The 137,818-nt window shown below is 41.2% G+C and overlaps 5 protein-coding genes and 1 long non-coding RNA gene across 18 annotated transcripts; 4 read left to right on the forward strand and 2 right to left on the reverse strand.

Moving 5' to 3' along the window:
- Nucleotides 1-2,922: 2,922 nt before the first annotated feature.
- On the forward strand, nucleotides 2,923-10,855 carry LOC133498385 (gastrula zinc finger protein XlCGF8.2DB-like). Of its 7 annotated transcripts, none has more exons than XM_061815125.1 (4): nucleotides 2,923-3,026; nucleotides 3,141-3,325; nucleotides 5,518-5,640; nucleotides 9,163-10,855. In XM_061815125.1, the coding sequence occupies exons 3-4, from the start codon at nucleotides 5,543-5,545 to the stop codon at nucleotides 10,217-10,219; spliced, it is 1,155 nt and encodes a 384-aa protein (XP_061671109.1). In that variant the 5' UTR covers nucleotides 2,923-3,026; nucleotides 3,141-3,325; nucleotides 5,518-5,542; the 3' UTR covers nucleotides 10,220-10,855. The 7 variants fall into 7 exon arrangements, 6 of the variants coding, with proteins under 6 accessions (XP_061671109.1, XP_061671111.1, XP_061671113.1 ...); XR_009794296.1 differs by lacking the exon at nucleotides 9,163-10,855 and adding exons at nucleotides 6,788-6,868; nucleotides 6,994-9,141 and having other exon boundaries at nucleotides 2,944-3,325; XM_061815127.1 differs by adding an exon at nucleotides 6,788-6,868 and having other exon boundaries at nucleotides 2,951-3,325.
- A 1,397-nt stretch (nucleotides 10,856-12,252) lies between these two features.
- On the forward strand, nucleotides 12,253-14,995 carry LOC133498389 (oocyte zinc finger protein XlCOF6.1-like). Its single transcript, XM_061815132.1, has 2 exons — nucleotides 12,253-12,334; nucleotides 13,268-14,995. Exon 2 carries the CDS (start codon nucleotides 13,279-13,281, stop codon nucleotides 14,221-14,223), a length of 945 nt encoding a protein of 314 aa, XP_061671116.1. The 5' UTR covers nucleotides 12,253-12,334; nucleotides 13,268-13,278; the 3' UTR covers nucleotides 14,224-14,995.
- Nucleotides 14,996-15,798: 803 nt separating this feature from the next.
- Nucleotides 15,799-18,735, forward strand: LOC133498386 (zinc finger protein 2-like). Its single transcript, XM_061815130.1, has 2 exons — nucleotides 15,799-16,259; nucleotides 17,450-18,735. Exons 1-2 carry the CDS (start codon nucleotides 16,067-16,069, stop codon nucleotides 18,355-18,357), a joined length of 1,101 nt encoding a protein of 366 aa, XP_061671114.1. The 5' UTR covers nucleotides 15,799-16,066; the 3' UTR covers nucleotides 18,358-18,735.
- Nucleotides 18,736-23,828: 5,093 nt separating this feature from the next.
- LOC133498462 (uncharacterized) lies at nucleotides 23,829-26,400 on the forward strand. Its single transcript, XR_009794320.1, has 3 exons — nucleotides 23,829-23,963; nucleotides 24,194-24,267; nucleotides 25,970-26,400. It is a non-coding gene; the product is annotated as an uncharacterized LOC133498462 (long non-coding RNA).
- Nucleotides 26,401-36,936: 10,536 nt separating this feature from the next.
- On the reverse strand, nucleotides 36,937-94,406 carry LOC133498390 (C-Jun-amino-terminal kinase-interacting protein 1-like). 7 transcript variants are annotated; one of them, XM_061815133.1, is made up of 12 exons: nucleotides 94,267-94,406; nucleotides 72,650-72,761; nucleotides 58,895-59,149; nucleotides 51,944-52,025; nucleotides 49,428-50,561; nucleotides 43,953-44,028; nucleotides 42,465-42,637; nucleotides 41,848-41,951; nucleotides 41,629-41,745; nucleotides 40,499-40,569; nucleotides 39,550-39,648; nucleotides 36,937-38,586 (listed from the first exon to the last, which is right to left on the reverse strand). In XM_061815133.1, the coding sequence occupies exons 1-12, from the start codon at nucleotides 94,344-94,346 to the stop codon at nucleotides 38,514-38,516; spliced, it is 2,376 nt and encodes a 791-aa protein (XP_061671117.1). In that variant the 5' UTR covers nucleotides 94,347-94,406; the 3' UTR covers nucleotides 36,937-38,513. The 7 variants fall into 7 exon arrangements, with proteins under 7 accessions (XP_061671117.1, XP_061671119.1, XP_061671122.1 ...); XM_061815135.1 differs by lacking the exons at nucleotides 72,650-72,761; nucleotides 94,267-94,406 and adding exons at nucleotides 60,121-60,190; nucleotides 60,276-61,362; XM_061815138.1 differs by lacking the exons at nucleotides 72,650-72,761; nucleotides 94,267-94,406 and adding an exon at nucleotides 67,035-67,196.
- A 7,021-nt stretch (nucleotides 94,407-101,427) lies between these two features.
- Nucleotides 101,428-103,475, reverse strand: LOC133497957 (guanylyl cyclase-activating protein 2-like). The gene is made up of 4 exons (XM_061814255.1): nucleotides 103,278-103,475; nucleotides 103,031-103,180; nucleotides 101,645-101,753; nucleotides 101,428-101,555 (listed from the first exon to the last, which is right to left on the reverse strand). Exons 1-4 carry the CDS (start codon nucleotides 103,473-103,475, stop codon nucleotides 101,428-101,430), a joined length of 585 nt encoding a protein of 194 aa, XP_061670239.1.
- Between the last annotated feature and the right edge of the window lie 34,343 nt (nucleotides 103,476-137,818).

The following is a 137,818-nucleotide window of genomic DNA, read 5'->3' on the forward strand; positions in this document are numbered from 1 at the left end:
AAGCCACAGCTGCCCCAATCAATGGAAACAAAGCATTATGAACATTTGTATGATAGCTCCCATTTGAATTGGGCTGTTGATATGATTTACTTACTGCATTTCTTTTCAGTGACCATTTTGTTCACTCTTAAAGATACATTGTGTGATGAATGAGGGCACAAAATAGAGGATAAATCCTCCATTTTCTGAGTCACTTATCCTCAGAAGGGTCAAGGAAGAGCTGGAGCCTATCCCAACTGGCTTCGGGCAAAAGGCGGACGACACCCTGAACTGGTCACCAGTCAGTCACGGTCACCATGGTTATGGTCGTGTTGGAAGGTAAATCAATGCCCTTGTCTGAGTTCTACAGCACTCTGGAGCAAGTTCTCTTGAATAATTTCTTTGTATTTAGCAGCTGTCATTTTACCCTCTGTGGACTAGTGGTCTAGTTTCTGCAGGGAAAAACAGCCCCACAGACTGATGCTACCGCCATCAGCACTCTACCATAAAGGAATGATTGGTGGAGTGAATTTGTGATGGTTGACATTCAGGATAGTTCTATCCCCGCAAGGGAACCCTGGAGTCCTGCCTTAGCCATCATCGGGTTCTTGTTCACCTCTCTGACCAAAGCCCTTCTTCTTCAACATGGTCAGATGATGGCCAGATCTAGGAAGAACCCTGGTGGTTCCAAACTTCTTCCATTTCCGAGTCATCAAAATGTTCTTCGGTACATTTGATGCTGCTGAAATTTTTTCCTCCTGTCCCATATTTGTACTTTGTCTACAAACATTTTCTCAGCCTTCATTACTTGGTTTCTGCTCAGCTATGCACTGCCAAGTCTAAGACCTTTTATAGACAGATACAGATGATGTACAATAAACTCATTTTACAACAGATGGACTGACTCCATTCAAGTTGTAGAAGCATCTCAGGGATGGTGAGTGGAAATCGGATGCAACTGAGCTTCACTTTGAGTATCATAGCAAAGGGTGTGGACACTTATCTACAGTACCTATTATGTTTGAACGCTTGTATTATAAAATATTTGATTACTTTGTTTAATCTATTTCTTATTCATTTGAATGCCCGGTATCATTCAAGGTATTATACCTAAGGAATACAATTAACACAAAAAATGAAGCTGATTCCACAATACTTGTCTTATTTGACATGTTTAATTGCTCATTTACCATAATGAAAACATGGACCAGCCTTTATGTTCTCCCTGTGCCTGTGTGAGTTTTCTCTGGGTATTGCTCGCACATCCCAAAAACACGAGAGCTCGGTTGACTGAAGACTCTAGATTGCCCATGGGTGTGAATGTTTTTTTGTTTATTTATATTTGTCTTGTGATTACAGAGTACAGAGAAGGTCAGAAGGAGCTACATTGTGTCTTTGTGGATCTAGAGAAGGCCTATGACAGAGTACCAAGAGAGGAACTGTGGTACTGCATGCGTAAGTCTGGTGTGGCAGAGAAGTATGTTAAAATAGTACAGGACATGTATGATGGCAGCAGAACAATGGTGAGGTGTGCCTTAGGTGTGACAGAGGAATTTAAGGTGGAGGTGGGACTGCATCAGGGATCGGCTCTGAGCCCCTTCCTGTTTGCAGTGGTAATGGATAGGCTGACAGATGAGGTTAGACTGGAATCCCCTTGGACCATGATGTTCGCAGATGATATTGTGATATGCAGTGAAAGCAGGGAGCATGCAGAGGAACAATTAGAAAGATGGAGACATGCACTGGAAAGGAGAGGAATGAAGATTAGCCAAAGTAAAACAAAATATATGTGCGTGAATGAGAAAAGTGGAGGGGGAAGAGTGAGGCTACAGGGAGAAGAGATAGCGAGGGTGGACGACTTCAAATACTTGGGGTCAACAATACAGAGCAATGGAGAGTGTGGTCAGGAAGTGAAGAAACGGGTCCAAGCAGGTTGGAACAGCTGGCGAAAGGTGTCTGGTGTGTTATGTGACAGAAGAGTGTCTGCTAGGATGAAGGGCAAAGTTTACAAAACAGTGGTGAGGCCGGCCATGGTGTACGGATTAGAGACGGTGGCACTGAAGAAACAACAGGAAGCAGAACTGGAGGTGGCAGAAATGAAGATGTTGAGGTTCTCGCTCGGAGTGACCAGGTTGGATAGGATTAGAAATGAGCTCATTAGAGGGACAGCCAAAGCTGGATGTTTTGGAGACAAGATTTGAGAGAGCAGACTTCGATGGTTTGGACATGTTCAGAGGCGAGAGAGTGAGTATATTGGTGGAAGGGTGCTGAGGATGGAGCTGCCAGGCAAAAGAGCGAGAGGAAGACCAAATAGAAGGTTGATGGATGTGGTGAGGAAAGACATGAGGGCAGTTGGGGTTAGAGAGGAAGATGCAGGAGATAGGCTAAGATGGCAAAAGATGACACGCTGTGGCAACCCCTAACGGGACAAGCCGAAGGAAAAGAAGAATATTTGTCTTGTGATAGGCTAGAGACCTAGAGATTCGCCTGAAAATAGCCGGGGTAAGGTCTGGAATTCCCGCAACCCTTGTAAGGAAAAACACTACAGAAAATGATGGAACAATCCTTTCAATACCACATGCACACATATTTTAATGCACTGGGACAAGCGTCATCTTTAATCAGCTTTTATCACTCACTTTTCCTGTTTGTGGGGGGAAAAGAAGCATTGTCACTTAGAGCCCAGAACCCAATACAGATTCACCTTCGGTATGCTCGCTGTCTCGAAACAAAGCCAATCCTCTGCTTCTGCTTGTAATTTGTGCTGACTTCTTTACTCGTCTTTTTCACACTTCATTCTGTGGAGATTTCTGCTTTGCACCTAATTTCAATGTAATAAAAAAAATAGCAATATATTACTTATGTTCTGAATTGTGTACGTCATTGGAATATTTTTAATCACATTTGTTACTGGTTTCTGTCGTTTTCAGTACTGTATCATTTCAAGTTCTCTTTGGTGGAAGTACAACGTATTATGTCCAAGTGGACTAACCGTAGGTGGTCATCTTAACTACACATCCGGTTGCAACAAGAAAGACGATTTAATGGTATCAAGACGCTTTATAGTGCACATTACGGCGCTATTCTAAAATCTGAACATTGTATATCATGTAGCTGATTGAACATCGCTACTTTTTATTGTTTCGGATTAACTTCCCTAGGTGCAATTCAGAAGAGTTTCAAGCTAGTTTAGCTTGCTAGCTGTTTGGGAACAAAGAGACGCAGAAGAAAGCCAGAAAAATATCGAGATTCCGGAGAGTAACTTTCTCGAACAAAAACAACGTGCGAAATTGTCAACCACTGGAAGCTAGTTTTCTGAAGACTCGAGTAATATTACGGAGAGCAGGTTTGTCCACGTTTTAATTTACATGTTGCTATATCAATACTTTGTCATTTTTAAAACGTGAGATCGCTATAAGAATGTTGCAAATCAGATGATGGATTCCAGCGAAATGTAATTATTTTTGTTTGTGTCGGAAATAAATTGGCTTTTTGGGGCTCGTTTTTGTGTGACAGAACTTGGAGAAAATGAGGTCAAAAACACCTTAATATTTAAATAAAGCGATATACAGTTGAAGACAGAACTTTACGTACACTATGCAAAAACTTCTTTTTTTTTTTGTCTCACTGAAGTAAAATCAGACTAAACCTCCTGTTTCAGGTCAGTCAGGATAACCAAAATGTTTTCATTTTCTTAAATGCCACAACAATGAGAGAGAATTTCATTGCGAGTTTTTATCATTTTTTACTAGGTCCAAATTTATATAAATTTCCTTTGTATCGAGTAGCATTTTCTTTGAACTGGATGAGTTGGGTCAAACGTTTTGGGTAACCTTCCACAAGCTTCTGACAATACTCTGCTGGCCCATTCCTCCTGATGGAAGATTTTTTGATGGGATTCATTCACATCAGGCCTTTGTGATGGCCACTCAAAGACATTTATTTTGTTATCCTCAAGCTATTTTTTAACCACTTTGGCAGTATGCTTAGAGTAATTGTCTATTTAGAAGACCCATTAATGCCCCATTTTTAACTTCGTGGCTGATGTTTTGACATGTTGCCCTAATATCTCCATGTAATGTTCTTTCTTCATGATGCCAGCTATTTTATGAAGGCTTAGAGTTCCTGCTGCAGCAAAACGGCCCCACAACATGATCCTGCCACCTTAATGCTTCACACTTGGTATGGTTTTCTCAGGTCTATCTATAAGCTTCCCCATTTTCGCTCCAGATGTAATGTTGGTCATTATAGCCAAACGGGTCCGCATTCGCTTCATCAGACCACAGGATATGTGTCAAGCAATTAAGATCTTTGTCTTTTGTCACATAAACTTTGTAATCTGGCTATTTATGTTGCTTTAAGAATAATGGCTTCATTCTCGGTGAGTGGCCTTTCAGCCAATGTTGGTGCAGGACTCGTTTCACTGTAGATAATGGCACTTTCTCATCAGTTTCATCCAGCGTCTTCACAAGATCTTTAGCCTTTCTTTTGGGGTCAAGTCACACATTTTGGCCCAAAACATGTTCATCTTATGGACACAGACCGTCTCTCTTCTGAGCGGTGTGATGGCTGGACATTCCCATGATGTTTACACTTGCGTATAATTGTTGGATGAACAGATGAACATGGCACCTTCAAGCATCTGGAAATTGCACCCAAGGATGAGCCAGTCTCATAGAGCTCCATGATACGTTCTTTGATTTCCTGACCGATTTCTTTTGATTTTCCCATGATTTCAAACTAGGAAGCAGAGTGTTTGACATGTGCCGTCAGTTAACTTTCATGTTGTCAGTTAACCTATCAGGAGGAGAAGCCATGACCTCATCATTTGGGCTTCCCCATGTTCATTGAAGACATTGTAACTTTTGTGTATATAAACCTTTGGCCTTGAAGAAAATATAAAATTCTCTTAAGAAATTCTCTCATTATTGAGGCACTTGAGAAAATTAAATCGTTTTAGTGATCCTGCCTGTTTAGTCTGTTTTGACTTCAGTGAGATAAAAAAAGGAAATGTTTTTGCACAGTGCATGTAAATGTCTGGCTTCCACTGTAAGGTAATTATTTCTCATATTTCTGAGACTCTTTCATCTTCACGCTTCTCTGATTCCCTGACAAGGTTCAGTTAAAACTATCCACCAAGATGGTCGAGGCTGAAAGTCCGAGGAGGCACCAAGTCAAATTTTCCAGGACTTTACAAACACCGTCAGTTGCCCTCAAAACTTCACTCAAATAACACAAATGAAATGGAATTTGTGAGAAGAGTAGTATGGGTAGTCAAATTTTTTTCCCAGTCATATCCATAAATATTGGGACATTAACACAATTGATTTGTGTGTAAAAAGCCTCAAATTCAGAAAAAAAGTCTGTAGGTAAAGCACATCTCGCACGTTTGAATCCGTTGTGGTGGTGTTTACAGCCAAAAACTGAAAACTTTCGACATCCCAATTTTCAATGGACATGACCGTATTAATTATTATGGAGGACTTTGGAGAAGTTTGAAGTGCTCATTCCATGTTTTTTTTTTTTTTTTTTTTTTAGAACATTCCACCAAGATGACGACCAAATGTCATGTTGCTACTCTCTCTGTTGTAGTATCAAGACTGAACTGTCAGCAGCGCCATACGAGAGAGCATGTATAATGATGGATTACAAAGTCCAAAGGTGAATAGGACAGTGTTTACAGTATACATATTTTTATAATTTGGCACAGTGAGGATAAAATCTTCTCTCCACTCATTAGTTTCCCTCTTTTAACAGCATGTATCATGCTCATACTAACAACTAAAAATAATCATCCATCCACACATTTTTTTTGAGCCATTTATCTTCACAAGTGTCCTGGGAGTGCTGGAGCTTATCCTCATGATAAAAATTACTGCACACAGCTTTGCTTCGAGATAGTCTGATAATATTACAAACAATGAAATACTGTTCACAATATTACTGATGATATTGTACACACTCACGGTGTCACATCCAACCTAAAATTATCACACCACAGCAAACAGAATAGCATAACTAGCAAATAATCAAACAAACAAATAACTCAAGAAATAGACATAAAACATGCACTTTAAATGCTATTTACATCTTTACAGCATGCTTTGCAGCACTAAGGAGGTCCTTAGTCCCACATAGCATGCTGGGAGAAAATGGATGCATGGCTGAAATTTAAAATGCATTTCCAAATTATTATGGACAAGAATATCTCTATGTGTCAGGTGTAAAGAACTAAAATCTGTTATTTATTGAAGATGCAATATTAGGAGATAAGTGAACTTAAGTCAAAAGCTATTTCACTCAAAAAGGTCATGATACGTCGAGTTACATTTCAGCGCAGGGCTGCTTATTTTATAGCAGCGTCATAATTCTTACATCATTCAACTCGTGTTTCTTCTTGACTTTCTTGAAGGTGATTTTAGTAATCTTTTTGTTTTGGTAGCATGAAAAATGTGGTCAGAAATTACACATACAGTGAAAGCATTCGGCCCCCTTGAACTTTTCAACCGTTCGCCACATTTCAGGCTTCAAACATAAAGATATAAAAGTAAAATTCTTTGTCTAGAATCAAAAACAAGTGGGACACAATCTTGACGTGAAATGAAATTTATTGTATATTTTAAAGTTTTTTAACAAATAAAAAGCTGAAAAGGGGGGGGGGCGTGCAACATTATTTGGCTCCCTTGTATTAATACTTGGTAGCGCCACCTTTTGCTGCAATTACAGCTGCAATTCGCTTGGGGTTTGTCTCTATGAGTTTTGCACATTGGGAGACTGAAATTCTTGCCCATTCTGCCTTGCAAAACAGCTCGAGCTCAGTGAGGTTGGATGGAGAGTGTTTGTGAACAGCAGTCTTCAGTTCTGCCCACAGATTCTCAATTGGATTCAGGTCTGGACTTTCTTTGGCCATTCTAACACCTGGATACGTTTGTTTGTGAACCATTCCCTTGTAGATTTGGCTTTATGTTTCAGATCATTGTCCTGTTGGAAGATAAATCTCCGTCTCTGTCTCAGGTCTTTTGCGGACTCCAACAGGTTTTCTTCCAGAATGGTCCTGTATTTTGCCCCATTCATCTTCCCATCAATTTGAACAATCTTCCCTGTCCCTGCTGAAGAAAAGGAAGCCCAAAACATGAGGCTGCCACCACCATGTTTGACAGTGGGGATGATGTGTTCAGGGTGATGAGCTCTGTTGCTTTTACGCCAAACATATCGTTCTGCATTGTGGGCAATGAGTTTGATTTTGCTTTCATGCGACCAGAGCACCTTCTTCCACACGTTTGGTGTGTCTCCCAGGTGGCTTGTGGCAATCTTTAAATGATACTTTTTATGGATATCTTTGAGAAATGGCTTTCTTCTTGCCACTCTTCCATAAAGGCCAGGTTTGTCCAGTATACATCTGATTGTTGTCTTATGGAAAGACTCTCCAACCTCACCTGTAGATCTCTGCAGTTCACCCAGAGTGATCATGGGTCTCTTGGCTGCATCTCTGATCAGTCTTCTCCTTGTTCAAGGTGACAATTTAGAGGGATGCCTGGGTCTTGCTAGTTTTGCAGTGGTCTGATACTCATTCAGTTTCAAGATGATTGCTTGCACAGTGCTCCTTGAGATGCTTAAAGCTTGGGAAATCTTTTTGTATCCAAATCCGGCTTGAAACTTCTCTACAACAGTATCTCGGACCTGCCTGGTGTGTTCCTTGGTCTTCATGCTGCTCTCTGCACTTTAAACAGAACCCTGAGACAATCACAGAGCAGGTGCATTTATACGGAGTCTTGATTATACACAGGTGGGTTTTATCTATCATCATCAGTCAACATTGGATCATTCAGATATCCTCACTTATTCTGGAGTGTGTTTGCCGCACTAAAAGTAAAGGGGCCGAATAATATTGCGTGCCTTATTTTTCAGTTTTTTATTTGTTAAAATGTATAAACTATCCAATAAATTTCATTCCACTTCACAATTGTGTCCCACTTGTTGATTCTTGACAAAAAAAAAAAAGAAAATTTTACATCCTTATGTTTGAAGCCTGAAATGTGGCAAAAGGTTGAAAAGTTCAAAGGGAGCAAATACTTTCACAAGGCACTGTACTTTCCAGTATTCATTTTCACCCCTTCAGGGACCCGAAAGAGTACAAACTCCCTCCCTGGCATTTTTCCGGCCAAATACATGATGTACAACGTGGGTTTTGGGAGTGTTTGCTGAAATTTCTCAGTGGGATGTCAATCGCTCCCATTTAGTTGTCAACTGCCTCCCACCTGGAACGAGCTTTTGCTTTAAGATCCTCCAAAAGTTCTCACTAGGGTTACATTCAAAGGAGGATGGGGGCCACCAAAAGACACAAAGTTGATGGCTTGAAAATTATGCCAGTGATATGTAGCAACTAAGAAAATCACAAGTGTGTCCAACAGCACCATCTTCTGTCAGATTTTGGATGACCTCCTGTTCCAATGCACATCACGATCATTCTGAAGTCTGTGGCTTAGTACAACTTTGTGTCGCATCGACATATAATTTGTTTGGATTCCATGAAATCAATTTTAGTCATATACTAGTATCGCCAATTTACAAAAGAAGATGTCAAGGTACTTTATCTATGAAGAAAGCACAGATTTATGCTCCTCACAGATTAAGAGACCAACTGAACCTCACATGAGCAAGCACTAGAAGGCCAGGAAAAACTCCAGATCCCAGACTCTGTGTAGGCAGCCGTCCACTTTGACTGGTTGGGTTGAGATTGGGCGACAGAGGAGGGGGACATTAGGCAGAGAGACAGGATGAGGAGTACACTGTATAAATTGTACAGTACTATCGATAATAATATTATTGGAAAAATGACAAGGATTGATTAGCATATATTTTGAACAGATTCCACAGTTACGATTGTTGGCCCAACCATCTTCTGTACAAACTATGAAGGATAAATGTCTCACTATTGGGTAATCGCTCAGTGTTGTTGTTTTGACCTTTTGTAAATAACTATAATTTATAAACAAATAATTCATATCCCTCTCACCTAGTTTTTCGTTAGTGTGCATGAGTTTTAAATCTGTTGCATTGGTCTTTTGCTGCTTCAACTACTCAAATTCCCTGCTATGGGATTGGTAGTCTTCTCTTGAACTATTTTAGTTTTTAAATTTTAATCCTCTTGAAGGTGATACATTGTTTTTCTCATCATTCCAGTTTAACATCTTACCATCAAACCCCAACAATGGAGGACCTCAATGGAATCAGACCTACAGAACGTTCCAGTAAAATTAAGCTTCCCCCTGATCTCGAGGAGCCGGAACCCTACCACATTAAAGAGGAGGTTAATGAACACAGCATTTGTCAAGGAGGGGTGCACTTTCCAGGAATGGACTTCCCAGTGATTCGTGTCATTGTGAAGAGTGAAGACAATGAAGATGACCCTGACTCGTCACAGTATCCTCGCATTCAACGTGATAAAAGAAGATCCCAAGGAGACCGCTTTGTGAATCCACTCTCAGATAATGATGACATGACATCACACTCTCCTGACACTGCTGATGAACAGGTTAAAAGTGATGTGACATGCCCCACTGACAAAACACGCTTCACATGTTCTGAATGTGACAAAACATTTGTCAATAAGAGAAATCTGAAAAGGCACATTAGGATTCACACGGGAGAGAAACCGTTTGTGTGCTCATTTTGCGGTAAGGGATTATCTGAAATGACAACTTTAATCGCACACACAAGAACGCATACTGGGGAAAAACCATTTCCCTGTTCAGTTTGTCACACAGGTTTCCGAGTGCGTACACTTTTGGTTAAACACATGAGAACACACACTGGGGAGAAACCTTATTCTTGTCCAATTTGTGATAGAAAATTCTCCCGTAAGGAATCCATGATAACACACACACAAACACACACAGGTGAGAAACCTTTTGCCTGCTCAGTTTGTGGCCAAAGATTCTCACGAAAGGGAAATCTGAGAACTCACTCAAGAACACACACTGGAGAGAAGCCATTTTCCTGCACTGTCTGCAACACAAATTTCCGAGTTCAATCTGGGTTGGTTCAGCACATGAGAACACATACAGGAGAGAAACCTTTTGCCTGCTCTGAATGTGGCAAACGATTCACTCAAAGGACAAATCTGATAACACACTCAAGATCACACACAGGAGAAAAACCTTTTACCTGCTCAATCTGCCACACAAGCTTTAGCTATCATTCTTCATTGAATAATCACATGAGAACACACAGTAAATAACAATGTCTTTGTCAAATTTCTGTGATAACTACATTCATAAGTGTTTTGTAATTGTTGTGGGAGTTCTCTCTTCTATGTTACAGTAGTGACTTAAAAAAGCCAAAGTGCTTTTAGATAATTACCTAATGTAAGTTGATTATATACAGTGGACACCTTCCACCCCTTTTTGCTGAGGATAAGGACCAGGCACATTGAAAAAAAAATGGGCGAAATGACGACTATTAAAATTCCATTAAAACAATTTTTTCAAACCCTAAAATTCTTAAATAAGTAAAGACAAAGCACTAAGTGGAAATAAAATGCAAGTTACACACACACAGACACAAAATCAGTAAATAGGTGAATGCTTGGATGCTGAACAGCAAGTATGCAGAGTCCAATGAATTTTTGTATTTATACATGTAGGCTGCTAAAGTATGCTCTGACGTTGTAACCAGTGTTGCATAGTACTTCCTTTACTGTATTATATTGTCGATGGTGGAAAACAAATTTCAGTTGCCTGATTTCTCATTTCGCATCTTGTTGAAATGAAAATGTTCGTCAAGACAGTGACTGAGACTCAATATCTGACAGTATATGAAACTTGTGTAATCAGTATTCTGTTTAATAGTCACAAATAAAGTCTTCAGTATTTTATCCTATCGTAGTTAGAATGGAAAATGACTACATTGACTTATTTCTTAAACCTGTGGTGCCCCAACCTTGATTGAACAGTGGCGCAGCTGTAAAGCATTGGCCTCACAGCCATGAGGTCCCGGGTTCAATCCCGGACCCGCCTATGTGGAGTTTGCATGTTTGCCCCTGTGCTTACGCGGGGTTTCTCTGGGCACACCGGTTTCCTCCTACATCCCAAAAACATGCAACATTGATAGATTCCAAATTGCCCCAAGGTGTGATTGTGAGTGTGCCTGTTTGCCTCTGTATGCCCTGTGATTGGCTTGCAACCAGTTCATGGTGTACCCTCCCTTCTGCCTGTTGACAGTTGGGATAGGCTCCAGCACTACCATGACCCTCGTGAGGATAACCGGCTTAGAAAATGGATGGATTGATGGATGGATGAACGCCTACTCCAATAATTTTGTGGTATCTTCCTTCAATAAGATCAACAATCCTAATAAGATTCTCAACATACAGAACTACCCATGTGTGTTCATATAATAGTAGAACTACTCCCACAAAAACCATTTAAAAGTATGCCAATCTCGAATAGTAATAGAATAAAAATGATTTTACAACTCGTTGGATTTTTTTCACTGTTTTACATAATTTCCAAACTTCATTGGACTTGGGGTATATGTATGTATTTCAGTCCACTAAATTATTACATGACATTGCCATTATAAAAGGAACTTTTTGAGTTATCTTTGAGACGTTCTCCAGATCACCAGGTTAGAGACGCTTTCGGAACACTGCTAAACAAACTTCAAGTGGAAACAAAACCGCTGACCCACAAGAAAACTACGTCAAAACGCGGTTGTGCTCACACCGTTTTATCTCGCATACAATTCCGAAACGTAATTCAGTGGGTGTGGAGGATCAATCGAGTACATGTCGTACGTAGTTGCACAAGGAAGATTTCAATTTTGTTTTATCTGAATGAGTCGGCTGAATGGAACAAAAGCAGCCGTTCCAGTTTGTCCCAATGAACTTGCCGTAGCCGACGCGCTGCACGGCTAACTGCTACAAAACATGACGATGCTGTTACTAGGCTTAGCTTTACCTGTCTTTCAGGGGAGAGATTACTCTTGTTTCACTTTGTGTTTCTGTATTATAAGAGGGTAAAGATAACTTGTGAATGATTAGAGTTCGTCTAGATTGGTCGACTTTGAAGCGTATATGTCCCAGTTTCTCTTTGCTAGCCGCTAACAAAGAAAGGCGGACGTTAGCAGCACATCGCGAATAAGAGAGCAGTTGCGAGTGTGAAGGGATGTGATTGTATGATAAGACAGCAGCAGATGTTGCGAAAATGGTTGAAGGACATATTCTGAGAACCTAACTGTGGCTGTTGATGGTGCAGAATACGAGGTTGAACTTTCCCCAACAAACGAGCGGGGGGGTCAACTTCTGAACGGACGCTTTATTTCGAGAAGTCTCATTTTGTGTTACGCAGAGCAGGTTTGTTGTCTTTTTTTTTTTTTTTTTTTAACTTTCACCTGTTCTGTAGCATTCTATTCGGTAATGAACGTTTCCGTAAACGTCACTGTAGTGTAGTGGTTCAACTGGCCTACCGTCTGCAGGCAGCACGGTTTCAGTTTCCGCTGTGGAGTAATGGAAAGGTTGTGCACTGTGATCCACTGGCAACCAGTTCAAGCGCGTGGAGCCAATCTATGCATTAAAGCAAAGTATTATTGCATGTTTAGGGAATTGTACACAATTATGAGCATTTCAGAAACGCACACGCATCCGTGAACTGTGAGGACAAAGCAAATGCATTATTCCTTCCTGGGTTATAATGTCTGCTTAAAAAAATTGAAATTTCCATGAGGAACTCAACATACTACAGTCATATAACCAACTAGATCAGTAGTTCTCATCGTTTTTGCACCAAGTACAACCTCAAAAAGTACCACCATCATGACAAACATGAAAATGCAGAAGAAGTAGAAACATAAATCTTCTCAAAGGATTTGACCTTGCTGTTACAATACTTTTTGAGGGGACACAATGCGCAGGTTAAGCTTTGACACTGTGTTTTAAAATGGGAACATAAAAAAAACCCAACAGTTTAAATGATTCACTTGAAAATGTATTGCTCATTAAAGTTACATGCACGTGAAAAAAAAGTTAAACAAAGTACATATTGCTCCTAAAGTTAATGACAACTCAACTGTACTTAAAAATGACTGTACATTTAAAAAAAAAAAAGCTTGGTTTGTAAATGTGTGATTGTGTTTCATCTGTTGTCAATTGCATTAATTCACTGATTCTTCCACGAACCACTAAACAGAGCTCGCTTACCACTATCAGTACTCATAGCACACTTTGAAAATGAATGCAGTAGTAGAGAATCCTCACATTTTTAATATTGAGATTTGCCATCGTTTACAGCCCCACAAACAATGGAGGAGGTTGGCGGCATCAGGATCTGCTCCATAGAGATCCCTTGCATTAAAGAGGAAGAGGAGCAGTACTCCATCAGTCAGGAGGAGGAGCTCCTTCAAGGTTTGGACTTCCCAGTGATTCGTGTCATTGTGAAGAGTGAAGACATCGATGACAAAGGTCAGAGTGAACACAAAAGAGGGACGGAACCTCCGAGCGGCAGCTCGAGTCAACACATGACAGCAGGACGTGATGGAGACCGCTGCAGAACATCCAAAACAAATGGCCTCTCGGGTCCACTAACAGATAGTGATGACACAATGTCACATTCTCCTGACACTGATGATGAACACTTAAAAGGGGATGTGATAAACCCCCTGAAATGTTCTCAGTGTGACAAAACTTTTGGCCACAAAAAGAATCTGAAAAGACACCTGAGATATCACACGGGGGAAAAGCCCTTCGTCTGCACATTCTGTGGTCAAGCGTTCTACGAGAAAGCACATTTGACGACACACACCAGAACGCACACTGGCGAAAAGCCGTTTTCCTGCTCGATCTGTGACAAAATATTTTGTGATCGCTCAGCGTGGGTTGTTCACCAGAGAACACACACTGGCGAGAAGCCTTTTGCCTGCTCAGTTTGTGGCAAAAGTTTCCCCCGCAGGGAAAATCTAAGAACACACACGAGGACACACACTGGAGAAAAACCTTTCACATGTGTTGTGTGCAAAACCAGTTTTAGTGTTCGTTCCACGTTAGTTCAACACATGAGAACGCACACAGGTGAAAAGCCTTTTGCGTGCTCAGATTGCGGAACAAGATTCTCTCAAAAGACACACCTAAAAAATCACATGAGAACCCACACCGGGGAAAAACCGTTTACTTGTCCATTTTGTGAAAAACGTTTTTCTGTCAAGGGAAGTTTGATAACACACATAAGAACACATACTGGAGGGATGTGAATATGTTGAATCAAAACCCAATGCATGATTTTTTTTTTCAGTGAAATATATATAATCAAATAATTTCTAATTTCTAAAGTGATTCACAACAAACTCAGTAGACCAGCGGCGCCACAATACATGAAGTACAACTAACCATTATCCTTCCTTTAGAGCAAATGTACATTTGGATTGAGCTTCTTTTCCTTTCGGCTTGTCCCATTAGGGGTCGCCACAGCGTGTCATCTCAGATGAATGCACATTTGTTTTACAGTTTTACGCCGGATGCCCTTCCTGACGCAACCCCTCTGCATTTTAGCCGGGGAGAGAAGCTTACAGCACCTGGTATTCCGGGGCGGTCTCCCATCCAAGTACTAACCAGGGCCAAATGCGCTTAGCTTCCGAGATCTGACGAGATGGCCATAAGCCACATTTGGATTGTTCTATTAGTATCAAAACTCTTGAACATACTTTATAATATAAATTAATACATTACTAATAATTAATACTTACTCCATACAATGCTGACTCTTGACTAGACAACTGTGCACTCATTCTCAAATAAAGTTCACGCGCATGTACATTATGTATCATGGATGATGTCAATGATGCTATTCCATAATCCACTTTAGAAGATGATGTCCTCAATAAACATTGTAATGTATTAAAGAAGACTTGTGGATTGCAATAAAGCTAAATTGGTGACTGGGATAGACTCCTTTCATACGGTCCCCTCCAAAAGTATTGGAATGGTAAGGTTAATTCCTTTGTTTTTGTTGTATACTGAAGAGATTTTGAGGTCAAAACATGGATATGAGAAAAAGTTAAAAATTTCATCTATTATTTCATGGTATTCTAGATGTGTTAACTCAGAACAGAGGACCATAAAATAAAAGTGCCCATATTCCCCCCCCCCACACACACTATAGCACTGAGTATAATGTAATGTCAGACTCATGCACTTTATTGGGGTATAAGAGTGTGTATTGCTATTTATGTAGGTATATTTGCATTCACTTAGTGAGTCAGAGTGTATAGGTGTAAACAATGTAATTGATGTGGGTGTATGTGTGTTTACCATTTGAGTAATGCACATTGTTAAAGTGTCTAGAATGGAATTTGTGCATATGCAGCATGTGCATATACTGTAGTTTCCAGCACTATTCTACTCTTAGTATTCTGATATACGTGGCACATGTATTGCAATGAGAACATAGCGAGTTATAATCAGCATTAAGCGTCTCTACTCTTGGTTTTGTTCTCTGTACAGTCCTTAATAAGTAAACTAAATCAAACTTTTAAGTTACACGATGCAATAGAAATCCTAAAAAGCCCATTTGTTTTAGTGAGAGCTGAGGAGTTAATTTTTTGATGACAGGGTTGTGACAGGTGCCAAGAAAAAGAAACATGGTAAAATTCGAGTTTACCAAAGAAAGGAGGAAATGAGGGAAGAAATAATAAAGAAATAACAACCGTAAAAAGAACATACTAGAGTGGAATCTGATACATAAATACAGTACTGTACTTTTGAACAGAAGAATATGAAATAAAATGAAGGAAGGGCGAAACCAAAAGATGGCGGTCATGCCTTGTAACCGTTAAAAACACTCACGAAGAAGACATGCTGCACATGCGTGAACATCTTTAGCAGCCATTTCAAGCAAGCTGTAACGACGAAAAGTGGAAGGAAAAACGGCCAAGCTACTGAGTCCCTTTCGTACCCTGTACAAATTGTATCAGCGTATCTGGGTTTCCGAAGAAAATCGTCAGAGGAGCGTGACGCGGAAGCTAGTTTAGCGTGCTAGCTGCCAGCAAAGACGCCTGGATGTGATCAATACATCGCGTGTCAGGATCAGCGTGTGAAATGTGTAAGGTACGATTGCTGAGGGCGTTGGTGAACGACCGACTGACTGCTGCTGTAGAAGAAATATTGGGAGCTTTTGAAAGAACCTTAGCAGAATACGAGGAGGAACTTTGTCGGACGAAAGAGGAAAACGAGCGACAACGTCAACTAATCCAAGCTGTTTTCGCGTCTCAAGATGACTTACACGGAGAAGGTTTGTTACTTTTGAAGAGTAGCTTTGTTGTTGTTGTTGGGTGTGTGTCAAATAACACACCACATCACATGAAATCTCAGTAAGCATTCCTTGCCGAGGCCTCAAAAGCTACCACCAGTAATAACTCTCCTTTTATTTTTATTGTACAATCAAAAGCCACGTCATACATTCAACACCATTTTTACAAAACAAAACAAGTGACCGAATCAACACTTTCAACACATTAAGTGATCAAACAGGATTCAAAGCACGTAGGTATTTCCATGCATTGGGCTTTTGGTTGTCCGATATTGCTGGTTGTCTGTTACACTGAAGGACATTCTTTCTGAGGCCTAACGGACCCATATTATTGTTCCAGACAACATTGTATTTTTCCCTTGCCGATAACACCCAGTACTGTGCTAAATTATTGTTGATACATGGAAGACAAAACTTCAAAAATCTTTGAAATTTTTACATTTTATCCAAATGTACCTCACAGGTGTGCTGTATCAAGGTGGTATTGTTGAAGTACAATATTCATCTTAGATGAGTCGCTTTCATAAGCCGTGAAGGATTAGTGTGCTTCCTGGTTCCTAACTTGACTTTACACAGATCTGACAGTCTTTATTGGTATTGCATGATAATTACCATTTAATGCTGATCAGCTTCCATCCATCCATCCATCCATCCATCCATCCATCCATCCATCCATCCATCCATCCACCCATCGTGCTGGAGCCCATGTTCTTCATCCATTCCATGTAAAAAAAGACAAAAAAAGGATTTTAATTGATCAAGTTTAGGGTGAATTTATGCCTCATACATGCAAATCAGTTGCCTTTCGGTGAAATTAACTGTTCACTATATAGGATAGATTGTTCTATACTTGAATATTATAGACATCAGGGATGGACAACTTAGATGGCGAGGGCCATAATAAACGTCGCTCCAGCCCCAACCTACATAGATGTTAGTCTCAGTTGGGATTTATGCTTCATCATAATGCCTGGACTTCAGTGTTCTACTAATTCCAGGGATATGATAAATTTACAGAAAAAAATTTGACATGTTCATAGGTTATGTTTTCATCAAGTAGCTGAGGATGGGATTCACAGAAAAAAATGGAGAGGGTTACACATTAAGAACATGGTGTGGCACAGCAAAACTTGATTTTTCCAAACAATATGTATTTTTCTTGTTTCCGGCAGACGTCAGTGAAGAAGATCTTCGTCCTGAGCAGGATGAGTGGAGCCCCAGGGTCGAGCAGAAGGAGCCAGAGTTCCACCACGTTAAAGAGGAAGAGGAGGGAGCGCAATTTCAAGGACCGGAGTTGCCAGGGATTCGTGTCATTCTGAAAAGGGAAGATGCTGCAGACAACAGACAGAAGACGCAGCTTCACCACAGTCAGAGTGAGCAGAACATTGGGCCGGCCCCTCCGACCACCAGCTCAAGTCAACACATAACAACAAAAGGAGATGAAGGCCACCATGGTGGATCACAATTAGATAACCTCTTAGCACCGCTCTCAGATGGTGATGACACAGAGCCACACTCTCACGACTTTGATGATGAACACACTAAATGCGACGCGACATGTCACACAGACAACAAGCACTTGAAATGCTCAGAGTGTGGCAAAACATTTTACGACAACAGTAATCTGAAAAGACACATGAGAAGTCACACTGGAGAGAAACCGTATGTCTGCTCAGTTTGTGGTAAAACATTTGCTCACAAGGGAAATTTGACAACACACACAAGAACACACACTGGAGAGAAACCATTTTCATGCTCAGTATGTAGTACAAATTTTAGTGATCATTCTGTACTGATTAGGCACATGAGAAGACACACTGGAGAGAAACCTTTTACTTGTTCGGTGTGTGGGAAAGGATTTCTTGTGAAAGGTTCTTTAAAAGCACACACAAGAACACACACTGGGGAAAAGCCTTTCTCATGCTCAGTTTGTGGTAAAACGTTCTCTCAAAACTCGCATTTGAGAGCACACACAAGGACGCACGCTGGAGAAAAGTCTTATTCTTGCTCAGTTTGCAACACAACATTTGGAGGTCGTGCTGGTTTATTTTGGCATGTGACGACACACCATGCACATTGATCATCAATTTGTAAAAAAATGAACTTGAAAAAGACAAGAGATTTTAGATTTTTACAGCTTTTTGAGAAAATGGTGGATGAAATGTAAAGATTGTATATAAATTTAAATATGTTGGATATTTGTATATTTCTGCTGGTTGTTGTGTGCTCCTGACTGACCTCTGAAATGTCACAATCTGACAAAATGTGTTGCTTCTACAAAGAGGCATTCTTGAAGTACATAAAAAATGATGTAGAAATGAATGCATGTTTTGCAACAAAAGGAAGTTTTCATAGACTGGCCCATTTTCTTGAGTTTCAGGGGAAAAAATGCACTACACGGTTTAATCTTAAAATGTACAAATCTGTAAAAGCAAATAAAATAAATAATTGAGCATTTTGCCTTATCCAGTGTGGATCCTGTCAGAAATTACTGCACCCAGTCTGCCTCTTGTTGTGTTGCCTTATGCTTCGTTGCATGTCGCTCATTCACATTGAGGCTGGGGGTCAAGTTCATCTGCAATATCCTCCTTAAAGGTCAAGTGTTGTTAAACAGCTGATTTTTTTAAATATTATTAATGAAAAACCCACAGCCAATATGGTCCCATGTGTTTTTTCCACCACAAAACATGATTTTGACGTATACAGCTTTTTGTAACTCCCGCCATGAAATTCCTCTCAGGGATTTGTTTTCGAGAAGAATCAGGAAGTGACGTAAAGGACAGCGGCGCCCCCTCGTGGACTCGTTTGTTTCCATTATTTATACCTCCTGGAAGGTAGATCGTTGTGCCTTTGTGTTAGCCAAAATGCCGGCTCATTGCATTGCTGGACATTGCTTGAACACTCGGGAGAATGGAATTACCCTTCATAAGTTTGAAAGAGATCTGTTTGTTGTGAAAAATGGATTGCACGGGTGCAGAGGACGAGAGCTTCGTGGGTTCCAAATAACACGCAGGTGTGTATACAGCTGCTAAAAAAAAATAATAGTTTGGGGCGGACCACGTAATCGGTCTCTCATAACGTAGCAAAAGATCCGAGTATGAAATATGTTGATGTGCGCATACAGCTACTAAAAAAAATAGTTTTGGGGTGGATCACGTAATCGGTCTCTCTCATAACATAACTAAAGATCCGCGTATGAAACGTGTCGATGTGCGTATCGCCCAGCCAACAATGTCTCAGTCAGCCTCATCTCGATAGTGTTCATCGCGTACTGTGGCGACTTTGAACATACCCCTAAAAGCAGCATAGCTCAGCTCCACCTCCTCCTTATATGCCACCAGGGCACTGAAACTCAGCCACACAGGCTGAGGCGCCCGTTCGGCGGTCAGCTTCTGCGAAGGCTGCGTGATGGGCTCTGCGATGGGGGCAGCTCTGAAGAACCCAGCTGAGAATGCGCTACTCAGTCGCGTGCCTGCATAAAGTGCCCTGGCTCGACTGTGAACACCCCCCTAAAGGAGCACCGCTCGGCTCTGTCATAAGCCACACCGGCCGGCTGCGATGAGCCGCGATAGCTCATCTGCGCCGCGGAAGTGGATCGGACGGGATGCGGTTTGGCTGTGATCAGATATCATCTGAATATGGCTCGAAACAATAGTGTAATTTTGCCCTGAGGGCTCCAAACAATAGTGTAATATTGCCCCGGTAATGTCACTCGGTTGTGTGTTGTTGTCCTTTTTGAAAAGAGCTTCGGTGTCAGAAGGGGTGTCGGAAAAATCCAAATATCTCTGTTGTTCGGCTTCCATAGTAGCAGGCACTGGGTGTTTTCAACGGGTAGTGACGATGATGTCAAGGACAGAGGACGCGACTAATATGGCGACCACTTGGATGTCGAGGGACACTCAATTGCGCAAATCTGTGCATGGATGACGCATTCTCCGCTCACTTTTTTTTTTCGTATAGACATTGAAGTGAATACTGTTATATGTATTTTTGATTACAATATCTATTTTAGAATGTTTATAGGGATGACAGTCCCACTTTAAGGATCCACCACGTGCCTTATCAATTCTCAGTGTCCTGAAAGGTACAGGAGGTGATAATCTCAGGCGTAAAGGTAGGCTTCTCTTTTGACTGCTTGTAAAGTGTTGACCTCTAATTCTGTCTTTTTCATCCCAAAATATCAATTACATTGGATGCTTTGGACTGGAGGTCACTGTTGGTCTAGTGGTACACATGCCTGACTTTGGTGGAGGCAGTGTGGGATTGATTCCTGCTCAGTGATGGTGTCGATATGTGCCCTGTGATTGACTTGTGACCAGTTCAGGGTGTAGTCTGGCTTTCACTCAAAGTTAGCTGGGATAGGGGTGAACCGGCAGAAAATGGGATATAGCTGAAGATCTGTGGGATCGGTGAAGGTTTTTCTTGATATGCCAGCTGTTTTCCTTATTTCAATTGAAAAGATCAGGGCCGGTGGCACGGTGATTCAGTTATAAAGCATTGGCCTCACAGTTCTGAGGACCAGGGTTCAAATCCCGGCCCCACCTCTGTGGAGTTTGCATTGTCTCCCCATACCTGCGTGGGTTTCTTCGGGCACTCCGGTTTCCTCCCACATCCCAAAAACGTGCATTTGTTGGAGACTAACTTGCCCCTTAGGTGTGATTGTGAGTGCGACTGTTGTCTGTCTCCATGTGTTCTGTGACGGTTGGCAACCAATTCAGGGTGTACCCCACCTCCTGCCTGATGTCAGATGGAATTGGCTGCAGCATTCCCGTGACCCTCGTGAGGATATGTGGCTCAGAAAATGGATGGCTGGAAGATCAGGGGAGCACTTGGAGCAAAAATGATTTGTATGCTAGATTTTAAAGAGAAACCTGTCTGTTTCAACTGCCTTCTACAATAACTTGATAAAGGGCATCCTTCCATTTTTAAACTCAAATTATCCCGCATACATAATTAACTGTAGAAAATGTGATGGCATGGTACTTTTAAATACAACCCATATTTAAATGAAGTTGGGATGTTGTCTTAAATAAAAACAGAATACAATGATTTGCAAATCATGTTCAACCTATATTTAATTGAACACACTACAAAGATGAGAGATTTAATGTTCAAACTAATAATATATATTTAGCAAATATTAATTAGAATTTTAAGGCTACAACGCATTGAAAAAAAAAAACCCTGAGACAGGGTCACATTTACCACTGCGTTCCATCACCTTTTGTTTGACAACATTCATCTAATGTTTGGGAACTGAGGACACTAATTGTTGAAACTCCGTAGGTGGGATTCTTTCCCATTCTTGCACGATGTACAGCTTCAACTGTTCAACAGTCAAGGGTTTCCATTGTCATATTTTACGCTTCATACCAATCATATCAACAGATACATGAAGATTGTGGTTTGGCATTGTTTTGCTGAAATAAACAATCCATGAAAAAGGCTGGATGAAAGCACGTTTCTCCAAAACCTGTGTATACTCTTCAGCATCAATGGTCTCTTCACAGATGCGCAAGTACCCATGCCATTGGCACTAACATAGCCCCATACCATCACAGATGCTGACTTTTAACTTTGTGTCCATAAGAGTTCGGATGGCTCGTTTCCTCTTTGGCTCAGAGGAAACAACGTCCACAATTTTCCAAGACAATTTGAATTGTGGGCTCGTTGGACGAAAGAACATATTTCCATTTTGCATCGATCCATCTGAGATAAGCTCGATTCCAGAGAAGTTAACGGCATTCGTGGGTGTTGTTGATGAATGACTTTTGGTTTGGATTGTTGAGCTTTAAGTTGCACTTATGGACATATTGCAATTCTTAACTATATTTGCTAACATTGGTTTTCTGAAGTGTTCCTGAGCAGATGTGGTGATATCCTCTACACATTGACGTTGGTTTTTGATGCAGTGGTGCCTGAAGAATCGCAGGTCACAGGGATTCAATGTTGGTTTTAGGCCTTGCCAGTTACATGGAGTGATTTCTCCAGATTTTCTGAACCTTTTGATGCTATGAGGAACTGTAGATGATGAAATCCCTAAATTTCTTGCAGTTGATGAAAATTGTCTTTCATCTGTCTGATTATTTTCTCACATGTTCACAAAGAGATGAACCTTGCCCCATCTTTGCTTGTGAATGACAGAACAATTCAGAAAAGCTCCTTTTAAACCCAATCATGGCATCCACCTCTTCCTAATTAGCCTTTTTGCCTGTGGGAGGTTCCAAACCGTTTGTTTGATGAGCATTCCTCAACTTTCTTAGTTTTTTTTGCCACCTGTCTCAGCTTTTGGAATGTGTTGCAGCCATAAAGTTCTAAATTAAAGATTATTTGCAAAAAACAAAGTTATCGGTTTGAACATTAAATCTTATCTATTTAACATATTCAATTAAATATAGGTTGAATATGATTTGCAAATTATATTCTGTTTTAATGTTTAAGAATATCCCAACTTAATTGGAATTGGGTTTGTATGAGAAAACCATTTAAACACTGCATTTCTTCCTGTCCGGTTCATTTTAGTACAATTGCACAACAGGTACTGGACTCTACCTGACCAATTATTGGGGTGTGGTGTCCCAAATTTCAAACAAAGTTGTGCAAGATGTTGTGCAAGATGGGTACTTGCATCTAACTGGGAAATAATAAACAAAGCATTGCTTTTATGCAATTACTGCTTCACCCCAAGTTAGGTCTTTTTTTTTCTTGTAACTCATTTGTTTCCCTCTTCCACTAAAATATCCAATTGTATCACATTAGCTTCAAGTTGTCTTGCCTGTTGTTCTCCATCTAATTACCTACCTTAGGCACGAAACCATGTTTTGATGCACTTTGGGCTATTGACAACTGCTGTCCAGTATATCTGAGGGAGCTGACACGCAATATAGAACCTGCAATTTGGAATCTGAGTAAAAGATCACAATCTCAGTTGGTTACTTCCAACATGCCTAATTACTGCATCTTGTGTACAGCACTAACAAATGTACTTGGCTGCCTGTCATTAAGGCCATCAAGCACTATGAAATACTGGATATTTTTATTTCTATGTTGAGCAGGAATGAGCAACTGTAAATTTCACGTTTTCACCCACAGATGTCAAATGGCAATTGGCTTAACTGGTCAGAAATGAAACAAACATATAACCAGCACAATACTTGTTTAAATTGAGGAATGCAAGTGAATATATAATTCGACATTTTAATCAAGAAGAAAAAACGAAGAATTTAACAGATTACATATTGTTGTAAAACACGACATGAAATGTATGAATAGCAAGAAAAAGAGAATTTCAGCATTACAAATATTTTAGTTAAAGAGCTTCTACACATACTGGTGAGTTAAGCATTACAGTACCATAAAACATTTTGGTAATTACGGATGGCGTTTTCTGGCAACTTTGAAAGTTGTTTTTTACATCAGTGATAACCTGTGAAGTTGCATCATTCGACATCACCAATTTGCATCCCTGTTGAGCTGTGAAGTTTCATCATTTAGCATCATCATTATTGCTTATTCCAAAGCTCTGTGATGTGTTGATAGTCTGTGGTTGGTACTGTGGCATGAACAGATAAACGAGACAGATTTTGTGGCATCATGCTCTATTTAAGAACGCTGTACAAATATGTTACATTTCCTAATCCTCACACTTCTGCTCAGTAAAAGCATGTCAAGTCCTCTACTGAGAAGGTAATATACAATTTAACATGGTTAAAGTCCACATTTTAACCAACCACTTTATGAGAATGTTTAACGTGTGTCATCTTGCTGTGTCTGACAATGACAAATCTTATTGAATCCAAGCAGCACCTTAAAATTCACTTTGATTTCATTGGTTGGTGTAATGTGGAACCTGCAATAATATAAATAGCCCTCAATATTTATGGAACTAAGGTCATCTTTTTTTTCGTCTTCTTCAGAACCAACTACCACGAAGCAAAAATTCAGTTTCATTACTCCAGCAACCTTCAGCCGTATGTTAGACATACCGATGGTGAGGCTGTCTCTAATGCAGATAGTCTTCTCAAATGAATGAAGATGCTTAACAGTGGTTAACGGGAGTGTATCCCTTATCATTCGGTATTCAGTGGGGCAAAAAAAAAAAAAAAACCAAACATTTAGTAAGGCACCAATTGTGCACATTATAATGCTTGTAATGCTTGTAAAGATGCTGTAATTTCCATCATAGATATACCTCACCTTTGAGAGAGAAAATGGGGTGTGGGGGAATATTTTTTTGGGGGGGGGGGAAATTTGTGGCTCTCACAGACCTGTACCTCCTACATCAACAGGCTCCTCTGTCTTCTACTTGTTACCTGTCTTAATGGCACCTTATTTGAACTCATTCGGTATAAAAGACACCTGTCCAAAAACTCAGTCACCCCAATCTTCACTATGGTCAAAATCAAAGAGCTGCCAAAGAAGACCAGAAACAAAAATGTAGACCTGCACCAAGCTGAGAGAACTAAATCTGCAATAGTTAAGCAGCTTGGCGTGAAGAAATTTACTGTGGGAGCAAATATAAGACAATGGAAGACATAAGAGACAACTGATAATTTCCCTTGATCAGGGGTTACACGCAAGATAGGGCCAAAGGGATTACAAGAACAGTGAGCAAAAACCCCAGAACCACACGGAGTTACCTAGTGGATGATTTGCAGAGAGCTGGGACCAAAATAAGAATAAAAATGAAGGCTAACACGATACACCACCAGGGACTCAAATCCTGGAGTGGCTGACGTGCCCCTCTGCTTAAGCCAGTACATGACCAGGCCTGTCTTAAATTTGCTGGAGAGCTTTTAAATGATCCAGAAAAGGATTGGGAGACTGTTATTTGGTAGGATGAAATCAAACAAGAATTTTGGGCAAAACTCAACTTGTGTTTGGAAGAGAAAGAAGGCTGAGCTGGAATCAAAGAACACCATACTTACTGTGAAGCATTAGGTTAAAAACATGGTTTGAGGCCATTTTTCTGCAAAGGGATCGGGATGACTGATCCATTCTAAAGAAAGAAAGAATGAATGTAATGTGAGATTTTGAGTGAAAACATCCTTCCATCGGGAAAGGCATTAAAGATGAGCTGTCGCTGGATATTTCAAAACTGACTGATCCCAAACACAATTCCTAGGCAACAAAGGAGTGGCTTTGTAAGAAGCATTTCAAGGTCCTGGAATGGACTAGCCAGTCTCTCGATCTCAACCCCAAAGAAAATCTTTGGAGGGAGTTGAAAGTCTGTGTTGCCCAGCAATAGCCCCAATACACCACTGCTCTAGAGATCTACATAGAGGAATTGGCCAAAACACCAGCAATAGTGTGTGAAAACCTTGTGGAGGCTTAAAGAAAATATTTGACCTGTGTCTTTGCCAAGAAAGGGTATAGATGGTGCCTACCAGTGTGGCTGCTTTCGGTTTGTGCTCCCTGGTACGTGCTGATAACAAAGTACTGAGATTAAGTTTTGCATTGACCAAATACTTATTTCCCATAATTTTTTAACAAGTTCTTTAAAAAATATTTTGTGATTTATGTCTCAATTGTCGAGGTGTACCTATGATGACATTTACAGCCTTCTTTGATCTTTTTAAGTGGGTGGACTTGTATAATTGGCTGACTAAATACTACCCACAGTAGCTCTTTAAACATTTCCTTTGTATTTGGATTTTCATTGCTCAGATAAATGACCAATCTTTTTATTGCAGATTATGGCGAGAGACCGCTACCTGACCCACATGAAGAAAATCCTTACTACCCAAATTTGGAGGATGATTATTAAAGGAAACTCAATGTCAGCCTTGCAAATGCTCTTTTGATTAAATTCCCCATTTTACATGTAATGTATCTGGTCCATTATTACTTCCTGTGTTGCAAAAATAAAATCTCAGCAATTCATCTCACACATTGTAACAAGAAGGCTATAGACACATTATTGGAGACCAGGACCTTGCTCTTGAGATGCAGCTTTTAAGGGAGTTCCTCTCCCAGAATTTAATACCAAACATATTGGAGTCTTCGTTGACTAATTGCTTAGATTTACTAATACCACATCTTAAGTTGTGGCATGAAGACAGGGTATGTCCTCATATGTGAGTGGCGAATGATTCTACCCCTGGATACCCTTCCCATTATGTATGTTGGCACTCATTAAAGGATATTCTCTTATTAAAGATTGAGTGTACTTTTTGTTTTTTTACATTCAAAATGTTAGGCAGCGTCAAACCTATCCAAGGACGAGGACTTGTTCTCTGTCCCCTCTCTAATTCATCCAAAAGTGTTTTTCAGGACTGAGGTCAGGATTGTGCTTGCCAGTCAAGTTTGTCTGTCGGGGGCATGGCCAAGCCAGTGCCTCCAGCAGCAAACCCTGACCTGCTTTTGGACCTTCCCTTTCGCCACGTGTTTTCTTGTGCTTTTGTCCTCTTGGACGGCTACCCGTGTGATGACCTCAGCCTAGAATAAAACTTCACATGTCAGTGCCTCGAAATCCTACATTTGGGCCCAACCCCATGTCCCATGCTCGTGTCATGGTCCACATCAAACTCTCATTTGTGTCTTTATGAACCTTGGTTTGTACACTGATGTACAGTCCTATCGGAATAGGAAGGGGCCATCTCCAAACTGTTCCCACAAAGTTAGAAATGTCACAAATAACAGCCCCTGAGCGCCAATGAAAGGAACTCAGAATATCAAGAGACTTTGGACAAACAGTTTGGACATCATCCCTTCCTGTTCCAAAATGTCTGCACCAGTGCACAAACCAAGGTCTGGTTCAGAACGTGTTTGGAGACTGTAACTGGCCTGTCTCTCACGTCCTCCTGATCAGAAGAAAGATGACTTCTTGTCCGTTATTTGTACAACTATTCCAGCAAGTTAGGTTATAAACCTTACATTTTCTTGGTCCTTCGAGCCCGATTCCAAGATACCCGAGGATCCCAGCTTCAGAGTCGACCTCCAGGAAGACCGTGGCCACAGCAACACAGACCCGTTAAGGGACTGGTCCTCGAACTCTCTGGGATCTGAGGGTTGACGGAAATCCAACTGACAAGAAGACGTCTTGGTAAGAACAATTTTCTTACGAGGAGTGATTGTCGACAGGAAATCTGCGCGAAGGTGCGTTGCAGTCTGTAGGAAGTACAGTTAAATTCCACGTAACGAGGGCATATACGTAACAGTTAAATTCCGTGTAACGAGGGCGGACCCGTCTTATCGGTCACAGTTAAATTCCGCGTAACGAGGGCGGACTCTTCTGTACATTAAAAGGTAAACGAGGGCGGACTCGTGTGCGCTTAAATTCCGTTGACCGTAACGAGGGAAGACTCGTCTGTATAGGTTACAGTTAAATTCCGTGTAACGAGGCTGGACTCGTGTACGTACTTAAATTCTGTGGAAAATAAAATACAGTCTGTATAAAAACATCTAATAAAACTGCAGTATAAACCGTGTGTGATTGTGTAAATGAGTGTTTGAGAGAGAGGATTGGAAGTGACGACTTGTTTGGATGCAAAGGCAAGATTCCTCCGCCATTCTGGGTAGAAGCCTGAGAAATACCAAGCAAGAGTATTTAACACTCACCCTGTCTAATACAAAAACGCCAACCGAAGTACACGACAGATGTAGTGTCTTCTTCTTCTTCTTTTCCTTTCGGCTTGTCCCGTTAGGGGTCGCCACAGCGTGTCATCTTTTGCCATCTTAGCCTATCTCCTGCATCTTCCTCTCTAACCCCAACTGCCCTCATGTCTTCCCTCACCACATCCATAAACCTTCTCTTTGGTCTTCCTCTCGCTCTTTTGCCTGGGAGCGCCATCCTCAGCATCCTTCTACCAATATACTCACTCTCTCGCCTCTGAACATGTCCAAACCATCGAAGTCTGCTCTCTCGAATCTTGTCTCCAAAACATCCAGCTTTGGCCGTCCCTCGAATGAGCTCATTTCTAATCCTATCCACCTGGTCACTCCGAGCGAGAACCTCAACATCTTCATTTCTGCCACCTCCAGTTCAGCTTCCTGTTGTTTCTTCAGTGCCACCGTCTCTAATCCGTACATCATGGCCGGCCTCACCACTGTTTTGTAAACTTTGCCCTTCATCCTAGCAGACACTCTTCTGTCACATAACACACCAGACACCTTTCGCCAGCTGTTCCAACCTGCTTGGACCCGTTTCTTCACTTCCTGACCACACTCTCCATTGCTCTGTATTGTTGACCCCAAGTATTTGAAGTCGTCCACCCTCGCTATCTCTTCTCCTGTAGCCTCACTCTTCCCCCTCTACTTTTCTCATTCACGCACATATATTCTGTTTTACTTCGGCTAATCTTCATTCCTCTCCTTTCCAGTGCATGTCTCCATCTTTCCAATTGTTCCTCTGCATGCTCCCTGCTTTCACTGCATATGACAATATCATCTGCGAACATCATGGTCCAAGGGGATTCCAGTCTAACCTCATCTGTCAGCCTATCCATTACCACTGCAAATAGGAAGGGGCTCAGAGCTGATCCCTGATGCAGTCCCACCTCCACCTTAAATTCCTCTGTCACACCTAAGGCACACCTCACCATTGTTCTGCTACCATCATACATGTCCTGTACTATTTTAACATACTTCTCTGCCACACCAGACTTACGCATGCAGTACCACAGTTCCTCTCTTGGTACTCTGTCATAGGCTTTCTCTAGATCCACAAAGACACAATGTAGCTCCTTCTGACCTTCTCTGTACTTTTCCACGAGCATCCTCAAGGCAAATAATGCATCTGTGGTACTCTTTCTAGGCATGAAACCATACTGTTGCTCGCAGATACTTACTTCTGTCCTGAGTCTAGCCTCCACTACTCTTTCCCATAACTTCATTGTGTGGCTCATCAACTTTATTCCTCTATAGTTCCCACAGCTCTGAACATCCCCTTTGTTCTTAAAGATGGGAACTAGAACACTTTTCCTCCATTCTTCAGGCATCTTTTCGCCCGCTAGTATTCTGTTGAATAAGTTGGTCAAAAACTCCACAGCCATCTCTCCAAATTGCTTCCATACCTCTACCGGTATGTCATCAGGACCAACTGCCTTTCCATTTTTCATCCTTTGTAGTGCCTTTCTGACTTCCCCCTTAGTAATAATTTCCACTTCCTGGTCCTTCACTCTTGCCTCTTCAACTCTTCCTTCTCTCTCATTTTCTTCATTCATCAACTTCTCAAAGTATTCTTTCCATCTATTTAGTACACTACCGGCACCAGTCAACACATTTCCATCTCTATCCTTAATCACCCTTACCTGCTGCACATCCTTCCCATCTCTATCCCTCTGTCTGGCCAACCTGTAGAGATCCTTTTCTCCTTCTTTCGTGTCCAACCTGGTGTACATGTCTTCATATGCCTCTTGTTTAGCCTTTGCCACCTCTACCTTTGCCCTACGTCGCATCTCGATGTACTCCTTTCGCCTCTCCTCAGTCCTCTCAGTATCCCACTTCTTCTTCGCTAATCTCTTTCCTTGTATGACTCCCTGTATTTTGGGGTTCCACCACCAAGTCTCCTTCTCCCCTTTCCTACCAGATGACACACCAAGTACTCTCCTGCCTGTCTCTCTGATCACCTTGGCTGTCGTCGTCCAGTCTTCCGGGAGCTTCGGTTGTCCATCGAGAGCCTGTCTCACCTCTTTCCGGAAGGCCGCACAACATTCTTCCTTTCTCAGCTTCCACCACATGGTTCTCTGCTCTACCTTTGTCTTCTTAATCTTCCTACCCACCACCAGAATCATCCTACATACTACCATCCTATGCTGTCGAGCTACACTCTCCCCTACCACTACTTTACAGTCAGTAACCTCCTTCAGATTACATCGTCTGCACAAAATATAATCTACCTGCGTGGTTCTACCTCCGCTCTTGTAGGTCACTATATGTTCCTCCCTCTTCTGGAAATAAGTGTTCACTACAGCCATCTCCATCCTTTTTGCAAAGTCCACCACCATCTGCCCTTCAAAGTTCCTTTCATGGATGCCGTACTTACCCATCACTTCTTCATCGCCCCTGTTTCCTTTACCAATATGTCCATTACAATCTGCACCAATCACAACTCTCTCGCTGTCTGGGATGCTCAGAACTACTTCATCTAGTTCCTTCCAGAATTTCTCTTTCAACTCTAGGTCACATCCTACCTGTGGTGCATAGCCGCTAACCACATTATACATAACACCCTCAATTTCAAATTTTAGTCTCATCACTCGATCTGATACTCTTTTCACCTCCAAGACATTCTTAGCCAGCTCTTCCTTTAAAATAACCCCTACTCCATTTCTCTTCCCATCTACTCCGTGGTAGAATAATTTAAACCCTGCTCCCAAACTTCTAGCCTTACTACCTTTCCACCTGCTCTCTTGGATGCACAGAATATCAACCTTTCTCCTAATCATCATGTCAACCAACTCCTGTGCTTTTCCTGTCATAGTCCCAACATTCAAAGTCCCTACACTCAGTTGTAGGCTCTGTGCATTCCTCTTTTTCTTCTGACGCTGGATCCGGTTTCCTCCTCTTCTTTGTCTTCGACCCACAGTAGCTGAATTTCCACCGACGCCCTGCAGGTTAGCAGTGCCGGGGGCGGGCGTTGTTAACCCGGGCCACGACCGATCCGCTATGGGATTCTTTAGATGAACGCTCATATTTGTTTGGCACAGTTTTTACGCCGGATGCCCTTCCTGACGCAACCCTCTGCATTTATCCGGGCTTGGGACCGGCCTACAGATTGCACTGGTTTGTGCCCCCATAGGGCTGCATACACGACAGATGTAGTGTGTTGGCTCCAAATTCGCAAAATGGGGAAAATATTAGTAAACAAAAGGAAAGGGACAACTTAAGTTGCAAGGATTAGAAATTTGTCGAAGCACAAAGCCCAGATAAGCTAAAATATTAACATAAATACATAAAATTCCACTGGCCATCTTAATTCGCTAACAATATTTCAGTTGAAAAATGACAGATTGTAGAAATAAAGGTGACCTTACTAAAAAGACCTAAGATAGGTATGATGATACCTAATGGTGATTAGAAGAGAGGAAGGAGGCAGAAAAAGGAAAGAACAAGATAATGAATAGAGAAAACCAACCACACCCCTCTACACTGACTTACACCACCACACAGAATGACTTGATCAGACGGAACTGACTTGAAATGGTTGTAAAGACTTTGAGGACTACTATCTCCCGCGCAGACTGCTGCACGAATGACCAACTTATCACCAAGTTAGGTGACTTGTAAGCAAGGATCCAAATAATAAACCCCGACACACAAAATGGCGCCGACCTGACTATTTAGTGTTGCGGACTTTGACTATGGGTGATGTTAAAAAAGGCTGTGGAAGATAACACTTCACACAAAGCCGACATGAATCAATTTGTAGAAGATATGGAAAATGTAAACATTCAGAGAGCAACCCAACCCGTTTTAGTCACAGAGCAAATTACACTAAAATAGGAGGAGAAAAACAAGAGATGATGAGCCATTTGAGGAACACAGACTGAGAATGATAACTATTCAAGATTTACAGGAAGATGGAGAATAGGCCATTTCAACAGCAGTTTACATGCTCTCCATGTAGGTTTAAAAGACACATTACAGCTGGGTTAACAAACATTACATTGGCCTGATTACTATCACATAGGAGGAATATCTCCATGTCGAGAACATTCTGAAAGATAAAAAGAAACAGACAAGCTACAACTTTTATGGGAAAGACACTGCTACAGCAAGCGGAGCATTTCCTAACAGAACAACAGGATAAGATAAATGAAGACTTTCTTAATGTAACATGTGGTAGAAAAGAAAAAAAAACTCCAGGCCCAAATTTAATTACGAAAACAAACTCAACAAATACATTCCAGAAAAAAAGAATAAATAAATAAATAAAAGCTGATTATCTGCACACAGATAATCTGGGGACAGCAGCCACAATGTTCAGACTCCCACAGGCCTTGGAAGACAGACACTTAATTTTGCCACATGTGTCACTGTTTAAACCATATGACACACACTCAGAGTGGTTGTAAAGTTTCATCAAAAGAGACCAAACAGCAAATAATTTGTAACTAGACGAGGAAAATTTGAAAAGTACAGGTTAGTGCAGGCCGTCACCTTCATCAAAAGTGACGCGGTATCAACTCTTACCTCTTAACAGAGGAAGAGGAAAAATATTTTTAAAAAGTCTCAGAATGGATATGGTCAATAGGACTATCAGATGTGGGACTCATTAGGGGAGCGCAACCTGTACAAATTAGACCTAAAACAGAATATAGGCTATTTATGAAACAATATCCATTAAAACCAGATGCATTATACGGCATAAAGCCAGTAATTGAATCATTAGTTCGTGCAGGGGGGTAATATTTGAATGTCCAGACTCTCCCTGCAACACACATATTTTTCTAAAAAAAAAAAAAAAAAAAAAAAAACCCACCCCTCATCAGTAGGTTGGAGAACGGTTCAAAACCTCCAAGCTGTAAATGCTGCTGTTAACACAGCGAGCACCTTGTGTCCCAGACAAACAAGTGGCAATCAAATTCTACTTCATGTAGATGGTGTTTTGCTTGCATCACCCCACAAGGGAAACTTGCAAAGTGGGAGGCGTCCTGGTACAAACCGTCCTAGGAGCGTGCAACATTGATTGGACACTCTGGAGTGTCCCCAAGTGTGATTGTGAGTGCGACTGTTGTCTGTCTCCATGTGCCCTGCGATTGGCTGGCGGCCAGTTCAGGGTGTACCCTGCCTCCTGCCTGATGACAGCTGGGATTGGCTCCGGCACTCCCGCGACCCTTATGAGAGTAAGCGGCTAAGAAAATGTAATTAATGAGAGGAACGGTACCTGACAATGAAAAAAAAAAAAAAAAGGGGGGGGGGGATTTTGTGTATACACTAACTTCTTTTGAAAACCAAAAACCATTGTTTTCTAATGATGTACATTAAATTTATAGGAACCGCAAACAAATTAAGAAATTTATCAGCATTGATGTATAAAACCATTTTTGTGATTGATAATTCATTTCAGTAATTGCCACATCTGATGGTGATGCGGAGGTATAAATTGAAAAAAAATGTAACAGGTTACCATGCTCCAATAACTTGATTCTTGCCATTTGTCTGTTCATCCTATGTCTGTTTGTGAATTAATATCTACTATACATGCAGTTTTACCCTTGGTCGGAAGAGAAGCGGTATGGCAATGACGAGTGTTGTAACAGATCAACGCCACTGATGTTCCAAGTGAGTATAAATTGGCTGATCAATTTGGCAGCAGGATTTGAGTCCTCAGGTTGTTGGCATACAACCAACAAAAACGTAAACAGAATCAACTCCATTCATCACAATGTACAAGAACTGGGCAACTGGACACAGAGAGGGTTTGTAACTGTGCGTGAACAGTTATCTGTTCATTTATGGCATTCCGAAGCGGAGTCGCTGTTGACAGGTTGGCTGAGAGAGGAGAAATCTGTGCTATGTTCGGAGAACAATGTTGCGCAGTGGAGGCCAACAAACAGCTATGGAGTCATGCCACCGACGGGCTTCGAACCTTGAACGACTCGTTCTGGTGTTGACACCTCCGTGTGAGAGACCTGGATGAATGCCTTTGGAAGATGCATGGCCCTGTTGTCCTCAAGTTTGGTATCAATTGCTGTTTTTTTCCAGCAATTTTGACCTTGTGTGGATGTTGTTGGATTCCTTGTTTGCGTGCTCTCATTGTGAAACTTATTAACACTGTTATGTCACCCACGAACAAACAGGTGGTGGAGATGTATCCTTTAATGGTGAAGAATGACCGTGACAACGATGATGATGATTTTCTATTCTCCGTGTGCGTGTATTCATTTCCATAAAAATGTATTCGTTAGGAGAAGTTGCAAGATGATATAAGAATTTGTGCAATTACATAATAAACAGGGTGGAAATGTTAGTTATCGTTAATATATTTAGTATGGACTTGCAACAAAGCCAAAGTATCATCCTTGCTTCGAAGAGTCTTGTTCACAGGACGAGCTCCGACACACATATGCAACAGTATCTTCCTACAAGTGGCCAAAGACAACTCAATCAAAACCTAAGAATGTGGAAAATCATCATCGTACGATGTGCCACATCATCATCTGAGAATGCACCTTTGTTCATTTCATCTGCTCACCCCTCCTTTTCACCTTGTCTGTTTTCTAATAAAAAAAAAAAAGTACGTGAGAGGCTGGTTCAGAACGTGTTTGGAGACTGTAACTGGCCTGTTTCTCACGTCCTCCTGATCAGAAGAAAGATGACTTCTTGTCTGTTATTTGTACAACTATTCCAGCAAGTTAGGTGATAAACCTAACAATACTGATATGGATTGCTCTCTATGTATCTGTGACCCTCATTGTGCTGCACTCAAGGATTTTACGAATTTAGCGCTTTGATTGGGGATGAATTACCGTAATTTGTCAAATAATGCGCACATTTTTCCAAAAATATTATCAAAAACTCAATAGAGCGCATTATATTTAGCTATGAATGAAAAACAAAAAAATTAATCACATTGTATTGTCCTATACAGGTACATTGAGTGGTTAAAAAAAGATATATCTTTCGATATGATATTCAATGCCTTATGTTACACATTTATATATATAATGATAATGTCTGACACCATCCTGAACTCGGGAGCTTGTCACGAGGGAGGTGCGAGGGCGGACCCAAATGCACGACTCAAGAGGCAAGCAGGTAGTACAGAGGAGGTCTTTATTTGCGCTGAGGTTGGTTACCAGCAGGTAAGTCCAAGAGAGCAGAAGTACTAGTAGTGGCAGGCTTACAAGGGTGGTCGGGGGACAGGCGAGTGTTGGTACACAGGAGATTGGTCAAAGGAGGCAGAAGTGTCAAGGGAGTCAGGCTTACAGGGTCGGTCGGAGAACAGGCGGAGGTCGGTACACACGGGTTCACGATCAGAGATACGAGAGTGCTGGAACGGGGCATGAGATGCAACAATCTGGCAGAAGACCAGTCGTCCCCGGGGTCCTATATATACACTGGGGTTCATCAGATTGTATGAGGCGCAGGTGTGCGTCTCCCAATCAGCTGGCCAAGCCCAGTCAGGACTGGAAGGCAGGGACATGACAGAGCTTGCCATTTTACGATCGTTAGCTTAGCATATTTGTTCCTACTTTACCAAACATCAGAAACGGCTGTCCCAGAGTTTTTTTTTTAACTTAAACTAAGACAAAAAATGTTGACTACAATAGCTAGTTGTGCAACTGCTTTTAAAAGAAATGTGTAATCACTCCTGCCGATGACGCAACCAACCAGGAAGCAGCAGGGCACTTAAAAACAACTGCTTCCAGTCGGTATCAAAACAACGTGAGCTCAAACCACGTAGTACAAGCGTAATGGGCACATTTGAAAAAAAAAAAAAAAAAAAAAAAAAAAAAAAAACGGGAGAGAACACACAATTGAAATGCTTGCGCTTTTAAAAATATGCCCATTACGCTCTTTTCTGTGTAATTTGAGCTCATGTTTTTATAGCCACTAAACGCCATAGTGAAAGATTGGAGCCAAATGGAGGGCGAGAGGCTACGCTGCCAACCCAAACTCTTGGGATTAAAAAAAATGTTTCCTCACAAACGCCGTGGATGGCACAGAGGATGATATGCTGTGGGAGCAAAATAGGATCACTGTTCATGAGTCAATGGAGGAGGCCCCGGAACTGGACCAAGTCATCAATGATGAGTTTGACAGTGATGCACCAAAGGTAACTACAATGGATATTTTTCAGATTGGAGATGAATCAGATGGTTCTTTGGACGTCTGGATGTGTAATGTAGAGGATAAACTGCACTATGCACAAACTTTTTATGTACAAACATTTAATGCAAAAAAAAATGTTTGTTAATATTGTGTTAAATTGTTTATTTAAGACTAATATGTGTTAACAGCATTAATAAAATGTTATGACATTATGTTAAAATAATGTTAAATTGTTTATTTAAGACTAATATGTGTTAACAGTATTAATAAAATGTTATGACATTATTGAGCATTTAATTTAGTTGGTTGAGAGATTCTGTTCTGACAATTACACGGATCAGGACAAGTGTGTCTTGTGGCCTGTACTGACACATCAGCACATGTACAAATATTACTGATTGTCGTACAATTTTTTGAAAACCAATACAAGTACAAACCTAGCAAAATAGAAATACAGATAATTCCCAATATTTTGAGCATATGGGTAGCACCAAATTGGTCATGCGCATTGTACATTGGTAGAAGGGTTTTCCCAATTTTTTCTAGGTTAACTTTGCAGGTGCGCATTATACTTCAGGAAGCATTATACTTGAGAAATTATGATAAGTCCGGTGCAGACAATGTCTTTGATTAAGTATGGATTAGTCAGGAAACTGGAGCCCTCAGTCTAAAACATACACATGCACACAACGTAAAGTAAATTGTCATTTTTAATCAGGTCTGGGAGAGTTAGAAATGATTATATTTGCTATTCAGTCGCACTCAGGCACCATTTTTGCTCATCAATCTTCAGAAATATTAGTGAAATGGGCAACTGAAGGAGTGTTTTCAATTTCTCATGATGTAATAATAACAGGACACAAGGAATTGCTCTTAAATTTTTTTTAAAATAAAGAACACCTAAGAAAAAAATAAAAATAAATACATTTGATCACTACATGTTAAATTAGTACAATATTTATAATTACCTGTACAGATATTAAATTAATGACAGATCTGTACACCTTTTGTGTAGCCCTCACTGCATTGCGTGTTGTGTCTGGCTGCTCGGCTGACTGTACAAAAGTCATTACATGAATTCGCAGGAACTAAAGGGAAACTTTAAGATGGCCACATCCTCTCATGAGTATCCTGTATTTCAAAAACATTCTGTTTCATATATATATATATATATATATATATATATCCCATCAAATGATCTCTTACAAATAAATGTTAGTGATAGATGAAGAAAGCTGTTATGTATCCCCACCACAGAACAACCACCAAGCTATTCATTCTTCTATTTGGCTTCTCTTCTGATTTCCCTTCCTTCAAAAAACGTCCTCAGGATAACAAAAAAGCTGATAAACAAGGCATGCTTGGACAGTTCTGTAGAGCCAACAGAACCTGCACATGTTGCAGTACAGAACAAACTGTACCAATGCAGCATGTAAGATGCAGAGTCGGGAAATGCAACCAAAACACTACATCATCACAATCTTCATTTACTCATACACTCGGCAGCATCATTGAGCATTATTTCAAATGTTGCGGACATGATGGATGAAGGTCTCGATGAGTGATGAAAAAGAGGCACTAGTAGTGAAGTTCTCTGCTCCTGTGCACCTGCTGTATCATTCACTTAACTGAGGTTTTATTTTTGATTCGGTCAAAACGTGAAGTCCTTTTTTGACATCCTCTTACAACACGTAACTGCCCATTATATTCTTGGCATTAAAAGTATTTTGTGATGCAAAACCTTAGTTTTTGTAACACTAATGAAACACAATGTCTGGATTCAACAAAATACAGCTGCATGTTTCATCAGTTCAGTATTGGTACACTGCCATCACAGTTCTGAAATGAATCCCCAAAGTCGTCAGATTGCTAGTACATGTTCAACAGTTATTTGCACACAATGTCCAACTAATTATTTTTCCTGGCAATGTCTACTCTTATTTGGTAAATTCTTTCATTTCCCAGGGTTCTTTTCAGTTCACAGAAAGCCACCATCCATGGAAGCTACGAATTGTAGTCTACTGCCTCCCCCTTCTATTGTTGTGCCACTGGAGGCATCTTTGTATGTTCATACACACGAAATACTCAAGATCGCATGAAAAAGTCTCACCCTGTTAACTTTAACGTCTTGTATGAATACCACTGCCATTAAAAAGAAAAAAAAAATAATCTAGTGCAAGGACAAGGCAGTTTAGTCTCTTTTCTACCTTGCGAGGTGACTGCTACTTAGCTGACTGGCACCACAAAGGCTGCAATGACGTGTGCTCTTCATGGACAGCCTGTGATCACCTCATTATCACCGATGCTATTTTGCATAATATCCCTTGGCTCTTCAACACTCCTTTGGCTTCATCCCATCTCCTCCTGCTGCACAAACAACCTTTGAACACTATTACAGTTCACCCACTTTCTTGCTTCCGCCTCAGATATGTTGTTAGTTTCTTAACGTGTCCTTCATGCAACATCATGTTATGATAGAGTGTACTGTACAGGGCGGGAGTTGAAGGCAGGACTAGTCTACTCCAAGTAGATGTCTTCTGTGGGACACGAAAACTCCACAAATTCTTTGTAGTACAAATGGAAGGCTTTCCTGTAAAACAAAGACACACCAGTTAAACAAAACAAAAAAAAGTTGTGAAACGTTTTAAATTGTGAAAACTGTCCAATCTGTTTCCTACAAAGGGATTAAGGCCACATTTGCGATTAGTCTATGTGTCCCCTAACATAATCTTCCCGAACAACAGTATCTATAACTGTCCATGTAAATTAGCCATGTGTGGCTGGCTACATTCTTGAAATGGCAATATGGATTCAAATCCTGGTAGGAGGCGGTAAGTATGGATAAACTCTTCAAACATTTTCAGAGTTTTTGAAACATTTTTTATTCACAGTCATTTTGTACTGTATTGTATGCTTTGTCTGGTGTTTTTAAATCCAGGTTGAAAATGCTTCTTTTTTCTCATGCCTTTTAGAGTATATCCACTTTTTAATCATATTAGTTGCACTGTACATGATTTTAATTGTCTTTATATATATATATATATATATATATATATACACACACACACACACACACACACACACATGTATACATCAATTTTCTTCATTCCTTATCCTCACGAGGGTCGCGAGGAGTGGTGGAGCCTATCCCAGCTGTCAACGGGCAGGAGGCAGGGTACACCCTGAACTGGTTGAAAACCCATGCAGGCATGGGGAGAACATGCAAACTCAATACAGGCGGCTCCAGGATTGAACCCGGGACCTCAGAACTGTGAGGCCAACGCTTTACCAGCTGAGCCACCATATACTAATTTTTATTGTTTGTATCCCGTTTTAAATGTTTTATCTCTTTGTTTTCAAATGCTTTTAATCATGTAAAACATATTGAGTTGCCTCGTGTATGAAATGCGCTATACAAATACATTTGCTTTGCTTTGATTTAGGCCACAAAAAAGTTTTAAACAATAATTTTGTTCTGGATGCTTGTATTTAGGTCATGAAAAAACCTACTTCAATATAAGTGACATCGGCTGTTAACGGTCAATTAACTTACCCTACTGACTCTGCAACAACCTTGGTGGAGTCTTCAGACACAAAGACGTGGCAAGCAAATCTCTTGTCTGCCGGGTGCTTGGTTATGAAACCAAAATATCTGCAGAGAGGCAGTAAATGAGAACAGTCATCACTTCGAGATATTTAAACTCTGAGCCCTGTCATGGGTGTTACTACATTGGAGGGATGGGGGGGTTTGATTGTCCTCCTGGATATTTTTTCCTCCCATCAGAACACAGAGTGCACAGCACTTTGCCAGGAATGTCCACTTTTTGTATGTGTTCAGTTAGACATGTTGATACCGTTTTCGGTCCTATCTGCACGGTTACACTTTTTTCAAGCCATGCCCGTCTGAAACTGTTTTTGATTCCAGCATCCTTGTCAATTGCCATCGCTCGATCTTCATCCTTTTTTTCCAACAGTTTCTCCATCGTAAAACTTTGAACACACCGTCGCTCAGTTCGTGCTATCTCAGTCCCACGCACCATTGCTTCGCTAACTAACAAGTTACACTGCGATTTCTGAGAAGCGAGAACAAATGTACATGACAATGGTGAAACTCGATTAACCACTAACACGATTGGATCGTTGTCCTGTATAACTCTGTTGTCCAATCGAGTCGCAAACAAGTTTTAATGTTTATATCGCAAAATGCAAATATTTACACTACCGAGCAAGTTAGAACGGCATATGATAGTCGTGCTTGTGCTAGCACTAAGCTGAACTTTCAGCTCGGAGCCCACCACCGAGAGGCAGGCGCATGATACTACAACCCCCAAAGTTTTCTCAACGGATTTGCGCTTATCTCGAGAATGGTCATTTTGGTCTGGAAAAGTCAGAAATCCGCCGATCGGCGGAAAATTATCCCTGTTAGGTACACAAACAAAACAAACAGGATAGACGAGAGAAGAAACTGTGTAGAGTTTTGAATCACAGTAGAATTGACTTACTTGCAGTTTTTGGGGTGATAACCACAGAAGGAGACGTTTTTTAACTGGAAAAAGTGACTGCACTCGTTACTCTGATGGAAATATAAAAGGGAGGAGGAGTCAAGCGAAGAAAGAGGAACAAAAATATTTCTATGTACGATCAAAATCTCCACAATCAATTAAATATAACTTATGTTGCGCTTGCATGCAAAAAAATAAAATCCAACCTGACAGAATTGTAATAGCAGGAAATATGTAAAAGAAAATTAATGTGTTGAATTTTTTGTAACCATATGTGTTAACGCATGACAATTGTGACAGCCCCAATATAAATGGAAGAATAATAGGAGAACCGATAAATTAGGATTAAAAAGAAAGACATTTATTCATTCATCAGCTGTTCTGCTTATCGTCACGAGGGTCGCTTGAGTGCTAGAGCCTGTCCAGGCCGTCATCGGGCAGGAGGTGGGGTACACCCTGAATTGGTTGCTAGCCAATTGCAGGGCACATCTAAACAAACAATCATTTGCACTGCCTATCATGCCTAGGGGCAATTTAGAGTCTCCAATCAATGCATGATCTTGACCTTTGAAAAACATCGAGCGTTTCTGCATTTTTGATGCTCTCTGGCAGAGGCACAGCCCATAACGGCTGAATGCAGCCTCACCATAGACTTAAAGGTTTAATTTTGCCAAGTGCAATTAATTAATTACAGTTGATTCAGATATCAACTGTAATTAGAACTTGCTACTGCATAAATATAGGTATGGTGTGATGTTGTATGTTTTTTTTTGGAACGTGTAAATGTAAAATTAAAACAAGTGCAATTTCGACTAGTGGATTTGACTGTGATGGCTTTCTTGTCAGTGGTTTTCTCGGTGAAAGTTTGTCAGGTCAGGTATTTATTATCTAAAACTTGATTTGAAAATAAATCTTTTAAATTTTCCAATCAACAGTGCGAAAGACAATTATCTCTATTAAAGTTGCACTACTGTATTGCACACATATAAACCTGTTATATGTAGAGCCTGAAGGGGATACACATGGCCAGATGGAGACCATACGACAGTTCCAAAGAAAATGTCCATTTGAGATTGCCTGATAATGTACAGTGTAACTCTGTACATAAAACAAACACAAAGCAGCCTTACTCGGTCAGAGGCATAATAATCCTCCTGAACGGCCAATTTGATTCCCTTCACACTGATTTCCAGGATACAGGACGAAGGTGGGTTGTGCTTAACTGTCATTCTTCTATTGGTAGCAATCTGGGAAAAGCAAAAAAATTCTTCAAACTGACATGGATCAGTATTTTTTTTTGTATTAACACGCCACACTGGCGCGGCTATAGAGAGGACAAAAAAACGTACCTTTTGCATAGCTGCGCAAAGAACATCATTTCCTTTGTGGTAGGGCACTTGAACTGAGCCCAGGAACTTGAGTCGGTATCTGTCTTGCCACTCACAGCTCCTTGCTGTGAAAAGACAAAAAAAGAATTCGTTCTCACAATATCATCCGATTTTCAAAAATATTTTATTTTCTATACAGATTACTGCAGATGGGTTGCAGTAATACTAGGAAACACCAGCAAAAGGATCTTGAACTTTCGACTGCTGTGCCATTGTGAATTGGACGCAATAAACTGCAATGAACTAACACACACACACACACACACTGTGACACCTCAATATAATGGACACCGATGTAACGGACACAGGATAAAAGGGACCGTCAGGACAAAACTGACTGTATTTTACTGTGTCCAAAAATAGCTTCCATTTGTCAGTTAAATTGCTGTTGGGGAATACACTAGCGAGCCTCGCATTTGCATGGAAATTAAGATATGCACTCTGGTCGCACAGCCAACGAGTATTTACTCCGACATGTTTTGATATCCGTCCAAAATCGGGTTGTGTTTGTGTCGTAGGAACAGAACTTTGCAGGAAACTGAGGATACCTGTATTTGTGTGTTTAAGGTGCTTGTTACCTTTGAAGCTGTCAACCTCCCTGGTTACTTCGATAGCATAGTAAGCAGGGAATATCCCCCTGGCACCAGTTCTCATGTTGAAACCCTCATACCAGTAATCCTCCCCTTGGACTTCAACCAGTAATGGATCATCCACTTCTAGCTCCAACTCATCATCATGCCTAGGGACGAACCTGCAGAAAATAGGATGTAGCTGAAGATCTGTGGGATGGCTGAGGGGTTTTAGAATATGCCAGCTAGTTCGTCATGTTTTTATGGAATTTCTAAGAAAAGTGTCGACTCACACCGTCAAGGTGTAGCTTGTTTTAAAATCTCAAGACTACACGCATTATACAGCAATTTTACAGTTACAGTCCACTAATGTGTTCATGCATGGTTAGACATCATAAAGTCTGTCAATGCATCCCCAGAGGTTGCTATTCACAACCGTTTTGCTCATGTTTCTAAAATGCAGTATTAATGGACAAGGGATCAGGGGCTGCATGCAGCCAAACGTCATGTCCAGTGGGCCAGAGCAGTAAATTTGTCGCATAACTAATATCAAGAACAACAAGTCTGTTCCCCCCTCTCCCCGTTTGTTTTAAAGGGGAACTAAAGCCATGGTGTCAAAACATTGTTATACTTAAAGTAATGTGTATACTGTATCTTCTCGATTAGCTACTGTTTACTGATATGTATGAGAACTTTTTTTATACATGCCACCTTCTCATTTTGTGGGGGGTGGGGGGGGCACTACCATAGGAATCTCTTTTGTAGTGAAGCAGTTGACTATTAAGTTTTGATTGCATATTTTTTAAACACTATTCCAGCAGCAAAAATGTATGTTCACACAACTGTAAGCAGAACTGGTACTGTGGCCTCTAACACCCCACCCGCATACGCACAAACCACTATGTCTATTACGAATTGTAGCATATGAGCAGGTGTTGAAAGGATGAGAAACCCATCACTTGAATGGACATGGGATGTGTCACTGTCAGCCATAACTTCGCCAAAATAACAACGGCAAACATGGTGGTCTGCTCAACCTTTTGCTCACTTTCATATGCAGCAGGGCTTGTGGCCACTACTCTTGACAAAGATTTGAAAATGAAGCAAATGTTATGAAACCCAACTCGGAAATAATCAGACTAGTCAAACACACGTTACGTGACAAAAAAAAAAAAAAAGTCTGGGACTTGTTAGGCAATTGTTTTTGTGTCCACTCCAGACAAACTCTCAGATCAAGAAGCTGTGCTTTGTTATGTCAGCACACATTTATTGGTCATATTTTGGGTTCCTGCCAAATCAAAGGTTTTAGATAATCTGGATTATCTGTTGGTTTGCTTATCCTCACCGATCCAATGGAAAAACAAATTTCTTTCCTTGGAATAAAGGGCCCATTGTTCCTTGGTTTTCTGAATGTTCAACAATGAGAAATATGTTCTTAGAAAAATGTACAATGGATATGATTTTATTTTTCCAATATCTGTCATATTTTCTTCTCACCTGTAGACAGCTCGATGACTCTGATCCTGCTCTTCTCCATTTATGGTGCAAGAAAATAAACCAAAAGACTCTGCACCTAAGACACCACAGAAAATTTTGATAAAACCCCCCAAAAAACATCAGTTTTAAGGAAATCAACCACAACAAACATGTACATGTACATAAAGAACAGCACTGTTACTGCTTTGTGTTGTATTGTCTAATTACTTTTGACATTTGCAAAAAAACTAAGAACATTTTAATCATTCACACATTTATCTTGGTGCCAAAGTGGCCCTCACTTCTCTTCTTTGCCTTATTTATTTCCTTTCGAATCATCATTTAAAGCAAGCTACTGAATTAATCAAACTGCACAATTATTTCAGTTTTGTTGTAAGTGAAAAGGCTAACATTAAGACAAAAAAATGTTTCTGTTCATTTTCCCCACATTCTACTTTGTACTCACATTTTGCACTCAATGCTGGCATTTCACTTCATGTAGAGTAAGGTTGTAGATTGTAAACAAATCATTAATTTTCCTGGTATTGATTTGATTAAACCTCTAAATATTTGTCAGGATAGCCCAAAAGCTCTACTGAAGAAATTTCTCAAGCTAAGGAACAAAAAACAATACAAAAAACTAAAGCTGAAACACTCCATTCATGCATCAATATTTGCAACACTATAGAGAACTTGTTTTCCTTTTTGGGATTTACATGGGAACCGTTGACCAACACTGACAGATATTACATGCGATAGTTTACAGCGCTTATGTGCTTGGCAGTTTCATAGAGAATTCTATTTAAAATGTATCGAGAAACACTGTGAAATATTATTATTATCCATCCATTTTCAGAGCCTCTTATCCTCACAAGGGTCGCGGAGAGTGCTGGAGCCTATTCCAGCTGTCAACGTCCAGGAGACGGGGTACACCGTGAACTGGTTGCCAGCCAGTCGCAGGGCACATAGAGACAAACAGCCACACTCACAATCACACCTAGGGGCAATTTTAGAGTGTCCAATTTCTGTTGCATGTTTTGGGGATGTGGGGGGAAACTGGAGTGCCCGGAAAGCACCCATGCAGGCACGTGGAGAACATGCAAACTCCACACAGGGAGGGCTGGGATTGAACCTGGGCTCTCAGAACTGTGAGGCCAACACTTTCCAGCTGCGTCACTGTCCTGCCAAATATTACTGTTAAAATGTGAAATTAAGCTCAGGAGATTGTGAGATGGTAAATTGCAAAGCGTGTTCTAATGTACATCTAAAGTACATTTTGTCTTCTCCGTGCTCTTTATGAGTGTCTTCACTTTGTATCTACAGTATGTGTTTGACTCTCATGTTCAATAAGTTTTCAACTTTGTTTTAGCACTTTGCTCAAGTGGCAGTGGATCTGAAGCTTTCTCGTAAATGAGAAAAAAACAAAAAACAAACCACGCCCAACCCAAAAAAACCCACCTAAAAACCTCCCAGATACTTGTAACTCGCAAGAACATGTAAATTGGAGCACTTATAACATTGCTACGTGAGCAAAGTCGGTGTTCCAAAATACACAGTGGATTTTCATGTGCTGTTGGGCAAATTTAGCATTTGCTGCACACGAGCAGCAGCAGATCGATAGCATTGATACCATGGGACGACTTAGTGTGGGGGCGTGCCACAAGGAAGCTCAGTTTGGAATGCTCCAACCTAAAAAAAAAGGCTACAACTCATCATAGGAGACCACGATGGAAATTAGGGAGTTCAAGAAGAATGAAAATCCACCCGAATGCAAAACGAAAACCACTTACTAGCCAAGGAGAACCAAAACGTTCTCTTTTGTGGTGTTGTCGTTCCGTACAAAATTAACATTACCATTACTCAAAGTTTATACAGTATTACATATGAAGAAATAAAATTATGCATAAATATAAGTAATTAATACAGCCTTGGAAAAATGTTAGACAGATTGTTTGTTTAATTTTTAATATCTGGTGCAACTTAAAGTACATTTGTTTGGACCAACACTATATAATGAGGACAATGAAAATAGCTCATAAGAGTGGATTTTAAGAATTGCTATAGAGCTCTACATCACCCTTTGGCAATCTTGAATGGTTTTCTTATCCAAAATGATTTTTAATATAACGATGAAGCTTACGTATTCTTCAGGTAGAATGCATTTAGTGGTACCAAGCATTGAACAGGAAATTGAAAGAACAAGGGCTGTGTTTCTTTGATAACTATACACCTCTTTTCCTTTCGGCTTGTCCCGTTAGGGGTCGCCACAGCGTGTCATCTTTTGCCATCTTAGCCTATCTCCTGCATCTTCCTCTCTAACTCCAACTGCCCTCATGTCTTCCCTCACCACATCCATCAACCTTCTCTTTGGTCTCCCTCTCACTCTTTTGCCTGGCAGCTCCATCCTCAGCACCCTTCTGCCAATATACTCACCCTCTCGCCTCTGGACATGTCCAAACCATCAAAGTCTGCTCTCTCGAACCTTGTCTCCAAAACATCCAACTTTGGCTGTCCCTCTAATGAGCTCATTTCTAATCCTATCCAGCTTGCTCACTCCGAGCGACAACCTCAACATCTTCATTTCTGCCACCTCCAGTTCTGCTTCCTGTTGTTTCTTCAGTGCCACCGTCTCTAATCTGTACATCGTGGCCGGCCTCACCACTGTTTTGTAAACTTTGCCCTTCATCCTAGCAGAGACTCTTCTGTCACATAACGCACCAGACACCTTTCGCCAGCTGTTCCAACCTGCTTGGACCCATTTCTTCACTTCCTTACCACACTCACCGTTGCTCTGGATTGTTGACCCTAAATCTTTGAAGTCCTCCACCCTTGCTATCTCTTCTCCCTTTAGCCTCACTCTTCCCCCTCTGCCTTTCTCACTTCACGCACATATATTCTGTTTTACTTTGGCTAATCTTCATTCCTCTCCTTTCCAGTGCATGTCTCCATCTTTCTAATTGTTCCTCAGGCTGCTCCTTGCTTTCACTGCATATCACATCATCTGCGAACATCATGGTCCAATGGGGATTCCAGTCTAACCTCATCTGTCAGCCTATCCATTACCACTGCAAACAGGAAGGGGCTCAGAGCTGATCCCTGATGCAGTCCCACCCTCACCTTAAATTCTTCTATCACACCTAAGGCACACTTTAATAACTATATACAGTACATCATAAATATATTGTACTGTATATAGGTGGAATGGTAGACGACTGGTTAGCATGTCTGCCTCCCAGTTCTTAGGAGTTGGGTTCAAATCCTGCCTCGCCTATATGGAGTTTGGATGTTCTCCCTGAGCTTATGTGGATTTTCTCCCACATCCCCAAAAACATTAATTGCAGGTTAGCTGAAGACTCAAGATTGCCCATACAGTGGAGAAAATAAGTATTTGAACACCCTGCTATATTGCAGGTTCTCCCACTTAGAAATCATGGAGGGGTCTGAAATTTTCATCGTAGGTGCATGTCCACTGTGAGAGAGATAATCTAAAAATAAAAACAAAAAATCACAATGTATGATTTATTTGTGTGATACAGCTGCAAATAAGTATTTGAACACCTGTCAATCAGCTAGATTTCTTACCGTCAAAGACCTGTTCGTCCACCTTTAAAAGTCCACCTCCACTCCTCCATGTATTATCCTGAATCAGATGCACCTGTGTGAGGTCGTTAGCTGCATAAAGACACCTGTCCACCCCATACAATCAGTGAGACTCAAATTTGTAACATGGCCAAGACCAAAGAGCTGTCCAAAGACACCAGAGACAAAATTGTATAACTCAACACGGCTGGAAAAGGCAACAGAGAAATTCCCAAGCAGCTTGATGAAAAAAAGGTCCACTGTTGGAGCAATCATTAGAAAATGGAAGAAGGTAAACATGACGGTCAATCTGAATCAGAGTGGATCCCCATGCAAGATATCACCTCGAGTGGTCTCAATGATCCTTAGAAAGGTGAGGAATCAGCCCAGGACTACACCACAGGACTTGATCAATGACCTGAAAAGAGCTGGGACCATCATTTCCAAGGTGTTCCAACTGTTGGTAATATACTAAGACATCATGGTTTGAAATCATGCATGGCACGAAAGGTTCCCCTGCTTAAACCAGGACATGTCAAGGCCCGCCTTAAGTTTGACAATGACCATTTGGATGATACAGAAGAGTCATGGGGGAAGGTTTTGTGGTCAGTTGAGACCAAAATGGAACTTTTTGGTCATAATTCCAGTCACCATGTTTGGAGGAAGACGGATGATGAGTTCCATCCCAAGAACACCATCCCTACTGTGAAGCATGGGGGTGGTAGCATCATGCTTTGGGGATGTTTTTCTGCACATAGGACAGGACGACTGCACTGTATTAAGGAGAGGATGACCGCAGCCATGTATTGTGAGATTTTGGGGAACAACCTCTTTCCCGCAGTCAGAGCATTGAAGATGGGTCGTGGCTGGGTTTTTCAACATGACACTGACCCGAAGCACTTAGCCAGGAAAACCAAAGAGTGGCTCCGTAAGAAGCATATCAAGCTTCTGGCGTGGCTTAGCCAGTCTCCAGACCTAAACCGAATAGAAAATCTTTTGAGGGAACTGAAACTCAGTGTTTCTCAGTGACAGCCCAGAAACCTGTCCGATCTAGAGAAGATCTGTGTGTAGGAGCAGGTCAAAATCCCTTCTGCAGAGTGTGCAAACTTGATGAAAAACTATAGGAAACGTTTGACCTGTGTAATTGCAGACAAAGGCTACTGTAACAAATATTAACATTGGTTTTCTCAGGTGTTCAAATACTTATGTGCAGCTGTATCACACAAATAAATCGTTAAAAACATCATACATTGTGATTTCTGATTTTTCTTTTTAGATTATCTTTCTCACAGTGGACATGCACCTACGATGAAAATTTCAGACCCCTCCATGATTTCTAAGTGGGAGAACTTGCAAAAAAGCAGGGTGTTCAGATACTTATTTTCTTCACTGTAAGTACGAATGCGAGTGTGAATGGTTGTTTGTTTATATGTGCAGTGGGATTGGCTGGTGACCAGTTCAGGGTGTAATCTGGCTCTCGCCCAAAGACAGCTGGAATAGGCCCAACAATGACCGACACCCTCGTGTGAGTACACAGTACAGAAAATTAATGAATACTGTATATAGTTGTACAATTTTATATATATTCGAACACAGGCATATTTGGCATGTTTATATGATCATGCATTTTAAATATTGACCAAAGTTTATCAAAATTTCTTGAATGAATAAAAATACAAAAGTAGTTGTAGTTGGTTTGCTAGTTTTAAGAAAATAGAGGCATGGATGGAATTCTATTAGATTACTCATGTTTTAGATTTTTGCCGTGGTATCGTTTCAAGTTCCGGTATCAAGGTACTTTATACAGGGATAGTATCTAAAACCAGAGTTTGGTATTGAGACACCAGTAATGCACACATTTCCATTCAAGTGATTGAAAAAGCAATTAAAGTATACATTGAGAAGTTGTTGACTTACTTGATGAGCTCGATCGTCCGTTCATGAAGACATTGAGGAACTTTTTGGAGAAATGCAAGTCACCATCTGGCGTGGAGTCTTCCGACAGACAAGCTGTGGCCTCTCGTCTCCCTCCTTCCAGGCGAGCGCAATCTTCCTCTTCATCTTCCTCCTCGTACTCTTCCCCAATGGCAGACTCATAGGGAGAGGAGACACAGTTGTCGTAGACTGTGGCCGAATCGCTGTCGTCGCTGTAACCTTGATAACACTGTCTCAAACTGACAAGTTCGAGCTGAGCATGCTCGTCCACCACCAGAGTGTATTTGACCGAGTCGTACGACAAGCCCCTGGCATCAGAGCTCATGGAAGTTCTTAGCATGGTGGCTCTGCTGTTGCTGCTTTCTACCTTTCCGACCGCTGTCTTTATTCTTTCCTCCAGGATCATTCTGTCCACATCCTCATCCTCCCCACAGTAGTTTTCTTCCGTTGCATCCACATACTCTACTGATGATCGAGTTCTCAACATTGCTCCAACCCCTGTTCCTGACCCGTTGAGACTGAAGTCCAGTGCCAGGGAAGAATGAGCTGACAGGGCCATGCTAGGTGGCGTGAAGAGTGATTCAACGCAGGATGCGTAAGAAGGTGGGGCGATGTAGACTTCGTCTTCTTCGTAGATGGATGGGTTGGACTGGTCAGGGAGTGGCTGGTAAGGAGGTGGGCCTTCTGTATCAGAGCTAATGGACATACGACCCTGCTCACTCAGTTGTGAAAGGAAAGGCCGGTCCTGTGTGCAAGGAGGCTCTGAATGGTCAGAACAGCGCTGCACTGGCGTCAGAAAAATCTCCTCTGTGGCCTCCAGGGGTGCCTCAGAGTTGTGGTGGACCCTCTCCTGTTGGTGGCCACATCCGTCCACCTTCCCAGCTGGATAGAGAGGAGCTGGTTTGTAATTCTGTGGTGGGGGGGGCGGGGGTGGTTTCGCCTGACACTTTGGCCGTGTCGACGCTGCTGTTGTTGAGCTTTGCGAATGTCCAGATGTCTGCGAGTGCCTGCAGGGGGCGTCGGTGGAGGTGCCTCTGTCTTTGGTCTGTGCACCGCCGCTCCGTACCTTGTCTTCGTCGCTCAGGCAGATGTGCTCATGCGAGGGTGTTAGCTCGCCTGGGAGGAGAGAAAAGACCCACAGGAACACAAGTACAGCACACACGCACAAACAAACACAAAGGCCACACGCACACAAAGAGAGTAAGAACATGATGCCCGCCAAAGACCACCAAAATGGACACATCAAGCGTGAAGGCGGACATGGCACCAAAATTCCGTAATACAGCGTAGAAAAACAGAAAGAGACAAAAATCTAAATGATTAGGTAACATATGTGAGGATTACACAGCTAAATCCTCATTACACATAAAAACTCAAAGTATGCCAAACGGATGGCGGTTGACCGATTATGTCATAATCCGCTGCCAGGAAGTACAGGCGCGATGATTTTACTAGGGATGATATGCTGACATCCGACACAAGAGATTAGCAAATGAATATGAATATTTTTATACAATTCAACATTTAAAGACCCCCCAAGAAAGAGAAACTGAGAATGTCTTGATTTGCTGCTGAACAGTGTTGGGACTTTCTTTCAAATGTAGATATGACTAAATCCTTATTTCATTAATATTAATTTTTTAAATCAGTATTTTTTTTAAATGCAAATTATTTCACAGTGTAATTTGCTATTACTATGAAGCTACCCATTGGAACGAACAAAAATTGCATCAGGCTGTGAAAAGATGAATTTTAGTGTGTGCAATGCATACACATCATTTGGATGTTTAAATGGAACCAGTTGAACAATTAACTTAGACTCAAAGCTTTTGTTACACATGCATAACGTTTTGATACACACTGTAGAACACAATTAATAAAAATGCTCAGTTTTGACTGAGAAGGACACCAATTTATTTAATAATTCTGTATGTTTATTATTGTGGTTATAATTTCCAGCATTGCACAAATGCAGTGAGAGGTTTCAGATAATTTACTTTTAAATTGAATAAATACATACAAATGAAATGAGCATAAATCAATAAAGTAGACATTATATTACAGACGTAAGTAGTTGAACTCCACTGGACTGCCGAAAAAGTCCAAATACAGTGTTATCTTTGTAAAATTGGAATTTTTGATGACTTGTCCAGTAAATATTTTCTACATTCTTTATTACATTATGCAATGAGGCCCTACTCATCGAGGATGTGTGGTCTTCTACAGTACAAGTATTGAAGCACAATTATTAAACGTAAAATCTTAAATCTGAAACTGACAGTTTAGAGACATTGAAAGGGTGATAAAAGTGTAGAAAGTCAAGTGTCATTCAGTTCATGAAAGGCAGTTTGATCACTTCTATCAGTAAGAGACTTTTAATGTGAAAATAAAGAAAGCACTAATTTAAGATGCTCAAGTTTCCATTTGAGATCACATTGTATGCCTAGAACTTATTTGCACTTAAAGCTGCTGTCTGTAACGTGTGAAATTGCCCTCACCAGTTTTGAGAGGCGACGACGACCCCGAAACTTTTTCCTGCCATGTGTATTTCTTCCCAAAGGAATTGTTGTTTAGTGTGTCCTGAGCAAAAAGAGAGGTGGTCAACAAATGAAGGAAGTGCTGGGAAAGGAGAAGATGAAGAGAAAGGGCGGCTAAGCTCTGAATCCTGAGACTCCACCTTTTGTCCCCAACTCACCCCACAACACACACAAAGCTTTTTTTTTTTTTTTTCCAGTGAATTTGCACTGAATGAGTCTTTTGTCTGTGCGTAGTGGTGTGAATTTAAAGGGAACCCGACCTTTTCCCCATTGGGAAAACATACTGTACCATGATTTAAAATCTCTATTTTACTTTAGTGTTCATTCTTGAAACACAAAACTGGAGTTGTACCTCAAATTCATTGTTTCTGCCATGACAATAAAGCCTTTCTATTCTATTCTCTTCTATTCTATTCTATTCTATTCTATTCTATTCTATTCTATTCTATTCAACAACAGTGAGAATCTGTTTATAAGTTCAATTACATTGTCGAGTACTCTCAGTCTAAATTGTAAACAGTAGGTACAGGGTTAATTGAATCTTACTCATGCAAGAATAATAAGTGGTATTATTATAATCATTGTAAAAAATGTTTTTTATTACTAAAAACAAACATAAAAAATGCAAACAGTAATAATACACATTATAAAACTGCTAAGTCAGAGCAGACCTGAGTCTCCTCTTAAAGGAAAAATAATACATATACACATAAATAACACATTTCGCTGCTTTTTGTGTGTGTTTTTAAAAGCATCTTGATAGATGGACATACTGGTCAGTGCATAAGTAGTGCTAATGGTTCCACAAGTGTCACAAGGATTTAAAAATAATGAACTGGAAACTCCCGTGATCAGAATATTTGGTTGCAAATATAGTTCATTTTCCTATGCCCACCCACAGACGCATGACTCACGTTCCATTCGTGTACCAGGCGGAGACAGAGCTGTCGCCCCGGTAACGAAAGACGTAAAAGCATCTTCCCATGACTTCAGTAATATCATGGTTTTGGGCAAATGACTCATGCAAGTGTGGGTATTAATTACCCGGATATATCGTTTGTGGAATTGACTCCATGTGATACCACGTGGACCTCCCAAAACTCTTCATAAAGATATTGATCATTTGATTGAGAAAAAATTATGTCTCTGCAGATGAATGAGAGCATAAATGATGTCTCCGCAGATTAATGAGTGTGTTTAGAGTAGAGGTAGGTTTTGGCTCCCAGTCCACACTCACAAAGAAGTACTTACAACAAGTATGGTGTAGCCAGATGGACGATTATCAGGATTCAGGATTAATCCTGATACCAGGTGGGCGTTTCTGTCTGAATACATTTACTTAAACAGTCTTAGAGGGAACAAACAGCAAAATAAAAGCTGCCATGTAAGTCTGGGTGAAAAGCGACACGAATGTTTTCTCAAGAAGTAGTGAGAGTGACACAACACTGAAAGTACTGCGCTATGCCGCTCTTGTTTTTCATGACAAAAGTCTGACAAATGTAGTTTGCATTTTTATGGATTCACTGACCTGGAAACAGTCACCAAATTCTGTCTGTGTCTCCCTGCCACTCTCAAGCACTCAGATAGTAGAGTACTACCCAGAAAGTATCTTATGTAATCATCCCAGCCAGAGATTTCATAGTAGATTTTACGTCTGCCAGCATGATTGATGAAATTACAAATAAAGCAACCACAACCACATACAAGTTATTCTATCATCATTTTTACTCATTGTTTAAAGTATTCATTCCCCAAGACATTCTCGTATTTTAATGCCACTCTAAATAATGAAGTATAGTTCAGTCACAACATTAGATGAACATGAGCAATGTTATATAATACAATACAAATGCAGTATGCCGTAAGACTACTCACTGTAATGTTATTAATCATCATATCACATGGCATTAGGTACCTCAACTACTGTAGTCTCTAATAGTATTCTACAGCCCTGCCAAATGTCACAGAACATCCCTATTTTGTGACGGAAATCGCTGAATGTAGACCTCTTACGGCTATAACACTGAGTTATCCAGATATTGGAAAAAACAATATTCAGCGTTTGACCTTTCTAGTGGATCCACAGTAAACAGCTGCATGCTACATGCTATTTTATGACATAAACCGCGGAAGTGAAGTTCTTGTTGCATCCGGGGTTAATGCATTCCAAGTCACGAATCATTGTCTTTATAGTAGCAGTACACTTACAGTACCATACTTGTCATAAAACAGTCAGCAAAGGAGGGTGAAGTGCTAATTGTTGAGCTATTGCGGTATGCGGTCGCAAAACATTTAAATAAATGAGTAGGTGATAGGAGGCATGATGGTGCAAGCGGGGTTCATATCCCGTTCCCATGGGTATGTGGGTTTTCTCTAGGCACTCCAGCTTCTCCCTCCACCCCCAACCACCCAAAACAAGCATTACTAAACATTAATTAGAGATTCTAAATTACCCATAGGTGTGAGTGTGACTGTTGTCTGTCTGTATGTGCCCTGTGATTGGCTGGCAATCAGTTCAATGATAACTGGGATAAGCTCCAGCACTTTCGCGACCCTTGTGAGGGTAAACAGCTCAGACACTGAATTGTCAGGAGCCAGGCTGGACCACGGCCAAGAGGGGTGTGGCCACTGCTCTGGGCGGTGACACCTGTCACTGCTCACGGCTGTATCACATTGGGACTGTAATTAGACTGTGTATATAAGTTGGAGTTTCTGTCACTGGCATTTGCCAGTTTGTTTGTGCCCTGAGTTAATGAGTTGCATTCACTGACAGTAGGAATCTCCAACAGTGAAAATAGACTACCCTCGTCACAGTGTTTCTGTGCCACCTCAGTTTAGTCCTGTCTTAGTTCATGTTTCATAGTCAAGTCCTCGTTCATAGTTTGTCTCCTAGTCATCAGACCTCGCTTCACGTTTTTGGATCCTGCCTTTGCTTAGCGTTTCTGTACCTCTGCCTTCCCGGACTGCTTACACAGTGTATTACCTCAGCTTTGAATAAAAACTACACCTAACATCATGTTCTTGTCTTGGAGTCCTGCATTTGGGTCCAGCCCCGCACCGGAGGTTTGTGACAGAATGTTGAATTTGTAAACATGATGACAAATTGATTTGGTGGTAGAGTACACTTGTCACAAAGGTCTGACTGGATCCACGGTTTTACGGAGTAACCTACTTTCAATAACAATATAACAGGCCAATTAATACGTGTTTAGAGATATAGATATATAATAATGCACAACCACATAGGATGACACATCTCAACCGAAAAGGAATTAGTACATCACAGCCCACGGCACTAGGGAAGGTAGGCAGGTTAAAAGTACATTATTATTACGAATAAATATTTGGAATACAAGATAACCCTTATAAGTCCCACAATATAGAAATGCGCATTGTTTCAGCGGCAAGTGTGGATATAGGAAATATAAACGTCAAATATAAGTCGCATGCAAGATGTAATAACGTTTTTTCATCTTACATGTACAGTACTTCTTGTGTGCATTGTACAAACTAGGCACCAAAACTATTGTCCATACATTAACTATCCAATTTAGTCTATCTGTAATGCTACCGGTTTGTTTGCAAAATGATGCTGAGTTGATTTTCACATTGGGGATGTGATTAATTTCTTTTACTAGACTTGCATTTTTTTGTTGTTTGTTTACCTGGGTTGAAAACACAATCGGCTAAATTTGAATTAATCCACAGGCAAATATTTTTGATGATGGAATGTCTAAATGTCAAATAAAGGTACTTTCAGGCTGCAACTGTGTCTACCATTACAAGGTTGAGCTAATAAAAACATTCCAATGACAAATTTTGAAGTCGTATTTTATTAAAGCTCATGAGATTATGAGACTCTGCTGCTTGGAATTGTTCATGGCAAAATTTTTAAAATATAGGAATTCAGAGAAATAGTTCTGGAAGTGAACTTTTATAGGTTGGAAGCTCTGATTATATGTGCATATTGTAATGTAGGACAAATGTAGATCTCGGATTCATTGAGGCATTCTGCATTACACATCTGTGTGTTTATCGAGAGTTTTTTTTTTTAATTGGATCTCATTAATTAAACTAGGCAACTGTACCTAATGAAGTCCCAAGTGTGCATTAATTCATACTTTTAGCTACTGAAGAAAGTGAACGACTTCCGAAGAACACAGCCTTTCGGAACAATTTCTTCCTGATACTTTCTAGTCGTGACAACTCAAACACAGACAGCAAACTCGGAAGAACAATGGCAAAGTGGCTTCAGCAGTCAATTTTCCACCTCAGAGAAACCAGATAAACTAAAGAGCTGACAAATCTCAGAAAATCATTTTGACAGCCTGTAAGCCTGGGGGAGTGGCTATAGAATCAACGACACAATAAGGTATGCATAGGATTGCATAACCAGGATGCCTTCAATCGGGGTTATTAATGAAGTCAATGTATGTATGAACTGTTTATGTGTATTAGGGTTGTATAGTCAATTATTAATTTAATTAAATAGAGATTTTTTTTTTACAAAGATTCGATTTATATCATAAATCATCGGTGCAGATTCAGTTCTCGTATGATAATGATTCATTTAGAACTATACTATCTGAAACGATTCATTGTTTGGAAATAGATTCAGTCACATTTTAGTCCCCCTTCAAAAAATAAAAATCAACCAGTGTGACTCTAGATGCCTGGACACATTACAGTGCAGCTGAAATTTTCCAAGTTCCTTTTTTCCTGTAAAAGTACTAGTTAATATTAATTATGGGTATGCAATAAAGAACCATCAGCAGCAAATCCATCCACTTATCCTCACTAGTGTGCTGGAGCCTTTCCCAGATATTTTCAGGCGAGAGGTGGGGTACATCCCGAACTGGTTGCCAGCCAATCGCAGTTCAGGTTCTCATATTAATTCATTCTGCTGTGCTTAAATCCATTTTCCCCCCCAGAGTATCAATACAATCGATTGATTATCTTTTAAAATGATTTAAGGGAATATATTTTTGATATAATGAATGAATTAACACACACCTAGTATGTATGTACTGTTTGTATAAATGTATCAAAAATTAATATAGAAACCAAAATGAACAGTGAACTAAAAGTAAAAAAAATTGTAAACAAAATAAAATATAAATGAGAATAACTTAAATGACTGTTTGGAAAACTAGTTATCGCAAAAAAAAACTTTGCTTTTTGTCTGTCAATTAATTTCATACATTTTTTACAGGCGATTTGATTTTAAATGTATTTATTTCTGATAAATACATAGATACGGAACAGATACGGAAGGAAGGTCAATCAGTACTTTGGTCCAAGCTGTTTTTGCTGCTACGTGTTGCTTACGGAACATCATCAAGGTCTGCTATAAAATAATGAGCCATTATTTTGTTTCAAATGTAGTTTTGTGCCGGCTGCATGTAGGAACGTCGCTTAGCCAGCATACAACAGCGATCCACTTCCTAATTTGAGTTAACTGGAAGCAAAACTCAAACCAGTATACAGTCTAAAAAAAAAACAGAAACGAGGACGAAACAGAATCAACAGCAGAGAAAGGGGTATACACCACTGCTGGAGAGGTTTCAAAAGATCTTGCCTTATAAGCAACTGCAAGTCTTACTAGATTGGACTACTCTTTTCTTTTTATGAAAAGCAGACCAAAGAACAGTTTGGCATGTTTTCCTTGATGGACTCTTCTTTCTACATGCTTCAACAAAAGACATTGTGAGCCTGTCAAGCTAACTGTGTGTTTAACTCTTGATTATTTGTTTATTGGTTCTTTAATGGATATGACAGTGACAAAATCACCTTTTAAGTTTGTCTTTGTTAATCTCCAGGTGTCCACAGCTGGTTTGGTTTAGAAACACGATACACATTTCACTGTAAATTGTAGCCTCAACATAAAAAGTTGTCATTTTTTAGGAGTCTGCCCTTTATCAAACACTGTCAGTAATCAGACAGATGTTAGCCAAACCCAGATAAATGATAGCCATCAATGGTAAAAAAAAAAAAATGAAACCGCTTGGGATCTGGGAGTAAGATTCTTTGGACAAAAGGCCCTTTGCATGATCTAAAGCCAGCATGGATCTCCTCAAGATATGTTCCTGGAAAGCCAAGACAAGCTAAACCAGAGAATGCATCCACACATGAGGTAGTAATTAACTTACATTTGCAATCATGTTAACTATCATAAATTAGAATCAGAACTGTATTGTGTTGTAAATTAAAAAGGGTCTGCCTAAATCACGACAAGATTGTTTAGGGAGCGTGATGACTAAATATACATGAATCAGATGGCCTAAGCATACATTTACTGGATGAGCAGAAACATGACTCAGATGGGCACCGGTAAAAATAGTTCACACTAAATAAACTGCGCCCGATAACATGGCGAAATCAAAAAGTCATTGCTCAACCCAGTCTTCAAACAATGACACAAACGTGCCACCACAAACATCCATTATCATTTACAAAATGCACTATTTAACTTTGAACTTCCGGTCTATATTTCATGATTAACATGACAGATATTGCAAAGGTGAATTTGCTGTATGAAAAGACTGGACAGGCACACACTCACATTATACTTAAACTCATACACTTCCTGTATATAAGGTATTATGTGCTTGAAAGGTTTGGCCGCAACATAAACTCTTATATTATTCACAGTGCTCATAAAACAAAGTCACAACCCTCGTTTAAATTCCCATATGACAACAATGCAAATGATGTCTTGTTCAGTTGAGTCAATGCATCTCCGGACGGCAAATGCGATGATTCAATAGTAACACGACTGCCATTGTCCAATAACATTTGAATTCAAAGACAAATATGTGGTATCCGAGGAAATCTTCCTGAGTAAAATACAATGATTTCCATACTCGGTGTATATACAGTATGTAAAAAAAAGTAAAAAAAAAAATATTTTACCTGTGTCCGGGGCACAACTGGAAAGAGGTTAAGGGTTGTCGGTCTCTTGGGCCGGTAGGTATCCATTGTAACAGGTCGTGTAGGGTCCTTGGTGACTGGAGGAAGAGCGATGGAGGCTTTGGAAGACTCTTTATCACCGCGGAAACCGTCAGCACCATCAATGAGATCCAAATGGAGCATCTCTGCCCGGAGCTGTCCGACGGCGCCGAGCTCGGCCCTCCCCGGCCTGCTATTGGTCCCTCGCCTCGTGTGGCCCTTCAGTGATTGGAAGGCACATCCCGTCATTTGGAACAGATAAACACAAACAGGGAGTGTGAGTGGATGACATGAGGAGACCGAACTGGCCAATCAGAAAATTCCCTGACTTTGGCTTCCAGCAATCTCACTGTCAACACTGAGCTGCTGAGAGTTCCCAAACAGCCAAGGATATTCAATGGTGAGATCACGAGAGCACATTTTCCCCGTGTACTAGAGAACGTTTAGCTGCACAGCATTGCTCTTTTCTTTAACATGTTGAAATCATTCTGACTTGCTGTAAAAATCCACACTAAATTGCCATTTCACACGTTATTTAATAAGCGGCATCGGATGAACATTATCCGTCATCAACACAACCCACAGTGATGCACAGCAGCAATGCAAGAATAGCTAAGATATTCAGCTTTATTCCACTATGACGACAATTTCTAGGGTATGTTCACACAGCAGATCAATCTAAAATTTTAAATTGCAATGTGAAAAGTGCAATTCGGATTTTTTCATGTCCGACTCAGGCCAATATGTATCGGACGTGAGTGCATTCTGGACATTCCACAGTGCCATTGACCGACGGATATTCATCAACCGGCGACAGACGTCACAATTGTTGTACAAAACACGCGACAAAAGCAAACGGCGGAGAAAGGAGCAGAAAACAGTCAGTAACGTAAAGAATATGCGGTGTAATTCATAGATATAATAAAATGTTGGCTCCGGTTTCACAAAATCCTTGAAATTACCACAAATGCGTCATGACGAGTCCGACGCAAGGGGCCATATTTACTTCCGTCAACACGGCGCCCCTTCTTTGTGCACATGCACAGTGTCATTTGTGCGCACGCGTGTAACGTAACGTAACGGGCACGTTCAGGCTCCAGTCGAGGTCGCATTACAGTACCTGTTTTTTGTTTTTGTCTGGTGAACAACTGCATAAAAAAAAAAAATCGAATTTGAATTGGGCATCATACCTGCAGTGTGAACGTAGCCCAAGTCATGACGTCTGGCGAGTGTTTCTGCTTTGTGTTCAATTAAGAAGGCCTAGAAGCCAATTTGTGAGGAAATTGAGACAAGATGATCTTTTGAATGTATTCATCCATCCCTTTTCTGAGCCGCTTATCCTTACAAGGGTTGCAGGACTGCTGGAGCCTATCCCAGCTGTCAACGGGGAGGAGGCAGTTTGCAGCCCGAAGTGGTGGCCAGTCAATCGGAGGGCACATAGAGACAAACGGCCCCGCTCACAATCACACCTTGGGGCAATTTAGAGTGTCCAATTCATGTTGCATGTTTCTGGTATGTGGGAGGAAACCAGAGTGCCTGGAGAAAACCCATGCAGGCACGGGGAGAACATGCAAAGTCCACACAGGGAGGGCTAGGATCGAACCCGAGTCCTCAGAACTGTGAGGCTAACGCTTTCCAGCTGCGTCTCTGTGCCGGCTGTATTAATACTTTTTATTTTCTGTTTATGGGACTTTTCTAATATAAAACGGGTGGCTTGGCTCACTGAAGGTTCGGAAACAATGGTTTAAGTTCAAATGTCATACAAGGAATTAAATGTTCCTTGATAGCTTGATCTTGGTTTCATCTCCAAATCAGGGATGGCTTATTCAGGAGACATGTTCCCACATTTTATAGGACAAACGATGGGAATAGGCAACTGTGATGTTTGACAAACTCAAATGATTCCCAGAAAAATCACACTACTACACTACATTACTTTGGAATTATTTTCAACCTTTAAAAAATATTTGTTCGGCGAGGCAGATTTGACACTCTGTTGTCGGGGGAAACAATGAGTGCATGTGCAGCAGTATTGAATAGACAGTATGCGCAGATAATTGTTTGCAATATTTTTGTCTGACAGCAGGGGGCAGACGAGTTGCAAGGCTAGACTGTCCAGCCATTTTCCGATCCGCTTATCCTTACAAGGGTTTCGGGAGTGTTGGGGCCTATCCCAGCCGACTCTGGGTGGGGTTGGGGTAAGCCCAGTACCCAATCGCAGGTCACATAGAAAGAAATTTACACTCACATTCACACCAATGGGCAATTTAGAGTCTTGACAATTAACCTAACATGCATGTCTTGGGGATCTGGGAGGAAACCGGAGTACCCAGAGAAAACTCACGCACATTGGAGGACATGTGGAAACTCCACACAGGTGAGACCGCATTTGAACCTTGACCCAAGAGTGGCGCCCATGCAACAATATGCCAATGGTAAACAAACATTATGCCAGATTACTCCTCTTGCCTGTTTGCCTCTGAAGGTGGAGATGTTGTTGTTAAATGAAAACTCCATTCATACAGAGTTGAGAGCAGTTTGCTATTCAAGTTGGAGTTGACAGCCCACACCAGGTGGGTCAGCTCTTGTACTCAGGTATTCTGCTGCTGCTCAGCACAGAGGTGTATCTTTCCTGTAGGATTGAGGGTTACGGGCCACCCCACAATCCTGAAAAACCCAGAACAATGTGCCCTAATGCCTTGAACAAAATGCCGTGATGCAATAGTTTGTCGAAACAAATACTGCATATAAAGATACTTTCTAAGCACATTTTTACCTTCTGTCCATTGATGAGTTGGTTTTCGCGTGGTCCTTGCAACATTCATTTTGTTTTTATGTAGCCCCCTGAAAAGAAAGTCTGGACTTTCCTGGTCTTTGACGCTGCGTAGTTAATATCGCTGATGGATTATTTGATGGCTCATGGTCATGGAGCCAATTGACAGCTAACAAGCTAACATACTGTTTCCTTACAGTCCAGCTCACTCATACATCATGTTATATGTACAATACACAATTGGATACCACAATATTTAAATCACAATAATGGCAGATGCAATAAGTGGATCACAAAGACATGCAATATATCAATATCGTACATATGCTTTGTTGCACACATGACATTTATCTGAGTTTGACCAATTACATGCGACCTTAAATAACATCAACGTTGATCCCTCTAGGTACTGGTCACATAGTGGGTCCCTTGGGGCAGTAGTATGAATTTGGTTTGAAAGCTTTTTGGGGACCATCCAGAAAGGATAAGGACATGACTTTCTCAGTGAACACCATCATTTCCTGTTGCTAATTTTGTGTCGAGTGAGAATCTCTGCGAAGAATGGGAAATGCAGGAGAGGAGGAATTGAACAAGGACAAAAACAACCAATAACTTGTGCCTCAGATGTATACCACTGCTGATATATGGGAGATTACATATAGCCTGCTTATTTTGCCACATTGCAAAACCCATCATTTCATTAGGTAATAAAAATATCACCGGCAAGTTAAATATTACATTATCGATATAGCAATACTCACCATCAATATCAAATGGTTTTTCAACATTGCGCATCCATATTACATACTGTATCTAAGTGTTGAGAGTCTTTTATTTTGGTGAACTCAGTATTACGTCTCTGCTTTTTGCGATGTTGTGCTGGCTTCATCGAGCCGTGATCTTCAGCTCTTGCTGGAGAGATTTGCAGCCGAGTCTGAAGAGGTTGGGATTAAAACAGCACCTCCAAAACTGAGACCATGGTCCTCAGTTGAAAAAGGATCGATCGTCCTCTTGGGGTCGAGGAAGCGGTCCTGCACCAAGTGGAGGAGTTCAAAGTGTCTCGAGGTCCTGTTCACAGTGAGGGAAGAATAGAGCTGGACATCCCCTGGGGCAGCATCTGCAGTGATGTGGACTCTGAATCTGTCTATTGTGGTAAAGAAGGACGTGAGCCGAAAGACAAAGCTCTCAAGTTATCGTTGAGCCACTGCTCCTTTACATTGAGAGGAGCCAGATGAGGTGGCTTGGTCATCTGGTTAGGATGCCCCCTGGAAGCCTCCCTGGTGGGGTGTTCCACACATGTGCCACTGGTAGGAGGCCCCGAGGATGACCCAGACCACACTGGAGAAACTATGTCTCTCAGAAGTCCTTGGAACGCCTCGGGATCGGGAGCTGCACAAAGTGGCTGGAGAGAGGGGAGTCTGGGCTTCTCATCTTAAGCAACCTGACCCCTGATAAGCAGAGGAAAATGGATGAATGGGCCACATAATGTGACAGGCAACACGACGATTTTTATACCTGTAAGTTTAATGCAGAGCTTTTGTTTTCATATGCCTTTGCACCAGATAAAAATTATTCTTCTATTCTATCCATCCATTTTCTGTACCGCTTATCCTCACTACCAGGCCGCAGGGTATTTGAGTCCATCCCGGCTATCTTCGAAAAGAGCCACTGTATGACCTGAACTGGTTGTCATCCAATTGCAGATGTCTTTCATTCTATGGATCTGCATATTAATATTAGCTAATAATGATAATGTTATTATAAAAATTACATTATTTTTCTCAGCTTTGTCACTGTATACAACCAATGGAGCTGAAGATTGGCTGCTTTTGACTGAACTGCTTTCGGCTGGTGAACAAGAGTGATCTTTTTAACAATTTTGCAGTCATAAAGTTGAGTTGACATCTCAAAATGAGCAGGTGAATATTTGAAGCTGAAATGTGTGTATTTGATATGTATATTTTGATATACATGTGAATATTTGGATGGTAGAAAAAAATCAGTTATTCAAATTTAGAATCTGATGACACAGACGTACCGCACTGTGCATATTCTAACTGAAAGCTAAGTAACATGGTAGAATACATTAATATTTAATCAATTACATGAGATGACTTCATTCAACCCAATTTCTCTGGAGTTAAACATCCATCACAGTTGCCCTCCCATCTCCTCCAAAAAATAAGGTAATAAAAGCTGTAAGTGTAAACTACAGAATTTTCTCCCTCAAAGGCAAAATTAAGAAAACAGCATTGTTGACTGCTCTCGATGTGCTTTGTGTTATTAACTATGATAAATATTACTTTGCCAGGCACATTACTCATGGAACACTGGAACTGGTTTGAATGCTGAAAAGGCTTATTTTCCTTCCCTTGAAGTATTTCAAAGTGAAGATCAATATCTACTAATGCAACCTGCTTTTGGTTGTCCGCTTGTGTTTTATGGCCTCAATTTACAACTGTCCCCTTTAAATGAGCACTGCTCAGTTGCTAGGAGACAAGTGACGAAGTGGAAGCAGATGAAGAGTACACGCTGCTGGCGCCCTGACGACGCTGCAATGCTGCGATGCTCAGCTCTCATCCAACCAGATAAGCCAAAGGAGGGGAAATCTCACAACAACCTTAAGTGGTAACCTGATGACTCACAAATGATGCAATTCACAACTATTTCAATAAGAAAGATTTGAATCTTCACAAAGGGAAAGTCTAGCCTCAGAAGAAAATCTGTTCAAAAGTAAAACAGCTGTCACATTGCCACTGATTATCCTCTTAATAAAAGGCACCTGTCTGTTTTATTTACGTTGATGAGGCAGCATCCTTTCCATCCATTAATAAATGAGATGACGTAAGCAGTATCCATGGAGGCAGTTCTAACCACCACTTGGTTTATTTCCAGCTCAAACACATGCGGGTGGGGAGTAAAACTAGGTTGCCATGGAAATAATGTAGCTCCAGTCACTGTTTTGCTAAAATATCTCCCTCCCTCACATTGAGGCTGCTGTTTAATTCGTATTAATCTTATTGGCACTTCCATCGAGCCTTTACGATATTCGTAATTTGCTATTAATTTTGTTGAATACGTTTTAGACCATGAAGAAACAGGAACCTAATTAATTACATTTCCACTGAATGCCCTGTTATGGGTTGTGGTTGAACTGGTCTAAACTGGGGTCTGCGTGAGAGCAAGTCAATCCCAGGCAGGGCACATAGTGACAAACAAACATTTACACTAACAACAGAAGTTAATTTTGCCCCCCCCAGCCTGCTAAAATTTTACATCTTGAATTCCTGCAGTCATTTCAGTGGCCAGTGTGAACTTGTGTACTCGGTAGTAAAATGATCTCCATCTGCTGAGTGTAACTTAAGGAAAAGTGTTCATGGTAGCCCAAAACACCCTCCGTCATAATACTTTCTCCCATTCCAGGGGGCACGCCCCCCCAGTTTGGAAGTCATTAAACTAGAAGATGTCTACTGGACCCAGAATTAATTAGGAGGTACCCCCGGATTCTTAATTTACAGAGACCAAAGAGGCCTTTTCTTTGTTTGTACCCGTAATAGCCAAAAGGTGTGATTCTCTCTCCATGAGACCAATTTGGGACAGATCAACAGATATACAAATGCAGCAATTAATTATTTGCTTAATATTCAAATGTACACACAAGGCGGCACCCACTGACGTTGTAGAGCACTGAAACCCATAAACCCCTCGTTTAATTTTGAGCAAATTCCAGTTCTGAATCCAGTTCCTTATTTAGATTCCAGTCTAATTTTTGGTTCTGACTCTTATGCCACCGGTTCAAACAATTTGTTTGCATAGTTGAAGGGTGTCCAAATTATATATATCCATCTCCTTCGGAGCCTGCACTATATACTAAAATGAACATTTGACTCGACGATCTTCATCACCAGTGTCATTATCAAACCTGTGAACTAAAAGGCAATGTGTGTGAAACTAACCTAAATTAACCTAATATTCATGAATTTGTGTTTGTATTAAAAGTTGAATATCATATTAAAATAGTTATTCATGACTGTTTCATCACATCAAATTATTTACATGGACACATTTTAACTGGACTTCCTGTTTTAAGCTTGTAGCTTTGTATTTTGAAGGAAACACACCGGAACTCAGGGTTTTTGCATAAAAAGTAACTTCACATGACACAGGTGAATTTTGAAAATGAAGGTAAACATTGAAAAAGAGTAATAAATGGAACCAAAAACAAAATACTTTGATTCCTTTACCTACTCATCAATGAGGCACAAGGTTAGTGTTTGGTAACTAGATTGAATTTCCACATGCTGTAGGCTGATGCTCAGACCGGGAAAGAGTGCCAGGCTGTCCACATTGTGAAACCCTCCTTGGCACAATATAATCTTATTCCATGTGTTAAACAGAGTTAGCTGCTCATTTATTTGAACAAACTCAAGACACATTTTTGTGGGCACAAGCACATCTTAATGTACATTCTTCTTCATTGGTTTTTGCCAATTTCTTCTCAGGGAATTGACCCCTCCGTACAGGGCACTTAACCACGCCTCCTGAAGTGAAGTCACGCCACGTGCGCTAACGTCAGACAAACAATTAGCAAAAATGGCGGCGCAGCAAGAAAAGAATAGAGCGAAACAGTCCGATTTACCGGCTAATTTCTCACTCGCATTCTTAGCTAACAGTGAAATATTGTTGAAAAGCAGACAGCAGGGCTTCAAGTATTTCAGCGAGCGGTACTTCAATGGTATTTACATGCATATCGACGGAGAAACCATTGATATTAGCGCGAGATCTTTCTGGAGTCAGAGGAAGACCGAGAAGCCACATAATATAATATATTATAACCCAAAGACGAATTCGTCATTGACAGTTTCCTATTTTCGTGTTACCTATCACACTTGTGTGCAGAATCTGTATGTGTATCTGTATAGCCGTTTGTGAACCGCCGTATGAAGGAAAAGAAGGCGAGGCTTGATTTACGAGTTGTTTCTCTCGTTTTCTTTGTGTAACGTCATGCTCTCCCCTCAATAATTATTCTTGAATTAGTGCCGAACCTACGTAAGTCCCGACCGAGTACGACAATCACTACTTTAGTGTCCTCACACATCCTTCCTTCAGTCTTGGTATCTCGGTGCATGTCGAAGGCTTTTAGGACAGCCAGTCCGGTTTAGCTTAGCTGACCGCTAACAAAGCGACACATTTGTGCAGTCAGATCATCACAAAATATCGCTCAACACAGATCAAGTGTGTCAATCATTCACACGTAGCTATGTTATGCAAGCGAAGAACTGCTAATTCAATTATATGAGACATGTATTGAAAATCAAAAATAGGGCTTACCTTCATGCAAACATATCTGTTCCGGTTGATTTTAGATGGATTCAGTTGATCATGCGGTCTTCCACAAAGTTTGATCCATCGAAGACATTTTTCGTACTTGGTCTTCTGTTCCGGTTGATTTTAGATGGATTCAGTTGATGATGCGGTCTTCCACAAAGTTTGATCCATCGAAGACATTTTTCGTCCTGGGTCTTCGGTTTTGGAAAGGGGACGAATTGAACTCCACCAACTAGCCTTTCAGGATACCTGTCGTCACAATTACAAAGTCCGTGACTACACTTCTTAACCATATCTATTGTTAAAGAACCCAAATACGCGATAAAACGCTAACAAAAGCTATACTGGACCATGCAACATTGTCTGAGGGAACTGCGGGTCCAAAAGGGGCGTGGTTTATGCAGATCTCTGGCCTCTGATTGGTCAGCGACGCGGATGACGCAATTTCTACGGAGGGGTCAATTGCAGGCATTGAAACCGGGAACCGGAATTTTTTAAATGTGAACGATCATTGACAATCGATTACGTTCAAGAAGAGTATTCTACGGTTAGCACCCCAAAATAAGAAGTCATGAAAAAGCACAGTGAAAGATCCCAGGATATCAAATGCTAATCTGCTAATGTAAATGATTTAGGGGAAGAAAAGCTTTGGGTGCTCCTGTTTCTTGGTTACAAGAAAAGAAATGAATAGTACGACTGATGGAGGAGGCAGCATCAATGATTTCAGAGAGAACAGAGTTGAAGAGATCTGACAGAATAATACATTCATCTCTCTCGCATTTCGTCTCTGTAGCAGTCAAAATCTATCTCTGGCTCTTCCTTATAGTTCAAACATGCTCCAATTAAATAAAAAATATTTATTTACTATGCTACTAGTTCAACAAACATGCTGTGCAGTAAGGGGCTCAGGGTGCCTAAACATGCCTTACGATAATGAAATAACACGACACAGTGTGGGATTATATACAATAGACTCATCACACACACACTTTTACCAAATGTGCATTTTAGACTCGGCCATTTGACATCTATATGCTCCTGGCGTGAAGCTACACATCAATAACTCTGTTGAATTACATAAAATCCCTTTGTCCTGTTGACATAAAAATAAAATAAGGTTCAGATAAAAAAAATGAACAGAACGAATTAAAACAACACCTTTTGATATGCTCGATTTTCAAAGAGCCCTGGTGATCTGTCAGAGTGAATCCTGCCTCTTACCAAAAAGTCCATTCCAGACAGTTCCTGCAAAATCTGCGCATCGAATTACATGAGTGAGAGACAAAATTAGTAGACTGTGTTTTGTAGTACTGCACCAAATGATGATGTACATCACATCATACTGCACTCTTCAATCATTTACAATAGCCTGAATCATTTTTAACCAGGATTTTGATTAGTGGGGTATTGGCTTAGCTCCTACTGTTGCTACACTACTGAAGCATCTGAGGTGTTGAGAGTCTAACGTCAGTTCAACCTGAGCTGTTAAATTTGTGTAACAAACAGAAATATGACAAATCACTTTGACCTGCCTGTGAGTCCAATACAAGGATGAGTTCATGAGATGACTGTTGTTTTACATTACAGATGTGGTCCATCACATAATTTTATGTGGCCCACCAAAACAAATCATGTTTGTCAACTTCTATGATTTTTGCTAAACTCAGTACGCAAATTCCAGATTGTCATGATAATAAACAATAATGTTGAGGTATTGCCTTTTACTGTTACCATACCCTTTTCTACAGTAACAAAGCATTATTCTTGTCTTCTGATTTCAAAACTACTTATCCACCAACTTGTTAAGTAATGGTAATACCATCATTTGGTGATGAAATATTCAAATGGTTTCACTGTTCTAACAGCCCTCTGAGGGAATTTTACAATCTGGCCTGAAACAAAAATGAATTTGACACCTTTGTCTTGGAACCTTCAATATTTGAATAAATGTACGTACCTGAAAGCATTTAGGCTTTGTTACTTCTTAAATCAGATGCCATTTCATTATTACTCTTCATTTTTAGTCTTTGTTTATTGTATGAAAGTTTTCACATTATGTACAGTATATTTCTGATGCCTGTTTAATTCCTGCTGGCTTCTGACTTTTGTTAAAGAGATTTTATCTCTCAATAAGCTTTTGCCAAGTTAAACAAAGTATAAATAACCTATAAACTAAGGCCTGCCCTCGAGCTGCTGCACTGCTAGACCTGTACATGCCACTCTGAAAATGAGCTCCCTGAAGTGAACTACTGCCTGATATTAATAACGTGTGCCACTGTTGTTCAGGTTTATCAACAGTTAATTTTCCTGTATGTATGTGTGTTTATTATGTCGGGAAACACTAGCTCAGGGGTGGGCAAACGTTTTGACTCAGTGGCCTCATTGAATTTGAAAATTTCATAGGCGGGCCCTTTCACAAGCACATGCTTCTACATGAAAACTAAACACCAAAAAAGGGCATTGTAGTAATAACACATAGATGTACTTTTAATGGGAGCGGTGTTGTTTTGTTGATCACTTTTTTTTTTTTTTTTGCCAGAGATAGACAAACAGATGCTGGTTGTGCTCTAAGAAAGTAAATGTGTGTGTGAGCATGTGTGTACAAAAATGTGAATGTAAGTGGGGGTTTGATATCAGGGGCATACAAACAGACACCATTGCTCCCACCACCATGATTTGAATGTGAAAAGCAAGAAAAAGTGACAAGGTTATGCAAAATTGTTTAACAAGCAAAGCTCTGGGTTATTGAAGGTAGAGAGAAACACTTAGGTGATGTCAGCCGTGTGGCGCGTTAAACCAGCTCAAAGTCCAGACTACAATGTTTATATTTCAGTTTTCGTTCTAAATATTATTTAAGAGAAGAGTTGTAAATCCTTCAGTGAGACACTCCTTAGCCTCCATGACCAATTTATGACCATTAACATTGGGATGACAGACAAAGCATTTTGCACTTAACACGCTAGTAAAACTGTATTTTTAAAGTGTAAATTAAAAAAGGTAACAACAAAAAGTAGACTTTTTACAAACGAATATCAAAATAGTCTGACAATAGTAAGGTCGTGCATTTCTTTACACTTTTATGGTTTTGTGTGTGCATTGTGCATTTCAGATTCAACAATCACCTCCGAATGCTTTTCTTCCCACAATAAATGCTTCAGTGTTTGGTGGTTTATAAAATGCTTGTGAATGTTTGGGGAAATTAAACTTTGAATCATCAGCAGACAATCATGCTTTACTGACAAACAATCTGATTACTCTGTTGGGGAAATTAATGCATTACTTCACTTGTTCCTTGGAATGGGAGAATAACTGCTTTGCATTTGCTTTTGACATTTTTTCTTTTGGGTCCCCTACTGCTGGTTGAAGTGTTCAGAGTGGGGAAAAAACAGCCATAAGTAACTCAACGTAAAGAGCTTGTGCACCTATGCCATAAAATCACGTGACATCGCCATATTGCAGGTCTCACAAAGCATTGTTGCAAGTTAAATCCATTGAGAGGAATCAAAAATATAGCGCGACACCCATAGTTTTGTCTGATACCGTTAAACATTTAGAAGGTGATAATAAATGAAGGTACATGGAAAAATGAGAGATACATGGCATAGAGGACCAATATTTAATGCCGAAGTCGATGTTTTCGCCAATAAGAAAGTGGACTGCTAACCCACTTCCGCTTGTCTTGGACAACTGGATATGCACATGTATCTGGTGAGTAAGTCATCAAGATTCACACAGAAAAGTTTGAAAGTGTATAAAAGTCAGTACATAAACAAATACTTTGTTGTTGGATTTGTTCTCAATCAAGAATAAATCCCACATAGTGATTGAGCCACTCAGATTTTGTCAATACTTCTTCTTTATCTTTCGGCTTGTCCCGTCAGGGGTCGCCACAGCGTGTCATGTTTTTCCATCTACTGTAAGCCTATCTCGTCCATCCTCCTCTCTAACACCCACTGTCCTCATATCCTCCCTCACAACATCCATCAACCTTTTCTCTGGTCTTCCTCTCGCTCTTTTGCCTGGCAGCTCCATCCTCAGCACCCTTCTCATTTGACCTTAACTTTAACATAGATTAGGTACTATGTAAATTGTATATCTTTTGTGGTGACTTTGTCTATTTTGATTGCTTCTTTTTGATTATCTGCAGCCTGTTGGGCAGCACATTATTGTGCTGTTGGCCGATCCCAAGCCCGGAAAAATGCAGGGGCTTGCGTCAGGAAGGGCATTCGGCATAAAACTGTGCCAAACATATATGGGCGTTCATCATACAATTTTTTTCAATACAAATACCAATGTTTAAATAAATGACCCCCGGTTTTACACAAACTAGCAGTCATTAACTATGACTGGAAATTTTTTTTAGCCTCTCTACACGACATCCGTAAACCTCTCTGTGACAGACGGTTTATTATTATTTTTTTTTTACGCACTCTCAAATGAGTCAACTTGGCATTAGTTTGGTTGGTTATTTGAAATTGAGAAAAATAATTCCTACCTAAAATGAAGTGATTTTTTTCACAGGCGTGTGTATTTGGTTTGCCACCGTCCATCACGTTTAATTGCCGAAATCCATTGATCTTTTCTGGTCTTTTCAGTTGGTATTTTACAGAATGATCTCTTTGAAAATCTGTCTCGTCTGTTGTGACAACCAACAGCACAACAGGTCTCGGGCATTGTGAATATTCTGTTCCGGTTCAATGTCTCCCACAATGTTGAACAGCTCTGTTGGACTGGCAATATGGCGCCATGAAAACGGTGACATCACGTGCACGAGCTCTATACCTGTAACTGCTGGAACCAAGGGGTATTCCAGCACAACCTAGTGGAACCACTCAGCATTACAGACAAGGTCCAATGAATGAAGTCATGATTTTGTTGTGATTTGGGCAATTCAGCACCAATCTTTGGCGGGCCGGATTGAAATGGTCATCGGGCTGGATGTGGCCCGTAGGCCGTAGTTTGCCACCCCTGCAGTAGGTTGATTGTTCATAGGCTAGCAAATGTAATAGTTAACTTTGCCTTTGTCCCAGCTATCTGGATCTACGGAGCCAATGTTACCAGCGGCTTGCTGGGTTGTGAGCGGCATGGCAAGCATTATAACAAAGCAAAAAATTATCAAGTACAAAAAAACCTCCCATTCCCATTGTATTTATGGAACGATAACTCGCCCTACTCTGCCTCTCATCGGCTAGCAGTAAGATGAGATTCGTGCGTTTGATTGCTGTGTGAGGAAGCTCTTCGCCAACACATGCAAACACACACACACGCACACACACACAAGGTGTGTCTTAAACTACGCAGATTAACATCGAAGTATTTATAATGTGTTTTTCTAAAAATATTTTACACAGCTGCAATCCTCCCCTTAATACCTACAACCTTTGGAAGCTGAGAAATGTGCGCTTTGCCATTCACAGAGAACAATGACAGAGTGTGAAAAAAAGTCTGAAAGGGTTTTAAGATAACAGGCAAAGTCCCGGCTTCCTCTTTGTCTCTAAAATGCATAAGGCTTGTCGAAATCCATAAAATCCTCTGGCAAAATACAGTGGGCTACAACCACATCTGATGAATCTTCTGAGAGGGAAAAAAAGCAGTTTTCCAGTTCCATTTCGTCTTACCTTTATATCGGGCCCATTGCAATTGAGGCTCATCCCACGTTCATCTGTGATCTCCGTAATCTCTGACAGGTCATCATCTTCAAACTCACCCAAACTAATGTCATGGGTCAACCTGGTCAAAGAACAAAAATGACGAGTTTGTTAGTCAATCATGGTGATTAACAGTCTGACAGAAAGACTCCACCATGTCAAGCAATGACTTCACAGATCACAAGGTCGTCAAAAGAATCAGCTAGAAGGTTTGTAGTTACTGTCTAAAATGTACATCTGCAGTATAATACTATGACTTAGCACAGGTTTAGCAGTCTTGGCTTTTCAGTATTCCATTCACAATTAAATTCATTCAGTCAATTCAAAAATTAGCTACACCTCCAGGATGACCCCTGGATATGAAATTATCCTTGACAAATGCCTCCTGAACTGCATGAGCATCCAAAATAGGATCCAGTAAAATATAATTATTTGTGCATATGCAGTGTTTTTTGAACATTAAAGTATAACCAGAGAGAGAAAGAGGCGGCATAATTTATTTCACTTCCAATGTTTTTCAAATGCATCTCCTTTTTAACTTTGTCCTGTTGTCTGATGAGTATAAAAGGTAGGACAAAAATAGAGATGAGGCCCACCGCACACCAAGTAAATTGACCAAAACTGACTGAATTGTCCCAGTTTGAAGGGTTCAGTGTTTGTAAAGGGAGCATGGTAGTTTGACTGGTGAGAGTGTCTGCCTCTTAGTTCTGAAGATCAAAGTTCAAATCTCTGTGCCTGCGTGGGTTTTCTCTGGGCATTTTGGTTTCATACTTTTCAGTTGGCCAACATTTCTAGAAATATATATATATATATATATATATATATATATATATATATATATATATATTTATATTAGTTTTAAGTAATGTTCTTATTTTATGAGATACTGAATTTGGGATTTTCATTAAGTTTTTTGTTGTAAGCATCAAGATTAAAAGACATTTGAAATATATTAGTCTTTGTCGCTTATCCTCACAAGGGTCGTGGGGAGTGCTGGAGCCTATCCCAGGTGTCAACGGGCAGGAGGTGGGGTACACACTGAACTGGTTGCCAGCCAATAGCAGGGCACATGGAGACAAACAGTCACACTCTCAAACACACCTCGGACAATTTAGAGTGTCCAACTAATGTTGCATGTTTTTGGGATGTGAGAGGAAACCGGAGTGCCTTGAGGAAACTCACGCAGCCATGGGGAGAACATGCAAACTCCACACAGGTGGGTCTGGGATTGAACCCGGGACCTCAGAACTGTGAGGCCAACGCTTTACCAGCTGAGGCACCATGCCGCCCTGTGTGTAACAAATGAATATAATATATAAGTTTCATTCTTTGCGTGGAATTACTTAAATCAGTTTCTGATATTCCAATTATATGACCAGCACCTTCATCCATCCATTTTCTTAGCCACTTATTCTCACAAGGGGGTCCACCCTGAACTGGTTGCCAGTTAATCGCAGGGCACATAGAGACAAACAGTCGCACTAACAATCACACCTCGGCACAATTTAGAGTGTCCAATTAATGTTGCATGTTTTTGGGATGTGGGAGGAAACCAGAATGCCAAAAGAAAACCCACGCAGGCATGGGGAGAACATTCAAACGCCACACAGGCAGGTCCAGGATTGAACACTGGTCCTCAGAACTCTGAGACCAACGCTTTATAACGCCGCCATCGTGCCGCTATGACCATCACTTGTATATGAAAAGCAAAATGTAAAATAAACTGAATTTTTCATTGAAAACTATTTGCAGTCAAATGAAAAGATTTAGTTGGCTTGGTCCGGTTTCAAATCTAGACTAGAGTGGCCGTGGCACACCTTTACTTTGAAGTCCTCCAGTCTCAGGGAACATGGCGTGTTGGATTTGTCAGATGTTGTTCATCTGATTTGTGTCCACTAAATTTTCGTTCTCTGTCTGGCAGAGGCTATTCACACCTAAGTAATACAGTAATTCAGTAAGTCACAGTAAGCTAAATTAGTAAGTGTGTAAGTCCAAAGCTATCCATTACTTAAAATGGTACAGTTTTAAGAAATAAATATTGGATATAGACATTACTAACTTTACAGACATGGTGTCCCACTCAGACTCCTAGCTCTGGTCTCTGTGGCATCGCGACACAAACATGCCTCATAGTTGGGCACAACATGTTATGATAGATAAGACTATGCAAACATACACATCTATACAGTATGATTATACACTGCTCCACCGATTCGCAGAAACTTTGTTGTGAACAAACGAGCTTGGATAGTAGAGAGCAGAGTTACATTTGAAGAAATAAACATTGTATATATATGTTGTATAGTTTACCATGGCAGCACGGTGTTCTCCCTGTCCCTGCCTGGGTTTTCTCCAGGCACTCCAGTTTCCTCCCACATCCCAAAAACATGCAACATTAATTGGACACTCTAAATTGTCCCTAGGTGTGATTGCGAGTGCGGCTGTTTATCTTGTTGTGCCCTGCGATTGGCTGGCAACCAGTTCAGGTTGTACCCCGCCTCCTGGCCGTTGACAGCTGTGATAGAGCCCAGCACTCCCCACGGCCCTCGTGAGGTTATGCCGCTAAGAAAATGGATGGATGGATATACTTTACCAGTGATTCATGTGACATGAATTGGGAGCTCCAGTGCACTCACTATAGATGGTCATCATCTTGGTCTTTTGTGCATGCACATGAGGAATCGTGGTTCGATTATTTTGCTTGTGACCCATGTAATGTCATTTGAACACCCCCCACGCCCCAAACCCCCAGTAGTGATAGGTATGGTATTTCTCAAGTGTACTGAATTGTTTGAATCAGTTCATTAAAAGATTTCACTGAATCGTTCAGTTCTTTTTTCCACAGAATCATTGAAGTACTTCCTACTTTAGTTAATTCATGTTCACTGAACGTTTATCATTTTTGGTGTCATTTTTTGTAAACTAGCAAAGATGGGGAGGTGAAAAAAAAACAACAAGAAAACTTAAAGTAAATGATTACCTCCCCATCTCTGTCCCAGCAAGCTCTCAAACAACCCGCTTCGTTTGTTTGTGACTTGTTGAAGATGCCTGCAGTGAGCTCAACTACCCAACATCCTCTTGCATCCGCTAACGTCCAGCTCGGGCCTTGCCTGGCAAGAGTCACTGACATTAGATTCCGCCACCTGGGCTTCCTGCTCACTCGCCTTACTTTTATTGTCATCTGATTGATGGGAAGAGTCTTTGAGTGTCTTGAGATGTGCTATATGACCTTAATGTATTATCATCATCATCATCATCATCACCCAAGAATCTTTAGTAATTGCGTTGGAGTCAGGGGATGATATGTATCTTTAAATATGTAAGTTTAATGTGAAATTTCTTAATTATCTTTTCAAATAAATCCATCCTCTTATACTCCCTGTTGGTGTCGCTTCAGCTTGCTTTGCACTGGTGACTCACATGACAGTTTCTTCTCCCATCATGACGATGTGTATTCTCTTAAGATTATGGAAACACCGTCTGACCCAGATCCACTGTGTGTGCTCGTTTTCATGTGCTTGACTGACTCAACATTGGCCCTTGGGTTAAGGAAACGGCTGCTAGGAAAAGCCATCTCCGGGAGGACGTCAGGTTAAAATCAGTCATGAGTGCGTAGTACGTAGTTCCTTGCATGAATCACTGAACACGTACGAGTCGCAAACGAATACATTCAATGAACAAATTGTGAAGTTAAATGAATGAATCATTTCATAAACCGATTCAGTTCAATACGTTCAATAAAAACATTTTTTTAACCAAACATTTGCAATTGAAACAACACTAATCCACAGATGTGAATTCATGTACAGAACGAAGTTTGGGAGTCATAGAAATTACAGTTGCATTCATATCAACATAAAAAAATTTAACCTCCCCAAAATGGAGACATATTTTTGTAAAAAAGTTCAAAACCATAATGTTTTCATTCATCCTCTCAAAGTTTGAACTCCCAAAAATTTGTTTCATACTCCATACTTCTAGTCCAAATTGTTTTGATTCATGTATCCAAGATTATATGAATATGAATTTTTAGAATCACACATACACTTCTTTGACAATTATCTTCTGCCATAGTTTTATTAACAGCAGGGGCTTACACTGCAATGTCCGCTAATTAAATATGTTCTTGAATGTTTTTGTTCTTATCATTTTCAATTTTGGCATGTGTTGGCTATTTCTCCAAGTTTTGTAGCCAACAGTCTTCCCGTTCTGCACTGTGCTCTTACACTCATCTTTATAGCCATTTCCTCGCATCAGCTGTCATGGACAGCAAAGGACAGCAGATAAAATTTTATGACCAATTCAGATGAAATTAAAAAAAAAATAAAAATTGGAGTGGATGGATTCAAGCAGCTTTGCTTTGATGTTTAGCTTGTGCATATTATGTTCTCCTTTACCCCAAGTAGTTAAAAATCCCTTTAGGACTGTTCATATGGATTTTCTTTATACGTATGCTAAAAAATGTTTTTGTTTTTTTACTCATGCAGGTGTCAAATTACATTATTACAAAATTACAAAATCATTTCTAACAAGTTTAATAAGTTCAATTAGGTTTTCACTGAAATAAAGGGCTCGGGGGGCACAACCAACTCCGCTTTGATAAGGCGAGTGGTTCCAAAACCTTTTTCTGTAGCACCCCTTTTTCTATACTTTTAAACCTCCACACTGGTATTTTTCCACGTGCATTATAATAAATGCAAAACGTTAACTTTCCAAGAAAGAAACGATAAAAAGCAATAATGACCTATATTGGAACCAGAATTTGCATGCCCATATTACTGGATGATGACTGTTACTATTCTTAGGCTGTCATCCTGTTTATGAGCCAGGAAAGTATAAATTAGAAATTAATATTTGACCTCTCTGGGAATAACAAAGGATAACCTGCACATATAGAAAATAAATCATAACTTTTCTAAAAATTAAAGCCTTATATCACTACTGCAAAAGAAAAAAGTTAATTGTATGTGAACTGTGAGGGTCTAAAATCAGTTAATTTATGTCAATAAGGAGTAAATTTTCTCTTGAATAACCAACGTTTAATGTACTACTCAGTCATTTTGGACCTATTCTAGGAATGTACATTATGATCTTTCTCATTCATTTCTAATTCATTTAACTCAGTCCAGCTGTGTTCACGTAGATACTGTGTCTTCATAAGCATCAGTGTTCAATATACAAAAGCGGGCCAAAAATATCAAGAAAAAGTTTCCAGTTTGGTTATCATCTCATTAAATCAAAATGCTCAGATTGTATGACTCCAGACTGAGTGGAAGTACTCCCAGTATGTCATAACAGGTGCTCAGCACACCGGTGACTGTACTACATTGTTCTACAATGACATCAGGGAGTAGCAGCACGGCAGGGTTGATGTCTCAGCATTTCAGATAAGTGTCTCCATTATTCTAACAGCGGGCATAACAAGACACTTTACAGGAGGAGTTTCTTCCTCTGCTTGAATTTATGAGGGACGGTGTGACCCCTCACACAGCACTGAAATGGCAGTTTTTCTAAAATAATAGGAATTTGCGTTCCCAATTGGCAATTCAACAAGCAAATCACCAGAGGTGGGTAGAGTCATCAAATATCAGACTCAAGCAAGAGCACTGTTATTTAAGAATAATACGACTTAAGCAACTTAAGAAGTTCTCCAAATATTTTAGTAATTATAAGAAAATATTCACTAACTAGTGAGTAACAAAAAACTACTATGCGTGGATGGACATGACCAAAAAAGGAAAACAGTAACAGAGTTATGAGATGAGGTTAACTATGTTACATCTGATCAATCAGATATACATTTTAGGCTGTTGAACACAACATATCCAAACCAACATGATACAACACAACAGAGCTTGCATGTATTCTGCTGTAACACACGATTACAGCAAGACAGATTTGCGGCTTATTGTCATTCAGTACCTTTGACTAAAAACGGTTTCAATCAAAATGATACATTGATGTTCAATGGCCATTAAAAAAAAGGGAGTTTGACTTAAAAAAAAAATAAAAAGTGCCATATGCTCCCATTGCATCTGAGTGGGCAGACCGAGTTCAACTATTTTGAGATGAACAAAAGACATTACTTCCTATATTCTGCGGCTGGTTTTTATGCAACCGAGTCCATCTGCATGTGCTATTGGACAAGAAAGAGAAATTAGTGTTTGCACGTCTTGTGTCACCTGCTAGGAAACGAGCACTAACTTGTTAGGTGACATATGCTTATTACTTGTAACCAAAATGTAGGGGACTGTGTGTATGTATAGTGGTACATGTCTGTGTCCACATGTCTGCAAATTTAGGGTTTGATTAATTGGTTTCCTTGTTTTTAACCTACTCACAGTGATCAGTTAAATTCTGATGACACAATGATTAATAATCTTGTATAAACTTACATAACAAAATCAAGATTTGAAGATGGCATCGCTTTGACTGCTGGGATGAAATATTGTAAAAACCATTCCAATGGGAAACGTTTCTTGGAAAGTTGACGAGCATCATATGCTCAAACCTAGGTGGACCACATTTACAGTGCTATTGAAAATAATAGCAGTTCAGTGTGACTAACTAGATTAATCCACATTTTCAGGATATTTTTTTGTTGCTTAAGTTACCAGTACATGCAGTGGATTCTCAGAAAACCAACAAAGCCCAGTATTCATGCGATACACACTCCCAAGGCTGTGCAATTGGGGAATTTTTTTGAAAGAGGCAAAAGGAAAGAAGAAAAAGAAAAATACCAGTGTGGCATTGAATTAGTTAGGTCATCAATTTTGTGAAAAACTGGTGAGAATCAGTTCCAAACCAAAAAGTTAATGTCATGGAGTGGCCAGTCCAATCCTTGGACCTTCATCCAATCGAGAACTTAAGTGGTGACATCAAAAATGCTGCTTCTGAAGCACAACCAAGAAATGTAAATGAAAAGTGTAATGTCATTAAGGAATCTTGGAGTGGAATAACAGCTAGAAAGTGCCACAAGTTGGTTGACTCCATGCCGCACAGATAAAAAACTGTAGTCATACAAGTAAATATTACTTTCGTGATTCAAATGATTGGTAAATCCTAGAACTAAAAAAAGTTCATACAAAAGAGTTTTGAGTTTGTAAAGTCAATGTCAGACTTCTATTTTGCTGAAAACACCACTTTCAAGAAATTGCCCAATTGCGCAGTATGTACACCATAACTGCTGGGTCTTGTTGGTTTTCTGAGAATCTACTGATAACATGTTTGACATGTAGCAAAAAAAAAAAAAAAAAACCCCAACAAAAAAAAAAAAAAACCCTGAAAATGTGGATTAATCTGGTTAGTCATATGAGACTGCTATTATTTTGAACACCAATGCATGCATTCCAAGACAACACCGCCAGATGCTATTTCAATTACCTTTTCCTAGACAACTGAAACATTTAACGTTTTGTAAAATAAAAGCATAGATTTCTACAGCAGTTTTATATTTGACTGATCTTAAGTCATTGAATTAATGATGGTTGGGGAAGATTGAGGTGACTTTTTAGAATCTAAACCCAATTAAGATGGCTAAAAATATTCTTAAAGTGTATGTTATTCCATCTGTTCCATTTAGATTGTGTTAGGGACCTAACAAAGTGGCCAACAACAGCAGAGTGCTATTACGCAATTACAATTAGAAGACGATCACACACTAAACATATTGAACCTGGCATTTTGTTGTTAAATTAGATTAAAGTGCAAGATACTTGCATCTGCGCACAATGATTCACACATTTATAGTCCTACTTAGAGACTACATTGCTGCAAGCTGCTGGTCATTCATCAGCTTCGCCTTCTTGCAAGGACACTCTTAGTATCAGAGCAGGATGGTCCTGTCAGATACCACACACCCACATAATTTGATGTATCAAAACAACCCTTGCCTATTCACATAGAGCTTTACCTGCACTCATGCCACTGTCATAACAATTATGAGAGTTATGTATTCCCTGGACATGCTATTTTTTTGTCTGCAAGATCTACATTTCTTCCGAGATACACAAAGACATATGGGGATTCAAGGGCAAGCCTGTCCTGAGCTTTAACATGCAAAGAGTCGGCAGATACAAGGGGGACATGTAAACAGTTGCACACAAACAAGGTCACACAGCCATGCTGCTGCATGCCAGTAGAAAAATAGAAACTCGTGCGCAGCGTCCTACCATTTTTCCCACTGGTCCTCCATCCAACCCTCTTCTCCTTCGCCTCCCGAGTCCATACTGTAAGTGAGGAGGGCATCCGAAGCCGACAAGAGGAGGGTTAGAGAGCGAAGGAGGGAGGGAGCGTGAGGGGGAGGAGCATCAAGAAGGAGAAAGGGGTGAGATGTAGCTCATGCGGGTCGATGGAAGAAGTGTTGGATGCAGATCTTGGGGAAGAGATGTCGAGAAGGAATTATTTAAAGTTATTTAAAGAAGCTGAGCCCATCCAAGAGGAGCATTCTCTAATCTGTTTCTGCCTCTCTTTTCCACTCTGATGTTTACACTGCCTGTGTGCATCAGATTGACGATGCTAAGGCAACAAAATGCTGGTGTAAGCAGAATACCCGATGGACAGAAAACCCAGACAAGAGAAACATCAGCACAACAGGGCACTCCTCTCACTATGCACCGTGGTGCTGCTCAATTATTCATGAGGTCACATTTTTTTTTCCTGTCATTCCTTTTCTATTCATCTGAGCAAATACAATGTGAGCTTAGAGGAGTTACAATGGTCACCACTTTTAGCTTTAATGACAACACTGTACAAACCAAACCCCAATTTATTACTAAAATGTCATCACAGATTGTAGAAAGGTGAATAAAACACCACAGTGAAGCGATGCAGTCATTTAAAATATAGCTTTTCATGTGGAACAAACCAATCCTAAAATGAAATTGAACAATTGTAATGGAACAGCCGTATTTTGTTATCTAAACCACTGAATGCTGATTTGTTATGGGCCTAAATTCTCTTCAGTCTAGATCCAACGTTGTCCAGATCCCGTGACGAACATTTTGTAAATGAATTCAATAAAAGAAGCACTATTTTTTTAAAGAATGAGATCGAGAAAGAGAAAAAAATGCTTGGTGCATGCCATTTTATTATGCCAATCGGAGGGAGGTGGGTGTCACTGCACTGTAAACCACGTATCACCTCATTGGCCGCAGATAAATTTCACTTTGTAAACATCATTCACATTATCACGAGGGGGGAGATGAAGAGTGAGTAGGAAAAGATGGAAAAGCATTATATTGATCGCTAAGCTATCGTGTCATTAGGTCGCAAGACAAATAAATGACTGGGTTCTCAGTACACTTGTCGCATAGTTCTGGCTGAAACCAAGTTATGGCAGAGAGTAACAAGTTTGGAGAACGAGATAAGCCAATTAATAAATGTCTGGAGCTACAAATTTCATTGTCTCAAATTTGGTTGGGTTGGTTTTGTTTCCTGTGTTTCATGTCTCGTGCTCATTTGATTAGCGGTGTCCTCGTGTTTGCATTTGACCTCCTCCCTTGTGTTAGTCAATCAGCTCCCTCCAGCCACTTGTCTCTTGACCAGGGGTTTCCCATTGTCTCGTCGATCTCTGTATATTTACTCTTTTTTTTGCGTTGCGTTGTTGAAGTCTGTCTGTCTGTTCCCATGCTGTTATCTCTCTGCGCCACATTTTGTCTAGTTTAGGTTTATTTAATATATACTTTCTTACTTTGATTATTTGGTTGTTTGACTATTTAGTTTGAAGTTTTACAATTTAAGTATTTTTCGAGATTACTGCATTCCTGCCTTGCGTCCCTGCACGTGGGTCCTCCACACCTTGCTGCGCCTTCCTCTCCTTTCATTGGCCACACAAGAATGGACTGATCAAGACAGGACCCAGCAGGAAAAGTGGTGACCACCACGTCATACCCAGCAGAGGCACCCAAGTAAAGTTCAGTTTTTATCCTTCTGTTTCATGCCTTCTGTCACTTAATTTTTCTCCAGTTTACTCACCGAAGCCACATCAATCAAAACTAGCCACCCATCCACCTCGTTCCTTGCCATTTTGTCACCTCGTTCTTTACCACCCGTGTTTCCAAGTTTACCTTCCTGAGTTCCTTTGCACTCTGCGCTTTTCATAACTATTCCTACTGGGCCTCAATGGTGCCAGGCTGAGGACGCAACTGCAGACCTCGTGGCTGCTTTCGGGGAGCCACACCAAGCCCCCTCGTGCTTGTTCCGCTGGCGCCTAGTCCGTGGCTGCCTCCTGGTCCGGCGACGCTCAGCCTATGCCTCCTGCTCCAGTGGCGTCCAGCCTCTGACTGCCACCTGTTGCTCCTGCGGTGCCTGGACTCCACCGCCACCTGTTGCTGCTCTTGCTCTGGAGGCAGCGCTTGACCAGCAGGCCCCTCCTACTCCTGTTCTGCGGCCGACTCCTCTTCCGGCGGCAGTAGCACTTCACCTGTGCCCGCCATCTCTTGCTCCTGTTCCAGCAGTGCTTGACCAGCGGCTGCCGCCTGCTCCTGTAGCACTCGACCAGCAACCGCCACCTGCCTCAGTAGTGGCCCTTCACTTGTGGCCACCACCTGCTGCAACAACAGCAGCACTTCACCTGCAGCTGCCATCTATTGCTTCTGCTATGGTGGCGGTGTTCGACCAGCACCCGTCACCTGACAAAAAAAAGCAATGAGTGCACTTCTTGTTTTACCTGCTAGAAGGCTAACTGCCAAACAAGTTTTACCTACACAACACACAACTTTAATTTTGGGAGAATAAAAAAACAAACATTTCTCTCTGTCCCTTCAGAGGAGACAAAATGCGGACTCAAAACTACTATAAGGTGCACCAAAACATAAACAGAATATCAACATGAAATTATTCTAGACCATCAAAGAAACGTGACTACCACTGTTATTGTGGCCAATTAAGTCGTCACCCCAAAGAAGCATAATTTGCCGTCAGCTAACAGTGTGCTTAAAGGTCACAGCACAGAGATGTTATGGGGTCAGTTAAAATTTATAGCTTGAAATGCACATCATTTCTAGCAAGTTGTCAACTATAGTTAAGTAAGTATAGCTAAAAATGAGATGTATTGAGGATTCCCTATACATACCTGAAGCTTGAGACACCAGGGTGTTGTTACTCCATCCACCGCAAAAGACTGCCGGAAGTGAGGTTCCAATTGCCAAACAGCTTGCTGTACGTTTGAGCCGACCAGGAAGTCGGAACAGTGACAATGATGAACAGCCAAGTAGTGGCTGCACAATAGAAAAGTAGCCACTGGCCCCATGTGACATAAAAGGCATGTCTTTTTATACAGTCATGGCTTGAAATAATGCCACACCAGTGGTGCCAATGTCTTTGGATGTTTTGTGCATCTCATACATCCATGATTTACTTACTCCCGCAACCTCACGTCGATAGAAACAGAGTCATGATTAAAATATGGGGTCAGATTGTTTTGGAAAACTTTTATACAGTGATGGCCAGAAATAATGACACCCCAAGGTTGCCAATATTTTAACCAGGACTGTAAATATATATTCATGATTTAGTGACACAGCACAAGTTATTACATTGTTGTATGCAAGATTCCTATATATTGTGCTGGCCATCATTTGAGTAGCTTTATAACACACTGCACAGAAAGCCTTTGCCATTTCTGTTGGTTTGTCATACACAGTATGCAATAGTACATAAGACAGTACTGAAAGGTATTGCGTGGGTCATTTTTTTTTTCTAGTGCATAATAGTCATAGGTATGTACAAGGAAATCCTCATTTTTGCACCGCTTTTCTGCTGCACTGTGGCAGCAGTGATATTTTGTTCTCTTGCTGACGGTTGAGGTCTCAATGGCTGTATGACAAAAAAAAAAAAATCATGTTGCCACCACAGATGATTCAGCCTCTTTCTTTATACAAGGTTTTCTCAAAACATGCCGTTTCAAAGGGATCAGCACAGAGTTTGGAATGGTTGCCGGGCAATTTAATAATTTCCATGATTCCATTCAAAAAGTTAAACTTTCACAGATTATAGATTCGGGGCACAGAATTTGAAAAAAAAAATTTCTTTTTTTTTTTTTTTTACATAATTTTTACATTCATCTTCAATATTTGGCTGGGAATACCTCGACTTTAATCGCCGTAGCATTGAGGCTATCAACATATTGCATTGCCAAATGCAAGCCTGTATTTCCTAGATGCTTGTTGTCAGTTGTTTTTTTGTTCTGGTGCCCCACATTTTCTGCTTGACACTACCCCATAGAGTCTAAATGGGGTTTACATATGGCAAGTTGGCTGGCCAGTCAAATACTGCAATGGCATGGGAGTCAAACCACATTTTGGTGCTTCTGGTATTATGTGCAGTGTCCAGGTCCTGCAGGAGGATGAAATCTGTATCTCCATATAGACCCTCAGCAGAAAAAATTATGAAGTCATCTAAAACATTCTGGTTGACTGTTGTGGTCACCTTGGATTTAAGAAAGCAGCATTTACCAACACATGCAATGGACATTGGACCCCAAATCATTTCTGATTTGATTCTTTAATGAAAGCCTCAGTTTGATTGGAAAAGGGGACCTTGGAACCCTAGTCAAGAGTCCAGTCCTTCTTCTCTTGGGACAGTTTTGTATTCTTCCTACATTGGGTTAGGCTCATAAGTGGCTTGTCTGGAGGAACCTGACAGTTGTAGCCAATTGCCCAGATGGATTTGAATGTGGTGCTTTTTGAAGCTGTGACCCAGACTCATTTCACTTTTTCTGGATCTCTGCTAGAATTTGAATTATCCATTTGATCTTCCTCTGAAGCCCACAGTCATCCCTTTCCTGGTGCATTTACCACATTTTGTCCTTCCACGAGACTTTGCATTGAAAAACCTGGACACTTCTCTGTCACAACAACTGCTGAAGTAGTTCTACACAGCTGACACAGCAGTCATCAAATCAGTGCACCTCCATCACAGTCTGGACCAAGGGTATCACAAAATAGGACTAACTCTGATGGACAATTTTAAAGACTTGCCCGCCACTCGAACTAGGTCCAGAGCATGCAAGATCCTTTCGGACCCTCTATATCTTGGCCACCAGCTCTTCCAGCTCCTTCCATCAGGTAGGCACTATTGATCAATGCAAACCAAAACTAGCAGACATTCAAACTTGTTTTTCCCCTCTTGCAATTATGTCATTAAATTTTTGGTCAGTGAACCTACTATTTTCTGCCTTGCGCCATTGTTGGGACACTATTAGTATTATACACACTGTAGATTTCCGCACAATTCGTCACTTTAAACTCCACCCTTTGCACAATTGTCATTGTACTGGCCTATAACCGTGACCAGCAAACGGGTAACTCTATCTAAGCTCAACATAATGTGTGAGGTTGACACCCTCTTAATTGACTCCTCCGTTTAGGGCACTTAACCACGCCTTCTGAAATTACGTCACCCCACGTGTGCTAACCTCAGACAAACAATTAGCAAAAATGGCGGCGCAGGAAGAAAAGACGAGAGCGAAATTGTCCGATTTACCAGCTGATTTCTCACTCGCATTCTTAGCGAATAGTGAAATATCATTGAAAAGCAGACAGCAGGGCTTCAAGTATTTCAGCGAGTGGTATTTCAATGGTATTTACATGCATATCGACGGAGAAACCATTGATATTAGCGCGAGATCTTTCCGGAGTCAGAGGAAGACCGAGAAGCCACATAATATAATATATTATAAACCAAAGACGAATTCCTCATTGACAGTTTCCTATTTTCGTGTTAACTATCACACTTGTGTGCAGAATCTGTATATGTATCTGTATAGCCGTTTGTGAACCGCCGTATGAAGGAAAAGAAAGCGAGGCTTGATTTACGAGTTGTTTCTCTCGTTTTCTTTGTGTAACGTCACGCCCTCCCCTCAATAATTATTCTTGAATTAGTCCCGAACCTACGTAAGTCCCGACCGAGTACGACAATCACTACTTTAGTGTCCTCAAACATCCTTCCTTCAGTCTTGGTGTCTCGGTGCACGTTGAAGGCTTTTAGGACTGCTAGTCCGGTTTAGCTTAGCTCACCGCCAACAAAGCGACACGTTTGTGCAGTCAGATCATCGCAAAATATCGCTCAACATAGATCAGGTGTGTCAATCATTCACACGTAGCTATGTTATGCAAGCGAAGAACTGCTAATTCATTTATATGAGACATGTATTGAAAATCAAACATAGGGCTTACCTTCGTGCAAACATATCTGTTCCGGTTGATGGATTCAGTTGATCATGTGGTCCACAAAGTTTGATCCATCGAAGACATTTTTCGTACTCGGTCTTCTGTTCCGGTTGATTTTAGATGGATTCAGTTGATGATGCGGTCTTCCACAAAGTTTGATCCATCGAAGACATTTTTCGTACTGGGTCTTCGGTTTTGGAAAGGGGACGAATTGAACTCCACCAACTAGCCTTTCAGGATACCTATCGTCACAATTACAAAGTCCGTGACTACACCTCTTAACCATATCTATTATCAAAGAACCCAAATACGCGATAAAACGCTAACAAAAGCTATACTGGACCACGCAACGTTGTCTGAGGGAACGGCGGGTGCAAAAAAGGGGTGTGGTTTATGCAGATCTCTGGCCTCTGATTGGTCAGTGATGCGGATGACACAATTTCTACGGAGGGGTCAATTGCTCTAAATGCAAGACTGCATCTTTGCACAACTGTGACTCTTATAAGAAATAGTTCCCTATTAACTGAATGTCTATTATCTTTGTTCTTGTTTGTTTTTCTCCATACTCAACAAGAATGCTGTACCAGAGCGGGACAGACCGCCGGCGACAAATTCCTTGCCATATTGCAGGTCAAACAAAGCATTGTTCAATACTAAGTCGATTGAGACGAAACGAAAATGTCTTATAGAACGATGCCCAGAGTTTTGTCCAATACCGTTAAACACATAGAAGGGGATAATAAACTAAGGTACGTGGAAAAATGAGAGACACTTGGCATAGAGGACCCATATTTAATGCTGAACTCAAGGTTTTCGCTGATAAGAAATCGGACTGTTAATTCGCTTCCACTTGTCTTCGACCGTACCGTATTTTCTTGAAAATAATGCACAAATTTTTCCCAAAATATTTTCAGAAAGGTAATAGTGCACAATATGTTTAGGTATGGATGAAAAAAAAAATACAATCACATTGTATAGTTGTATACAGGTACATAGAGTGGTAAAAAAAAAGGTATACGTATACATTTCGATATGATATTCAATGTCTTATGTTACACATTTATATTTATTACGGTGATGTGCACCCCCAACCTGAACTCTTGTCCTCCTCGGGGAACTTGCATTTCATGATTTTAGCATAGCATGTTTGTTGCTATTGCACCAAATATCAGAAACGTTGGTTTAACTTAAACCAAGACCAAAAAAAAAAAAATGTCGACTACAATGGCTAGTTGTGCAAGTGCTTTTTAAAGAAATGTGTCACTGTGGTGTTTACATAATTCACCCGCGGGACCTCGAGTTGGGGTGCGGGGTTCCGCACGGACTGTTTTTGTATTGCGCTTCCGGAGGAAAGGTTAACAGAGTTCCCGCCGTTATGCGAGTAGTGTTTTGATGTCGAACAATAAAGCAAGTTCTGTTCCTGTGTCCGACACTCCGCCTCCGACTCCTTTTCTCCGGCGCTACACTGGTGACCCCGACGTCAGTCCCGGCGTTTTCGAGACTGAAACGAACATGGCAACCGCCATCCTCAAATTGCCGGAGTTTTGGGAGACGTCCGCGGCAGCGTGGTTCGCACAGACTGAGGCTCAGTTCGCCCTCCGCGGGATCTCAGATGATTCCACGCGTTACTACCACGTTGTCTCAGCACTCGGGAGCTCAACGGCGGCCAGAGCAGTGAACTTCATCACCTCTCCCCCGGCCCGAGATAAGTATGCTGGGATCAAGGCTCACCTTCTCAAGGTTTTTGAGCTTTCACGGCCGGAACGTGCCCGACGTCTGTTGGCTATTAATGGACTGGGGGACAGCAAACCTTCCGAACTCATGGAAATGATGCTAAACCTGCTGGGCACGGAAGAGCCCAATTTCATTTTCATGGAACTGTTTCTCGGGCAAATGCCACCGCATGTTCAGACGGCGCTCGCGAACAGTACTGTCACTGAGCCCCGGGCCCTGGCCGAGGAGGCCGACCGTTTCTTCCTGGCAACCCAGCGCTTCTCCCCTGAGGCGCTGGCCGCGACGCGCAGTTACTCACCTTCGGGCGCGTGGGTGGCATCCAGCAGGGGCCCCTTCGGCACCGACGGCCGTGCTGGCACAGGCTTGTGCTACTTCCATGCCCGTTTCGGTGCGAAAGCGAAGAGGTGCCACGCCCCTTGCAACTACGACGCGTCGGGAAACGCCAAAGCCCACGCTTCGCAGCGGCCGTGAGCGTGGGCGCGAAGAGCCGGCTGCTGTTCGTCAAGGACAACCTTTCCGGGCGCAAATTCCTTTGTGACACCGGCGCCCAGAGGAGCGTCCTGACGGCCACTGCGGAGGACGCCGCTGGCGGGACTCATGGGCCACCCCTACTGTCCGCTAATGGATCCCCTATCCGCTCTTATGGCATGAGAACTGTGGACTTGTGTTTCGGGAGTCAGCGCTTCACATGGGTCTTTGTCACTGTGGATGTCTCATTCCCTCTCCTCGGCGCTGATTTTTTTTGTGCCCAGGGGCTGCTGGTGGATGTTAAGAGGGGCCGTCTGGTGGATGCACTGACTTTTTCCACGGTCGCCTGCGTCCGCAATGAGGCGACTTATGGTGGTCTCTCCAGTTCGCTATCGGACGGCACCAAGTACCAACTCCTCCTTGGTGAGTTCCCTGCCTTGACACGGCCCACTTTCTCCTCTGCCACGACTAAACATGGGGTCGAGCACCACATTGAGACCAAGGGCCCCCCGATCCACGCGAGGGCCCGACGGCTTGATCCCGAGAAGCTAGCAGTCGCTAAGTCCGAGTTTGCCAACATGGAGCGTCTGGGCATCGTCCGCCGCTCGGATAGCCCGTGGGCCTCGCCACTACACATCGTCCCTAAACTGAGTGGTGGGTGGCCACCGTGTGGTGACTACCGCCGCCTTAACGACGCCACTACGCCCGACCGCTACCCTGTTCCACACATTCAGGACTTCTCAGCCCACCTGGCAGGCAAAATCTTGTTCTCCAAGGTCGACCTGCGCGGGTATCACCAGGTTCCCGTGCACCCCTCAGACGTTCCCAAGACAGCTGTAATCACTCCGTTTGGACTGTTCGAGTTTCTGAGGATGCCGTTTGGTCTTAAAAACGCGGCACAATCTTTCCAGCGTTTAATGGATTCTGTGCTCAGGGACTTGCCATTTGTGTTCGTCTATTTGGATGACATCCTCGTCGCCAGCTCCTCGGAGGATGAACATCTGATGCACCTCCGTGACCTCTTCGCAAGACTTGAGCAGCATGGCCTGATCATCAACCCGGCGAAGTGTGTTTTCGGGGTGCCCTCTATCCAGTTCCTCGGGCACCTCATAGACAAGAACGGCGCCGCCCCCCTTCCGGCAAAGGTGGAGGCCGTCTCCGCTTTTACCCGACCTCGCTCGGCTCGGGGCCTCCGGGAGTTCCTGGGGATGGTGACTTTCTACCACCGGTTCATCCGCCGGGCGGCCCACATCATGCGCCCGCTCTATGAGGCTCTTAAAGACAAGGCCCCCAACCGGGACGTTGAATGGACGGCCAAGAGGATGGAAGCCTTCGAGGCTACGAAGGCCGCACTGAGTCGTGCCGCTATGCTGGCTCACCCGACCCACGGGGCCCCTGTCGCTCTCACTACCGATGCATCGGACTACGCTGTTGGAGCCGTATTCGAACAGTGGGTCGGCGGCGCCTGGCAACCGCTTGCTTTTTTCAGCCGTCAGCTGGTCCCCAGGGAGCGCAAATACAGCACGTTCGATAGAGAGCTCCTCGGCCTCTGGCTGGCGATCCGCCACTTCCGCTCCCTATTGGAAGACCGTGAGTTCACGGCATATGTGGACCATAAACCCCTCACTTTCGCCATGTCCAAGGTGGCCGAGCCGTGGTCCGCCCGCCAGCAACGCCAACTGTCGTTCATCTCTGAGTACACTACGGACATCCAACACATCGCCGGCAAATCCAATGTGGTCGCGGACTGCCTCTCCAGGGCGATCGTCGGCACTGTGCATCTGGGTCTCGACTACTCCCGCATGAGCGCAGACCAGGCCTCGGACCACGGGGTGCAGGCCCTCAAGACTTCTGACACGGGTTTGAGCCTGGAGGAAGTCGTGGTTGGTGACTCGGGTGTCAGGTTGCTGTGTGACCTCTCGGCTGACCAGCCTCGGCCGCTGGTCCCTGCAAACTGGCAAAGAGCTGTTTTCGAGGCGGTCCACAACCTCTCCCACCCCGGAAGGAAACCGTCCGTGAGGCTGGTGGCCCAGAAGTTCGTGTGGCGCGGTCTCAAGAAAGATGTGCAGGCCTGGGTCGACTCGTGCGTGGCCTGTCAGCGGGCTAAGGTGCATCGCCACACAAAAGCCCCCTTGGAGCCCTTCGCTGTCCACGAGAGGAGGTTTGACCACGTCAACGTCGACTTGGTAGGTCCACTTCCTCACTCGCACGGATTCACCTACTTGCTCACCATGGTGGACAGGACGACCCGCTGGCCCGAAGCCGTTCCCCTCTCCTCGACAACGTCGTCAGACGTGGCCCGGGCGTTCATCGGCACGTGGGTTGCACGCTTCGGGACACCGTGCGACCTTTCTTCAGATCGTGGCCCTCAGTTTACCTCTGAACTCTGGAACGCAGTCGCTGAGAGTTTGGGGGTCAAGCTGCACCGCACTACCGCCTATCACCCCCAGGCGAACGGTCTTTGCGAGCGGTTCCACCGCTCCATGAAAGCAGCCCTGCGTGCCGGCTTGACGGACGGCAACTGGTTGGATAAGCTCCCGTGGGTCATGCTCGGCCTCAGGTGCGCCCCCAAGGAGGACCTGTTGTCCTCATCCGCCGAACTCGTCTACGGCCAGCCACTGCGGGTCCCCGGCGAATTCATCCCGGACGTCACAGCGCCCTGGTCCGCAGCCAGGCAACGGTCCTCCCTGCTGGAGGCCGCAAAAGGGTTCGCGCCGGTTCCCACGTCGCAACATGGCACCCCAGCTGCCCGACTGCCCCGTCACCTGCGCTCTGCGGATTTTGTGTTTGTTCGTCATGACGCCCACCGTGGACCTCTCCGCCCCCCATACGACGGGCCGTTCAGGGTCCTGGAGCACGGGGATAAGAGCCTGCTCGTGGACATTGGCGGCAGACCCGAGACTGTTTCCGTGGACAGGGTCAAACCCGCGCACCTGGACATTGCCCAGCCTTTGGGGTTGGCCCTCCCCCCGCGCCGGGGTCGTCCCCCTTTGCCCTGTGCCCCTGCGCCCGCCGGGGTACCCTTGACCCCGCCTGAGCCCTTGTCCCGTGACTCAATGGACAGTGCGGCCCCACCCCCCTCGGCCCCTACAGTGCACACCCGCCGGGGTCGGGTCATCATCCCTCCACGGCGCAAGGATTTTGACTATGGGTGAATTCTGGGGGGGCTTGTGTGGTGTTTACATAATTCACCCGCGGGACCTCGAGTTGGGGTGCGGGGTTCCGCACGGACTGTTTTTGTTGTTGCGCTTCCGGAGGAAAGGTTAACAGAGTTCCCGCCGTTATGCGAGTAGTGTTTTGATGTCGAACAATAAAGCAAGTTCTGTTCCTGTGTCCGACACTCCGCCTTCGACTCCTTTTCTCCGGCGCTACAGCACCACACGTGCCGATGACCCCGGCAACCCGGAAGTAGCGCCGCAATCCAAAACAACGATAGCTTGCCTCAATGGCTTCAGGTGGGTATAAAAACAACGTGAGCTCAAACTATGTAATACGAGCCTCATGGGCACATTACAAAAAAAAAAAAAAAAAAACGGGAGAGCGCACACAATTGAAATGGTCGCTTTTTTTTAAAGTGCCCATTACCCTCGTTTCTACGTAGTTTGAGCTCACGTTGTTTTGACAGCAACCTGACGCCATAGGAAAGCTGTGGTGACAGATGAGCGAGAGGCTGCGCTACGGAACCAAAACTCTTGGTTGTAGTTGTAGTCAGTGAATCTAAAATCTATGAAAGCTTTCCCTTTTTAATGGAATTATGGAAATAAACTTGTCCATGTTAGTCTATTTTTGGGGATAGGGTGATAGTGTTTGCCTCTTGAAAATTCAAATTCTTATGAGTGCACAAAATTTAAATTCCAAACAAAACTGTGACCTGTGTGAAATGTGAAGTAAGGGCAAGCTTTCTCAGGTGGAATGTGCAGATTCAGCAGAGAGGGACTTAAAGGGAGGAAGTTAGAGCTCATCATGATGAAAACTGCAAGTGGCGAAAAATGCCATTTTCTCCAACTCAGGGTTACTTTAAAACACTTCAATTCCCCAAACCAAAGCGTTCTTGTTGAAAAGCCAGTTTTGTTTTAATTTGAGGTAGATATTTTATCAGATGGAAAGTGTTTAAATCTAAGTTAAAAGGAAAAGTAATTTGTGATACATCTTTATTCACAGCAAAATAATGTTACAAATAACCTAAATATTATAATAATAAAAGAATAAAATTGACAGCCTCAAAATTTGTTGAATTCCCTGTCTCATGGGGACTGTTTTAATATGTAATAAAAGTAGCAATTGGCTAATTTCGTGTTTTTCTTTTATTGTCTTTTCAACAACAAATGCAGACTGATGGAGTGCATTATCTGGTTTACATTTTCTCCAAAACCTATACAACTGTAAAAATACAAAAACAGGAATAAAAGAGAAAATGAATAAATCCAAAGATATATTAGGTATGTACAAAGTGTGGAGCAGAGCTACAGAAAAAAAGGAAAACTTTTAGGGGAACTGAATACAGTATTTGACATATTATAATGCAATTCTATGTGGTCCAGGTGCGTTTCAGAATGCAGTAATGCACATTCAAACAACAGCTGCAACTAACCCGTCACTCCAGACACAGGCTCCCAGACTTGAGCAAGCTACCACTTAACTTTGTTCTTTCATCTGGAATGTTCATTTTCTCTTTCGTCCTCCCCAACGTCACCACCGACTCAACGTTGTTGACACTAGAAAATACAGTGTCTTTAATTTTTTCTTGTATTTTGGCGTAGCCATTGTGGCTAAGCCTTTAAGTGGTTTTGGAAGGGGGACTCCTTTTGTCAATTTCTTTCTCAAATTTCATTATAACGATACATTTCAAGTTTTTTTTTTATTCTTACATAATTTGTTTGAGGCCTAGTTCCATATAAGTTTAGTCATAGTTTAGTCAGCTCAATAAAACATTTGCAGCTGCTTCACACTCAAGTGGACCGATATAGAAAACAAGCAAAAAAATATCATGTGAGACACCCCAGATATTAAAAAGGACAACAAAAACGACGCAAAACACATGTAGAACCAAACAGGAAAGACTCGACACAGTCGGACACCACATCAAAAACAAAAGTAAGAAAGAAAAAAAAAAAAGCCCCGCTACAGACAAGAGCTCAATTAATCATTTCGTGTCTACCCGCAAATAAACACCCTCCCTGCCCCCGGTCGCCTCACATGCACGCCATTTCTTACCTCCAGTTGGCTGCAGACTTCCCCTGAAGCTTGTGGTCTGTCTGTTGCTGGTTGGCATCCCAGTTCTCGCCGTCCGCCATGCCGCTGGGCTCTCATGCCTTCGTTGGCGTTGGCGCTCAGCAGTCAGACGGTGACACACCTGACAGATATGGGATGATGGGCTGCTGCCGCGTGCCGCGATAAAACGGAAAGTAGACTCTGACAGTGGTGACATTAGAAATCATTGCGTTTGCATATCATATCATATTGCACTGGAAATCCCATGTTAGTGTAATTGAAATCTAATTTAAAGTATGCTTTCATAATGTATCTATCCACAAACAATTAAACATGACTGCGTGTGTAGCTTCCCTTTGAATTAAAGAAGAAACGGTAGAAAATGTAGGTATGATGAACTAATGTAACTAATAAGCCTCAATGTTAGCTATTTAACTGGCACGGTCATGCACGAAGTTCTAACTTACGTGACCAGCCTACTCCATGGGGAACATTTACGTCACTTGTTGTTATATCAGTGGAAAATGTATATCGTGACATAATACTGGACATTTTTCAGATTATTTATTCGGTAAAAAAAAAAAAACTGTCTTTACTCAACCTACCACGTATGTTTTTGGAAGAAACTGGAGTGTCTGGAAAAATCCAATGCAGGTTTAGGGAGAACATGCAAATTTGAGCAGAATTCAGAATTGTGAGGCAGATGTGCTCATCAATCATCCACTGTGCCGCTAATATAATCGTTACCATATTAACCAATTATTGGTTGAATATTGAATAAATAATATGAATATGCTTCAGTAAAGTCCTATCATAAAGGTTAACTGCTCTTCTGTGAGGAATGGTTCTGTAACCTCAGGCTGGCAACTCAGTCGAATAATAAGTGATTCATGTGCTACCCTGACTACAACTGAGTAGCTTATCCTTTGGCGCATCCTTTTTAGTTCAACCCCGTAATCCATATGCTTTATCCCATCCTGAACTTTGAGTGACCTCATTAACCTTAATTTTAAACCAATACTTAGTTAAAGAATAAAAATCTGAGTAACCTGTTTTCCATAGAGTACAGTAGCTCTAAAGCATTATTTATACGCAGTACACCCTTAGTCTTTTTGTATTAAAAATAGTTTATACCAACATACATTATTTTGGCCGAAATAAATCAGAAAAATCCACAGCATTCTGGCACTTATTATTGTACATTTTCTTGTTGTGTACCAACAAGTCAAGTTAATAGCCGTAGAAAGAGAAGCTACAAATTTTGGTTTCTGAGTACTTTGGTCAAAGTAGCAAGTCTTTTCAAGTCAATGGGTTCAAGTAAAGTCACTGGTCATTACGCTTCAAGTTGCAACCTTAGTAACATATTGTTGAGTCTAAAGTCATCAAATTTATTACTTGAGCCTGACTCAAAATCCAAGTCATGTGACTTGAGTCCACACCCCTGACAAAAAATATTCAGAAGTGATATGGAATGGATTGTTCGAGGAGTTTCTACTTACTGTTTCCCACTTGGGGCAGTCATCTTTGAAAGCCAACACAGACGAAGTGAGAAATCATCGACTTTCCTCACGGAATGCATCCCCGTTTTGGAAAAATACACTGAATGTTAAATTGGTGAGCATAAATTGAACCAGACTCACAATTCTGAGGATGGGGGTTCCAAGCTGGGCCCCGCTTGTGTGGAATCTGTATGTTCTCCCCGTGCCTGCGTACGTTTTCCCTAGGCACTTTGGTTTCTTCCCACAACCCAAAAACATATGTGGTAAATTAATTGAAGACAATTTCTTGACCTAATAAATATTCTGAAAAATCTGCAGTAATATGAATCACTATATACATTTTCCAGTAATATAACAATAACTGGGGCGGCACGGTGGTTCAGCTGGTAAAGAGTTGGCCTCACAGTTCTGAGGTGTGGGGTTCAATCCTGGACCCGCCTGTGTGGTGTTTGCATATTCTCTCCGTGCCTGCGTGAGTTTCCTCCGGGCACTCTGGTTTCCTCCCACATTCAAAAAACATGAAACAATAATTGGACACTCTAAATTGCCCCTAGGTGTGATTGTGAATGTGGCTGTTTGTCTCTCTGTGCCCTGCGATTGGCTGACAACCAGTTCAGGGTGTACCCCACCTCGTGCCCATTGACAGCTGGGATAGGCTCCAGCCCTCCCCACGACCCTCGTGAGGATAAGCGGTGAAGAAAAATGGATGGATAACAATAACTGAAGTAAGTGCACCCCATGGAGTATAGTGGTCACTTGAGTTTGAACCTCAGGCAGGACCGTGCAGGATAAATAGCTGGAGTCTCTATATTGCCCTAGGTTGTGGTTGTGAATGTGACTGGTTGTCTGTCTCTATGTGCCCTGCGATAGGCTGGCAAACACTTCAGGGTGTACCCCGCTCCCTGCCCGATGATAGCTGGGATAGGCTCCAGCAGTCCTGCGACCCTTGTGAGGATAAGTGACTGTGATAATGATATATGATAATGGATGGCTGGATGGATGGAAGTTGAACCACAAAACATAAAGCAAAGCACATTTACACTGTCTTGACAGAACACATTTTATCATGATGTTACCTCAACTTGCTTCACATGAATAAAAGCATTTAAAAACAACGACATTTAAAGACAACAAACAGCGTATAAGCATTTGAAACAAAGAAAAAAGAAAAATACAAAAAAATTTAAACAAAAAAAATAAAAAAAGCAGTGTATAGTGCAAGAAATATTTAAAAGTGGAAATGCTGCAAAAAGCATGAGAAACTTTTTTGAAAACATAGATTTAAAATCGCTTACACTTGGGGCTGATATCACTCCTGTTTGCACCTTATTCCATCTGTGTGAAGCAGGAAAGATAAATGTTGCGTCACCATGTTGGTTTTGGACTCTGTGCTACACTTTTGACCCATGTGTAGATCTCAAAGCCCTAATGGGTTTAAATTGCATGAGCATTTTCTTTCATGTATTCAGGACCTAAACAATTTACAGATTTATAGATCGATAGCAGAACTTCTGAATCTATTCGAAAGCTAACTGGGAGCCCGTGTAGAGTCTTTAGAATCGGAGTAATGCTCTGGCGTCCTTGTTCTTGTCAGAATCTAAATTCTGAATGAGCTGTGCTTGTTTTATGCTCTTTTGGTTGGTGCCCAGTCAGAAGACCATTACAGCAGTCAAGTGTTCTTGACATGAAAGCACATGTTAGCTTCACTTGGTCTGCTTGGCACATGCAAGGCTTCACTCTGGATATATTCTTTAATTAAGTAATTGATTTTATTTGACTGTTGAAAGTTGGTCAGAATCTACCAGAACACCAAGGTTTCCGCTCTTGTTTTTTGTTTTTTAAAGATAGTGGGTCTGAGTATTTACTAACAAAAAAAAAAAAAGGTCTCATCCAGTTGTTTAACTGTTTTAGACAGTGACACAAAACCTTAATATAACTGTCATTTTCTTTTCCTTTCGGCTTGTCACGATAGGGGTTGCCGCCACAGAGTGTCATCTTTTTCCATCTCCTGCATCTTCCTCTCTAACACCAACTGCTCTTATGTCTTCTCTCACAACATCCATCAACCTTGTCTTTGGTCTTCCTCTCACTCTTTTTCCTGGCAGCTCCATCCTCAGTACCGTTCTACCAATATACTCACTCTCTCGCCTCTTGACATGTCCAAACCATCGAAGTCTGCTCTCTTGAACCTCGTCTCCAAAACATACAACTTTGGCTGTCCTTCTAATGAGCTAATTTCGAATCCTATCCAACCTACTCACTTCTAGAGAGAACCTCAACATCTTAATTTCCTCCAGCTCAGCTTCCTGTTGTCTCTTCAGTGCCACCGTCTCTAATCCGTACATCATGGCCAGCCTCACCACTCCCACCTCCAGCGCTCTGATTCACACACATATTCTGTTTTTCTTTGGCTAATCGTCATTCCTCTCCTTTCCAGTGCATGCCTCCATCTTTCTAATTGTTCCTCCACCTGCTCCCTGCTTTCACTGCATATCACAATGTCATCTGCAAACATCATGGTCCAAGGGGATTCCAGTCTAACTTCATCTCTCAGTCCATCCATTACCACAACAAACAGGAAGGGGCTCAGAGCGGATCCCCGATGCAGTCCCACCTCCACCTTGAATTCTTCTGTCACACCTACGACACACCTCACCACTGTTCGGCTTCTGTCATACAAGTCCTGTACTGTTCTGATATATTTCTCTGCCACACGAGATTTATGCATGCAGTACCACAGTTCCTCTCTTGGTATTCTGTCATAAGCTTTTTATAGATCCACTAAGACACAATGTAGCTCCTTCTGGCCTTCTCTGTACTTTTCCACTAAGATCTTCAAGGAAAATAATACATCTCTGGTACTTTGTCTAAGCATGAAGCCATACTGTTGCTCGTTGATACTTACTTCTGTACTGAGTCTAGCCTCCACTTCTCTTTCCCATTACTTCATTGTGTCATGGTCCTGCCGGTCCAGCCCTGGCTGTGCGGGTGCCCGTGCGTTCGCGCTGATTGGGAGGCGCACACCTGCGCCTCATGCTGGCTGATTGGCCCCGGTGTATAAAGGACCATGGAGACGACTGGTCCGGCGCCAGATCGTTTCAACTCATGCCCGTTCCTGTACTCCCGTATCTCTGATCGACAACCCGTGTGTACTGACCTCCGGCTGTTCTCTGACTGACTCTGTAAGCCTGACACCTTTGATACTTCTGCCTGCTCTGATCGATCTCCCGTGTACTGTACCCTGCCTGCCCGCTGACCTGCTCTCTACGCCCGATGTCCTGACTACCGCTGCTGCACCTGACTGCCTGCCCGATCCCTGACCTTGGAATAATAAACGTTTTCCCCGATTTACATCTGCGTCTCCCGACTCCTGCATTTGGGTCCTACCTCCCTTCCGATGGGTCTTGACACAATGTGTGGCTCATCAACTCTATTCCTCGATTATTCCCACAGCTCCGCACATTCCCTTTGTTCTTAAAAATGGGAACGAGCACACTTTTCCTCCATTCTTCAGGCATCTTCTCTTCAGCTCGTATTCTGTAGAATAAGTTGGTCAAAAACGCCACAGCCAGTTCTCAAAATTGCTTCCATACCTCCACAGGTATGTCATCAGCACCTCCTTACCAAACATTATTTGGATACTCTAAATTGCTCCTATTTGTGATTGTGAGTGCGACTGTTGTATGTCTCCCTGTGCCAAGCGATTGGCTGGCAACCAGTTCAGGGTGTACCCTGCCTCTTGCCTGTTGACAGCTGGGATAGGCTCTGGCACTCTTGTGACCTTGATGGTGGGTTGGATTCTTAATATGTCAACAGAGGTCAAATGTGTCTCGTATAGCAGATAGTTCTTTACTTTTTATTGTCAACATGAATGTTAAAGTCTCCTATTTTGACAAAAGATGTAGTCTTAAAGGAATACTCCGGTGATTGCTTACCTCGATGATTATCTGGTTAATCCATTGTAAATATGTGGCTGTAAATAATGGTGAATGGATCTTCGGAGGGGAATGACGCGGAGTCTGACTAGCTAACTATCCACTGGCGCAGAACAGTTGAACGCCGATCGTGTCGGAACTAATTTTGACAAAGGTCACTCAATGAAAAAATATGCGGAGTACCGAAGTTTTCAACAAGAATGGACAGCCTTTGTGGAAAGGGAGGGTTCTGCTGTGTGTCTAAATTCACAGAATGGGGAGTATGCCAAAGCATTCGTACTCGACGTTGCCAATCAACATTTTGCCAACTTTGCATAAAGACAAGATAATCAAACGGATAAAAGACATGCCTTTGTCATAGCATCATGCTGGCAAATCAAATTGAATTATGTTCACGATTAACAGATGAAAGTCTCAACATCTGCATGATGTATGAAGCACAAGAAGTACTTTTGTCATTATTGTTTAGCAACATCATAACAATATTATTTAAAAGAATTCAGAAACTTATTGTACTCTAAAAGTTTTGGTCTTAAATAAATGCGCAAATACACTTGTGCATGTGTTGTACGGCTCACGGTGACCACACTTTGCTAGCCACTGGGTCCTTAAATGTTTCTTTTTCTTTCTGGTCAGAATATGCCACTGAGCCTTCATCGGATTATTTCTATCCGAATTATGGTAAAATTTCACGACACAGTAGGGCATTTTCACGTGTCCGATGGTGGTGGTACTGCATGTAATAACACTACAAATCGGCCATGATTTCTTTGTTTACGCATAGAATATATCACATCCGTGCAAGTAGGTCATGTGACTCGCCGAAATGGCAGCGCCCATGAAAATTCGTAATTGACGATAAAAATCTTCTCAAAACACTATTAAATGATATCGGATTAACGTCAGATTTTCAAGGTACAGTACATATGACATGACCTATTGGATTAAGGCTTTTTATTGTTCAGTAGAGTAGTACTTTCACGACAACTTTTTTTTCAGAACTGACAGCAGGTACCATGCCTCCTGCCCGATGATGGCTGGGATTAGCTTCAGCACTCCCGCAACCCTCGTGAAGATAAGCGGTTCAGAAAATGGATGGATGGATATAACTGTTAAATTGACAGCTGTAGCCAGCTACAGTATAAACGTCCTGAGATCCTGATTTTGTCTGCAGGCGCAGCATTTAATGTACAACTTGCTACATAATGTAGTACACATGTTGTAGAGGTAAATGAATTTCACCAACCAACTCCCACCTGGTTCTTGTGTGTTTACTTTTTCAATTAAAATACTTTTTCAATTAAAACACGTTTCGTAAAGACACATTTAAGGTTTGAAGGTTAAACATTTGAAGAAGTTAAGACTAAAAAGCAACATAATATAAACATAAATGGAGGAAAGTAATAGTAATAGTTGTTATAGCATAATAATTTAAATTGAATTCTGATTTATTATAAGCATACTACCTTGCCATTGGCTGGCAACCAGATCAGGGTGTACCCTGTTTCTCGACCCAAGATAGTTGGGATAGTCTCCAGCATACCCGCAACCCAAGTGAGGATAAGCAGTATGGAAAATGGATAGATTATTATAATCCCTCAAAAGATCATTCTGTACTGTACCTCTGGATTTTATTTAAAACTTTGCTTTCAGGCCAACGTCTTATGGCCATGATTAAATGTCTTTTCAATGGTGTGAAGGCCTAAAATGTGAAAAGTACTTGGCCATCTTCAAAAGCTTGCACTTTTTCGCCTCTGCTCATCAACCCATAGTGCAGGATTTATATCCAATTTCAACATATTGAGCACCCATGGATCTTGCTGTGCTCCTCGAATGAACTCTTCCATATTAATGCAACCTGTGGAACAAATGAAAATGAATAGTTAGCACAGTCTGTCTTTAGGCCTGCAGGTGCTTTAATGCACAGGAATGGTGATAAACACTTACCATCTCCATCACTATCAACAGCCTGCATTATTCGTTCCACAGCATCATCTACTGTCAAATTGGACTCATCTGTTTCAGTCTTTGTGCCTTTTTTTACACGATAGATGCTCTGGATAGAAATAAAGTAAATCATGTTAAGCGGATTCTTTCCCGGAAATATAAACAGCACCACTTTGAACATTTGAATGTTTTTTGGTATTCAGATCCATCCCCCTACAGCAACAGAAAACTGTACACATAACAATGCCAAATGATTACTAGTATTGTACTTTTGTTGTTCCCTTTGCAATATATGGTGAATGGGCTTTGATTTCTATAGGGCTTTTCTATTTTCGCATCATCAGACTGAAAGCTGTTAAAAGGTTTTGGCCCCCTTTTCAAATTTTTACATTATTGAAAGTTTCCTGATTTTGTTTGCGATAATTAAACAAATGCAAAAATCAGTCAAAGATTACCAAAGTAAATATATATACTGTTCTTAAATGGTTATTTTAATTTAAAGTTTATTAGGGCAGCACGGTGTTGAATGGTAAGCACATGTGCCTCATAGTTCTGGGGACCTGGGTTAAAATTCAGCCTCCCCTGTGTGGAGTGTGTTGTTTATGTTCTCCAGATGCCTAATTGGGTTTTCTCCGGGTACTTTGGTTTCCTCCCAGATTCCCAAAAGGTGCATGGTAGGTTGACTGAAGACTAACTTGCCCCGAGGTGCAAATGTGAGTGTGAATGGCTGTTTGTCAATGGGTGTTTTTGCCCCGCAATTGGCTGCCAACCAATTCAGGGTGTACTCCACCTCTTGCCTGAAGAAAGCTGGGATACACTCCAGCACATCCACAGACAAAGTGAGGGTGAGTCGTACAGAAAATGGTCATGTGTGAAAAACTAATTCCCTCCCCTTATCAAATCAAGAACTAACTGTGGCTAACCATATTTTTTGGTTCATTTTCACTGACCACACCCGAGCCTGATTACCTCGAGACTTGTTGAACTCAGCTAAAGGAACACAAAAAGCTGCAAAAAAAACCCCACAATACAAAGAGATTCCACAACAGATGAGAAATAATGGAAATGAAATTTATTCATCTTTATAGGGTTGAAAAGCAATTTCTAAATTGTTAGGGTTATAGCGAACCACGGTGAGAGCCATAATCGTCAAATAGAAAAATTATGGAAAAGTTGTGAACCTTCCCAGAAGTGGGTGGTTTCCAAAAATAGTCCCAAGAACATGAGTGACTAATCCAGAAAGGAACCCAGGACAACAAGACTCATTTTACTTTTGCTGAAAACACCTGAAGCTTTCACTCAAGCTAGTTGTCAGGGTCATAGCAAATTCAAAGAAATAGAGACTAGCCGTACAATTAAATCTCTTTGCCTTTGAGATAGACTTACATTGATGATTGACCGAAGTTCATCCTTATCCACATAGCCGTTGCTGTCTCTGTCGTACACTTTGAATGACCACCGCAGTTTATGCTCCATGTCTCCACGAAAAACAAGATTAAGTGCGGCCACAAACTCAAGGAAATCTATTGTATTGTCCTGAAAGAGAAGGTGGATTAGGATCAATTGTATTAATTTCCCATTTTTTTGTGTACAGATTAAATGACACACGGCCTATGAGTTCAAAATACCTCACCATATTACTGTCAAAAGCTCGAAACATGTTCTCTGCATAATCCGACGCTTCACCTGTTGGGTCCACTCCGAAGAAACGCTTGAATTCATGAAGAAAAAGTAGTCCACTCGGGCATTCCGTGACAAATTTTTTATACATATCCTGAAGTGCTTTGACATCAATTTCTTCAGCGTTTTCTGTTTGCTGTGCCTGCCCCATAATTTGTATTTTAGCACGTCCTTTTACTTGAAGCTGTTAGTATGTTCTCCATCCTCGAGTGTGCAGACTAGAAATGGACGCTTTATTGACTTGGGCGTTCCTTAAGCCTGTTGAATCCTAAAGATCCAGTTTACGTTTGAGACAGGAGATTAGTGTATTGGAGGATTAAGACTGGATTACCTTGTTGGGGTTTTCTCTGACTGGGTTAGCCTCAGAGTTAAAGGTGGCCTCGGCCAAAACCACAGGTAAGCATGTTTATCAATGGCTTTCTTCATCATGGCCTGAAAAATCAGTTCAGGGAAGAAAAAAAAAGGCAATTTGAAAATTATTCATTCTCTGGGATCCTCCCACCCATTTCACATATTTATTTTATACATACTTACTTTTTTTCATGTATTTTTTGGAAACTGATATTGGACAATTTTGCATCAAGAAATCAAAAACTGACATGTTTCTCTTGTTCTGATCAAGTTTTTATGCTTAGTTGTTAATACTTTATTAATCAAATGTTACAAGGTTTGCTTGCTGTAAAGTGATTAATATACATTGGTAAAAGTAAGTACTGTATCTTTATATTAAATGTCACATCATCCTTGTTGAAAATTCAGGGCACGAACATCCGATAATTTAAACCTCTAATGGAACAATACCTCTACATACAAACATGTCTGTAGTTAAAAAGGTAACCTGATTGAGCAAATAGCTATTTATTTTTTGAGTCAGCATATCAAAATTGACTTAAAACAGAAAAAAAACCCTTTGACGATAAATTTGTTGCTGACCAGTGTAATTAAGCATTACTGTATTTTGAAGAGAAAGGTCAGCAGTTTTAGATATATCCTGTAAATCTACAAGAAGTTCTTCCATATTATGTTATAAGCTTTGTGAAATGTACTAATGATAGCTTTCAATGGTCATTTAATAAATACATACAGTGCCTCGTGAAAGTATTTGGCCCCCTTGAACTTTTCAAGCTTTTGCCATATTACAGGCTTCGAACATAAAGATATAAAATTTTCAGTTTTTGTCAAGCATCAACAACAAGTGGGACACAATCATGAAGTTGAATGAAATTTATTGGATATTTTATACTTTTTAAAAAAATGAAAAACTGAAAAGTGGGGCGTGCAATATTCTTCGGCCCCTTTACATTCAGTGCAGAAAACTGACTCCAGAAGTTCAATGAGGATTTCTGAATGATTCAGTGTTGACTGATGATGATAAGATGATAAGATAGAATCCACCTGTGTGTAATCAAGTCTCTGTATAAATGCACCTGCTCTGTGATAGTCTCAGGGTTGTGTTTAACGTGGAGAGAGCATCATGAAGACAAAGGGACACACTGGGCAGGTCCGAGATACTGTGGTGGAGAAGTTTAAAGCCGGATTTGGATACGAAAACATTTCCCAAGCTTTAAATATCTCAAGGATGACTGCGCAAACAATCATCTTGAAATGGAATGAGTATCAGACCCCTGCAAATCTAACAAGACCCTGCAGTCCCTCTAAACTTTCACCTCGAACAAGAAGAACAATGATCAGAGATGGAGCCAAGAGACCAATGATCACTCTGGGTGACCTGCAGAGATCTACAGCTGGGGTGGAGAGTCTGTCGATAAGACAACAATCGGTTGTACACTGCACAAATCTGGCCTTTATGGATGAGTGACAAGAAGAAATCCATTTCTCAAAGAACCCCAAAAAAGTCTTGTTTAAACTTTGCCACAAGCCACCTGGGAGACACACCAAACGTGTGGAAGAAGGTGCTCTGGTCGCATGAAAGCAAAATCAAATTCATTGCCCACAATGCAGAACGATATGTTTGGCGTAAAAGCAACAGAGCTCATCACCCTGAACACATCTTCCCCACTGTCAAATATGGTGGTGGCAGCCTCATGGTTTGGGGGTGCTTTTCTTCAGCAGGGACATGTAAGATGGTTAAAACTGATGGGAAGATGAATAGAGCCAAATACAGGACCATTCTGGAAGAAAACTTGTTCAAGTCTACAAAAGACCTGAGAATGCGACGGAGATTTATCTTCCAACAGGACAATGATCCAAAACATAAAGTCAAATCTACAATGGGATGGTTTACAAATAAACGTATCCAGGTGTTAGAATGGCCAAGTCAAAGTCCAGACCTGAATCCAATCGAGAATCTGTGGGCAGAGCTGAAGACTGCTGTTCACAAACGCTCTCCATCCAACCTCACTGAACTCGAGCTGTTTTGGAAGCAAGAATGGTGAAGAATTTCAGTCTCTTGATGTGCAGAACTGATGGAGACATACCCCAAGTGACTTGGAGCTGTAATTGCAGCAAAAGCTACAAAGTATTAATGGAAGGGGCCCGAATAATATTGCACGCCCCGCTTCTCAGGTTTTTATTTCTTTACAAAGTATAAAACATCCAATAAATTTTGTTCCACTTCATGATTGTGTCCCACTTGTTGATGATTCTTGACAAACAATTAATCTTATGTCTTTATGTTTGAAGCCTGAAATGTGGCAAAAGGTTGAAAAGTTTAAGGAGGCCGAATACTTTCACAAGGCACTGTAAATGGAAGGGTGATAGGAAAACTGTAACAATAACTTTTGGCATAGCAAATCAACGCAGACCTTATTTGCCCCTTTCAAAACCTTTTTACAGCTTAGCAATCTAAATTTTTTCTCATTTTTTTCTTGGTTTCTCTTTTAACTGTACATAGATATTGTACAGTTGTTCTTAGTTACTCTTAGCTGCTGTCCAGTAAAGACAACCTAAGAGCATAAGATGCTCAGAGCCAGGCTAGTTTTGCGATTGGTATATCAATCTCATTTAATTAGATTGTACTAGGCAAGGGAGACAAATCCTTCAAGACGTGGCTTGAGGATGATCTCGATGTAGGTCAAATTTAAGGGCAACACTTACATTGTGTTTTTTAAAGCACTCCCGTGTGTGTGTGGTCCCTGATCAATTAAAGCTGTTCCAAGTTTTCACAGTAACACTTGGATTTAATGTAATTAAACATCTAACGCAAAAGTTCAAATTCCCTTAAATACCAGAGGTGGGTGTAAGTCACATACCTGTATTTGCAAGTCACAAATAAGTCTCAAGTGATAACCTTCAAGTCTCAAGCAAGTCTCAAAAAAATTGCGTGAAAAAAAAAAAACCCAAGCGTCAAGTTGAGTCAAGGCAATAATTGGTTTAAGTCAAGACTTAATTAAGTCCTAAAATCTTGCTTCATTGACCACACATATTGGAGAGATAATAAATCATACCACTAAAAGTATTTATTCTTTATAAAAGTGGAAATAACACAACTGAGATAATTATTAATTGCACACTCACTGAACAGACCGTGTACGTTGTGTTGACCGCCTTGTAACTCCTATAGTGCTTAAAGGGGAAATCCAGTGCTTTGCATGAACAGTGTATCCAATAGGTCATGCAATATGTACCCTATTTTGACAATGTGATATTAAATCCCCTCTCATTTAATAGTGTTTTGAGAAGATTTTTATCGACAATTACAAATTTTCAGGGGGCTGCCATTTTCGTGAGTCACATGACCTACTTGCGCGGATGTGACGTGTACTGTGCCGCAACAAAGGCTCGATTACATGGGACACCATTTATGCCCAGCCCTGATTTCTTGGATTTATTCTCATCTGATGAAGAAATAGGAGTATCGGTTGATCGGCAAGACGGAGGAATACTTCCATACAGATGTGAACCTGTGGCTGTAAATGTTGAATATTCGAATGGTTCTTCGGGCGGAATGACGCGGAGTCTGACGAGTGAGCTCCGGCGGACGCCGAAGCTACACTAAAGGACTCCGCCGCCACCAAAGCTCGGCTAAAGGCCTCCCCGGACGTTGATGTCGGGCTGCGAGCTCAGTAGCGGCGGATGCCTTTAGCCGAGTTTCGGCGTCCGGAGCTATTGGCCTCCGTCGCCTGGAAGCTCGGCTTGCGGCTCGCCGCTGAGCTCACTCACAATTAAGCAATAGCCGAGACTGTTTTCTGTTAGGCTAATGAGCTAAAGGAGAATTAATTGATGAGATTCATAATGAAAGAACTAATACATGACAAAAATGTTTCCATCCTTGGAAAAAAAAACAAACAGAAATGTGACCAAAATCTGAATTACCCCTTTGTCACCTACTTTAATTAAATCACTCAGTTGGATTTTTAAAATGTATTTAGAACCAATGACACTGTGGTCTCAATGTAAAAAGCAGTGCATAAAGCTTTACCCAACACAGCAAATAACATTTTAATGGTGACGCTCCAATAAACACGTTCACTAGTATGAAATTCCATTCACACGTCCTGTAGCTCCTCACAATTTGTGCTCTATTTACTTATGGTGGAATGCATTTTGTCAATGATGTTCTATCACTGTGATTGTCATGCAAGGTAATCCCATCCGGCAGATCTGTGCACTTGACATCTTCTACCAACGCCCCATTTATTTATTTATTCGTCCATCCATGCATTTTCTTAGCCGCTTATCCTCACAAGGGTCGCAGGAGTACTGGAGCCTATGCCAGCTGTCAATGGGTAGGAGGCAGGCTACACCGTGAACTGGTTGCCAGCCAATCGCAGGGCACATAGAGAGAAACAGCCACACTCGCAATCACACCGAGTGGCAATTTAGAGTCCCTAATTAATGTTTCATGTTTTTGGGATGTGGGAGAAAAACCAGAGTCTCCAGGGAAAACCCACGCAGGAATGGGGAGAACATGCAAACTCCACACAGGTGGGGCTGGGATTGAACCACGGACCTCAAAACTGTGAGGCCAACACTTTTCATCTTCACCACCATGCTGCCACTTTTGCATTCAATGGTTGCCATTATAATTTATGAGAGGGGGAAAAAAAGAGAGACGTTTGCGTGCCTATGAACCGAAACAAAATGTTCGGGCAATTGTCAAAACCATCCCAGTGAACAATCTGGTTTCATGCTGAACAGAGAAGAAAAATGAAATATGCACTACAGCAGCTTCATCCTTTGTTAAGAATTAGTTTATCATCACATTTAACGGACACGAGCCCCCTGCCAACCCCCATCCTTAAAAGTTGTTTTCGCCTGTCCTCGGAGGCAGTGTCTTGACGGATTACAGTGGTATTGTAGTTGTGACAAAAACTCAAATGAAACTGCAGATGGCATTGTTGAGGTCCGACCTAACCAATTAAAGAACCCAGTATCCTTTAGAATATTGGAAGGACCAAAAATACACCATCAGCACCTTTACAAGCTGGCAATGAAATATTTATGTACTCCCTTCTACTTGTGTACCATGTGAAAGAGCGTTCTCCAAAACAGGGGAACTGGTTTGGAAATCACCTTGCACCCAAATTTCTGCAAAAACTTCTTTTTCTCAATTACAATGTGCAACTCCTCCCTTGTCCCCTCATAAACATGTCCACAGCACTGCAATATCTGCTAGCACTCCAATGTTAGAAAACGCTTCAACATTTTCACATTATCATTCTTCTTCTTCTTCTTCTTTTCCTTTCGGCTTGTCCCGTTAGGGGTCGCCACAGCGTGTCATCTTTTGCCATCTTAGCCTATCTCCTGCATCTTCCTCTCTAACCCCAACTGCCCTCATGTCTTCCCTCACCACATCCATAAACCTTCTCTTTGGTCTTCCTCTCGCTCTTTTGCCTGGGAGCTCCATCCTCAGCATCCTTCTACCAATATACTCACTCTCTCGCCTCTGAACATGTCCAAACCATCGAAGTCTGCTCTCTCGAATCTTGTCTCCAAAACATCCAGCTTTGGCTGTCCCTCTAATGAGCTCATTTCTAATCCTATCCAACCTGGTCACTCCGAGCGAGAACCTCAACATCTTCATTACTGCCACCTCCAGTTCAGATTCCTGTTGTTTCTTCAGTGCCACTGTCTCTAATCCGTACATCATGGCCGGCCTCACCACTGTTTTGTAATCTTTGCCCTTCATCCTAGCAGACTCTCTTCTGTCACATAACACACCAGACACCTTTCGCCAGCTGTTCCAACCTGCTTGGACCCGTTTCTTCACTTCCTGACCACACTCTCCATTGCTCTGTATTGTTGACCCCAAGTATTTGAAGTCGTCGACCCTCGCTATCTCTTCTCCCTGTAGCCTCACTCTTCCCCCTCCACTTTTCTCATTCACGCACATATATTCTGTTTTACTTCGGCTAATCTTCATTCCTCTCCTTTCCAGTGCATGTCTCCATCTTTCCAATTGTTCCTCTGCATGCTCCCTGCTTTCACTGCATATGACAATATCATCTGCGAACATCATGGTCCAAGGGGATTCCAGTCTAACCTCATCTGTCAGCCTATCCATTACCACTGCAAACAGGAAGGGGCTCAGAGCTGATCCCTGATGCAGTCCCACCTCCACCTTAAATTCCTCTGTCACACCTAAGGCACACCTCACCATTGTTCTGCTGCCATCATACATGTCCAAAATCACATTATCATTCATACTTGTTATAAAATATATTTTGTAAATAATGCATTTGGAACACTGTGTCAGTCATTTTTTTTGTTGTATTTAAAGTCTTTCATTCAGTGAGCAATTAAATGAATCATTTGATACCCACCCTGTCCACTGATTGAACGGCCGCCACTCCATCCATCCAGTCTGCAAGTCTTTTTTAAGTCCACCAGATGTCCCCATGCAACGGCATACAACACTAACACACTTTGACACAATTGGGCAAGAGTGCCTGACGCTTCACGAGGTGTCATTTACCCTTTCGCTACTAGTAAACTACGTGAAGCATCAAATTTTCTTTTACATCCATACTAAACCTAGGTGTATTCATAATGTATCATTTGCCTGTGGATGAAAAAGCGAAGTTTGCGACCCGCTAATACAGGCTCTCTTTGTAAAGGGCGTCCATACACTGTATGCAGTACATTTGTTGGAGTGAGTCGGCAACTCTCACTATTACACCGCACGCTTTATAAGTTGCATGCGTCTTTTATCGTCTGGAACCAGAAGGACAGGCCAATAATAGTGAGTGCAGTTGAGCATCTCTGAGCCAATAATATTGGAGTAAGGCTTGTCCTTCCCTTCCCGTTTGTGCCGCTTCTGATTTGTTTCATTTTTTTTTTCATGATTTCCTTCATGTTTCGATAATTTGAAATGTAAAAGTATTTTTTCCCATTATTATATTGAAGTATTTTGTTTTTCACCCCAGAAATGTAAGGTTTTGTTTTTTGCTATTTTATTTATTTATTTTACATTTTATTTTTATTTATTGTATTTTATTTTTTGTCTGAAATGTAAGTTTGGTCCATGTTTTTCTAATTTGTTTTCTCCAATGTAAAAGTACATTGTTTTTTTCTTAATTTGTTTTCTGAAATATAACTTGCATTTAAAAAAAATTCTGAAAAGCAAATTTGTTTTGTGTTTTATTTGTCTGTTTTCCAGAATGTAAATTTGTTTCAAATTGACTTCATTTGTCTTCTGAAATATAAAAATGTATCCGAATTTGTCATTTCCATGCAGCCACTCGAGATAATTATATTATTACTGTACAGTATCCATCCATCCATCCATTTTGTCCGTTTATTCTCACAAGGGTCATGGGAGGTCTGTAGCCTATCCCATCTGCCAAAGGGCAGGATACAGGGTACACCCTGACCTGGTTGCCAGCTAATCGCAAGGCACTCACAAACACACGCTCACAATCACTACTAAAGGCAAATTAGAGTCTCCAATTAATGCATGTTTTTGGGATGTGGGAGGAAACTGGAGTACCTGGAGAAAACCCACGCAGCCACGGGGACAACACACAAACTCCACACAGGTGGGGCAGGGATTGAACCTGGGTCATCAGAAATGTGAGGCCACCGTGCCGCGACTGTACAGTATCTCTGAACCAACTCTGATTGGTTGCGTGTATGCATTTCAAAGTTATGGGCCGTAAATGTCCACTGGGTGGTGACAAAAGATCACATCAAGGAACGAAGAAGTTATCACATTACCGCATATAAAGTGGTGAAACGGTTGGCCGGTGAGGAGAAGCGACTCAGAAAATGGATGGATGGTGGGAAGAAAATCCATCGACTGAAAAGCGCTCTCCACTAGTTGGTTATGTCTAATGTTACACTGACACAGTTTCTATATAATATGGAAACATAATTTTTAATTTACATACCACGATCATATGTTCAGATTTGTTGCGGTTCATCATTAAGGATTATAATAAGTATAATTAATTCAAATATTTCCTGAATGGACGCCACACCCCCCCCATCTCCAAACACAGTGGGAACGGAAAGTATTATGACCCACTTAAAATTTTCATTCTTTGTTATATTGCAGCCATTTGCTATATATACCAAAGTTCATTTTTCCTCATTAATGTACACACAACAACCCATTTTGACAGATAAAATGGAATTGTTCAAAGTTTTGGAGATTTATTTTTTTTAAAAATGAACTCTGAAATATCACAGAGGTATAAAGTGTTCAGACCCTTTGCTGTGACACATATTTAACTCTGGTGCTGTCCATTTCTTCTGATTATCCTTCAGATGGTTTGACACCTTCATTGGAGTCCAGCTGTGGTAGACTATACTGATTGGACTTGATTAGGAATGCCACAAACCTGTCTGTATACGACCTGACAGCTCACAGTGCATGTAAGACCAAATGAGGTCAGGAGGTCAAAGGAACTGCCTGAAGAGTTAAGAGACAGAATTGTGGCAAGGCACAGATCTGGCCAAGGTTACAAAAAAAAATCTGCTGTACTTAAAGTTTGTAAAAGCACAGCGGACTCAATAATCCCTAAATGGAAGACATTTGGGACAACCATATAATACCAGCCTCATTTGAGGAACCTACTATGAACTCATAAGTGCAATGGAAACATAAACCACATTTGGCCACAGGAACATTTTGGCACCAGGAACTCTTGCTCCCAGGACTAGAGTTGGTGGCAAAGCCCCTAAGGAGTCCCATTTGCTCCCTGAAATATTGGTCAGACACTGAATACCTCAGAATAAATGATGACCTCTGCTACTGGTACATGTCCAAATTACGGAAAATAGTCAGCAAAGAAACTCAGCAACACTTGCCAGGAATTCAAACAAAACATCAGCAATTAGGACTGCTCTATGTGAAGATGGCAACACCCAGTAATTGTTGTTTCCTTTTTCCCTCTTGTGTTTTCCCAAATTTATTAAACGACTCCATGAAAAAAATAGCCATGAATATGTCTTCATTTATAAATTTATTTGTTTGTTTGAACCTGTTCTATTCAGCTGCATGGCCGTGCTGAGTAGGGGGAACCACAGCAGAACAATTGTGAGACAGTGTAGATATTTGAGCACAAGTGACATTACAATAATCAAATTGTATGATTATCTGTGGATGGAGGCGACACCCGGTGAGGACATGCGATCACTAACCAAGAGAACAAGATGACAGAAGACAGGATGTGGGAAACACACAAGGCAGTTCTACTCATGTGTGGTGCAGTGGATTCTTTTTTAAGTGTCAAAAAACCTGTAAGAACCTGTGAGTTGACATGTGAGTATAACCTTTGTTGTTATTAGTGGTCCCAGCACAAACTATTAAAGTCGGTAGTGTGTCTGTCAAAGTTATTAGTGAATGAACACCATATCACATGCATGTTACTTAACTGGTGTGGGTCGGAACTGAAGCTAGTACCACCCTAATTAATGTCCGATAATCTATAGTGCTTTTTTCTGCCTCTCTCAAGATTGTCTACATCATCGAGCTCACAGTGCCCTGGAGGTTTTAATCGAGGAGGTGTATGAGTGGAAGCGGCTGAGGGTATGCAGGACTTGCGGCCCAAGTGCAACAGCAAGGCTGGAGAGCAGAGGCACGCCCGGTGGAAGTTGGCTGTAGAGGTTTTATACCCTCCTCAACATCAAGGCTACTCAGAGAGATGGGAGTCCGAGGGAAGGGCCATCGGCAGGCAGTCAGAGATCTCTCCAAGGCAGTGGAAAAGGCCAGCCAGTGGCTGTGGATAAAGAGGAAAGACCCCAATTGGGCCTTCAGGAGTGGCATCTAGGAGGTGAACCCGGGACGCTGGGATTCACTGCTGAACCCTCTCGTGTGTGTCATGGGCCTATCAGCGAAACACTTGATGACGGAAGGAAGCCCATTGATAACTTGTGGGATGCCATCACTTATTTGAACATCCCTCAGAGCCTCATCGGAGCCGAAATATGCATAAATAGAGGGATATTAACATCTAGTCCTACATAATACATCAAGATGATACAATTTTATGTAGCCCAAAACAACAGGGTTCAGTGACAGGCTAGTCTAAGTTAATGTGAGTGGCCATGTCAATATTTTCCCTTTGGCTGAGGAGAGGGCAGCTAATGGATATTGATGATTGTTATTCAGGGTCCCAGCAAAATATTCCAAACCATTATTGAATAACAGCTAAGAAAACCAATTGTAACCTACTTTGTGTAGTAATGCTGTAAGAATGTGGCAGGTCTCTTTTTTCTTTAATGACATAAAGATCATGTGATAGGGTGATTGAATGTTATTTTACTAGCGTGGGTTGTCAACTGATTCTTTTTGAAAATTTGATGTGGGTTCAGTAAGACTGCTGAATGTATCTGTCATCGACAGTAGCTATACAGTATCTGGGCTAATTTCTTATTCAAATTAAAATGTGAATTCCATCAAAGGTTGTTTGTCTTCTTCCATCAAATTTGTTATATTTTTACATTTTTTATAATTTGTGTTCAGTGTATTTGATGATTTTTTTGAACATTTCTATAAAAAGATATTCCAAATGTTATTCTAATCATAGGTTCTAATTAGAATGTCAATGAAATATTCATTAATGTGAATTAAACAAACTTTTAAATAGCAATTAATATTAATTAAACCAAAGCATACACATGAAACAAAAGTCAACTGTTACTTTTCCCTCTTCTCTATGGTAAGGTTATGTCAAAACAATTGAAAGTACGTGTGTTCACAGTTCATGTTAGATTTGATCTTGATTATTTAGAATCCACTCGAGTACAAGTATATGCTACCATCTGATTTGTTGTGATACAGCACTTCCCACTGCACAAAATCCAGCTCACAGGGATTTACATCACAGGGAATTGCTGCAAAACACATTTGAGGATTATAATTTTGGCAATATACAAAATATCAATACCTATAATATCTATACCTTATGGTTCATTCGATATAATGATACACCAACCTTAGACATCACTTTTCAGCTACCCAGTTTATGATGGATTTCACCTTTTTAACAAGACAATAACCACATCAAGTATTGTCAAGATACTGTCTATCAACAGCATGCCGACTGCAAAATGAACATGTAAAACATTGAATAGTTAAGTGGACACAGGAATATGTCAGTACTGAAAATACGTGCTTGTGTTTGTTTATTTTCAAGTGTTACGAGCAGTGATAAAAAAAAAAAAAAAAAAGCACAGAAAAGTACTGACCTCAACTTGGCTGAACATCTATGCCCTGCTCTGCAATTGTTATTGAAAGTAAAGCTATAAAAAAAAGTGTTTGGCTAAGAAAAAGAAAACCGGGATATTAATTCAGAACTGTTTTACCATCTCTTGTTGATCAATTAATGCCCATTGCACAGAATATATGCATTAATTCAATTCATTGTTGAGTTTCCGGCAGGAGGAAAGATAATAAACCTAGAAAATATACAGTTGGGCAATCACGTCCAATCTACCAGTGCTGTCCACTTCTAAAAAATACTAGATTGTATACTGCTGCTGACACAGTAGGTGCTGCCATATCAAAAAAATGAACCCTCCAGATCTAATCTAGTAATTCATTACATTTTGAAAAGGAGCCAGGACCGACACCCGTGGCTGATTGGCCTTCACTTCATTTGTAACACAATTTATTTTGCAGATGTAAACGGGCACGGCATGCACATCCAATCACAAAAAATGATTGCATGCATTAAGAACATTGCAGATACTGGATGCACGTTAACAGCGATAAATACTCGTAGTTGTCCATTGTAACCATGTGAAGTTCACAATATTTTCAGTTTTGGTTCTTTTGGCACCAAAAGCTAATTTATGACCTTCTGATTCCTGTTCAAAGGCTAAACAGATCCATTCAGGTTTTTATAAACTCTGCATAAATTACATTTTTGCTGGTGTTGGATGGTGCAGGTATAAAATATAATTCTTTACACCTCCAAAGTTGGGCACATTGACTTTTGAAAGGTTGTCAGACATTCGATTTGACCTTCAAAGGTTTTCCAAGAGGACAAATGGAATTGAAGTATCGTTACTCCATGCCAGAGTCAAACTATTCATCATAAAATGGGCATTAACACTGACGACAATTTTTAAGTGCCATGCTTTATTAACTATTATAAAGTGGAGAAAAAGATTACCTTGATTCTGCTGACAGTACTGATAAAATATACCCATAATATCCATACAAAAGATGTATAAAAGTAATCATGCTTTTATGACGTATGACAGCAGAATAGTGTAAAGTAATGTGACAAGTGGTAAACAGTACAAATGTGGATACTCACTATGAGTGCTGATGATGGAGTAGTGAATACTCAAATTACTGTCGATGCCCGCGACGTGAGTGTTTTTGGAGTATATTATTTTATTGTCGATATTGACTGAGCATACAGGACAGCGATGGCAACAGTGTCAGTTGCTACATTACCACTACACATTTCTGAAGGTTCTGTTTGACACAAACGCCTTTGCCATCAGCCATCATCCTGTGGTGCTGTCACAAAATGAAAGATACCTTCACAGACATTTGCTGGTACAGGTGCCTAAGCCAAAAAATAGCAGACTTGGAGTGGCCCCGCACTTAATTTCAGTTTTTTTTTTAAATATTTGGTGGAGGAAAGGTGTGGCCACTAGATGAACTAAAAAAACATATGTACATGTGTATTTATATTATAAAACAATATTATATTTCCCATATTAATGGCTTACAATTAGAAGTTTAGAAGTCATTTTAAAAATAGGGGAAAATTATCTATAATTCCATCATTTTCTGCACCTTCTCAACTGTGCGCACTGCCAATGTGTGACAGATCGATGCCATAACCTTTTTAGCTTCCCTTTTCAACTGTATTCTCCTGGTAATTGAGCTCAGATGGCCTCCCTAGGGACCAGTGATTTTCCCAACTGCTACTATGAGCTTGCCCTCCTTCTTCCACTGTCCACTTGCTTCAGAATAGCAAGCAGCGATCGAGCTCTGCTTCTAGTCCTTTTCTCCCCAAATCCCTAGAACTAATCCCTAATTCATGTAACGGGTTCCTATTTTTGCTTCAAGTGTCATACGCGAAATCTCAACAGTAGGGTGTGAATAAATTGTTTTTGGGCATCTGTGAATATGGGACAGTATTCTCAGTAGATTAAGGCCAGAAGCACACCGAGCAACACGTCTGAAAGTGAGTGAAGTGAATTATTATAATATTTTTGCGGTGCATTTTTGTGACTTTGAAATAATTTCAACAACCAGAGCAAATCCAGTGGTGGACCGTCGAACTTTCATGATAACTAGTTACCAAACCCTGCAGACTGTGCGAGAGTTCGGTTGGTTTTGCCTTTGTCGCTCAGTGTTTTTCATAAATGAGACACTCCAATAAATACTGCAAGATCTACTCATCTTTTATCTGTTTGGTTTTGGATATCAGAATTATTGGACTGAGTGTCTCATAAGAGTCTCTTGCAAACCTTTTTCAAATTCATGAGCAGCACAGAAGACAGATAGTAAATTATAATGTGGGACACACATGCTGTGTTGTGGAAAAGATGAAGCAGGATGAATGTGGAGGAGGGTACGTAGTCACCAGCAGGTACACAATGTACAAAATAGGATATTAAAATAAAATAAATAAAAGTACAGTACATTCATTGTGACACGTGACAGGGAAAAAAAACAATAGGTTTCTTCTTTCTGAAATCACTGAATCTTTCTCCAAATGCAGCTTACATTGCACTGATGGGGTGGTAAAAATAATCAGAACTGATGAAATTGTGACGCCAAAATATCCTCCACCATCTACAGGGCAGTGCTTCTCTTTTCTTGGAGATTTTATCAAGTGTGTTCAAGTGACTTGTCATATCCACCATGAAGTTAAACTTTCCCAGCAAATCGAAGTTTTCCAGTTCAGGAGAGCTGAGGCCTTTGCTTTCCAAGAAGGTTTTGAAACGCTCCGTTTCAGCACATCTCTCCTTGACTCTATTGTGCAGCAGGAGACCTCAACATGTGTTGTCTACTAATGACGATGGCTTCACACATTCACAATTATTTTATTCACTATCCTGACGAGGTAAATAACTTCTACCTATTCAGGGGGGAATGTTTATGCGCAGTGCTTCTTGGTGGGGGCTGCAGTGAAATGTCATCATCTCCCAATCCAGTGACTTTTGAAGGAAATTCAAAAAAGTGCCAATCAGCAGAAACTAACGCCAGATGAGTCGTCTTTTGCTTCTAGACAACTCACAACAACCTCACAAATGTCCTGCCCCCGTGTTTGGTTCTTTAGCTGTATGAATTTAATCAGTTCTTGCTGCAGCCCCTCCGAGTTGACATATCTGCATAACGGCGCTATCTGCTCAACACCGTTTACATCACTTGACTCATCACAGGCAATTGAAAATGCTCGAGCTAAACTGATGTCATCAATTTGTGTCATGATCCTGCCGCTCCAGCACGAGCTGTCCGGGTGCCCGCGCAGGTGCGCTGATTGGGAGGTGGACACCTGCGACTCATGCAGCCTGATTATGCTGTGGATTTATATGACCGCGATGACAACTGGCTGGCGCCAGTTCGCTGATCTTCATGTCCCGTTCGTGTGCTCCGGTATCCCTGATCGAACCTGTGTGTACCGACCTTCGTCCGTTCTCCGACCAACCTTGTAAGTCTGACTCCTTCGTTACTTCTGCCTGCTTTGATTGTTCTCCTGTGTACCGACTCCTGCCTGCCCGCTCACCTGCTCTCTTCGCCCGACGTCCCAACTACCGCTGCTGCACCGGACTGCCTGCTTGATCCCCTACCTCTGCATATAATAAACGTGTCTCCTTGAACTACCTTGCATCTTCCGATTCCTGCATTTGGGTCCTACTCTCGTTCCGATGGGAAGTGACAATTTGCTGACTGGTGATGTTTTCTACCTTTTTAATGGTCCTGACCCTGATGTTTTTTTTTTTTTTTTTTTTTTTTGCGGACAGAGGCATTTCTCAAATTTTCCAAACAATTTCTTGCTTGTCTGTGAACGGCTTCCCCGTTTCTTTCTACGCCAAAGGTGCAATGAGGGTGAAGAGCCGCATGTGGCCCAGGAGCTGCAGGTTGCCGACCCCTGCACTAGAAAAAACTAATAAGCCTAGTATTGCAAACTGGTGGAGAAAACATGCAGGTATAAGGTGAAACTATCTTTTAAAAGTTCATCCATCCACCCATTTTCTATACAACACATCCTGTTCAGGGTTATGGTAGAGACTTTTCCAGCTGTTAAGAATGGCCAATTCAAAGTCTTCAGTGAACATTTTCTGATCGTGGGAGGAGGCCAAATACTGCCCATGGACAGAACCCACATAAACATAGAAGTTAATTCAAACAAACACAGATTCAAACCCAAAACCCTCTTTTTATTTGGCTGTTATTATTTGATAGTAACCACTACTATAATTACAGTTGTTATCACTGCTTCCTGAAATAAGAAAGAAGGAAAATATTCATGTGCTATAAAATTGTCTTGTAAGGAAAAACTGAACAGCTCTTAAGGGCTTTTTAAAGTTCACCGTGTACTGCCAATCTCGTTAGAGAGTGATTGGAGCACAGCAGGTCTGAATGCCTACCCTGAAAAGGCTGGCAAAAACTGAAACTATTAAATTAATCAACCCTGATTAAATTAATTAAAAGTTGTTTTAACATGCATAAAGGGGTAGAATTGTAGTTATTTCCTAAGCTGCACCACATTAGAAGGAACACGTTTTGAAGCCCCATCCTTGTTAAAGGGTGTCAACATCTTATTTGTGACTGCTTTAACCAAACCTAATCAGCCAATCTGAGGAAGGACAAACTGACCCCAGTCCCTTGGACTTTACCCTCTTTGTTGACGACACTGAGAGAGTAATTGAATGTCAGAGTACTTCACAGCTGTGGTGACAGCTCCAAAAGGCACCCATGTGGTTTGACGTATTTAAATGACACATTTTGAGAGTGGAAGTAGAATAGAGTGCAAGCGACTCAGATAATCCCTCAGGCGATGGTGTTAAACAGTAAAGCTCTTGTCAAAGCACATGCAAATATGGCCTGCTGAAAGAGAAAATGGGGAACCTCAAACGATATACAGTAAAGAGTAGTAAAATATATAATGGGCAGTTATCGTTTCTCGATTGCAAAGAGTAAAACAATAAGTTGTCTATTGCTCCGTGGTGCCACAGTTACCTTGATGACTTGATTTAAAAGTAACTTACTTAGATCACTGATCACTTGTAACTAAGTACATAATTTACATTCCAAATAACATTTTTAGGCACTTTCAGCAACTGCGGAGTGACAGGAATATCTCCTATCAACAGTGCTTGGTAATACTGTAGACACCAGACAAGTTACAGAATATCATGAACACGAAGCAAGTTGTACATTTGTTAATTGTAGTAAGTGCAGACTTGACATGCCAAATACAGTATGAACAACAAGCGCAGCATTCTCAATTACATTTCTGTAAAGGCAAAAGTGATGGAAATACAAGGTTCTGAGGGTTACTTTAAAAATTTATTCCGATAGAGTTACGTTATCTGTTCAGAAAATGTAGTCAGTAACATGATTCAAATGCCATTATAACACAGTAGTGTCAAGCAAAGCAAAGCATATTTATTTATACAATGCATTTAATACACAAGGTAACTCCATGTGCTTTACACGAGTAAAAACATTTAAAAAAAAAGAAAAAAAGACATTCTTCTAAACATTTAAAACAAAGAAAAACAAAAGTACAATTAAAACAGTGTACAGTGCAAAAAATAGCATTTGAAAGTGGAAATGCTCTAAAAAGCATGAGAAAAACAGTTTTTAATATGGACTGAAAAAGATTCACACTTGGGGATGATGTCTTCTAATGGTTACTGAATAACTCCTTACCTCCTGGTAGGACCAGAACGGTTTAAGGACAATTTTTAGTCCTACCCACATTTCCAACCTGTTCAGCAGTATATTGTGAACTACCATATCAAAAGCCACACTGAGATCCAACAAGACCTAAAACTGACACCTTTCCTGAGTCAGTATTCAAACTTATAGATGGACAAATGGACAGAATGTAACAACCGACAGGACTGCGCAATATTATATTAAATTGTGATTGCAGCCCATAGCACTTTTGCATGCATTATAGTTTGTTGATAGCTTTTCCTGATTCCATCCTTCGTTGAAAGACATTGATGTGCACACGCAGAGACACAAACACACTTGCTTCCACCATCGTAAGTTTGATACGAACAGGGCGAAAACATCTTTCGTCCCGCTGACAAGTTTCGCATCTGTTTCACTAGCAAAGCTATGGGTGATTGATGAGGTGAAGCGCTTACTTACATGGATGTCAGCGATACGGCGCATTAAGAATGCTCGTGAGTCCCGACTCCAGATGAAGTTGAAAGCTCTCACTTTTCTTGTCCATATCATTTAAACTAAGTATTATAATTCTAGCAGTGATTCGGGCCTTACCGCCTTGACATTTTCCGACCACTCATTTTGGTAAAAAATAATTAACCCACAATGAATTGCGCACTTCACAGCGCCAAATTGCTATTCTTAATGTGTAAATAATGTGTTAATAATAGTGCATTTCTCTGCAATTTAATATTTGCTGCACCTTCACTGTGGATTCCACGATATACACTGACCTCCCAGTCATTTTTCTCATTATTTTTCTCAAGGCCTGCCTATCTGATAAAGTGCTACTGCAGAGATGGGCTGCTGCTTCAAGTCACCACTCATAATTGCTTGTTAAAATTCATTGCTGATTCAATAATAAATGTTATTGATATGATAATGTAACTGTGATGTTTCAAGCTACACTAACGCGTTACATTAATAGTTGTAATTTTGAGTAATGCATTATCGACATCACTGCTATTGTTGTGAGTGTGATATGCAGTAAACTTAAGATGTATTATATAGTTTGGTTGTCATTTTTCATCATGAGAGGATGAAACAATTTGTACTGTCTCAGTATGATGTGTAATAAAATGTTTGCCAAATTACACTCAAATATAGTGTGGTCCTGCATGCTTGCTAACTAAAACCCCAATAACAAAGATTTTGTTCAACAGATACTTTCTTCCTTTATAGCATAGATAGCAACATTATGTTGTTGATGCAGTGATTGTCTTGAATTTTCCTGCCATTGTGCTAATGTTCATACGGTTGTCGTCAGTGAGTTGAAATCAAGACAATGAATTCCTGACAAAAGACTAAATTTTTGAAAAATTGTCAATTAAGATGCAAAGTAGGTGCTTAAAAAAATTCCATTTTAGTTGCATAAAGCATCAGTAATACAGTATTTGTTCCACTGTAATGCGGAAGATCACATTGCTTACTGGTGAATAATTAGCTTTTGCACAAATATAATCATGTTTACGATCCCTCGCTGATGACTTACAAAAGCTTTGCTTCGCTTTGTATCCGCCGAGGGACTTCTGGTCTAGTTTCACATGCTCATCCAGTGTGTCCAGCCCGTATTGCTGTCCTCTGTCAACACATCAGAGACTCAGAATAAACAAGCATTGAAAGGTTGTGTAAAGCAGGGAATGCGATCAATACAGAGCAGTGATATGTGCTGCTGTTTCAGCGCCACATACGAGTCTAGAGGCCATTTTTACTACAATCAATTGAAGTACAGCTCTCTCATGACAACATTATAACTACCAAGAGAGAGATGAGATAGTGTTAAATGACATAAGACATTTGTAGTCTTAAAATGTGGTAAACATGACACAAACTAAGCAGTTATAAACGACGCTTATTTCAGGGGGTAACAAGTCAGCACAGAATAGCACAGAGCTGCCATGCAAAGGATAATAAATACCCCAGAAAATTAGCTGATATAAAAAAAAAAAAAAAATCACAGTTTTGGGGAAGAAAACAGAGCAGCAATCGTGACAGGAGCCGATACATTTATATTTGACACACAGCAGCAATTACGTTGTCAAAAGGAAGTAAAGGTGATGCAATTTCATTAACACTGCATCTCATCACCACTTTGTTTTGATTCTTAATATAGAAAGTGGGTTCAGCTTTTCTGAAAGGAAACAAGCAAAAGATCATCTGGAAGATGCTGATGTGCACCATATGCCCCATACATAAACTTTATCTGATCAAAAAGTCAGCAAAAGGTGGAGAGTATGCAGGACTATCAGAAAGTACAGGGTCAATGTACTGTATATTCATGAATTAAAATACTTTCCCAAGCTGGTGTCATCTTCTGATAAGGCCTTTCATTCTCCTTGGATCCTTTGGGTTATTACACTTTTGACACTTTGTTACTTGCGAAGTTTTGCTGAGTCAGGACACCATTTCAATCATTTCTTTAGACATAGGATGAAGAAATGGAATGCACGGTGTTATTGTGGTTAGTGTGTTTGCTTCACAGTCAACAGTCCCTAGGTTCAAATCTCATCCCCGGCCCTCCTGAACAGAGATTGCACGGGGTCTTCTGCAGGTCTCCAACAGCGCACATTGACCTCAACCGGTACGATTACATCTTGCAAGCACACATCACCTGTTTTGTTAGCCACTGTCTATATTTATTCTCACATAGACCAATTTTTAATGAAGCTTTAACAATTAATTCAACAGAATGCAAGCATCTTTATGTGTAAATGTTAGTGCTAGCAGCACCTGGTGACATGAATTTAAACTTCAATAGCAATGACATGTTTGATATATACAGTATGATCTCTTTCGTCTTGATAGCAATAAGATGTAACTTTCAATAATCATTTCCATATATAAATACGTATATATTTTTGGAAATCGCAATTTCAACATAGGGCACCATTGTTTTTTTTGTCGCAGTGCATTCTGGGTCGTGACGTCAAATGGGGAAGTGCCTGATGCCTGGAGTTTTTTAAGCAATAGCCTCAGTAACAGCCCATAAAAACGGTGAACTTTGTTCAGTCATTTCACTTCAAGCCAGGGCGCGATCAGGAAAATGAGGAGAGCGAGGAAGACACAAGAAATGAGGATGAAGATGATCTGCGGGTAGAAAACACATCCATCCACTTTCTGATTTGCTAATCCTCACAAATGACCCCTCCGTACAGGGCACTTAACCACACCTCCTGAAGTGACGTCACGCCACGTGCACTGACGTCAGACAAACAATTAGCAAAAATATTGGCATAGCAAGAAAAGAATAGAGCGAAACTGTCCGATTTACCGGCTGATTTCTCACTCGCATTCTTAGCTAACAGTGAAATATTGTTGAAAAGCAGACAGGAGGGCTTCAAGTATTTCAGCGAGCGGTATTTCAATGGTATTTACATGCATATCGATGGAGAAACCATTGATATTAGCTCGAGATCTTTCCAGAGTCAGAGGAAGACCGAGAAACCACATAATATATTATAACCCAAAGACGAATTCGTCATTGACAGTTTCCTATTTTTGTGTTACATATCACACTTGTGTGCAGAATCTGTATATGTATCTGTATAGCCGTTTGTGAACTGCCGTATGAAGGAAAAGAAGGCGGAGCTTGATTTACGAGTTGTTTCTCTCGTTTTCTTTGTGTAACGTCACGCGCTCCCCTCAATAATTATTCTTGAATTAGTGCCGAACCTACGTAAGTCCCGACCAAGTACGACAATCACTACTTTAGTGTCCTCACACATCCTTCCTTCAGTCTTGGTGTCTTGGTGCACGTCGAAGGCTTTTAGGACTGCTAGTCCGGTTTAGCTTTGCTCACCGCCGAACAGAGACACGTTTGTGCATTCAGATCATCGCAAAATATGGCTCAACACAGATCAAGTGTGACAATCATTCACACGTAGCTATATTATGCAAGCGAAGAACTGCTAATTCATTTATATGAGACATGTATTGAAAATCAAATATAGGGCATACCTTCGTGCTAACACAGTCCGGTTTAGCGTAGCCGCGGACAAAGGGACACGTTTGTGCAGTCAGATCATCACAAAATATCGCTCAACACAGATCAAGTGTGTCAATCATTCACACACATAGCTATATTATGCAAGCGAAGAACTGCTAATTCATTTATATGAGACATGTATTGAAAATCAAATATAGGACTTACCTTCATGCAAACATATCTGTTCCGGTTGATGGATTCAGTTGATCATGCGGTCTTCCACAAAGTTTGATCCATCAAAGACATTTTTCGTACTCGGTCTTCTGTTCCGGTTGATTTTAGATGGATTCAGTTGATGATGCGGTCTTCCACGAAGTTTGATCCATCAAAGACATTTTTCGTACTGGGTCTTCGGTTTTGGAAAGGGTACGAATTGAACTCCACCAACTAGCCTTTCAGCATACCTGTCGTCACTATTATAAAGTCCATGAATACACCACAGGTCAATTGTCATGGCAGAGCTGGAGCCAATCCTAGCTGTCAATGGGCAGGAGGCAGGGTACACCCTGACGTGGTTGCCAGCTAATTGCAGGGCACAAGGAAACAGACATCACTTGCACTCACAATGAGACATAAGGGCAATTTGGAGTTTCCAATGAATGTATGTTTTTGGGACAAGGGAGGATATCGGAGTGCTCAGTGAAAACCCACACAGAGACAAGGAGAACGTGCAAACGTCATACAGGTAGGGCTGGGATTTCAATCCTGGACCTCAGAACTCTAAACCCAATGCTTTACAGCTGCGTGCTGTGAAGAAAATTGAGTTGGTCATAAACAGGGGTGGATTTGTTGCTACTGCTATCGTGGGATGATCAAGGTATGTGGCGAGGCCCTCCTGTCTTTCTTTTTGCTCGGCATTTGCTTATCGCACATGGCCGTTTAGCCCCTCATGAAGAAAGACTGAAAAGAAAGACGTGACGAGAACACAGCTGGGGATCTTTCAGTCTCTTAACTTTTCCAACTGCAACTTCCCACTGTTTCTTCAACTTTCTCTCCTTGGGAAAGTTATGAATGGTTACCTCCTTTTTTGCCTTCTACCTTGTTTGAAAATTGCATCCAAAGCGCGCAGGAAAGCATTTTGAACTTTTTTCACTAAGTTGTGGCACTAACTTGTTCGCAAATGGCTAGCTTAGCTCCACAGAGAGCATCGATTTTACAACAGCCATTCTACTTCATTATTCCTAAATTGGTCTAAAAAAATATATATATTTTTTTCACTCATCACTTAAATTCACATAAATGATCAATAAGCACTCTATTCAAGTAGTTGAGGTCAGTACAGTCATTGTAATGTTAAATGTATTTGTCATTTCAATTGGAACTCACTTGAAACTAGGCTTTCTGCTTGAGGTGAATTAAAATTACATAAACATACCATAAATGCTCCTTGAATGGACAGCCCAAAAGTCATCTGCTGAGCACCCAGTGACGGCGCCACAAGGCATTTCTTCCCTCTTTTACTTCTTTTTGCCAAACACATTCCACATTTCCACAAACTCTTGTTGCTGCCCCCATGTCTAGTCGTGGTGTTTTCTGGTCCTGCGTCCCCAATAGTGTTTGATTTAACAAGATAAAGCCCAGTAAGCCTGAAAGATGGAATATTAGAATGTTGTACTGTTGCCATTGTCAGACCGACATATGGCAAGATTTCTGGGCAGTAGCCTAACATAGTGCTATCATGAATGACCAAATCTGTTTTGTAGTCTGATTCCAAAGTCAAAGTCATTATCTTGGACGATGTCTTACTATTTGCAAACACTAATGTTAATGGTCTCATCTAATCCAATGTCTATTGATTTATTTATCTAATTATGTCATCATTGTTATAAGAATGAGGTCATTTTACTAATAAATAATAATGAATATTGGAGTTCTTTGACCACAGAGTCATGTCACTACAGAGGGGCTTAGTAGAGTTTCAGTTAGAGTGAAATCTTATGACTCCACAATTCACATCAAGGTATCAAACAATTATCTGATGCACCACAGAGGCGAGGGAAATAATTACGACAGATGTCTCTTAAACACAGTTGGAAGCAAATTTGTGCTAATGACAAGAAATATAACTCATGTCCCCAAAAAGGTCCAGTGGGAAACGTATTAAATGATCACATTAAAAGCACTAACAGAAATATTCCATCAAAGTGTTATCAGTGTTGGAGCCTCTAAATCAGCAAATGTAAACTTTAAGCGCAATTAATTTAAATCTTTCAACAGGATGTTTTGGGATGTGCACTTGACATACAGTATGTGCCTGAGTTCGGTGTGCACTTTGATTTTTCAAATAACACTTGACAATACCTACAGTACACAGCAGGCAAAATTGTTTCATGTGGAGTACTGTAGAGAGAAAACAGAGAGCGCTACAAAACACTTTGCTTGGAGAGTGTGATGTGTGCACAAAACCAAAATCGCATTTAGGCTCATATTCTATTCGGTACTCACACACAGTGGTACCTTTTATATCTTTTATGGAGATCTGCCCTGCCAGAATAAATAATAATTAATTTTGGCGGTGTTTATCTATATAGGAAACATTTTGGTGAAAAAAATCCAATCAGGAGGGAAATAAAACAAGTGTAGTAAGCCGTTCATCCACTACAGTATATTAACAGAAGAAGACTCCCTACTGTTAAAAACAAATCCAAACCCTTCTCTTGCGAGAGGCAAAGCCATGCTTCCTCCTCACTACCCTCCCCTCCCCTCCCCTCCCCCACTCCCTGGTCCCAGTCTTTCTCCATTCTCAGCACACTGTTATTTTTGCAGGTGCATCTGCAGTGATCTATTTTCCTCTTCACATCTTTTAATGATTCATGCTTTGAGGTTTCCCAGCCCCTTGTTCGAAAAGGCAACGAGACAGAACTGGAGGAGGCGTTATTAGGAAAAAGAAAAAAAATCATATAAATATGAAAAAAATTGATTTAAAAGAACAATCAATACAAAAGAGAAAAGCAATGCAAAAAAAAGTGGAAGAATAGTTTGTAATTTTTCTCTTTGATGTACCAATGGGTGGCACGGTGGAGCAGCTGGAAAGCGTTGGACTCACAGTTCTGAGGACCCAGGTTCAATCCTGGCCCCACCTGTGTGGAGTTTGCATGTTCTCCCCGTACGTGCACGGCTTTTTGGCATGGCTGTTTGTCTCTATATGCCCTGTGATTGGCTGGCAACTCCTGCGATCCTTGTGAGGATAAACGGCTAAGAAAATGGATGGATGGTTGGTTGTCTTGTCTTTCTCTGTTTCTTGTGACTCTTCTGTCACTGTCTAGTTTGCCTGAAGTAAGCTAGGATGGGCTCCAGTAAGATTGAAGAGGATAAGTGGTATAGAGAACGGATGGATGGTCAAGTGAAGTATGAAATGCAAAAAAACAAATGTATCTATTTTCATTTTCTTCCCATCTTGACATCATACATTAAATATCGGAGGAGGGGGAAAAGATAATCAGTTGAAAAAAAATCCTCATGAAGTTTTTTTTTGTACATTAAGCTTATGTTATAGCCTTTTCATTTGGCAAGTCAACTTGTTGGCAGCTGTCACGTCCCATCGGAACGGGAGTAGGACCCAAATGCAGGACTTGGACGATGCAAGGTAGTTCGGGGAGAAACGTTTATTATTTGCCAAGGTCAGGGATCGAGCAGGCAGTCGGGTGCAGCAGTGGTAGTTGGGACGTCGGGCGAAGAGAGCAGATGAGCGGGCAGGCAGGAGTCGGTACACAGGAGAACGATCAAAGCAGGCAGAAGTGTCAAAGGAGTCAGGCTTACGGGGTTGGTCGGAGAACAGGCGAAGGTCGGTACACACGGGTTGTCGATCAGGGATACGGGAGTACTCGAACGGGACATGAAGCTCAACGAACTGGGGCCGACAAGTCGTCATCGGGGTCATATAAATACACAGGGTAATCAGCCCGCATGAGGCGCAGGTGAGCGCCTCCCAATCAGCGCAACCGCGCGGGCACCTGCACAGTCCGGGCTGGAGCGGCAGGATCATGACAGCAGGTGAATGAAGAATTAATAGGTAGTTTCTGATGGAAATTGATTTTTCAGTTGCTGTCCAAATGAATCTGATTTATAGGAAAAATAAAGCATATTTTGTCCAGTAATCTGATAAAGCATCATCCGGGCCCGCGATTTGTTATATGAAGTGACATTTGCTAATAACAAATAATTGGTAATAACCCATAATTAGGCTGTTAGCTATTACTAACGTCCTTTAATGAACCTCCCTTGTGCACAGTTGCTTTTTTTCTCTGGGTTTCACTTTAGGTTAGGTAGCAGTCTTGGCTCTCATTGGGTGTAGCTGTTTGGAGCAATCTCAATAAAAACTGAAGCTTCAGTTATTTGGTCACATTAAAACGGAGAAACAGTGTTTTTACTACAGCCTCCTCTCATGTTAAACACAAGAAAAAAATGTTGCAGTGTGAGCACAAATAATGAAATCGAGACGTCATACACTGCAGAAAAGTGATTCAGTATTGCGGTCAATATTCTCTGTAGTACATTGAGCAAATGAATTCACAGAATTTTGCTGCATTGTGGTTTGTGTATAATACATAAGCCGAGAGTGATACCTTCTGCAGATAACCACAGCATCAGAATCTATCTCTCATCACTCTTTGAAGAAAGCCCATCACAAATAACACCCACAAGGCGAAGGAATAGGTTTAATGATTCCTCTCTGTGCTGGTGGCAAACAAAACTCACTGGGGAATCATGCATGCAGCATCCTCCCTCCCCCCCAAAAAAACCATAAAAATAAAAATAAAATAAAACATTCACACTCTAGCTGTAAAAGTAAAACCACAACTGGTAGACTGGTAAAGAAGTAGAGGAAAACGTCAAAGGAATTGAGGTGCGTATTTCTGAGCCGTGATGGTGACTTGTGGTAACAAGGAACAGTCAAAAGATGGTAGCGCGCGAGGGTGGCAGGACTTGACAGCGTGGTTAAAATGAACTTGTGTTCGAAAACTGTTCAAAGCGGCCAGAATGAGCTCATTTTCAATAACGTTCACCTGATAGAAAGGAACTTAATTCAGTTGACCTTTACCCGCAATATGAACCAGTTCATGAACTTTCCTTCGTAGGTACAACACTGCCCATAAGACTATCCTTAGGGTTGAGGTGGGTTCAGAGTGGATTTGTCATGGTTTTAGGGTCTGAAACAGGTCGAGCCTACAATCTTAAATAATTAATCTGTTCAATATTTCTGAGTACAACTTTTCGGCCTCCATTACTTTCAGCATCACTTGACAAAGATTGGCGCATAACCAAAAGTGTCTTCCCCTCTTTGTTTTTGTGAGATGATGTGTGATCACGTGAGATTTCGGAATTGGTGGCGGAACCAAATCTTTGTGCCGGTGGTGTGTGGCATTACTATCAACACAGACACATTAGGACATCTATCCTTAGAACATTTTAGTCTGTGACATTTGCACCACACCCCTTTTTAACAGTTACTACTTTTAGACAAAGGAATAATTGGAGTGTACTGATTTGGAAATTCCTGTTGCATCAGGCATGCGTATTATTTCACCCTGTGCAAATGAGGACTCAACGTTGAATTCCTAGATGACAGTGATTATGACACGGTAATTAGTGAGATGGTTATACGGTGATGAACATAATTATTGAATGCTCATCAAAGGCTGTCAGTCCAGGCCTGCTGTGAAGCTCATTTGGGAAAAGCAAAAGCTCGACTTTTACAGTATACGAAGCTCTTGCATGTGATTAAAACAGCTTGCATTCAGATAATGTGGGCATCATCTAAATTGAAGATCAGAGGATTGTGGTTGATTTTAAGTAAGGGGATGACCTTAACCATGTTCAGTTAAATACATGCAACATGTAAACAATGAATATGGGAACTGCAATTACTTAAATAAATTATCACTCATAATTAGGTCAAATTAAATATTCATGCAATGGAAATGACTGAGTAGTAAATAAAGCAATGTTTGGAGTTCATCCTATGATGTCCTATAAGCTATGATTTTGTTTTACATGGTACAGTATTTAGTAGCATTCTGTTTAACTTTAGTTGCAAAAAAAAAAAAAAAAGTCTCCAGACAGTCAGAATATTATCATGGAAAAGTTTAGTGGACTGTGTACAATATCCTAACTAACAGAGACTGCATGGCTTTCTCTGGCCTTTTCTTAAAGCTGTCTACTCCAGTGAGGACTCCCACACCTTTCTGTCCAGCTCTCCTCCCTTTGAAAAGTCACACTGTAAGCAGATTCCTGAAAAGCAGTGTGCCAAGGGGGGAAAAAGAAATACCTCCAAGGATTAAAAACTAATCCAGTCTTTGGAGTGGGGAGCTCTGGCCTCGGCCTCGTGTCCTTCAAAACACAGGGAGTGCTCAGCTAATGGTGGGAGTTTACATGGATGAGGTGATAGAGGTGCTTGTTAACAGGCCAAAGATGTATTCACCGTTTCTAGAGATTGGCATTCAGTGGAAGTGAGTTGTGAAAGGAAAAACAGGACGGCAGCAGCTTTTGTAGTCTCGGTTATCAATTCATGGGGACATTTTATAGAAAAGACACTTTATAAATTATTTTTGTGAAAATACTGTACAGTAGTAGGGCTTCTGGAGTACCTGCCCACCCATTAAGATGTGAAATCACACAACCAAGTAAATATTTTGTTAACCGATTATTTCTGAGCCTTTGCTAATTTTAGTAAATTACAATGTCACAATTTGTGAGGTTTTTGTTTCTGCCACATGCACAGAAATGATGCTCTTACTTCATCTTTAGACTGCCTGAGAACGAGTTCTGAATTGCAATGCCCTTGCTCTGCCAGCCATCGTCATGGTTACCATACTCAGCATTTGCCATTCTGGATAGGGGGTGCTCTGGGATTGCCATGAGCAGAGAATCATTTGCATGATACAGGACCGCCCATTAAAAACAGTCAAACCCAAGCAAGGCAAAAATACACTGTGCTGTAATTCTTACTTCCTCACAAAAAGGTTATGGTAGCTGTGATGTGTTTTAAATTCTGAAACAATTGCAATTGTATTTAACCTGTGTATTGAGGCATCCAAGATGTTTACTTTGAGTGTACATGAAACATTAAAGCCCCACTGACTGACGAAAAGTATGATTTTTAGTATGTTTTTAATTAAAAAAAAAAAAAAAGGCAGCCGAATGGACCCATCCATTTTTTCACCACACAACAAGATTTTGACGTATATGGCTTTTTGTAACTCCCGCCATGAAAATCCTCTCGAGGGATTTGTTTTGGAGAAGAAGCAGGAAGTGACGTTGTCACCGGGAGCTCACTCAGGCGGCCTCGTGTGTTTATACCAGTTTTACCTGTGGGAAGGTAGCTCTTTGTTCCTTCTTGTTAGCCTTCGTTGTATTGCTGGATATTGTTTGACCACTCGGGAGGATGGATTTACTCGAAATACTTTTCCTAAAAACCCGGTTCGTTGTGAAAAATGGATTGTACAAGGGCAAAGGACGAAAGCTTTGTGGATTCCAAATGACAGGTAAGTGTGTATAGAGCTACTGAAAAAAACACCAGTTGGTGGTGGTGGTGGGGGGTCGGGGGGGGGGGGGGAACAGAATCTTCCCACAACGTAGCAGAAGATCTGTGTAAGTCAGCCGTGACTGGCTTCGGCGCCGCCAGGGTGCCTCATACATACTGTCGGGGAGTCTGTTATTAGGTAGAAGCGTATCATCTAAATGTGCCTCGAAACGATAGGGTAATATTGACCCGGTCCCTTAATTGTGAGAGGACAGCACATCATCTTTTTCCATCTGAGCCTATCTCGTGCATCCTCCTCTCTAACACCCACTGTCCCCATGTCCTCCTTCACAAACTTTTCTTTGGTCTTCCTCTCGCTCTTTTACCTGCAAGCTCCATCCTCAGCACCTTTCTACTAACATACTCACTCTCTCACCTCTGAACATGTCCAAACCATCAAAGTCTCTAGGTAGACAGCACCTATCTGAACCAAAACATCCAACTTTGGCTGTCCCTCTAATGAGCTCATTTCTTATCCTATCCACTGTGTTCACACCAAGCAAGAACCTCAGCATCTTCATTTCAGCTACCTCCAGTTTTACTTCCTGTTGTTTCTTCAGAGCCACCGTCTCTAATCCGTACATCATGGCCGGCCTCACCACTGTTTTAAAAACTTTGCCCTTCATCCTAGCGGAGACTCTTCTGTCACATAGAACACCATATACCTTCTGCCAACCGTTTCATCCTGCTTGTACCCGTTTCTTCACTTCCTTACCACACTCACCATTACTCTGTATTGTTGACCCCAAGTATTTGAAATCATCCACACTCACTATCTCTTCTCCCTGGAGGTTCACTCTTCGTCCTCCTCCCCTCTCATTCATGCACATATATTCTGTTTTACTTTGGGTAATCTTCATTCCTCTCCTTTCTCCTCCATCTTTCTAATTGTTCCTCCGCTTGCTCCTGCTTTCACTGCAGATCACAATATCGTCTGTGCACGTCATGATCCAAGGGGATTCCAGTCTAACCTCATCTTTCAGCCAATCCATTTCTACCGCAAACAGGAAGGGGCTCAGCGCGGATCCCTGATGCAGTCCCACTTCCACCTTAAATTCTTCTGACACACCTGTGGCACATCTCACCGCTGTTCTGCTGCCCCCATACATGCCCTGTACTATTCTAACATATTTTTCCAGCACACCAGACTTGCGCATGCAGTACCACAGTTCCTCTCTTGGCACTCTGTTATAGGCTTTCTCTAGGTCTACCAAGATACAATGTAGCTCCTTTTGACCTTCTCTGTACTTTTCCACGAGCATCCTCAAGTCAAATAATGCATCTGTGGGTACTCTTTCTAGGCATGAAACCATACTGTTGCTCGCAGATAATTACTTCTGTCCTGAGTCTAGCCTCCACTACTCTTTCCTATAACTTTGTGTGTGGCTCATCATCTTTATTCCTCTATAGTTCCCACAGCTCTGCAAATGTTCTTTGTTCTTAAAAATGGGGACTCCCACACGTTTCCTCCATTCTTCTGGGATCTTGTCTCCCGCTAGTATTCTATTGAATAATTTGGTCAAAAACTCCACAGCCACCTCACCAAATTGCTTCCATACCTCCACTGGTATGTCATTGGGACCAAACTTTCCATTTTTTCATTCTGTTCAGTGCCTTTCTAACTTCCCCCTTACTAATAATTGCCACTTCCCGGTCATTCACGCTTGCCTTTTCTGCTCTACTCTCTCTCCCATTTTCTTCATTCATTCACTTCTCAAAGTACTCGTTCTATCAACTTAGCACACTGGCACCAGTCAACATGTTTCCATCATTTCATATTTTCATCATTTCATCTTAATCACCTTTACTTGCTGCACATCCTTCCCATCTCTATCCCTCTGTCTGGCCAACCTGTAGAGATCCTTTTCTCCTTCTTTTGTATCTAACATGGTGTACGCGTCATATCCCTATTGTTTAGCCTTCGCCACCTCTGCCTTTGCCCCTGTCTGAGGTGGCACTGCCTAGATCAGGTGCCTAGCCACACCCCTCACAGGAAGCGCCGCCCATGGGAGTGGCCAGACCATGCCCATGACAGCTTAGCACATCATGTCGCAAAATCAGATGACTAAAAAAGCCTAAGGAAAGAATGATAATCTAGAAAATGAATGAACAAAAGATATGTTCAGGATATAGACTGGACGTTAACACCAATTACAGTATGTGTAAAATGTGCAGAATGTGGGTTAGTATTATTTTTTTTTAGATGTTTTTAAAATGACAGGCACCACATTATAAACCAGAAAGAAAATATAGTCCAGCCAATCAAATGGGAGTTGATGTTTATCAGTAATCCATTAAACTGATTTAAAAAAAAAAGAATAGCTTTGCAGTACCCTTTTTCCTGTGAAGTAGTACCATCAGAAACTCCCCGGAACACATTTTATCCAGGCAGAGTGAACAGTCCCCAGGGGTAACCCTCATTATTCAAACGGTTCCACATATTTTACACAGAGGGAAAGCATGATGGGCACATGAAATATTCTGTCTCAAAGAGGGATTGCTGTCAGGGGGTGCAGCTTTGCAAGAAGATCTTATTCCCTCAAGGTTTAGTGGTAAAATGTGTTATATTTAAATGTGGCATGACCGCTATTCACTTGTTGTCATTTTAGGATCATCTAAATCCTCCATATCTAGAAAATTGCAAGCATTACACAATATTATAATCATCTGGATGCCTCATGCAGTGGTCAAAAGGATCTACCCATCCATTTTCCATGCCACTTATCCTCACACGGTCACAAAAGTGATGGGTCCTATACCAGCTAACATCAGGCAAATGGTGGACAACAGCCTGAATTGGTCGCCAGTCAGTCACAGGGAACATATGGACACCATCACTGAGCGGGACTCCAACCAAAGTCAGGCATTTGTACAACTACACCATCAGTGACATTTTTCATTGGTCGAAAAGAAATCTGAAAATCTAATTTCTCAGTCAAGCCTAGTGTGAACAGATATATAATGTAACACAGAGAGAGCAACGTTTTTTTTTTTTTTTAAATAAACTGAAATTACTGGAACCAGAAATGTAATCATGATCAACATACACTAAAATCCATCCATCCATTTTCTTAGCCGCTTATCCTCACAAGTGCTGGTGCCTATCCCAGCTGTCAATGGGCAGGAGGAAGGGTACACCCTGAACTGTTTGCCAGCCAATGGCAGGGCATATCAAGACAAACAGCCACACTCACAATCACACCTCGGGGCAATTTAGACTGTCCAATTAATGTTGCATAATTTTGGGATGTGGGAGGAAACCTGAGTGCCCGGGGGAAACCCACGCAGGCATGAGGAATATGCAAACTCCACACAGGTGGGCCCAAGATTGAACCCGGGACCTCAGAACTGTGAGGCCACCGTGCCGGCTACACTAAAATCATTAACCCATTTAGGACCAAATTTTAATCATCATCCAAATCAAATAAGGTTACAGGCTGACTTAACTACGTGAATTTCCTTAAATCAACTCAGAATGTGTGTGACCTCCTAGTCTGTGTATTCCAAACTGGGCATGTTCCTGACCTGATGGTCTCCTGGGGAATCATCTCCCAGCTACTTCATCAGGACAGTCTGAGGTGCAGGCGATGATACATGATGTCCTAGAGGTACTACATTGGATTTAAGGTCTGGAGAACTACCAACAACTCCATTATGGTCCAGGGACTGCAGAAAGACACAAACCAATCGAGGCTGAGGAGAAGATTGTTGGCTTTCTTCACTCTCTGTCAAAAAACTGTCCAGTGTGTATTTGTGAAGATAAGTGGCTACAAATGTCTGTCCTTGTCTCCCTATATAGCATAATATCTCACTTCTAATTCTTACAAATTTGTGATTGCATGCTATTTACTTCGTGTTTCTTTGACTGCCCTTTTTTCCTATTCTGTTTAACGATAAAGACAAATTTCACAGTTGAAGCCAATAATGACTGCAAATTGAACAGAAATTATACTATTTATCAAAATCTTTTTGTGCACTGATCTGTGACTTCTATTACATGATCAATTTAATTTTATTTAATTTAAAAACTAATAAATAACTACAGCAGCTAATAACTAAATACATTATACAGGGCTCGAGACTGCAACCACAGAGGTTGCATCAGCGACCTTTTTTACAGGCTGTGGGATTAAACAGTTCATCTTGTCGCAGTTGCGCAAGTGTACGTTTTAATAGTTGAAAGTCTTTTTTCCAATATAATCTTTCCTCTTCTACTCTTCCTGAGAGAGAGAGAGAAGAGAGAGAGAGAGAGAGAAAGAGAGAGAGAGAGAGAGAGAGAGAGAGAGGAGAGAGAGAGAGAGAGAGAGTGACAGTTATCTCAATTGTTGTTAGGAATTCAATTTGATTTAAAAACGACCCGTTGCAATATGATTGGCTGTTTGCAACAACATAATGAATTGTTTCTTAGATAGAACACGTACGATTTATTCAAAGCCTAGTCGCATACAAAGGCCTCGCACTTGTGCGTCACAGTCAGGCCAGTACTACATTGTTTCTAGCCAGTGGCCACCACAGAAAGCTAGGTCGACAGCACCTATCTTGCAAAGTCAGACAAACTGGTAAACCCTTCCAGTGCCAAGCCCCTCATAGCTTTTCTTTTTAGTCACAACATTATTACTGCATTTGTTATGTCAATAAAACCAGAAATTGTTTCCCTAATTGACGTCACGTATGATTGTCTCAAATTTATGATGTGTGCATGCATGCATGCATGTGTGTGTGTGTGTGTTTGGGGGCTATATGCTAACTGCAGAGACAGCCTCTTGTTTTCATTTCAGTTGTTATAACAAATACAGTCATGCAATGGTTCGCTCACAAACCCTATCTATCTATCTATCTATCTATCTATCTATCTATCTATCTATCTATCTATCTATCTATCTACTATCTATCTATCTATCTATCTATCTATCTATCTATCTATCTATCTATCTATCTATCTATCTATCTATCTATCTATCTATCTATCTATCTATCTATCTATCTATCTATCTATCTATCTATCTATTGTGGAATATCTGTCTTCTAAAGTAACACTAAAATATGTGCAAAGTTCAAAAGCCCTAAAGGAAAATAAAGTGTTATTAAAATAAATTGCAACAATAGCAGTAGTATTAATCTATCTATGTTGTGTTTAGGACTGTGGTTTTTGTTTTGCTCGCACTGGGAATAATTTGCTAGATAATGTGGTACTTTTATATAGCGGTGACACATTTATGCAATCATTTTTATATGTATGCCACGCATATCCTTCCATGTCCTGCTACATTTACATAGGCTCCTGCCAGCCAGCAACATTCGTCAACATTTAAGTGCATCTCAGGTTTTGCATTAGCCTGAACCGCGTAATTTGAACAAAGGAGTTGGGGAGGGGAGCTGGCCGAAGCCACCCTGCAGCTAATGATGTTCGCCAGGAGGAAAAGAGGGCCAAGAACCAAGAAAAGCCGGAAGCAATGGCTTAAATAACCAGGGGGCATGTCTAACGGACAGTGGAAGTGAAGAAGACCATGTCTATAATTTGGCCCATTAAAAATGGTCTTAAAAATCACAATCTAAAACACTCCCAATTTTCTACTCTTACTCATAGATCAAGCATGTAGAATGATTGTCTAAACTTTAGTCTTGGCAAATCAACTGTATGTACAATACAAAAACATTTTGCAGTGTTTGGCATCAAATCAAGAGGACCGTTCCCAAAGTTTC

The sequence above is a fragment of the Syngnathoides biaculeatus genome, chromosome 3 (genome assembly GCF_019802595.1).
Source record: "Syngnathoides biaculeatus isolate LvHL_M chromosome 3, ASM1980259v1, whole genome shotgun sequence".
NCBI classification, from domain to species: domain Eukaryota; kingdom Metazoa; phylum Chordata; class Actinopteri; order Syngnathiformes; family Syngnathidae; genus Syngnathoides; species Syngnathoides biaculeatus.

Excerpts from the sequence above, each read along its gene's own strand:
- LOC133498390 (XM_061815133.1), bottom strand. The coding sequence starts at position 94,346 with ATGGCGGACGGCGAGAACTGGGATGCCAACCAGCAACAGACAGACCAC. Across the intron at positions 42,638-43,952 it reads AGTCATCGAGCTGTCTACAG|GTTCGTCCCTAGGCATGATG; the intron begins GTGAGAAGAAAA and ends TATTTTCTGCAG. Across the intron at positions 41,746-41,847 it reads TTTGCGCAGCTATGCAAAAG|ATTGCTACCAATAGAAGAAT; the intron begins GTACGTTTTTTT and ends TGCTTTTCCCAG.
- LOC133497957 (XM_061814255.1), bottom strand. The coding sequence starts at position 103,475 with ATGGGGCAGGCACAGCAAACAGAAAACGCTGAAGAAATTGATGTCAAA. Across the intron at positions 103,181-103,277 it reads GAGCTTTTGACAGTAATATG|GACAATACAATAGATTTCCT; the intron begins GTGAGGTATTTT and ends CTTCTCTTTCAG. Across the intron at positions 101,754-103,030 it reads AACTTCGGTCAATCATCAAT|AGCATCTATCGTGTAAAAAA; the intron begins GTAAGTCTATCT and ends ATTTCTATCCAG.
- LOC133498385 (XM_061815125.1), top strand. The coding sequence starts at position 5,543 with ATGTCATGTTGCTACTCTCTCTGTTGTAGTATCAAGACTGAACTGTCA. Across the intron at positions 5,641-9,162 it reads ATGGATTACAAAGTCCAAAG|TTTAACATCTTACCATCAAA; the intron begins GTGAATAGGACA and ends TCATCATTCCAG.
- LOC133498389 (XM_061815132.1), top strand. The coding sequence starts at position 13,279 with ATGGAGGAGGTTGGCGGCATCAGGATCTGCTCCATAGAGATCCCTTGC.
- LOC133498386 (XM_061815130.1), top strand. The coding sequence starts at position 16,067 with ATGTGTAAGGTACGATTGCTGAGGGCGTTGGTGAACGACCGACTGACT. Across the intron at positions 16,260-17,449 it reads AGATGACTTACACGGAGAAG|ACGTCAGTGAAGAAGATCTT; the intron begins GTTTGTTACTTT and ends TGTTTCCGGCAG.